Source organism: Gorilla gorilla, chromosome 17, assembly GCF_029281585.2.
Source record: "Gorilla gorilla gorilla isolate KB3781 chromosome 17, NHGRI_mGorGor1-v2.1_pri, whole genome shotgun sequence".
Classification (NCBI taxonomy): domain Eukaryota; kingdom Metazoa; phylum Chordata; class Mammalia; order Primates; family Hominidae; genus Gorilla; species Gorilla gorilla.
In genome coordinates this window covers 77126281-77270459 of record NC_073241.2, presented here as the reverse complement: position 1 = coordinate 77270459, position 144179 = coordinate 77126281, and the positions used below count along the sequence as shown (strand labels likewise).

The window sequence follows — 144179 nt, the reverse complement described above, 5'->3', positions numbered from 1 at the left end:
AAATATCTCAGATTTATTTCTACTTGAAAACAGCAACAAATCAATGAAGGGGTGTCAGGGAGGCAGCTCACCTTCCTCTATGAGGCTCAAAGGCCTAGTCCTCACTTTCCGATTGGTATGTCTGGGCCTCAGGGTGTCAGTCCACTGTAATTTGAAAATCTGAGGTCTAGGGCAACCTGCAAACTATTAAAAGTGGTTTCTTTTGTGTCTAATTTTCAGTTGAAGAAACATGGTTCTTTTTACTTCATGTATGCCTGTATGATTTTAGGGTGTGTTTGTGTGTGCGTGCGTGTGTGTGTGTTTTAAACAAAGAGTAGGTGTATCCTTTTTTTAAAAAAAAAAAAAACAAAAAAGGTGCATCCTTTTTTAAAAAAACAACAAAGAAAAAATAAGAGATGTCATAAAATGCAGCTATTTGTACCAAACCGTTGACTCTTTGCTTATTTTAGTTTCATTTCTGGTGGTGGTACTAAACTCTAAATGAATCAGGTGCAAATAAATGATTTTGTTGCTGGAGCTACTTTGAACACTTTGAACACCCTTCTCAGAATTAACCCTTTCCTGGGAGGCTTATCCTGGGAAGGCTGAAGTCACTCTTGCTGGGCTTTGGCTGGTGAACAGAGAGCAATGATTGACTTCTCCATTTCAGTGATCAAATGAGGTGGGAGTGGAGATTAAGGTGGATTAAAGAATTACATTTAGGAATACTTCCTCGAATGCCAGGCATTTACAGAGTTGAATTTGAGATTGGGGTCAATAGCATGTTCCTGTGAAACCAGGTAATTATTTTAGTGAGCACCTGTTTAATTCAGTGGGAAAACGGCTTTGGTTTACTAAGCACTTGCATGTGTCAATATCTTGAAAGCAGAATTGACAGGGACTGCTTCAGGAATGACCCTAGGTGGGTTTTTTTTCCCAAGCCCTATTGATTAACTGGGTTTTCAGCAATGTTTGCTTGTCTTTACTAAAATTAGAAAAAGGAAATGATATTCTGACATAAATGTCCCTGAAGCACAGCCATTTATTAAAACAAAACAATTTGTCCAAAGTATGGGAGATGTAAAACCCTATGATGATATGCAAAATATAGACAGGTTGTAGGCAGGCATGTGGCAAGGAATTGGAGTGCCCAAAATACTCTTTGTTAAAAGCAAAGTAAATAGATCTTGCCTAATATAGAAGGAAAGAGAAAGAAGATAACCCTGATGGTATCTCCCCTCCTTTTGACCCCCTTTCCTCATCCCCATCTCTACCCCACCACTTTGTAGGTCATTAATCCTTGACAGTCCCTTTCCTAAGCAGGGCTTAAAGGGCCCTGCATCCCTGAGGGAGGTGTGGGGGATGCCATGGACTTAGGAAGATGGATGCCAGAGAAGGTGGCCTCAACTTGAGGTAAAGGAGATTTACATAGCTGGAGAGAGGAGGGAGACAACGAGGAGGTTTCAAAGGGTTGGAACTGCAGGAGCCTGGCCCCGGGACTGGATACGCAGCATGGAGGGCCAAAGGCAGGCTGGGTCTGTTTCCTCTTTGGTAGTGTAGGGCTGCCAGGTTGAAAGTTCCTGAAGGGGGAACCAGTCTGACCACATGTTGGAGGCTGGCTGTGGCCTTGTGGGAGTGAGCTGGGTCAGGCATCTGGCTTAGAGGCAAGGGACTCTGCTTCTTCCCAGGGGGATGACATTGACTCACCTGGCCTCAGGCAGCATCAGATGTCAGGTGAGCCCAGAAACAAGGACCCTCTGTGGCTGTGACAGACACCCCCAACCCACTGTCTCAAGGGCTGGCAGAGGGGCAGTGCCAGGACAAATCCAGCCCTGCTAGGAGATGGGAGGTGCTGCCGATACTCTCGGGGAGGCTGGATGTGAGGTGGAACTTCGGAGAGAAGCAGTAGCATTGGAAACCCCAGCGCTTTCATGGGGATTCAGATAAACTTGCTTTTAGGCACAGAATCCACCGTGGTAAAGAAGATGGTCAAGACTGAAGAGACTGGGAAATGGAGGGGGCGAGTGGAGCCCACTGTTGGGATTATCTCTGAGGGTAAGGTTGCCAGATAACAGGCAGGGCACCCAATGAAGTTTGAACTAGAGATAAACAATAACTTTTGGTATGCATATATCTCCCAAACATTGCACGGCTATTTTTCTTTGCTAAATCTGGCAAACCCTAGCTGAAGGAAAATTACAGATGACTTTTATTTCTTCCTTTGAGTCTTTTCTGTATTTGCTAAATCATCTCATGAACAGGTATTATTTTGATATTGAGGAGGATAATCCTAATACTACACTCTGTAATTCCTGAATAAATGGCTATTTCCTTGTTGGGTCAGGTGCAGTATATGGAAAGTCTGGGAACAAGGAGGGGCCCTGGAGCAGCATGAAGTCCCCAGCACCCACATGTAGGTCCAAGGGCCCCAGACTGCACAGCAGATTCCAGCCTTACCATTGTGTACCAATTCCTGTCACATCCAGGATCCTGAAAACTCTATATTCCTTCCCCCTCCTTCCTCAGTAAATCCATTAACAGCCTTTGCACCTTGAGTCACTAGGCCTTATAGATCTTTCCTGTCCATCAAGCCTTTCCTAGGAGAAAAGGGGCCTCAGCGCCATTGTCTGCTAATCTTACAGATTAAACACTCACACATCTTTCCTGTTCAGATGCTAATCTCTTGGAACATCCTTACCAAGAGGTTATATGTGAAATCGTATGGATACCAAAATTTGTCATATTATTCCAATGTTCAACCTTTGCTTGTTTTTTAGCCTATTTGAATGTTTAATGAAATTGTTTAAAAATAGATATACATATATACATATCCAAAGCATCTTAAAATATTTAAAATCTAGACTATTATCAGAGCACTCATCTGAATCTCACTCTTTAGCACTAATTATAAACAGTGCAGTCTAGCTGTTGTCTTTAAAGGTTTTATAAGTGCTAGGCTTGTCTTTTTAATTAGACTATAAATTCATCTTTGGCTTCTCTAATATCTTTCAGAGCACCTGCTATAGAGTGGAGCACGCGCAGTAAAAGTTTAATGAGGTGTCTGACTCCACTTGGCTTGGAGCTTCTGTTTGCTCCTCCTCTTCTCCCTGCCTAAGTCCCTCCTCTCCCAGTCCAGTCCCCTCACCATTAAAGACAGGCTCAGTTTTGATACCCGTCACTTGAATGTCTATATCCCTTGATGGACAAGTTATATTCTTTCAAGTTATTTGGCACATCATTCAGAATCACACATCTTTAGTTATTAAGTATGCCCAGAATAAACCTCCACTTATCTCAAAATGGGTACAGAGGGCTGGAGTAGTGCGCTCTTGCTGTCTGTGAGGGTATCTGTATTAGGTGTATTCACCGATGTTGTTGTTGATATAAACTTCCATATAAAACGTTGCCATATGATGTCATTCAAAGGAATAAAATATATTTTCCCCTGAATAGAGAAGCAATGCAAACTTTTAAAATATGGAAAAGCAGGCCGGGCATGGTGGCTCACACCTGTAAGCCCAACCCTTCGGGAGGCCAAGGCACATGGATGCTTGAGCCCTGGAGTTAAAGACCAGCCTGGGCAACATGGCAAAACCTCGTCTCTACGAAAAATACAAAAATTAGCCAAATGTGGTGGTGCATGCCTATACTCCCAGCTACTAGGGAGACTGAGATGGGAGGATAGCTTAGCCTGGGAGTTCAAGGCTGCAGTGAGACAACACCATATCACTGCATTCCAGCCCAGATGACAGAGCGAGATCCTGTCTCGAAAAAAAAACGAAAAAAGTACAGAGACAAAAAACAAAAACCAGACTTTAATTCTCTTATACTGTAATCATTTCATATGTATCTTTCCAGTGTTTTTCCATACATATAGGTATACATATTTGTATGTATCTACATAAATATATATATGCACACACATATATCACAAAAGAAAGGCATGTATCATTTTGTCTCACTTTCCTCATTAAGCAACATATAGTAAATCTTTTCCTGTGACCAATACCTTATTAATAAACACTTTGGCTGTTCACAATTTTTCTGTTATAAATCATGCTGCTGTAAAGTCCTTATTTATTCACCTTGTGCTTACTTGCTATATTTCTTTAGGGAAAAAGTTCTTAGACAGGAAACAGTTGGTAATGCATATTGGAAGGCTATAAATACTTAGCTAACCCATCCTCCTGCAAGGTTTCACTATTTACTCTCTGCCCTTGGGAATCTCAATGAGAAGAAGGTGGAGAGTTTGGGATACCTCCCTTCTCCTACTTCCAGTCACTTACTCAGGGGGGCAACAACAGCTTGTTCTATGAGTTCCAAAATATTTCTGTATTTCTAGCCACCAAGTCCCAGTTTAGTCTTCCTTTTAGGTGCATTCATTCCTTCATCCAACAAATATTTTTTGAGTACTTACTATGTGCCAGGCACTGTTCTCGGTGCTGGGGACATAGCAGTGAACAAAACTGAGGATTAGGAGCAACTTTTTCCTACCTATCCCACAGAAATTGTCTACATCATTATTCCTTTACAGAATTGTCCCATATCACAGACTGGATGTCCAGTATGCTGTGGGGCACAGTGATACAAGGTGGGTCTCTGTCCTCAAGGCTATTTTTATCTCTTTAGAAGAGACAAGCCCAAATTCTGTCTTTGTCTCTGTCTCTGCCCACCCCCGCCCCTCCACACACACACACACCCCCCAAAACAAAACAACAGAACTCATCTTTAGGTGAGGATGTATTAATAGCAAGTGTTAAGTCATTGGGTAAGGTAATATAAACACAGCAGGAGTTCAGGAGAGGAGCTGTATTTGTTGGTAACTTTCCAGCTGCATCCAGAGACCCTTCAACAAGAGCTTGCCCAGCACCTTCATTTGCTGGATGTGGGTGCTGAGGCCCCTCTATGGGAAGGGAAAGCACAAGATGTGCAGCTTTGCATGTACCAGAGTGTATTAGTCTGTCCTCACCCTGCTGACAAAGACATACCCAAGACTGGGTAATTTATAAAGAAAAAGGTTTAATGAACTCACAGTTCCATGTGGCTGGGGAGGCCTCACAATCATGGTGGAAGGCGAAAGGCACGTCTTACATGGTGGCAGGCAAGAGAGAGAATTTGTGCAGGGAAACTCCCTTTTACATAACCATCAGATCTTGTGAGACTTATTCACTATCACAAGAATAGCACAGGAAAGTCCTGACCCATGATTTGATTACCTCTCACCAGGCCCTTCCCACGACACGTGGGAATTGTGGGAGCTACAATTCAAGATGAGATTTGGGTAGAGACACAGACAAACCGTATCATAGGGGCACACCTTTGTCTGAGGCAGGGATTTCCTAGAGACCAAACTCAACAGGGGGAATCAAGACAAGATAGGAAGCAGGGCAGGGAAAACATCTCTGAAATCTAAGAGAAGAGTAACAATGCCGGTGCTACTTACCCCTCGGGGCTGAGTCCTTGACTGCAACTTCCTCCAGGCTGTACTGCAACTCTGGTGTGCCAGAGCAGCTTTTCCCTTGGGGTCTGCCTGGTAACGTCTCTGCAATTGCCTGAGGTCAGGCCTGAAAGGTCACACATAGGATTTTGCCTTTAGTAAATGCAAGTGGAAAAAAAAAATGACAGCAACAACAGCTGCAGCAACTCAACTAGCTGGTCTGGGTGTTTCCAGATCACCTAGACCTGTGGGGTTCGGCCCCACTTGTGTGTGAAAGGAAAAGATACAGTTACTCTGTATTTGATAAATTAAAACAAATTTTTGTTAAGTTTCTATTTTTATTCCATATACACACAATATATTTTTATAAAACCAAATACTTCTAGTTTTGTTATTTAAAAAAACCAGCAGTCCGTTGTTCACCACCTCTAATTTCTCTCTTTCCAGAAGCAACTATTTTATCCTCTCTGCTGATTATTTTGGTATTTGCATTTATGCCTCTAGATAATATCCCTGAGTTTTACTTTTTGCTTTTACCTGTTTTAACCATCATTTAGGTACGTTCTATTGTGGATGACAGCACTTAGCTCTCTTTCCTCCCTGCTGTGCCTACAACATACAGGCTGTCTTCCCAACTCCCTCCTTCTCACTTCAATAACAATGTAATTTGGGTCAGAACAATAGAGTTATCCCTCGATATCCGCAGGGGATCGGTTTCAGCATCCCTGAGGTTTCCAAACTCCGCAGATGCTTAACCCCTGATAGAAAATGGTGTAGTATTTGCATATAACCCATGCACATCCTTCCGTGCAGTTTATATAATCTCTAGATTACTTATAATATCTCATACAAGGTAAATGCTATGTAAATAGTCAGTAAACTGTATTGGTTTTTATCTGTATTTTTTATTGTTGTATTATTATTTTTTATTCTTTCTATTGCCAGATATTTTGGATCTGCAGTTGGCTGAATCCACGGATGCAGGGGATAGACTCTGTCCTTTACATTATTATGATGAGGCAAAAGCTCTCTATACCTGAGCCATGAACTAGACTGTGGTTACCTTTACTTTCCTGTGCTTTTTGTTCTTACAAGAATAGTTACCTCGTTTTCTCATTTATGTAATTGTCCAGGTTCCACGAATGCAACCCCTTTTGCCATGTTGTTCAGGCTGGTCTCGAACTCCTAGGCTCAAGCAATCCACCTGCTTCAGCCTCTCAAATTGCTGGGATTATAGGTGTGCGCCACCATGCCAACTTCCATTGCCTTCTTTCTTCTGCTGTTGCTGTTGAGTGACCTTCTGCCATCCTGATTCTCAATTATTTTACACCTCATTTTCTTCTCCCTGGAAATGGCAGGATCCAGTTGAATCCAGTGTTTTGAAATTTCCAGTCATCTACCTCTGTGTGGGTCCATTTTGACACTCATGGCCTTTCCAGTCCAGAAAATGTATCAGGTCTGGGAAATGTTATGGAACTATTTCTTTGATTTCCTCTCCTCTATTTTTTCCTTCCTCTCACTTTCTGGAGTTTCTATACTTGACTATCAGAACTCCTGGACTTGTTTCATTATTTTCTCTTTTCTGTCCAATTTTTTACCCTTTTAACTTTTTGCTTTGCTTTCTGGGAGATATCCTCAATTTTAACTTCCAAGTTCCTGTTAAGTTTCTCAGATTTACTCTTGTCTTTTAACTTTCCAGTAACTCTTTGTGTATATGTGTATGTGAATATGTATTAAATACACACACTTTAACATATTATGAATATCTATTTCCATATAAATATATAGCTGTATTTATATGAATGAGGATGGGGTGGTGTTGGTTCTTGTTCTAAGTAGCAGAGCCTCTAAGCAACTTTATTTTCTATTTGTTTTAGTCTCTATTGTTCACATTAGAGGATTTCTTTAGCTGTCTGGTAATTCTCAGCTTGTCCATTTATCTGTCTCTATGTGAGAGATGGATCCATCTCTCGCATCCATCCATCCCTATGCGATAGGGACATTGTTATCTCCATTTTAAGAAGTAGGGATGTTGTTTGTGTTTAGGTCCAGTGGACAAATAATCTTACTGGAAGCTCTGGGCTGTACATAAACTTGTCAGCTGCAAACTTCATCTTAGTGTGTTTGAATCTTTTCCTTGTGGAACTTCCGTATCAGTCTCTTTAGGTCTATTCTCTGGGGCAGGTCAGATGATCAAAGAGGACTCTACTGAGCTCCTGCTTAAAGGGTGAAGGTCTGGCCAACAGATTTGGGGGAGTGGGGACATGGCTTCTGGGGACTTCATCCTTGTTCTCTACAGTGCCTGCCTCTCCTAGACCAGAGACCCTTGGTGTTACTGTCTCCCATCTTTGTCCAGAATGGGGGAGAGCCTGGCTGCCCGGACTTGGGGAAGAAATGTGGAGATGTGACTGCTTCATAAACAGACCATAAACCAATTCTCCTAATTTTAGCACCTGTCACTCTCACCTCCACTTCCAGAAGTGCCTGGTGCCGCCTACTCTCAAGCCTTATGGGGGTTCTGGCTCACAAATTTAGTTGGTTTCTCACATTCTGCACTGTTGGCTTAGGATTCCATTTTCTCTCCGTTTTCTTGGGTCTGCTAAGTAAATTACCCCTTATCTAGCTGCTTTTCCGGTTTCAAGTGTTGTTGCTGTTTTCTACTCTCCCATTTCCCCATTGATGTGGGTCTGTGCCTTTAAAAATCCCTTTACTGGCACTCTCATCGGGTTTCAGGGGGGAATGAAAACAAATGTTTGCATCTTTACACAAGAATCCCTGCTGTTCAGATTCTCCCTCCCTTCTCCCATCTACTTATTCTTCTACCTAGAAATCACGATAGAACAGAGAACAGAAATGCATAGCCTTAGTCATAAGCTACAAAGCCTTACATTTGGTGAGAGATACCAGAAAAGGGGCAAAGAGGTAGAATGACATAATTATATGGTATGTATTAGAAAAGTATGGCAAACACCAACATATAATCTTAATCTTGGTACTTTTATAATGAACATTTTAGAAAACAAGGCTGAACGGTCTTAGTTTATAAGGTTACACTGAAAATACAGCACTTCTCTCTTGGGGATTATACTCCACCAAGGACTTTATTTCAGAATATCCAGAAAAAGGTGAGGTTTTAATTTGGATCCAAAGGGGCGGGACATGAATTTTTAAAAAGGTAGGGGGAGGAGTACTGCATTAAAGGATGGGCTTAAGCAAATACAGATGGCCTCAGAGGCACACTGGACCTTGTCTCCCAAGGCTGGAAAGCCTTTTAGCACAGGCCACTGGACTCTAAATTCTGAAGAGCTCAGTGCAGGCCTTTGGCTAGGTGTCTTGTAGGTATGCTTGTCTTTCTTTGTAAGCCTTCTGTAAATTACATTTGTCTATTCTTTTCTTTTTTATAATGTGGGTTAAAATCAGACCCTTTAGAGCAATGTGCAGTAGAATCGCCAGTGGAACTTAAAAACATAAAGGCTCTAAGACCTCTTTTCAGTACTACTAAATCACACTTTAACTGGGCTTGAGAGCCACTGCTAGAGAGTAGCTCTGTGGACAGGATTCAGAGGATATATGACCCTCTGGAAATTCTAGGCAACATTGAATCCAACTTCTTTTTTTTTTTTTTTAAGACAAGAACCATAACTTTTATCATACTCTCATAAGAGAACTTCATAGCACTTATCACTACTTTACCTCATATATTACAATACATTATATAATTGTTTGCTTTCTGTTTTACCTACCATAATAAAGGTAGAAAATTTGTCTATGCATGGAATCAACCCAAATGCCCATCAATGATAGACTGGATAAAGAATATGTGGCACATATACACCATGGAATACTATGCAGCCTTAAAAAGGAACAAAATCATGTCCTTTGCAGGGACATGGATGGATCTAGAAGCCATTATCCTCAGCAAACTAACACAGGAACAGAAAACCAAACACCACATGTTCTCACTTATAAGTGGGAGCTGAACAGTGAGAACACATGGACACAGGGAGAGGAACAACACACACTGGGGCCTGTCGGGGGTGGGGTAGGGGGAGGGAGAGCATTAGGAAAAAGAGCTAATGCATGCTGGGCTTAACACCTAGGTGATGGGTTGATAGGTGCAGCAAACCACCATGGCACATGTTTACCTATGTAACCTGCACATCCTGCACATGTACCCCAGAACTTAACAGTAAAAATTAAAAAAATAAAGCTTGTCTATTGTTAGTGTCCCAAGAACAGAAATAATCTCTTTTTCAGCATTAAATAATATTGGTCGAATGGATGAATGAATGAAAAGAATTCATAAGCTCCCTTCTCCCCCAAAAAGGCTAAAGCACTATCTACAATAAACTGCAATGGAAACTCCAGATGGAAATTCAGTCTTTATTCAGATTCCATAAGCACAGTGCTGGACTGGACACAGGGGGATGAAAGGGTGGTGGTGGATATGGAGGTCTGTGACGTCGTTCCTGGCCCTAGATCATTTGCATACTCTCCTTCCACTCTCATTCAGGATGCTTCATCAGTGGGGATATTTTTTTAACAAAGAAGAGTTCTCACTGCTGTTATATTACATCTCCTAGGCTTTATTTTTAGCTCTTCTGGTCTTATCAAACAACAGAAGGGACCTCTATAGCTTAACAAACAAATAAACATCTCTTCCCTAACCCTTTACTCCATGGCTGCTAAGTGCAGACTCATCACTGTAAGGCTTTGTCTCCTAGAAAAGCTTAACTGACTTTGTCCCATGACATAGACAAAGCTGTTTATTGCTTCAGCCCCAGCACATTTTTTTCCTATCTCCAGATTTGCAGGAATGATGTCTGGCAAATGCTGTGAAGGGTATGTAAGAAATAGTGGGGAGGGGTCAAGGTAATTCATAGGAGAAGTACACTTTGATTAACAGCTTATTTGATGGTTATTCGATCATCCGATAATATCATTCTAAGAGTCTGAAGCTCCTGTTGGAGACACTTGAGAATGTCTCAGAACAGCCAAGATGACATAAACCGGCACACTTCCTCTTTTTTCTTAGCTTCCTCTTGATGATATCACAGCTAACACCTTTACTTACTGCCCTTAATCAGCTCTCAATGACACCATACCTTCATGGGTACCCAGCCCTGGCAGCCTGGATGGGAAGGCCATACAACATGGGGTGGAGTTGCTCATGGCAGAATTGAGGCAGAGCATAAGGAATTGCAGTTGGCGGGTGGGGTCGGGGGAGGCAGGTAGCAAAGAGAGTGCAAAGGTTTTCTAAGACAGGTCAAGCCAGCATGTGTCACACCAAAGCATGTTGATAGTTAGTAGTCACAAGGAGGTGGTGGAGGTGAGGAAGGAATAGCTTCTAGCAGCTGCTGCTAATGAGAGACCTGAGGCTCCTATACGTACATGTAAGGATTGCTCCTCTGTTACTCCCACCCCTCCTCTACTCTACCCTTTTGTGACATTTTCTGCTTCAGTGTTACGACTGGCAGAATTTTCGAAGGCCCTCAAGATTCCTGACCCATCCCTGGCCCCCTTGTATGTGCACGGCAAAGATGAAGAGATTTTGTAAATGTAATGAAGATCTCTGATCAGTTGACTGTCAATTATTTAAAGGTGAGATCATCTTGGGTGGGCCTGACCTAATCAGGTGAGCTCTTCAAAAGACAGTCTGGAAGTCAGAGGCTGAGAAGTCAGAGATTTAGAGCAGCAAAGATGCTCTTCTCCTGGCCTTGAAGAAGCAACTGCAAGACCTATAACCATAGGGAACTGAATTCTGCCAACAACCAGTGAGCTTGGAAGAGGACCCCGGCCTTGGATGAGATGGAAACTCTGGCTGCAGCTTGCTTTCAACCTGGCAAGACCTTGCAAGAGAGGACCCAAGCTAAACCATATCTAGACTCCTGACCCAGGGAAGCTGTGAGATGACTCATCCATGTTGTGTTAAGCTGCCACTTTTGTGGTCATTTGTTACATAGCAATGGAAATCCAACATATCCTAAATGTTTATTTTAATGTAATGTAACTGGTATTACAATCATGAACATGGGCATGGTGGGAAGAAGAGAAGCAATATATTGGACTTAAACTGAACTGCTGGTGCTTGAATCTAGATCTATTTACCAGCCGAGAAAACATGGATGAGTTACGTAACTTGTCTGTGCTTCAGTTTCCCCAGCAGGGATGATGACAATAACAGCAGCTTGCAGGTCACTGTGAGGAATAAATGGTTCAATATCTACAAGGCACTTACGATATTGCCTGGCACATAGTAAGTGCTGTGTGAATGTCAATCTTGCAGTTAGTTTTGGGTCAGAGATGTGACAGGAACCTCAGGAGACACTGATGGTTGCAGGGGAACAACCCCATATACAGCAGTCCCCAGTCTTTTTGGCACTAGGGACCAGTTTCGTGGAAGACAATTTTTCCATGGACCCAGGGTATGGAGGGATGGTTTTCGGGATGAAACTGTTTTACTTTGGATCATCACCATAAGAAGTGTGCAACCCAGATCCCTCACATGCACAGTTCACAATAGGGTTCGCACTCCTATGAGAATCTAATGCTGCCGCTGATATGCCAGGAAGTGGAGCTCAGGCAGTAATGCTCCCTCGCCCACCGCTCACCTCCTGCTGTGCCACCTAACAGCAGGTGGTTCCTAACAGGCCATGGATGGGTACTGGTCCATGGCCCGGGGGTTGGGGACCCCTGCCATGTAAGACACACTATGTTAATACCTTTTATTCTGGACTCCTGAGCTTGCTGCTACTGTCTTTTCACTGTAATCTTAACTGTCAGGTCAAGCATTACCCTTAAAAAGTCCTTTTGAAGAATGTACCTGATGTCAAGAGCTTGGCTACTGACCCAAGCGGGAACTTCTCTTTTAAAACCAAAATACAATGGAACACTTGAGAGATCCAATTAGACAATCAAGTCTCAAAATAAATGCAAACACGATGAATTTCCAATGTTCAAAGGTGGAATCAGTGTCTAGGCCCTTAGCGGTTTTATTCTACTCCAGCCCTGGAACTGATGGATTTCTGACTCATTAATACCAACACCACGGGCTGGCTGGGCAACTGCAGGCTGTCCCAAATGAGGGAGTTTTGCTGTCTGGTAACAAACTCATTAGAGAGAAAGAATTTTGTCATTTTTGTAAGAAAAAGATAAACTAAAGCATTTGACTTAGAGAAATTTTAAAAGTTGGGGGAAACTTCTGTTCTAATCCCATCTCTGTCCCTCATTAGTGGCCCGGTGACATCCTTTCTGAAGTTAGCTTCCTGATCTGTAAAACAAAAGGATCCCCTTCTAGAGACAGGGCATCACCACTCCCTCTGAAATCCACCAAAGAACAAAGGCCAAAATAAAGAAAAAATTATTCCACCGTGATATTACTAGAGAATGGCCACAATCTCACACCACGTATTTAAAAGATATTCATTCATACATACACATTTCATCCATTCAACAAATATTTACTGAGTGCTGCTGAGGTGCCAGCACCGTTCTAGATGCCAGGAGCTCTGGCTGCCAGATATGAAGAAATCTGATCCAAAAGAAAGGAGAGGACCAGGGTCTGACATCTTTTTCCTCTGATTCAAAGCAGGTACAGATTTAGAAATGTAAATGAAAGTGTACACAGAGAAAGTGTTGTAAAGAATGTAACCCTGCCCAAGAGAGGTCTCCTCTGTGCCCTGGGCTTCTGGGAGGTAATCTCTAAACTCCTTGGAATGTCATGCCTGATAGGAATGTTTTTGTTTCTCTGAGTGCCTTGGGTCACTCCAGATAGTCTAACAATATGATTTAGGGTGGGGCTTTGGGGTCACGTGGTATCAGCTCCACCTCTGGAGGGGCTGGAGACTCAGATCCGTGACAGGCGTGTTCCACGGGCCTAGTGATACAGCCCTAATAAAAGCTCTGAACACTGAGGCTTGAGTGAGCTTCCCTGGTGGGAAATCCTTTGTGTATATTGTCAAACATCATTACTGGGAAAGTCGCACTCTACCTAATTCCACTGGAAGGAGACAACCAGAAGCTCCATGCTTAGAACTTTCCTGGACTCTGCTGCATGGGCCTCTTCCCTTGGCTGATTTTAATCTGTAGCCTTTTGCCATAGTAGATCATAATTGTGAGTATACGAGTTCATTGAGTTCTGTGAGTCTTTCTAGTGAATTATCAAATGCAAGGGTGGTCTTGGGAACCCTCAAACTTGCAATTGTTGTCAGACGTGAGGGTAGTCTTTGGACAACTGCTTCCTAATGTTACAGGGTCCCTTTCCATGCATATGGAATAAGAAATGATATATTAGTCTGTTCTTATACTGCTATAAAGAACTACCTGAGGCCGGACGCAGTGGCTCACGCCTGTAATCCCAGCACTTTGGGAGGCCGAGGTGGGCGGATCACGAGGTCAGGAGATCAAGACCATCCTGGCTAACATGGTGAAACCCCGTCTCTACTAAAAATACAAAAAAAATCAGCCGGGCATGGTGGTGGGCGCCTATAGTCCCAGCTACTTGGGAGGCTGAGGCAGGAGAATGGCATGAACCCGGGAGGCAGAGCTTGCAGTGAGCTGAGATCATGCTACTGCCCGAAAGGCTCCTTCTCAAAAAAAAAAAAAAAAAGAAAGAAAAGAAAAAGAAAAAGAAAGAACTACCTGAGACAGGGTAATTTATAAAGAAAACAGGCTTGGCCAGGCGCAGTGGCTCATGCCTGTAATCCCAGCACTTTGGAAGGCCAAGGCGGGCAGATCACCTGAGGTCAGGAGTTAGAGACCAGCCTGGCTAACATGGTGAAACTCCATTTCTACTAAAAATACAAAAAATTAGCCAGGCATGGTGGCACGCACCTGTAATCCCAGCTACTCGAGAGGCTGAGGCAGTAGAATCACTCGAACCTGGGAAGCGGAGGTTGCAGTGAGCTGAGATTGCGTCATTGCACTCCAGCTTGGGCAACAAGAGCAAAACTCTGTCTAAAACAAAAAGGAAACAGGCTCAATTGACTTATGGTTCTGCAGGCTGTACAAGTAGCACAACAGGGGAGGCCTCAGGAAACTTTCAATCATGGTGGAAGGTGAAGGGAAGCAGGCACATCTTCACGTAGTGGAGCACGAGAGAGAGCGTGAAGGGGAAGGTGCCACACACTTTTAAACAACCAGGTCTCGTGAGAACTCACTCACTGTCACGAGAACAACAAAGGGAAAATCTGCCCCCGTGATCCAATGGCCTCCCACCAGGCCCTTCCTCTGAAACTGGAGATTACAATTTGACATGAGGTTTGGGTGGGGACACAGAGCCAAGCCATATTAAACAGTGAGCAAGACACGAACGACAAAGGAGATGTGTTGCTTGGGGCCAGGAAGGCAGGGTTGAAGGAGATCTCCCAAAGCTGTCTTCATTTGGCCTCACTCAATTTCATAACTGGAAAACCTTTCCAGATGACCTACTGGTCCCAAAGTGGAGGGACAGCCAAAACCAGAAGAGAACTCCCCTTCCGTGGGATGAGAGGCGTGCAAAGAGGGATGATCAGAGACAATGCATTTAGGATCCTTTCTACTGCTACCTCCTTCCCATCTTTCCATGCAGGCAGATATCACTGTCAGAGGCTGCCATCAATGACCTGCCTTCCAACTTAAATTCCCAGTACATTTTAAATACCACTCAGGAAAAAAAGGCAAACAATTCAGGATAATTTTCAAACAAAATTATTGGGCAAATAATAAGCTGGAATAGAATGTTTCATTGAAGACAAATAATATGCCTCACTATCCACCTCCCACCCCAAAAAGATTTCTATTCATTGAGAAAAGAGAAAGAGAAAAAGAGAAAAGAGATAAAGAGAGAAAACAGATAAAGATAGGAAAAAATAAAGATCAAGTATAAATTAGATAAAGAACATTCTAAAAGAAGAATCTCTCTAGGAAACAGGATACTTTTTTTGGTCAAGCTTCTCTATAGATTAAGACTAAAATTTTACAAAGCATACTTGAAAAGAGATAACACCACAGGCTGATATTAATAAAATCTAATGGCCAGGCATGGTGGCTTACGCCTATAATCCCAACACTTTGGGAGGCCGAGGCAGGTGGATCACTTGAGGCCAGGAGGTCAAGACCAGCCTGGCCAACATGGTGAAACTCCGTCTCTACTAAAAATACAAAAATTAGCCATGCATGGTCGTGGGCGCCTGTAATCCCAGCTCCTCCAGAGGCTGAGGCATGAGAATCACTTGAAGCCGGGAGACAGAGGTTGCAGTGAGCTGAGATGGTGCCATTGCACTCCAGTCTGGGTGACAGAGCCAGTCTTGTCTCGAAAAAATAAATAAAATTTAAAAATACAGAAAACTAACATCTACTGAGTATTTACTATGTTTCAGATACTGTTCTTAGTGGTTTACATGTATTATTAGCCATTTGAAACTGGCAACATGATTGCTATCCCTCTATTACATATGGCGACATTAAGACATTAAATAACTTTCCTGGCCAGGGATGCAGTGGCTCACACCTGTAATCCCAGCACTTTGGGAGGCCAAGGTGGGTGGATCACCTGAGGTCAGAAGTTCAAGACCAGCCTAGTCAACATGGCGAAACCCCATCTCTACTAAAAATATAAAAATTAGTTGGGCGTGGTGGCGTGCGCCTGTAATCCCAGCTACTCAGGAGGCTGAGGCAGAAGAATCACTTGAACGCGGAAGACAGAGGTTGCAGTGAGCCAAGTTTGCGCCACTGCACTCCAGCCTGGGCGACAGAGGGAGACTCCCTCTCCAAAAAAAAACTTTCCTAAAAGTCACTTGTTAGTGGTGGAACTGAGCTGCAACCCCATATGGTTTGATGGTTTGGCTCTTAACCTCTATCCTATCCTACCTGAAATGTTAAATTTTTATCAAATAGATCACAATAAAAACCTACATGAATTCCAAGAAGAATCTGTACTGGTTACATTGTCTGACTGTAATGAAATAGAATAAGTAGTAATTATTGAAGAATAACTTCACTACTCTATCCCAATAACTTAAAAATCTGAACAAAATAGACAATTTTCTAAGAAAATATGTTATTCAAAATAAGTTTTAAAGAAGAAGCCAAATTCAAGTTAGTAACAACAAGGAAAACAATGGGATAAATTGAGAAGGAAAATTGTCAGCCTGGCATGGTGGCTCACACCTGTTATCTCAGCACTTTGGTAGGCTAGTGCGGGAGAATCACTTGAGCCCAGGAGTTCGAGGCTGCAATTAAGCTATGATTGTGCCACTACACTGCAGCCTGGGGAACAGAGTCAGACTCTGTCTCTTAAAAAAAAAAAAAGAAAAGAAAAGAAAAGAAAAGAAAAGAAAAAAAAAAAAAGAAGAAGGAAACTGTTAAAGTGCCAGGCCTAGAGAGTTTTATGGATGAATACTTCAAGGAACAGATTAATTTTGATGCTATTCAACTATTACAGAGCATTACAAAATAAGGAAGACTTTTTGCTCTCCTAATAGCCTGTTAAGCCAGAATTACAGTGATGACGGTGATGCTAAAAGCTGATGAATGTGGCAGATGTACATACTCACTTGTGCGTGCACACAGCCTATGTGTCAGGTCAGATGCTCTGAGCTGTGTGTAACAGGATCCTTGAGTAAGAGTCACTTAAATACCAGGCCGTTTATGATCAAGCCAAACACCACTCAAAGCCTAGGAGTCGGTGTTTTCATTGTTAGGTCAAGCATTTAATGAGGCCCTCTGGGACCACAGCTCCAGGAGTTCTGCTCTTAGAGGAGATAGGATAGCAGGACTAGATAGGTGGATGAGGAGCCAGAGCCAAGTCCAGAAATCAAGCTGTGTGGCCCATGCCACACTGACTGCCCAAGCCTACCACTGTCCCTTTCCATGGTTCTTTTGCCGTGATGTGTTGATGCTCTGTTCCGATTGATTGGGGAGTACATCTTCTATCTGTGTTTAAAAAGTTTGACTATCACCCTGAATATACCAAGTAGTTTTGGAAATGTAGTATCCTAAAATTGGCATCTCAAATCAGCAGAAAAAAAGATGATTTATACAGATAACTGTTTCATTGTTTAGAACAAAGTAAAGCTAATTCCCGGCCTTACCTGTCCTAGTGATCATTACTAATAATCCAAAGATTAAAATGTTAAAAAAGAGAAAGAAAACCTCAGATTACTAGAAGAAAACAAGGATGAATCATCTTTAAAATCTTGGAATGAAAAAGACCTTTCTAAGCACAATGTGAAAACTAGAAGCAATAAAGAAAACATTTGACACATTTCACAACTTAAAAAAAGGAAACTTTCTGTATGGAAAAAATGGCATCCTAAAAAAAGTCGAAAGCCAAGAAATAAAAAGTCAAAATATAAAAACACTGCAAAAATGTATTTGCAATACATTTGACAGCTAAGGAGTTAATTTCCCTTATGCACAAATCCATGAGAGCTCTTACAAATTGGGGTCCAATCGTTAAGAAAACGTCCACACCATCACTAATACTTGATACATTTAAATCTCATCTTTGTTTTATTTGTTTGTCCACTAGATAATACTCAGTGTTGGATAGGGTATGGGAAAGTGGGCACATTCATATGTTTGCTAATATAACTTTTTAGGAGGATAATTTGTCAAATTCATTACAACTTAAAATATTTATACCTATTGGCAGATTCATTCCTGGAAGCATCGTGTGTAGCTTCACAAAACTGGAAACAACTCAAATATCTATTGATAGGAGATCAAAGAGACAAATTAGAGTACATATATTAATCCAACCAAATGTTGATTGTCTACTATCTGATGATACTTGCATTCTCATGGAAGGAAATGCAGAGCAAACAGCTAAACAAATAGCCACACAAGGTTTGTAATAACTGCTTTGAAGGAAATCAACGTATTATGTTATAGAGCAAGCATTGGCAACATATGGCCCATGGACCTAACCTGGCCTGCCACTTGTTTTTGTGTAGTTGGTGATGTAGTTTGAATGTTTATCCCCTCCAAATCTCATGTTGAAATGTAATCCCCAATGTTGGGATGGGCCTGGTGGGAGGCCCCACCTCCAACATTGGGATTATAGGGGTGGATCCCTCATGAATATCTTGGTGCTGTCCTCATGACAACGAGTGAGTTCTTGCTCTGAGTTCACATAAGATCTGGTGATTTAAAAGAGTGTGGCATCTCCTCTCTCTGTCTTGCTCCTGCCCTCATCTTCCACCATGATCAAAAGCTTCTTCAGGCCCTCACCAGGAGCAGATCCTGGAGCCATGCTTCCTGTAAAGCCTGTAGAACTGTGAGCCAATTAAACCTCCTTTCTTTAAAAATTATCCAACCTCAGGTACTTCTTTATAGGAACGCACAGATGGACTAATACAGGTTGCGAGTTAACAATGATTCTTATATTTTTAAATGGTTGTTAAAAAAATCAAAAGATGAATATTATTTCATGATGTGAATATTACATGGCATTTGTGCTCCTACTATGTACCCACAAAAATTTAAAAATTTTAAAAACCGTAAAAAAAGAAAATTATATGGCCTTTCAAATTTCAGTGTTCTTAAATAAAATGCAATCGGAATGCAGCCATACCTATCTGTTTGCATGTTGTCTGTGTCTGCTTTTCACTGCAGTGGTAGAGTTCAGTCGTTTCTCTAGAGACTGTCTTATAAAGCCTAGAATATTTACTTGTCTGGCCCTTTGCTGGAAAAGATTTCTAACCCCTGTTTTAGAAGGAATAGATAACGAAGGGCCCCAGAGAAATGAAAATATATGTCTACACGAAACTTGTACATGAATGTTCACTGCAGCATTATTCATAAGAACCCCAAAGTGGAAATGACCCAAATTCCTGTCAACTGATGAACAGATAAGTAAAATTTATCAATCCATTTGTTTGATAAATAAATGGATGGATAAATAAACAAAATGTGGTATAACCATACAATGGAATATTATCGAACCATGAAAAAGAATGAAGTACTGTTTCATGCTACAACATGAATGAACCTTGAAAACACTCTAAGTGAAAGAACCCAGTCTCAAAGGAATGTATATTGTATGATTCCATTTATATGAAATAAGCAGAATAGGAAAGTCTATACAGACAGAAAGTAGATTGGTGGTTACCTAGGCCTGGGGGGATTGGGTGGAAATGGGGAGCAATTGCTAATGGGGCCTATGAAAATGTTCTAAAATTGATTGTGGTGATAGCTGCACAACTCTGTACATATGCTAAAAGTTATTAAATTGTACACACAAATGGGTTAATTGTATGGTATGTGAATAGTATCTCAATAAAGCTGTTTTAAAAAGAGTGGAGCATATTGGGGGAATCACCCCCGATAATTCAACATAATTTCACGTAGGTTCTTTTCTATTTCCCTAAGTGCCAGCCAGTCTGAGAAATAAAGGGAAAGAGTACAAAAGAGAGAAATTTTAAAGCTGGGTGTCTGGGGGAGACATCACATGTCAGCAGGTTCCGTGATGCCCCCCAAGCCGCAAAACCAGCAAGTTTTTATTAGTGATTTTCAAAGGGGAGGGAGTGTAGGAATAGGGTGTGGGTCACAGAGATCACATGCTTCACAAGGTAATAAAATATCACAAGGCAAACGGAGGCAGAGTGAGATCACAGGACCAGGGTAAAATTCAAATTGCTAATGAAGTTTCAGGCACGCATTGTCATTGATAACATCTTATCAGGAGACAGGGTTTGAAAGCAGACAACCAGTCTGACTAAAATTTACTAGGCAGGAATTTCCTCGTCCTAATAGGCCTGGGAGCGCCACAGGAGAACAAGACTTATTTCTTCCCTTATCTACAGCTGTATAAGACCGACATTCCTAGAGCGGCCATTTTAGAGACCTACCTCTAGGAACTCATTCTCTTTCTCAGGGCTGTTCCTTGCTGAGAAAAAGAATTCAGTGATATTTCTCCTATTCGCTTTTGTAAGAAGAGAAATATGGCTCTGTTCTGCCCAGCTCTCAAGCAGTCAGACCAATGGTTATCTCCCTTGTTCCCTGAACATCACTGTTATCCTATTCTTTTTTCAAGGTTCCCAGATTTCACACTGTTTAAACACGCATGCTTTACAAACAATTTGTGCAGTTAACGCAATCATCACAGGGTCATGAGGTGACATACATCCTCAGCTTACAAAGATGATGGGATTAAGAGATTAAAGTAAAGGCAGGCATAGGAAATCACAAGAGTATTGATTGGGGAAGTGATAAATGTCCATGAAATCTTCACAATTTATGTTCAGAAATTGCAGTAAAGACAGGCATAAGAAATTTTTTTTTTTTTTTTTTTTTTGAGATGGAGTTCACTCTTGTTGCCCAGGCTGGAGTGCAATGGCACAATCTCGGCTCACTGCAACCTCCGCCTCCTGGGTTCAAGCACTTCTCCTGCCTCAGCCTCCCTAGTAGCTGGGATTACAGGCCCGGCTAATTTTGTATTTTTAGTAGAGACAGGCTTTCTCCATATTGGTCAGGCTGGTCTCCAGCTCCTGACCTCAGGTGATCCACCTGCCTCGGCCTCCCAAAGTGCTGGGATTACAGGCGTGAGCCACTGCGCCCAGCCAGGAGTAAGAAATTATAAAAGTATTAACTTGGGGAACTAATAAATGTCCGTGAAATCTTCACAATTTATGTTCTTCTGCCATGGCTTCAGCCGGTCCCTCCATTTGGGGTCCCTGACTTCCTGCAACAGGAGCATGCAACGGGTTTGGGAGCTACTTTAGATAGGGTTTTGGGAAAAGCCTCTCCAAGGATGTAATGTTTGAATTATGACTTCAAGGAAGAGAAAAGGCAGGAGAAGAATATTCCACTCAGAGGAAATAATAAAAGCAAAAGTCCTGACGCAGGAAGAAGCTTGTCTTGTTTGAGAAACAACAAAGCCAAGCGTGGCTGCTGCATCGTATTCTGGTGGGAGAACATGAGGTCAGAAAAGCAGGCAGGGTCTAGACCATCTAGCTCCTGTGGGAGCTACTCAGGAAGGCAAAGAGTAGGATGGTGGTTATCAGAGACTTGGAAGGCAAGAGGGGAAGGGGAAATGAAAAGAAGTTTCTTAGTGGGTACAAAAATAGAGTTAGATAGAAGGAATAAGTTCTAGTATTCAACAGTATGATAGGGTAATTATAGTTAATTTATCGTATATTTAAAAATAGCTAGAAGAATTTTAATGTTTCCAACACAGAGAAAAGATAAATGTTTGAGGTGTTGGATATCCCAATTACCTTGATTTGATCATTGTATGCATGTGTCAAGTATCACTTATATCCCACAAATATGTGCAACTATGATATATCAATAAAGAAAGAATCGAGCTATAGTGGGAGATTGAATCAGCTCTCTCTGAAGAAGGTGGCTGTGTGTAGGAGAAGGAGTTGCTTGAAAATCTGCTGGTCTATTAAGAAGGATCTGGGTGGGTAAACAACAATGTCTGCTGTGATAATAACCACACAGGAAGATACTGAGCCCTTGCCATGTGTCAGGCATTTATTCCCAGCATCTTTTGAGATCGGCACTAATAATCTCTGACTCAAGCTACATATGAGAAACTGGAAGTTTAGTGAGGTTAACTACCCAATCCTAGGTCTCAGAGATAAGTAAATGGGAGAGTTGAGATTTGAACCCAGGTCTCCCAGAAGCCAAGGTTTGTGTTCTTTTTTTTTTTTAGACGCAGTCTCGCTCTGTTGCCCAGGCTGGAATGCAGTGGTGCAATCTCGGCTTACTGCAAGTTCCACCTCCCAGGTTCATGCCATTCTCCTGCTTCAGTCTCCACAGTAGCTGGGACTACAGGCACCCGCCACCATGCCCAGCTAATTTTTTTTTTTTTTTTTTTTTTTTTAGTAGAGACAGAGTTTCACCATGTTAGCCAGGATGGTCTTGATCTGCAGACCTCGTGATCTGCCCACCTCGGGCTCCCAAAGTGCTGGGATTACAGGCATGAGCCACTGCACCCAGCCAAGGTTTGTATTCTTTACAGCATCATCAAACTGTACCCCTCTCCCCCAAGCAAAAATGGAAAGCCATGTAGGCTAAAGTGGTTGGAAAAAGCTTTATGGAGGAGGCTGGATTTGAGGTAGACCCAGAAATAGAGATAAAAGGAGGCAGAGGGCAGCCCAGAAGAGATGATCAATGTGAGCTAAGATGCAAAGGCTGGAGAACACAAGAGATATGCAGAACACATTGGTGAATTCACCTGTTAGTTTCGAGGGCTCAGTAACAGAGTAGTGGGATGAAGTCTAGAATGGTACATGGGAGCCAAATTCTGGCAATCTCAAATGCTGTCCTGTCTGGTGGGTGGCATAGAGACATGAAATGTTCTGAGCAGAGGAGTGACAAGGTCACAGTGTAGGTGATAAACAGGAGTATGGTAGTGAGAGGTAGGAGTAGAATGGGGAAGACACTGAAGGCATGGACTAGATTTAGGGGGCTGTTGCCATCCTTTACCTCCGAGGAATATGGCTTTTACCTTTAAGTGGGGGTAGTGACTGTGGTTGCCCCCCAAAAATAGCTGAACATATGAATTATTTCCATGCAATAAATAGTTGGACTTGGTATTTGAACACAGCATGGAGCTTAGGAGAGGAAGAAATCAAGGAGGATTCCAAGGCTTGGATGACAGAAATAGGGAAGCTTCTAGAATTAGATACAGGTAAAGTGTATACAGAAAAGAACAAAAGGCTAAGGATTCCCTCAACCTTGGAGAGTATCACATGTGTAGAAGGTGTGCAGACCCTGCTAGTTGCCAACCTGGTATCCACCTGATTTTCTTTACTAACTTAACCCTCAGCAGCAATGGTCCTGCTTCCAAAAATACATTTCCCAGCTCCTTTGCAGTGAGGATGAGCGTGTGACACCGTCTCTGGTTATGAGACCTAAGTGGAAGCGTGCTGGGGATTTCTGGGAAGGTTTTTCTTTTCTCATGTAAATGACAGCCTTTCCTCCTTGTGGTTTCCCCTCATTCTGCCTGGATGGAGGACAGGAGGCAAGAGGTTGAACAGCCATTTTGCAGTCATGGCTAACCATGAAGACAAAAGCCACCTGCTAAAGATGAGAGAGCAGAAAGATAGAAGCTGCCTGGGAAACTGGGAACATTGCAAAGCCATTGTGCCAGTCCTGGATTGTCTACCTATGCACTTCATGTGAAATAAGAAAAACGAGGCCAGGTATGTTGGCTCACACCTGTAATCCCAGCACTTTGGGAAGCCAAAGTGGGAGGATAGTTTGAGCCCAGGAATTTGAGACCAGCCCAGACAACATAATGACACCCCATCTCCACAAAAAAAAAAAAAAAAAAAAAATTAACTGCTGTTAATTTTCATGCTGGTGTGTGCCTATAGTCCCAGCTGCTGGGGAGGCTGAGATGGGAGGATCACCTGAGCACAGGAATTTGAGGCTGCAGCGAGCCATGATTCTGCCACTGTTCTACAGCCTGGGTGACAGAGAGAGACCCTGTCTCAATAAAAAAAAAAAAAAAAAAAAAAAATCTAGCTAAGCACAGCAGCTCACGCCTGTAATCCCAGCACTTTGGGAGGCCGAGGCAGGTAGATCATCTGAGTAGGGAGTTCAAGACCAACCTGGCCAACATGGTGAAACCCCATCTCTACCAAAAATACAAAAAATTAGCCAGGCATGGTGGCAGGTGCCTGTAATCCCAGCTACTTGGGAGACTGAGGCAGGAGAATCGCTTGAACCCAAGAGGCAGAGGTTGCAGTGAGCTGAGATTGCGCCATTGCACTCCAGCCTGGGCAACAAGAGCGAAACTCCATCTTAAAAAAAAAAGATCTTCATTTTGTTAAGCCTCTGTAGTAGGGGTACTATTATATGAAGCTAAATGTAATTCCTGACTGATACAGTGAGTAAGGAGACAAAGGAGAGAAAAGGAGTGATCAGATATAAGTAAGAGGAGAGCCAGAAAAGTTCAGTTCACAGGAGCTGACGGAATAGAGTCTGGACCCAAAGAGGACTTTCGCTAAAGGTTGTAGAGTGGGTGAGATGGCAGAGAGGGTGTTCTAAGGACAAGCTCACCAGACCAGAGCCATAAGTGAGATGGTGAGACTGCCAGTGTCACTGGTATGGAGTAGAGAAGTGGTCCAGGGAGTCAAGGGGGCAGAAATACACGCATTGTCAGGTAGTTGAAATGAATGTTGAAAGGAACTGGGATGAGGGCGGGAAAGGTAGAAAGAATGAGAGTCAGGTGCCAAAAAGCTATCGAGGAGCCTAGGAATGGGTCCCAGAAAACAGGACTCAGTGTTGCCTTTAAAGACAGTACTAGCCAGCACCTAGGCAGGGTTTCCCAGCTTGTCATATTCTTGGAGATGTCACAGCAACTCAGTTGGTTTCCATTTATCCTTAATTGACCAGATGTTCAGTAACAGGCTCTCATTCTCCTGATTAATAAAGTTGGACCTAGAAAGCTGTGTGACTACTGACTAATTTCCTGGGAAGTACGTCTTTCCTAGGATCGGCAGGCTCAGAATTATGCCCGTTTTTCACAGATACCTGTACTTGATTTCCAGGTAACTGGGAAACCAGATCCATTGTCAGAAGCTTGCTGAATGAGCCCAGAACCGGAATGAAAACACTCCTGCTTGGATGCATGCGCTTTCTCAGAAGTGGTAGTGCAGATGAATCTCCTGCCGCCTCACTCCATCTGGACTGTGTACACATCTCTCAGTGCTGGGCCCTAAGTCTTTCTTTAATCACACAGTGCCCCTTAGAGCTGCTGAGGTTATGGCTTTCTTCACGCTCTGATCCAAGCCTAAGGATAGCCACTGGTCCCCTGGACAGGTCTGATGTATGTGTGTCCATTGTCTTCTCAGCAACTAATTTAAAAGCCACCTATAGCTAGGTGGAGAGACTCTGTATCTGGTTATTCTCATCAGCTGTGCACTGATTAGCATCATTTTCACTGTCACAGGGTGATAATTATACAGCTTCATCCTCAAAATCAGGGTGGGGGGCACATCACTGAAAGCCCTGTGAGCCGAAGACAAACGTGGATATCCAATCATTTTAGTTCTTACCAAATTGATACCATAACTTCAAATCACAGAATCAGCACAACTCCTAATGGTGGCCAAGCAGTCTTTTCAGAGGCTACCCATGAACTTCCAGGAGCCACAGGGGGGTGTTGGGCTGAGGTATCAGCCCACCAATGCTTAGACCTGCTCCTTTCTGCATCGGTGGGCGTGGGATGGTCTTTGCTGCACAGAAGGCAACAATTTGGCTGGTGGTTGGGAGGTGCAGTTTTTGGCTCAGAAAATATGGCCGCTAAGCCCATAGGGTAACACTTGTTCTGAGTTTTCTCAAGGAAAGTCAGGAAATATTTGGAAAAGGTAAGCAAGGCACAAGCCACACCCTTCAGTCTCTAGGCCTGACTGTGTGCTTATTGCTCTGTGTTGGTCAGGCCCCAGCTGCGTCGCTGCAGCCAGGTCTTAGTGCCTCTCTTTCAGACAATGTGGCAGCAAGGTACCTGCCCAGGACAGTGGAGATGTGGACACCTGGGTGCTGGTAGAGCAGTGGAACGCCCTGGAGAAGGACAGCCTGGAGACAAAACTTGAGGTACCACAGCAGCAGCCATCAGTATCCTCAAAGGGCCACTAGGAAGTCAAGTTTTAATATAAAACTAACTTGGGTGCAGTGACACATGCCTGTCATCCCAGCTACTTGGGAGGCTGAGGCAGGAGGATAGCTTGAGCCCAGGAATTCGAGGCTGCAGTGAGCTATGATTTTGCCTGTGAATGACTACTGCACGCCAGCCTGGGCAACACGACGAGGTCCTATCTCTAAAAAAAAAAAAAAAAAAGAATTAAAAAAATATATATAACACTGGGATTTAAATGCCCTAGAAGTAAAATGTCTTATTTTTAGAGGAGGAGGGATGCCTGTGGAGCTTAAGCACAGGTTAGGTGACACTGTCAGGAAGAATGTGAAAGGGATTCTTTTCCTGAGCAAAAAGTCAGACCACATGATTCTAAGGTCTCTTCCAACTCTGAGATGCCAGGTTCTGACACCTAATATATGGCAATTGATGGGACTTATACAGGGAGTATCCAGTATTTATATATTTGGTGTGCTTACTTATCTCCTGATCATTAGTTGTTAAAATCCTCCCAGGCATAACTTTGATAGGAATAGAAACGACAGTTTTTGTTGACGGTAAATGGACACAGAATACCGTGGCTTTGGAGATAAATTTTAAAGCACTAGGTATATTTGGCATCAGAAATACATAGCTATCTTGTTCATGCATGCTAATACGGAACAATAGTCAAGAGATGTTAAATGAAGATGAAGCAAGGATAACAGTGTAAAGCGCACACCTCCGGCTGGGTGCAGTGGCTCACACTGGTAATCCCGGGACTTTGGGAGGCAGAGGTGGGTGAATCACTTGAGGCCAGGAGTCCGAGACCATCCTGGCCAACATAGTGAAACCCCATCTCTACTAAAAATACAAAAAAATTAGCTGGGCATGGTGGTGCGTGCCTGTAGTCCCAGCTACTAGGGAGGCTGAGGCACAAGAATCACTTGAACCCGGGAGGCGGAGGTTGCAGTGAACCAAGATCATGCTACTGCATTCCAGCCTTGGTGACAGAGCCGGACTCTTGTCCCAACCTCAATTTCAAAAAATGACATATATGTATATAAATATGTATACTTGTACATTCATGGAATAACTCCAGAAAGATATCCGAAAATCCGATACCAGTGTTTTGGTCACTGAGTGGCCGAAGGTAAGAAAAAGAATTACTTTCTACTGGTTACTTTTTTTGTCCTTTTTGACTTCTGTACACTGTGCTTGTATAACCTATCAATAATAATAATAATAATGATAATGAACCTTAGCTGACTTACCAAGAAACCACAGTTACTGGCAGGCACAGGGGAAGGGTAGGGAGGCTGTGGAAAGGGCAGCCTTTGGGGGGCCCAGGGAGAAGAAAGTCTGTATTTAAATACAATTCAATCCTGCCCACATTTAGAAATCATTTGCAGTGAATTCCATTTGGGACTAGATTAGTTTGAACTTGAGCCACCCTCAGGTGGATCATAAAAGTGAAAGGGGGGTTCATGACTGTTCATGGTAACAAGTGATTACTTTGGGCTGTGGATATTTTCCTCAAATGCTCTAGTCTTCCTGGATGAACAGCTGGGTGCCTGGGTCCTGTCCTCATTCTGCCACTGCTAACAGTGTGACCTTGGGTAACAGACTCTGTTCTCTGGGCCTCTTGGAGAAGTAATGAGCTCACAAATGTATTGTCTAATTTATTCTGTCTGAACCAGGGTGTGGATGTGGAAACACCACTGCAGAGCAGTGAAAACCAAAGGCTGGTCTTGAGGAACTGGAGAGTGTATCAAGGAAACCACAGCAGAGTCGGGCTAAGCCTCGAGAGAATTACCATATCCTGTTTTCTGTCGGAGCCTGGCCAGACCCTTTGCCAGGTTCCAGTGAATCACCAAATCACTCTGGGCACGGCTCAATGCACAGATGGTGCTGGGAGCTGGGAAAGCCACGTTAGGTGGTAAATCTCTCCTGCACTAATCCTAGGAAGCATATGCTTAATTAGGCAAGGGTGTGTTGGACTTCCAGAGTACAGATAATTGAAAATCAGTGGAGATGGCTTGTTTTCACCTAAAAAAAAAAGATGAAATATATGGGTAAGTGACAAAATTAAGGAGGCCCAAATTTGTTAATCTTTGAATTTTTATTGTACACTTAACTTTACAGAAAATAATTTTAACTGAAACATTACCCTAGAGTCTCTTCTGATCTTGTTTGATATATAAACATATTTTATTATTTATTTATGTATTTATTTACAGACAGGGTCTTGCTCTGTTGCCCAGGCTGGAGTGCAGTGGCAATCACAGCTCACGGCAGCCTTAACTTCCTGGGCTCAAGTGATCCTCCCATCTCAGCCTCCTGAGTAGCTGGAACTACAGGTGAGCGCCATCATGCCTGGCTTATTTATTTTTATTTATTTTTTATTTTTTAGTAGAGGCGAGGTCTTTCTGTGTTGCCCAGGCTGGTCTCAAACTCGTAAGTGCAAGCAATACTCCCACCTTGGCCTTCCAAAATCCTGGGATTACAGGTATAAGCCACCTCGCCCGGCTACAAACACATTTTTTATAATAGGTATTGTATTTTTTATTTCAGAGGTGATACATGTTTTTATAAAAGGGTAATTGTATTTTATATTATTTTTATAGACATTTGGAAAACAGAAATATATACAGAAAAAATAGAACTCATGAAAGAGTGAAACAAAGAAAAAAGTACTGTGTTAGCAATGTTGCAGATTACTCAAGTCACACTTGGCTGTATTTAAAAATGTGGTTTCATTTTGGTTTAATATTGTACTGATATTCAATATTCAATATTAATACATCATCAATATATTTCTGATATTCCCCGTGAGCACCTCCTCATTGGACAGTAAGGAGCCCTAAGGCTTCCCAGTGAATAGTATCCCATCTCCTCTGGTTTAAACAGGCTACTTTCAATTTATAAATTCTTACTTCTCAGAGACCAATCCCCCGTAAGGTGTCAGCTGCCCAGGGATTGTATCTGAACCTGTAACTGCTGAATAGTACCTACCCCGACCTGGCCTCTTGGGATTCTGCGCTAGCACATGTTGCTGGGGCCTTTGAGCCCAGCAATTTAGCCCCACTTGCTTCTGCTGGTCCCCTGACCTTCTCAGCACTGTTGCATTCCCTACCAGGGCATTTGGCTTCACATGGATCCTTTGCTGTCTGTGAGCAAACCATGGAGAGCCAGGAGCGCATGGTCCATCTAACTGCCTATCATCTGCCAAACCTGTCTCAGCTTCTTCCGTGCTCAAAGTAGCCACAGGTAGGGTTTCTACCCTACCTATATTGTGTCCAGGGAAATGAGCTGCTAGCCCTGATGTCCTTGCACTTCCCCAAATCTATTTAGAATGTGTAAGTGCCTGCCTGGCATATGTGGAGAGGAAAATAATAGGGATCCAGCACCTGACCTTCTTGCACTACATCAGTCTTTCTCCTTTGTTCTTTCACCTGAGTAGGAAAGGTCTGTCTTTGGATGTTCTGCTGTCTCTGTATATGTATAAATATACACAGAGGATATTATACAGAGACAAACGTAGATATTATATAATAGATTATATATTATATAATAGATTATATATTATCTATATTTGTCTCTGTATATCCTCTGTGTATATATAGGCATATATGTAAGTATATACAGAGGATATTATATGTATTATATAGTTATATGTATAACTATATATGTATATAAATATATAAATTTATGTTACATTAAATATATTAATATATTTATGTAAATATACTTATATATTAAATAGATATATATTAAATATATTTATGTAAATATAATTATGTATTATATGAATATATTATATTTATGTAAATGTATGTTTATGTAAATATATTAATAATTATATATTAATATTATGTGTCTATTTGTGTTTGTATAATATCCTAATATCCTCCTTGTCCCTTCTCCATCCTAGACTATAAGGTTAGCAGACATCACAGTTTAACTGTTATAGGCAGAGTGAAACTTTCTTCCACAGTGAAAGAGACTACAGAAATTTAGAAATCCTGTTTCTTCTGACAAAGTCTGTCTCTCCATGCTATAAAACCCAATTTTGGATATCAGAAGCAAATTATTAACTCTTGTTTTTTGTTACAGTAAGACTTCTATCTGCCCCACCTGACAGTCTCCCACCCCTAATTCCTCTCCTTCCCCTTTACCCAACACAGATGGATTTTGTAGGCTGATCATGGTAAGGTCAAATGCATAGAACCATTAAGGGTGGGGGGGAAGCACATTAATGTGCTTAGAAATATTACTCCAGCTACAACATCTTTAAATTGCAATGTTTTGGTAGTGACTAGGAAGATTAAACATTTTTTAAAACATCTCATGTTTTATAAATATGAAATATTTTATTACTTTATAACAGTTCTGTATATAGTAAGGCTATTAACTCTGCCTTGGTGTACATTTTTTTCTATACAATGTTTTTGGTCTTATAAAATTTCCATTTCTTTCATAAGTTTATGCTTAGAAAACTTGTCCCCAAACTCTATTTTCTTTCACATTTTTCAGTCACTAAAATTTTTATGATTTTATTTTTTCTCTTTAATATATTGGGAATCTATTCTAGGATATACTGGAAGGAGAAGATCTAACTTGATTACTTCTAAACTGCCAGTTTTCCCGGACTCATCTGATGAATATTCTAGAAACATAAGTATTTATATCACTGTATCTCATGCAGATGCACTTGTTTGTGCTTTTCATCACTCAACCGTTTTTGAATGGCAAGCATATGTACAACCTCTTCTTTCCTTTCCAAATGAGTGGTTTCCCTCCTGTGTAATCTTTTTAGAAGGTTACTCAATTATTCTAAGGATGCTTCCACTGATGGAAGTTCTTTTCTGGTTTCCTTTGAAAATTATTTTTGGCAACAGCTTTTGAGCCGTATAGAAAACCAGTCTTATAGCTTACTAATACTTTTTTATTGAACCCCCAATTACTGCAGCTTGATTACCTGATTTGCCAGGTAATGTGGCTCCAGATGACTCCTTCCTATTTCCAAAGAGCAAACACACTTTTAAAGCATGTTGAAGGAGAAAAGGATAACCTCAGTTCTGCTATGTTTGTTTTAAAATTAGTCATGACTTTTTAGTTGCATGTGACCAGGTGTATGTATGCACATACATGAATAAGGTTTAATCTTCCCATTCTGCATATTTGGCTGTAACTACAAATTAGAGTCATGTGCACTTGGGAGGAAGATGACTTTCTAAAGTTACTGGCCTCTAAGCAAGCTCAGAGGGCAAGAAGAACTCTTCCCTTCTCCCTGCAAGAAGAGACTCATTGGATTCACCTCCTATAGTGGGATCCGCCAATGGGGATAGTGAGTGATTCTTGGAAACAGATGAGCTCTCTCTGTCAGTGGTAGAGGCCATGGTTCCATTTAATTTTTTTTTCCAGTGCCCTGTGTATTTCTAACAACAACACTGACTAAAGGAAAGAAATGCCAAAACTGATATCCCTCTGGATTTTATAGATTTCCTAATTTTCTAATTGCTACACTCCTGCCAACAAAACACAGTGAAAGAATGCCCCATGAGGAGAGGTCTCAGAACACACCACAGGATGGGACTACAAATTTCAGTGATTACAAACAATTAAAGCAGGCAGCCAACATGTAATTTTCTTTTTAGGCATGGACATAGAATGAGAAACGACTTACTGGGTTGGAATAGATAGACACAGAGCTGTTTCCCTTTGTGTAAAAATCATACTTGATCAAGTAGAGATTACAGCTAATGTGCCCTCCCCCATTTGCCTTTAAAATTGAGGGATGTGGAAATTAGTGAAATTAAATTCACAGCTGCATTATTTGCAAATAACAAAAATTCTATTTGATCCTGCAGATGCCAAAAAAGGAATGTTTTGGCTTGTGGAAAAAAAGAAAGAATTGAACATCCAAACAATGGGAGAGGAAGGGATACACTTGAGTCTCTAGGAACAATTGGAATCATGACCCCAAATATAACTGGAACTATCTCCCTCTGTTCTGCATTTTGGCTTCTTTCCACGCATTGACTTCATCCTGTCTCACTGCAGACCAGCCTTTTCCATGTATCAGAGTGGACGTCTGCCCTAAGCTCCTGAATTTTATTGTCTCTGTACTGGAGAGATACTGCCTGTCATATTGTTGGTAGTCTGAAGTTCAAAAATACTGCATTGGAGTTACTGCAAAAACCTAGGGGTGCCACATGCCCCATAAACATTGTAGATGTCAACAGTTTCCTAACACAGGGTATGAAGTGTCTTGAGGAAGGGCCACTTTTTTTCTAATTTACACAAAAGTGCCATATGGACTCATGGTGGCCCTGGGTAGAGTTCTGATGGACACAGGTTAGGTCAGATGCCCATTCCTGGTCCAATCACTTATGGCCATATGGTTGAGGTCCTCTAAGAATATGGTAGTCCCTATAAGATTCTTATAAGCAGAAGAGGAACAGTTTATAGAGAAGGGAGATGCGGTTCCCTAAAGAAAGGGATGTGCTGGCAGGCAAAACATTAATTGTCCACTATGCCACAGTAGGAGTTTGGTGAGCCTATTTTACATTTTCTTTCTCCTTTGAAAAAATTTCTTGCTTCTGTTGTTCTTTGCGAAATTTAAACCCTGATAGGGCAATGACTGAGGTTCCATATTTTTCCAGAGCCAGGGCAAATACTATTTGTTAAAGAATACACTAATTTATTTATTAGGTGATGCTATGGTTTGAATGCTGGTGTCCCTCTAAAATTCTTGTTGAAATTTAATCTCCAATGCAATGGTATTAAGAGGTGGGGCCTTAAAGAGGTGATTAGACCACTTCCTTCTTAAAAAATGGCAGGAACTTGAATACACTTTACCTATTGAACACTGTGCTCCTGATCTTATTATTATTATTCAGAATATAAATTTACTCTCCCTTTTATAAGCACGGATCATCAGTTATTTTGATTTTTATTTCATTCAATATTAATTAAATTTATGGAAACATATTTTCTTATTCTGTCCTCATAATATTTTCTTCTGTTCCATGTCTCTAGTTATCTTTCTTTCATTTTCTTCTTCCTTTCTTATTTCTTTGGATTAAAAGGCTTAAGTGTTCTCTTTTAGTGAGGTTTGAGGGTGGTAAACTCTCTCAGGTTATGTGTATGTACCTATATTTTGCCATCTGTTGAATGGCAGTTTAGCTGTGTATAAAATTCTAGCTTGCCAAATATGTTTCCTTGCATTTTGAAGATATTATTCCATTGTACTTTGGCCTGATCTTTTTTCCAGTTAGAAGTCTATTATTAGTCTATCATTCATTGTTAGATGATCTGTTATTTTCATTACTAATTATTAAAGACTTCTGTTTATGTTCTGCAGTTTCACTATAAAGAATCTAAGTGGGGATTTAGTTGTGTTCTTCCTACTTGGTACTTGGAACACACTTTCAAACCAAGGACCTGTATCATTGCTTAATTCTGGCAAATTTTCAGCTACCACCTCTTCAGTTATTACTTCTCCCTTATTCCCTCTATTCTTCTGGAACTCTTATTAGATGTATTACGTGGTCTCTCAATTTATTCTCCATGTCTTTTAATTATTATTTAAAACTTTTCATATATTTTGTGCTGCATTCTGAGTGAATTTTATAATACTGTAATTCAGTTCATTAATTTGTTCATCAACAGTGCCCATTTCTGGTCTATTAAATTTTTAAATCTGTATTCCTATTTCAAAATTTATAATAAATGTTTTGTCCTATCTATATAGTTCTTATTTCTGCCTGTTTGCTTCCTTTTTTTTTTTTTTTGATGTGGAGTCTTACTCTGTCACCCAGGCTAGAGTGCAATGGCTTTATCTCGGCTCACTGCAACCTCCACCTCCCGGGTTCAAGCAATTCTCCTGCCTCAGCCTCCTGAGTAGCTGGGATTACAGGTGTGCACCACCATGCCCAGCTAATTTTTGTATTTTTAGTACAGACGGGGTTTCACAATGTTGGTCAGGCTGGACTTGAACTCCTCACCTCATGATCTGCCCTCCTCAGCCTCCCAAAGTACTGGGATTACAGGCGTGAGCCACCTCACCTGGTCGCTTGCTTTTTTAAATGGATTTTAGCATCCCAAGCATATTTATGTTTTAGTCTTTCTCAGAATAACCCCTAAAATATATTTCTAATAAAGCAAATTATATTTGAATAACTGATTTTTACTCTGGTCTTTCTTAGCATTTTAGCTTTCTTCAAATGCCTTATAATGGTTTTAGTTTGTAAGATCATTTTGAAAGGGAGATTTGTTTCTCTCTTCCCTATTTAGTAGGTTTCTGATAGCTTCTACTTAGTTTCCCCCACCCTCATGCCAGTATTTCAGTCTAGAACCAAGTCTTAGGTTTGCGGTGGGGGATTACTGCCCTATAATGACACTGAGGATGCTTCAGATACAGTCACTAGGCCAGGAGGCAGCTTGTGCCATTTCCTAGTTGTGATGTTATGTTTCTGTCTTCTGCCTCCCTAGGCTTCTCTCCTGCTTTTTTTTTTTTTTTTTTTGAGACGAAGTCTAGCTCTGTCGCCCAGGCTGGAGTGCAGTGGCGCCATCTTGGCTCACTGCAAGCTCCGCCTCCAGGGTTCACGTCATTCTCCTGCCTCAGCCTCCCGCCCTCCTGCTTTTATAAAAGCTATAAGCTCACATACAAGTCAAGAAGAGTTTTCTTTTTCAGCTTCCTTTCATGACCAGGTAAATATTCCTGGCTTTAATACCCCATTTCATGTGGGATCCACTTGGTCCCTATTATTCTACAGGACTGAGCTCCTAGACATGACTACTGCCTCTGCACCAGAAGCCCAGAGCACCATGGTTTTAGCCCTATTTACTTTGTTTCTGGGTCATGGAGATTTTTATCTTGTTATTGAGTCCAGTTGTATTACTTTAGTTTCTTTTTTTAAATCATCATCTATTACTGCTATATTTTTTAGTAAAAGGAATGCTTCTGAATTTACCATTTCCAGTAAAAATTTAAACTGTATCATTTTACAGTAAAGTATCACATAAAAGGTGAAGGGATATTCCTCAAGTTGAATACTAGTGTGTGTACTTATTCTTTTCTTTATCTTTTATTTTATTTCTTAAAGACAGGGTCTGTGTATGTTGCCCAGGCTGATCTCGAACTGCCAGGCTCAAGCAGTGCTCTCATCTCAGTCTCCCAAGTAGCTGAGACTATGGGCATGTGTGCCACCATGCCCAGCGTGTGTGTACCTATTTATTTATACTTTTCTTTATTCCATAAATAAGGATTTTTTATACAGCATTTATAATAAATAGTAAAATTTAAATAAGATATTAAAATTGAGTTTAAGGAAAATATAAATTAGAATAGATTTATATTCTATTCTATAGAATATACATAAAATTTCCATATTCACATTGCAGATGATAAGGTCCCACATATTGGGCTGTATATTTGCCTCTGAGTTTCCATATAGCCAAAGTGAATAAACACAATTGATTCCTTAGTTCTCTTTCCACAAAGAAAACCCTTCTCAGTTCTTTGAGAGAAGTCAAGTTCTTCCGGCAACACATTCTAAAATAAATTTCTGCTGTGCGTATCATAGAGAGGACACTGACAGGTGAAGTAGATGATGCCTTCAAAAACATAGCTACAATATGAGTTAGCAAGGCTGACTTTTAGAGATTCTTCAATGAAACCCTAAGGCACAATGCCCACTTCGTTAGCACATGGCAGAGTTGAGATAAACTCAGGTATGAGTCATTGTCAAATGTTCTTTAAACCTCACAACACTCCCCCCTCTCTAGGGCTTTAAAGGATCTCCACAAACGAACCCTGTATTAGATCTCTTTGGTCAGCCTGAGGCAAGAGGTGAATTCCCTTATTAGTCATTTGATTGTTTTTATTGTTGTTGCAAATGACAGGAACTGAACTCAAATTAACGAAAGCATAAGAAAATTAAAATTTTTAGTTTTGTTAACTCTAAAACCCAACTGAATAATTGTAGGCAAAGAGTCTACTGGCTGTAGAGACAACTGACTGCAGGGAAGTGAACACTGTCACGATCTTTTCCCCATCTTGTCTCTGCTTCTATCTTTGTGTTGGATGACCAAAGAGAAAAGAGAGCGCTTCTCCAATGGATCAAGTTACACAATCCTTGGGAGGGTTTGGTTTGGATCACATGCCCATCACATTTATTAGGCACATACTGTGTACCAAGCTCTGTACTCAAGCTCTTATGTGAATTGTGTCATTCAATCTTCATGATAACTCTAAGGGAGAGGTAGAAAGCAACTGACTGAAACTAATCTCTGCCATAGGTGGTTTTGACCTTGGCCTTTCAGTTCTTTGATTCCTCACCTGTAACGATCATACCCTCCACCTCACCAAGTCACACAATCCTATGGTCATACCCTAAGGATTGTTTTCAACAACTGCAGATTCCCAATTTCAAGTGTCCTACTCTCCAATCACCACTGCCAGTACCCTAACTCCAACACTCATTGATCTCATTGGGTTTGCCAATTCACTGATCCTATCATTTTTCACTGTCTATCAACCCTCTCTTTTTTCCACCCCCACTTGCACCATCATGTACTTAACTCTCTTCTCACCTGGCTTGAAACTATGGTTCATCTGTGTCCTAGTTTGGTTCCCTCAGAAGCTGACCTTGAGACAAAGATTTGAGTGCAAGTCATTTATTTAAGAAGTGATCCCAGGAAGCATTGGGAGGGGAGTGGGAAAGTCACATAGGGAAGAGAAGGAAGTGAATACAGGGAATTTATTAAGCAGGTATGTGGAACATCCGTAGAATTATTCCCCTCTCAAGAGCAAGGAAATTGTAGTATCCCATCCATTGTTAGCTAAAGGTTATTCTCAGGGGCTTCCTAGCACTTCAGGCCTATTCTAACACAGACCAACAAGAAGCCCTTCCACAGAGAGCTGCAGGGGCTTGGTGTGAGAAGCCAAGAACACGTGCTGTTATGGGGAGTGCAGAGTGAGGGTAGGGAATTGAGGACCATTATAGCCACTCTGTGGGAGATGCCCTTGCTCATATTTCCAGCCATTGTACTCCCCTAGTAAAATCCCAACCCTGGTGAAACCCAACCACTACCTAATCCAAGCATCTGAATGTAGTTAGAGAAAAGCACACAAACATGCTGACTGATCTCACCTTAAGGAGTCCATCAACATCAAGTGAGTCTTTAGTCAATTCCCTCTCTGACCCTCTAAGACATCAATTTCAACTTTCTCATCTCTTGTCAAACCTGTAAAACTCCCTTTCTCCTTCTCATATTTGGTTCTTGCTCCTTATTTCACTGGGAAATAGATGATATCAAAAGAGAGCTTCCACATGTTTCCAACATCTAAACACCCGAACATCAGAACACTGATATCTACTCATATACTCTCTGCCTTCTCTTGAGTTACCGTAGATCAGTGTTTCTCAACCTTTTCTTTTCATTATTGCCCCTTAAAGTGTCTTTTTAGATAACTTTTTCCTAATTGCCTCATGCCATAAGATTATGCACTGCATGTGTATCTGTGCTTTGTACATAAAAAAAGTAGGAGCCAACTTTTGTCCTCATTGAGGATACGTGCAATAGGTGGACCATCCAAGTTGCTGTGTTAGGCTAAACCCTCCCAGTGCACTGGGTCCCACCTCCTTTCACCAACTCTAGAGCGCCATTCTCACTGTTATCTGTTCTCTTTCCTGTACTAACATTTTCCCCTTTCTACTGGTTTATTCCCTTCAATCTATAAAAATATTCTATGTTCCATTTGATTAAAATCTTCCCTTAACTGCATATCTCCCTTCACTGGTCTTTCCTATTTCTCTATATCCATTACCCCTTACCAAAGACTCAAAAGACCATGTGTAGGTGTGCTGGCCAGCAGCCAGCATCACCCACCAGACATGTGAGTGAAGATGCCTCCAGACAGCGCTAGCCCCAGCCCCAGGTCTCAGAAGGGCTTTTCGTCACTTTCTTTGGAACCAAAGAGTGGAGATGCAAGAAAGACCCCTGAAGGCTAGCTGTAAGAGAATTCAAACCCATTTTCACTCAGCAGAACTGTGCGGTTGCCCATGTGACCACACTTGGTAAATATTTCCTGGTTTTCACCTCAATTGGAAATGTCCACTGTGGCTTGTTGATCTTGGGTTATTTTATCTCTATGGGGACTTCTATTACTTATGAGAAAAATATCTTCCTAATGGGGTTACTGGAAGATCAAATGAGATAAAGTGAGCTTTAAGAACCTGGCACGAGAGGAGACAATAAACGCTCCCCCAACCTCCTTGATGCCACCTCTCGTATTTCCAGGAGAATTGGAATTTCATTGAGAGAAGGAACCATACCTACCATTCCTTTATATTCTTCATAGCCCATAGGACACTACTTTGTTGGTAATGTTTAATAAATCTTTTTTTAAAAAAATACCCCTGAATTGGACCAGAGGATAAAAAATTTCCAAAGCAAAAATAATTAAGAGCCTTGTTAGCTGAAGGCCCCTTGGTGTAGGGCTGTTTAAAAAATTGAGTTAATTATAATTGTGCCAATGAGGGACACTAATGTTGATACACTTTGAATTCTTTGGTGGTGCCTCTTCTTCTGAATAAGAAATTTATTAAATATGTATAACATATGAAATATTATTGGTTTCTTTATGCACCGATTATGTGATTTAACACTTAATGCCTTGAAGTGAGGAACCAAGCATTGTGAAACATTTTGTAGCCTCAGAGATTGGAGTAATCTCTTGTACATAGGAGGGTCACACATATATTTGTTAAATAATAAAAAGAAAATAATTTTAAACATTACTGTTATTACAAATTGATACCAAATTTGAAGATTTTGATTAAAAGAGAAACACATTTACTTCTAATATGAAGACTAAAAAGTAGTATTTCACAAATTCCTTTTCATTTTGTATATTTTTCAATAAGTTTTTGTGTTTGTTTTGTGTTGAGAGGGTCAAACATTCAGTGAATGTTTGATCCACTGATTTTTTTTAATCCTTCCCCTTCAAGCAGAGGAATTTTTCCTTAGCATGGCTTTCAAAGCCCTTAACAATGTGGCTCTTCTTTATTGGTTCAGCTTCATTTCCTTCCACAATTCCTCATGCCCCTCCCCTCTCTTTCCTTTCCTTTCTCCCTCCCTTTCATACAAACATGCTCCTCTCACATCTGGGCCCTTGCTCATGTGTTTGCCTTTGCTCTCTTGGCTCTTTTCCTGGCTAACTCCCAGCAGTACCACCCTGCCTACAGTGGCCTTCCCTGACCGCCAAGACTGGGTGAGTTGCATCCCCTACAACTGTCTCCTCGAACAGAACAGAAGATCCTAGAGGGCAAGGACTGTGTCCTAATTCTTGTCCTCACAGTACAGTGCACAGTCCCTAGCAGATAAGACTCTCCAAGAACATGGCTCCTTGGCATCTTTTTTTTTTTTTTTTTTTTGAAACAGTCTCACTCTATTGCCCAGGCTGGAGTGCAGTGGTGTGATCTTGGCTTACTGCAACCTCTGCCTCCTGGGTTCAAGTGATTCTCATGTCTTAGCCTCCCGAGTAGCTGGGATTAGAGTGGGCCACCATACCTGCCTAATTTTTGTATTTTTAGTAGAGACAAGTTTTCACTATGTTAGCCGGGCTGGTCTCAAACTCCTAACCTCAAGTGATTCTCCCACCTTAGCCTCCCAAAGTGCTGGGATTACAGGTGTGAGCCACCACACCCAGCCTTCCTTGGCATCTTTTAACAGGTCACAAAATGTCATTGGAGATACAGTTGTTTCATTAGTTCAGTGAAATATTTTCTATGTTGGTAATAATTACAATAACAGGAAGGCTGAATCTTTGCCAGGTAAACTTTAGGCCTTCAATAACCATTAATAATCAATAATAAAAAGCCTAGAAGAACCTTGTAAATTACTGGAGAGCCTACTGAGAGACAAGAGCATCAGAGGGGTGGAGGAATTTTTGAAACAAAGTTATGATTTAAAAAGTAGTAGAGAAATATATGTGAATGTTTACAGCAGCATTATTCATAAGAGACAAAAATGGAAACAAGCAAATGCCCAATATGGTATATCCATATCATAGAATATTATTCAGCTATAAGAAGAAATGAAATACTGATACATGCTATAACATAGCTGGACCTTGAAAACATGCTTAGTGAATGAAGCCAGGTCACAAAAAAACCACATACTATATGATTCCATTTCTATGAAACATTCAGAATAGGCAAATCTATAAAGACAAAAAAGTAGATTAGTAGTTGGCTAGGGTCAAGAGTAGGGGAGAGAAGAATGAGGAGTGAATGCTACCAGTATGGGGTTTATTTTTGAAGTGATAAAAATGTTCTAAAATTAGATTGTGGTGATGGTTGCACAGCTCTGTGTATACTAAAAGCCATTGAACTGTACAGTTTAACTGGTTGAATTTTATGATATATGAGTTATATCTCAATAAAGTTAATTTTTTTTTTTTTTGAGACAGAGTCTCACTCTTGTCGCCCAGGCTGGAGTGCCATGGTACGATCTTGGCTCATTGCAACCTCTGCCTCCCAAGTTCAAGTGATTCTCCTGCCTTAGCCTGCAGAGTAGCTGGGACTACAGGTGCTTTCCACCATGACTGGCCAATTTTTCTATTTTTAGTAGAGACAGGGTTTCATCATGTTGACCAGGCTGGCCTTGAACTCCAGACCTCAGGTGATCCACTCGCCTTGGCGTCCCAAAGTGCTGGAATTACAAGTGTGAGCCACCGCACCCAGCCAATAAAGCTGGTTTTTAAAAGTAGTACGGAATATTTGTTGCAAAGTTAAATATCAAGAGGCTGTGAAAAAAGTAATTTTCTACATAATCTTTGCTGATATAGTTCTACTTTGTGCTTTTTGGTAAGTGAAAAGCCAAATCTCTAAAATCTGGGCCTTGAAACCCTGTGCACACAGGCCAGAAAGCCCCCCACTCAGTATTGACCAGCCAAGTGGGTGAGAAGTCGCAATTACAGGATGCTAAAGATGACAGCAAAGCTGTGTGGTGCTGTGTGATGAACTCAAGGAAGAGAGCTGTAAATGAGGTGAGTGAAACAATTATTCGAAGGACATAGCATAATTAAGGGAAACAGCAAAATTACGTTTACAGTGTAAAACATAAACATATACCTGGAAACTGACAGCTTGTAGAAAACGCAACTGTTTTTGTTGTAGACGTCTCTCTGGCTAGCCGTCAGATTTGGAAAGCATTCATTTCTGGCATCAATATAGTCGGGTGTAGTAGGAAGGAATCTGGTCTAGGTCTTGGGACACCCAGGTTCCAGTTCTGGCTCTCTCATTTATTCACCGTTCAACAAACAAGTATTAAGGCTACTGTGTGCTAGGCACCGCAGCTAGCCCTGGTGACTCAAAGTTCAAAGACGCACTTGTTCCTACCTCAAGGATCGTACTGTTCAGAGAAAGACAATTCAAAATATAGTAAGTGCTGTGGCAAGGAGCAAGGTACATCTTCCATCTTGAGGCATGAAGAAAGAAGGAGTAGGTGTGAGGGAAAGCCTTGCCACAACTTGAAGTTGTATTTTTTCCTTGTTAACTTTTTTTAAATATAGTTTTTGTAGAGACAGGGTCCCACTATATTACCTAGGCTGTTCTTGAACTCCTGGCCTCCAGTGATCCTTCCAGGCCTCCCAAAGCTATGGGATTACAGGCTTGACCAGCGGCCACTGGCAGCCACCTTGTTAACTCTGCTGTCCCACAAGCATATCAGCTCCTTGAGGAAAAGGAGGCTTTTTTATTACATTCATTTTTTATAAACAGCTTTATTAAGACATCACTCACATAGCACACAATTCACTCATTTAAAGTATATGATTCAATGGTTTTTAGTATGTTCACAGAACTATACAATCATCACTGCAATCTAATTTTACAGCATTTTCATTACCACAGAAAGAAACCCTATACCCATGAGCTGTCACTCCCCTTCCCACCCCATCTCCACTCCCAGACGTTGCCAAACACAAATCCACTTTCTATCTTTATAGATTTGCTTATTCTAGATGTTACATATAATGGAATCACACAGTATGTGACCTTTGTGACTGACTTCTTTCACTTAGCATAATGGTTCAAGATTCAATATTCATCCATATGGCAGCATGTTTCAATACTTCATTAATTTCATGGCTGAATAATATTCCATTGTATAGATACGCCACTGTTTATCATTCATCAGTTGGTGGGCATTTGGGATGTTTCTACTTCATGGTCTTATGAATGCTATGAACATTTGTGTAAACGTTATTGGGTGGACATATGTTGCTATTTCCCTTGGGTATATACCTAGAAGTGGAATTGCTGGATCATGTGGTTACTCTGTCTAATCTTTGGAGGTGTTAATACTACCAGATTGCTTTTCAGAATGACTGCATCATTTTACATTCTTGCCAGCAATATGTGAAGATTCCAATTTCTCTGCATCCTTAGGAACACTGGTTATTTTCTGTCTTTTTGATCATAGCCCTCTTAGTGGGTATGAAGTGGTCACTTTATTCATTTTTGTATCCCTGGTGCCTCAAAGACAACATGGCACAGGTAGATGCACAATTTATTTGTTGAGCAATTTTGAGAACATGGTGGACATTTGTCATTTAGGGGCTCCCCAGAACCTGGCCCCCTTTATTTTGTTTAGATAATTATCTGAGGATTACTGGAGAGAAGCAGATCCCCACTATAATATAGAAGGCTACCAAAATGTTAGCTCCTTACTTTCTCAACCCTGCCTGCAAGCAGAGCATGCAACATAGGCTAAGCTTGGTTGACCTAATAGATCTGCCCCGGGCTTCAAAGACAGGGCTCTAGTAATGCAAAATACGGGTGGTGGAGAAACAATTCTGGTGGCAGTAACAGGCACTGCAGTGACATCTGATTGCCAGGAACAACAGTGCTGATAGTGAGAGTGGTGGGTAGCGAATGGTGGGTAATGCCCAGTGACACCGACTTGGAAGTGAAGGCCATGGCATCCTGTGTGGAATGGTGGTGGCAGTGATGGTTGCCTTCCTCCCTCAGTATGTGGTCCTGTGTCTTGGCTGTCTTCCTGGCTGCTGCCTAGCCTTCCTTGTTTCTTCTGCTTATTGTCTGAGCCTGTTTCTGCAGCCTTCCCAGCAATTGTGTCAGCCACCCAATATCCTTTCACCAAATTCTCTTTCTCCTTAAGTCAGCCAACATCAATTTCTTCTGTTGCTTGCAACTAAGAACCCTGGCTGTTACAATAAACACTGAATGGCTGTGTGTGTGTGTGTGTGTGTGTGTGTGTGTGTGTGTGTGTGCGTGTTTGTGTGTGTCTTTGTATGTATGAATAGAGAGGTCAATGAATGAATGAGGGTACTGAAACTCTATACAGAGCTTCGAAGGGTGAGCAGAGGTTGGTCAGGCACCATAGGGCAAGTGCTTTCTAGCAGAACAAAGAGCACAGCATAGGCACTGGGGAATGAGAGAACATGGTGATTATGGAAACTGTCAGGAGTTCAGTCTGGCTGGGGAAAAGGGAGCAAGATGGGGAGTGTTGAGATGTGACACTATGGAGACTGGCCTGGGATGGATCATTAAGGATCTTTTAGGTTATGCTAAAGAGTCTTGATTTTATCCTGGAAAAAAAAAACAGGAAGAAGGACACTATAAATCAAGGTAGTGATATCAGATTTACATTTAGAAAATATGCTATTAAAAAAATTCTGGCAGCAGGGAGGAGGATGAATTGGAAGGGAGCAAGAGTAGAGACAAGAAGACCAGCTGAGGAGCTAAAGCAATACTTCCAATGAAAGACAGTGAAGTCTGAACCAAGGCAGTGAGCTTGGAGAGGAGGCATTGGATCTGAGATATATTAAAAAGGTAGAACCAACGGAAATTTTGTCTTTGATATACAGGAATTAAGAAAGAAGGAAGACCATGGATGACTCCAAGGTTTCTGTTTAAGCAGATCCGACAGGTGGTGGTGTCATTTATGCAGGCATTTATTCAACAGAAGTTTAATTAGCACATAGTGTGGTAGGTGCTGTGTATAATGGAGTGGATAAAATAAACCTGGTTCTACCTTTGCTGTAGTAATGATTACCCTATGTCAGCCTTAATTTACATGTCTTCTCAGATTTTCTGAGCCTTACCATCTCTGGGACCCTTAACCTCTTCTTCTGTTTCAGCTGCTACCAGTAGAGACTTAGTTAAGTCCCTTGTGGTTTAACTGCCTGAAGCCAACCAGCCACATACCCACAGTTTCCTCCCACCGCTTCTGAACTCCAGGGCATGGGACCTGGCTTTCTGAGTGACTGTTAAAGAAAATGGATAACCCAACTGGGAAGTGAGAAAATTTTAACTCCCTGAGGGAAAAGCTATGACCAACAGGAGACAGGAGACACAAAGATAAAATTCCTTCCTTCTTCACATTGTTTCATGGTGTGATTTCTTCATACTGCCTGTCTGGAGATGTCCTGTATGGTCAAGTGGCTGTACCTGCCCAAGAGACAGGCTGTATTTCTTTAAGGCTTTTCATGGAGTAGTGTTTAGCACAGCAATGCATTGCTGTACCTTGTTCCCCATTTTTTCTTGTCTTTTTCCTCATACTGTTGCCCTGGGATTATACCTTCTAAAAAACGCATCAATACTTAATCCTTGCATCAGGGTTTGTTTTCTAGGGAACTGGGCTAAGACATACTCAGATAGGAAAACAGAAGGAGGTCATCAGTTCCATTTGGATATGCTGAGTTTGAGTGAACTTGAGTGAAAATTATTCATTCATTCAAAAATACTTATTGAGTGACTCCATATATGCTTGAATTAGGGATACTATGGTGAACAAAACAGACATATTTCCTGCTCTTTTAGAGCTTATATTAAGTGTTAAGGGTTGACAAGTAATAATTCAGTACAGAATAAGTAGACATGATGATTCTACAAAATGATAAAAGTTTTTAAAGAAAAAATTTCAAAGGTAATGTGGTAGAGTGTGACATGTGTATGTTGGGAGGGAGGTGTGTATGTATGACCACCCTAGACAGGGTGGTTAAGGGAACAGAGAGTAATTGGAGGAAAAAGCTCCTCCAGAGGGATAGGCAAGGCTTTTGAAGAAAGTGGCTGGAAGGGTCAGTCTGGAGACAGATACCTCTGTCCATCACTGGGGGTTCAGGCGTGGGTAGGAAATTTGCCTCTATTTTCACCACGAAATAGTTGGTGAGGACATACACATACAAAGTAATGGGAACTTGGAGTTTTGCAGAGCAGCAAAGGTTCAGAAGTGTTGTTTTGCAGCATGGGTGTGCATGCAGACCAGGAACAGGAAGAAGAGTCAGTGGGCAGTGCCAGAGCAGAAAAGGTGGATACTACCTGCACAATCCATGGCACTAAGTGGTCACAGGGCTTTGGAGAAGTAAGCCTGGGCCTCAGTTTCCTCAACTGCAAAATAAGAGCACTGAATCAGGCTCCACGATTTTACAAAGGAAAAGAGGAGTTGATATGAAACTACTATATAGCTATGCAATTTTTCCTTGAAACTCACCAGTGAAGTCTTTAGGACCCAGTAGTACCCCACCATTAATTACATTCTGGCCACTTGTCAGCTAACACAATTGTCAGACTCCTTCAGCAAAATGTCTTTTTCATAGCAAGGACCATTTACAGTAAGGACAAACAATTGGGACTCATTAATTCAATAATTAGGACACTGCTTATGCATCTATTGTCTACTCTAGTCAGCTATGTTAAGTAAGCTCTTCAGTCTTCATCACAGCAATTATGCTAATAAGCTTGAAATTTTCCAAGAGTATTAAACCTTCATACACTTATCCTGCCTAGCAGCAGCCTGGCTCAGTCAATATTGTCACCCACAGACAATTATAATGAAAGCATAAGGCCCAATTGTTGGCATGTGACTACCAAATAATCTCCCCTCACAACAGAACTTCAAACAATTTGTATATTGTTCTTTCAGGGTTTAGACACTGGCCTTTGTTATTCTTTTCTCAAAATATGTACATCTCAGATATTTAAATGCCTTTATGGGAGAGCTCATTGCATTGGAATTGTATTGTAATTTTCCAAACAATATTTGAACAGTCACTGGGTTATCCAATGATCTATTCATCTAATCATTATTTATCCATTTAAGTGTAGAGATAAGAAATATAATAGTAAGATGCCTGGAGAATGATGAGAAATATAATTTGTTTTGCCATATATTTTTGTCTTTATCCGAGCCAACTTCTCTTTTAATCTCTTTCTCTCTTTAATTATAAAAAATCCTGTCTTATTTTTTTTGAGTGACTTTGGCCAAAGAGTGAGAATTTTCCACTATGATCAACCAGTGCTTCTGTGGTAGGTGCATGACAGACACCTGATGAACACTTGTTAAATTTGAAGTTTTTTTCTCATATATGCCTTATTCCTGTCTCCCGCATTTCCTATCAGATGTGAAATACTATTTCTTTTTAGCAAAAACTAACATGAATAAGGATTGTGTGTTGGGGGGGGCGCATATGTTCAAATCTGCAACATAAATTCATTTGGAACCTGAAATTTCATTGTATCAATATAAATATCTAGCTGGTGTTGGATTTCTTCCTTATTATTTACAATAAAAGTAAGCCCATGCATTTATTCTTTAAAATTTTTACTTAAGTTATCTCATTTAATCAGGGTCCTCTCAGTTGCAAATAACTGGATCTTTCCTTAAGATGTAGTAATGCTCACTGCAATTTAATCCCACTAGGATGAGCAAATGATGTTGAAAAGAGACCCAACAGTTGTATGGAGGGCCACTATAAACCGGAAGAATAGGCGCAAAGCTGTGTAGAATGTTTGCAGATCTGTGACATGTTTTTCTTTTATACAAATGCTGTATTTCATCTTTCTTCAATTACTTAGTATTTTGGTAAGGGTAGGGGAAGACAAGTGAAAATAAGTTGTCCTTGTCCTTCAGGAACTTACAATCTAGATGGGGAGACAATATATATACACAGGAGAAGCTGAAAAAAAAAACTGCTCAAGACTAAATGAATGGTATGTATATCATTGTAAGTATAAGAGAGAAAATTCATATGTGAATGGTATAGCTTTGGCTGGGGAAGCCAGAAAGGGCTTTAAAGATTTACCAGAAGGGGAGAATACGAGTTGTTTTTTGAAAGATCATGACTGTGTGTGGTGTGTGTGTGTGTGTGTGTCTTTGTATGTATGGATAGAGAGTTCAATGAATAAATGAGGGTACTGAAGCTCTATACAGAGCTTCCAAGGATGAGCAGAGGTTGGTCAGGCACCATAGGGCAAGTGCTTTCTAGCAGAACAAAGAGCACAGCATAGGCACTGGGGAATGAGAGAACATGGTGATTAGGGAAACTGTCAGGAGTTCATTCTGGCTGGGGAAAAGGGAGCAAGGTGGGGAGTGTTGAGATGTGACACTACAGAGACTGGCCTGGGATGGATCATTAAGGATCTTTTAGGTTATGCTAAACAGTCTTGATTTTACCCTGGGGAAAAAAAAACTGGAAGAAGGAAACTATCAATCAAGGTAGTGATATCAGATTTACATTTAGAAAATATGCTATTAAAAAAAATTCTGGCAGCAGGAAGGAGGATGAATTGGAAGGGAGCAAGAGTGGAGGCAAGAAGACCAGCTGAGGAGCTAAAGCAATACTTCCAATGAAAGACAATGAAGTCTGAACCAAGGCAGTGAGCTTTTTCAAAAAAATCAAACTACAGAAGAAATAATAATGAAATTTAAATTTTCCACTTATGACCCTCAGGCTCTTTCCAGAAGCAACCACCATTATCATTTTTCTTACGTGTCTTTCCAGTGCACTTAACTACTTTTGAATTGGATTCTGAATTGATTTAGATGTAATTGATTTTGCAGTGTCATGTTTAATGAAGGGTTAAACTTGGTCTCTATCCATATAAAAATAAGACTCATTCAATCTAATTTATACAATAGGGACCTACTGATAGATCTTGAGGTACCCTAGTGGATTTCCAAGCTGTTTGTTGCCATGGCAATCCCTGCTCTATGTGCCTTCAGTTTCTGTCTTGACCCACTTTGGTTTAGATGCATTTCTAGCAGAGGGGACAGTAGGCATGCTCCCATTTCTAAGCCCCTTGGGGACTGCATTGGTAGCCAGATTGTCCCTTCTCCCTCTTCCTCAATTGTAGATCCTGGAAGGCTTCCTAAATGGAAGAGTTATGGACCCAAAGTCTGAGACTTTGGAGAAATGGTCTAACTTAGACCCCAGGCGTACTACCCACTTAATTAATGTAACCTCAAAGTACCTAACTCCCATACTAGGAGCACATTCTGGAATCCCAGCCAGGCCTGCTTTGGTTCCTATTTCTACTACTCAGGTGGACACCCAAATCCACACCCTGTTCACACAGGAGAAAATACTTGTGTGACCAGGGTAGCTTTTAATATGCTACTTCATATTACAACTGTTGACTTGTATTAGCAGGAAGACAGACCAAAAAACAAGAAACAGCCTTCCTACTTGTAAGTTGAACAGCCTTTGCCCTGGACCGTCCTCCCTAGTGGCTCTGGAAAGAGGAAACAAGGCAGAGGAGGTGGGACAGCTCCACCAAATGGCTTCCTGGGTGTCCTTCACAAACTTATTTATTTTTATTAAGGGGTTAGTAGAGCTGCCTCTAAACTAACAATGGAAGAAACCACCCTGGAAGGGAATTTTTGGAGGAAGAATTTCTGCTGAGTAGGTTCGTCTCAGCATAAATGTTCGCACGCAACAGAAGAGAAGTTAATGATCACTGACTTTCCTTGAACTTCAAAGCCCTATGCTATTTACTTTCATATTTATTATTTAATCATCACGCAACTATATTTAAGTAGGTATCGTTGCAGGTGAGTTCCATTTGCCAAAGATTACAGATCTGGAACAGAGTCGTACTCAAAGCTACAACGTGCCTGACTCCTGGGTTTATGCTCATCACAACCTTCCCGTGAGAAAAGTTCCTCTATGTGTGAGAACAGAGACGGTGGAAAGGACAGAGATTTTGAAAGGACATCTGGAAAACTTGTATGACTCAGGGGATGGCCACATCTCTCTTAAGGCCCATCTGAAGGCACCCTCCTCTGGGACACGTTCATTTCTCAGAAGAAAGCGTATACTTCAAAAACTCTTACTGTTTGGAGTGCTCATTTGGTACTTCCTGATTACCGATTTGTATTGCTAGTGCTTCTTTCCCGCTTATTTGAAGTCCCCAATTAAATCTATAAACTAAGCCACACATGAGAATGAATTACTGGACAGGCAGCCAAAAAAAACTGTGTTCTAGTCTTGTCTCTGGCACCTGTGTGAAACCTAAGTTTCTTTTCAACTTCAGTTCTACGGTACTCCCTGCCTGTGTCACAGTGGGTGCATAGTAAACACCTGATGTGATTAGTTGGGCTCAATATTTTGTCAGCAGAGGCTTGGGTGTTCCTAAGGGTAAACGCAACAAGGTTTTCCCTGGGTGCAGTTATGTCCTGGGCAGCCGTAAGTTTAGGGCCTTGCTGCCTCCTGTAGGGCAGATGTGCAAGTTGGGGCCTAATCGTCGCAACAGTGGAGAAAAGGGGAAGGGAAGATATCCCAGCCATTAAGGGACATCGTGACAGATGTTTTTTAGACTTCACAAAGACCCTTCCGGACATGGATTATTGATATCATTTTTACTGAAGACGGAACCAAAATTTAGGTTAAACACTTATACCTGGCATCCCCTACCCGGGCCGTAAGTGCTCTCCAAAGACCCCACCTCTGGGCTTATTTACATCGCGAACCCGCCCTCGTTCAGCAACACGAGGGCCCCGCCCACTCATTTGCATAGGGCGCGCCCAGTCACGGGCCGGGTCCCCGGGCTTCTCCCGAACCCCTTTTCTCTCTCAGGCGCGTCCTCCGGGGTGCCCGGGGCCTCCCCGTGGGATGAGCACGTGTCCGCTGCCGGCCTCACGACGGACGGTGGACGAGGCGGCAGGCCCCCACAGGCCCCACCCCACGACGCTGGCGAGGGATCGGGCGGTCACCGGGAATCGTCTTAATGCGCGGCAAGGCGCGGGCCTCTCCCTCTCCGCCCCTGAGCCCCGGTGGGAGCGCGCCGGAGCCCAACTCAAGCGAAACCGCGGGCGTCCCGCCCCGCCCAGCCGCGCCCCGCCTCGCCTCACGCTAGACTGGGGAGGCGGGACCAATCAGCGAGCGACGTCTCCCTTCCGATTCGAGGCCCCCGATGCGCGGCTCACACCCCGAGCTTCCCTCGTGCTGATTGGCTGCGGGAGCCGCCGGTCCGGCCGGGAGGCGGGGCGGGCCGTAGGCAAAGGGAGGTGGGGAGGCGGTGGCCGGCGACTCCCCGCGCCCCGCTCGCCCCCCGGCCCTTCCCGCGGTGCTCGGCCTCGTTCCTTTCCTCCTCCGCTCCCTCCGTCTTCTATACCCGCCCCGCGCGGCTTTCGGCCGGCGTGCCTCGCGCCCTAACGGGCGGCTGGAGGCGCCAATCAGCGGGCGGCAGGGTGCCAGCCCCGGGGCTGCGCCGGCGAATCGGCGGGGCCCGCGGCCCAGGGTGGCAGGCGGGTCTACCCGCGCGGCCGCGGCGGCGGAGGAGCAGCTCGCCAGCCAGCAGCCCGCCAGCCGCCGGGAGGTGGGTGCGTGGCGCCGCGGCGGCCGGCGGCCGAGGGCGGAGGGCGGAAGCGGAGGTGGGCCGGCGGGGGAGGGCGCGGCCGTGCGGGCGGCCGGTAGGGCTGCGGGCGCGCGCCTGAGGGGAGGAGGGGCAGCGCGGGCGCGCGCGTCCTCACCCCCTCCTTCCCCGCGGGCGGCGGCCAGGCTCCCTCCCCTCCCCTACCCTCCCCTCTCTTCCCCTACCCTCCCGCGCGCCCGGGCCGCCGGCCGGGCCCGGGCCTGGGGGCGGGGCGGGGCGGGAAGACGGCGGCCAGGAGTGTTTTCAGTTCCGCCTCCAATCGCCCATTCCCCTCTTCCCCTCCCAGCCCCCTCCATCCCATCGGAAGAGGAAGGAACAAAAGGTCCCGGACCCCCCGGATCTGACGGGGCGGGACCTGGCGCCACCTTGCAGGTAAAGCCTGGGCGCCCGCGGGCCTCCAGCTATGGAAGTGTTTGCGTGCGTCCGCGGCCGGGGCGATGGGCCGTGTCACATGGCCGCTGCGGGTGGGGGCTGGGGTGTGGTGAGTTCGGGGGCTGTGGGTGCGCCGGCCCGGGTGTGCGGGTTCGGGGCCGGAGAGCCGGGAAGGGACGGGGCTCGGCTGCACTGCGCTGCCACCCAGGCTGACGGGGGCGGGGGCTGCCTGCGTCCCTTCCCCTCGCTGCTCTCACACTCCATAGTTTGTGGTTCTGATTTTTAAAGCCGAAGGGCCAGAGCTCTTGTTTCAGGAGTTGGGGAAGCCTTGTTAGGGGCGCGTAATACTTTGCCTCCACTTTTTTTTTTTGGTCTCGTAACCTTTGTTAACTGTGGTAGTCTCGGGTTTTCCATGGCTTGTGTGTACTCACAAACACGCACACAGCTGATAACTCTGTGATCATCCTTCACTCACTTGTGAAAGTTGTTCTGCGGGTGGAGCCTATTAGTTTTTATCATACGCCTTTGGAAAGCCCTCGAAGTGATTTCTCGTATTTCCAACTTGGTTTTTAAAATTGCAACTTACTTTGTTCTCTTGGAGGGGGATATTGTCCTTGGGTCAGGTACTTTTGTCTTTTACTTATCCTTAAAATTTCCTTTTGATCCTAAACAGAAAAAGAATGCCTGGGTTGGTTTTGTTATTCCTTCCTCTTGACCCTTTAAAAGCAAAATACCACCAGTGTGTTGTCAACCATACCTTTAAAAAAGAAATTTCCAGGTAAAACGAATTTGCAAGCAGTATTTTCCATCAAAGTCATGTCTTGTTGTTGCAATTTGGACTATCTTAAATTTGGGTGTGTGAAACTTTTAAAACGACATGTGTAAAATAATTGTTAATAAATAAATAACTTGGAATAATTACATCTTTTTAGAAATGGTCTTTGAAATGTGATTTAATTTCCAAAATTCTTTTTCTCTCTTCTGACTTCATATGAATTGAACCTGATAGTTTCGTATGAATGAATCGCTGATAGGGTGTTTTCCTTGAGCCTAGTAATAAATTTGCTCTTATTATGCTGAAAATTTGCTATTCTACTTTAACGCCCTTTAAAAAAGTTTCCATCTTACAGAGAAGTTAGTCAAATAGTTAAATGGAGTTTCAACAGTTTTAATACATGAATTAGTGAAGCAGATGAAGCAGAGATGGGAGAAATAATTTAAAATGGGCTTCATAAATGTACCATAGTTTGAGGGTTTTTAAAAAATTTGCCTTCGGAAAACCCATACAAGATATTTAAAGAATTTCCTCTGCCAGAAGGTCATTTAGCAAACGTTTATATTAAATTCAAAAGTAATACTTTTATTTTTAAAGTTCCTTAGCCTTTGCCGTAAACTTAGCTGTCGTAGTAAATATAAATAGTTCACATCTTTCGGCATTTCTAAAGAGTGTGCCCACTTTTACTATAAATATCAAACTCTACTGGATTTAATTGAGTTCACTGGCCAGGTTTAATTAATGTAATGTGATTGGAAACGTTCATTTTGGCGTTTTAGCAAGAAATTGCTCTTAGAGCTTGGTTTTTATACTTAGCCACACCTTCTAAAGTGCGGCCACAAGCATTGTAGGTGTTCAACAAAAGTTTGGGTTTTCAAGGTTGTAACCTACGTTTACTTAGTCATAAGTGGTCATGTCTCTACACAGTCTGTAAGTTTCATGAAATAATAGTCTTTTAAGAAACTGTGCAGGGTAATTTCCTGTTGTTTGTGTCTTATCAGGCTTGGTATGTGTTTTAACTCTTGTGTAGGAATATTGGGGATGGTTTTGGTATTTCAACAGAACTTTAGTAGGAACAAAGGTTGTTTCTATTCTACTTCAAGATGGCCAGAGGTTGTTGTCACCTTTTCATTTTCACATTGTAAATATTAGAATCATGTTGCTATAATCTTTACTTCACATTTGGGGGAATATATGTGAATGGAAAAACTCGGTTTAGCTGTGTAAACCGCTGGCCAAAGACCTATTGAATTTTTACATTTTGCAAATACTGTCAGTTTTAAAAGTCTTTCCTTGTTCTTGTCTGGTTTTGATTCTGTTGGTTTTGTGCTTTAGGGCTCCAAAAACCTCGTTTTGTAGCAGCTTTTTTATACAGGTGTTATTGTAATGCATATAAAAGCTGTATTTAGTGCAGTCTGGCAGATGGAGATTTATTCATATTCTTAGGACAAAGTCATTTTTAGAGGGTAGAGGGGGGCATGTCTTTTAGATTCTTAGTCTTTTGATGGGTGTAGAAGAGCCATTTTTAGGCCCTTAGTTTCTGTGAGAGGTAAGATGTTTTCCCCTAAGTATTCCAAAGGTATGTCAGAAAATGTGAAACGTAAGGAATTCACAACCAGTTAAGAGAGGTTATGAGAGATTATGCATTTATATATTTTATTTTATTTTGAGATGGAGTTCACTCTTGTTGCCCAGGCTGGAGTGCAATGGCACGATCTCGGCTCACCGCAACCTCCGCCTCCTGGGTTCAAGCGCTTCTCCTGCCTCAGCCTCCTGAGTAGCTGGGATTGCAGGCATGTGCCACCATGCCTGGCTGATTTTGTATTTTTAGTAGAGACAGGGTTTCACCATGTTGGTCAGGCTGGTCTCGAACTCCCGACCTCAGGTGATCCGCCCACCTCGGCCTCCCAAAAGTGCTGGGATTACAGGCGTGAGCCACCGCGCCCGGCTGATGCATTTATTTTCAACAAATACATTTATTCATTTATTCAACAAACAGCTTTTTCTGTGTGTCAGGCTCTGGACTAGGCAATAAAGTCTCTTAACAGCAAACAAGTACACCCCTGTTCCTTAATGGGGTTAGAAAAGTGGAAACTCATGTCCCTTGCCCTATTCTCCAGTGTTTAGAGTAAGACAGTTGTTAGTGTACAAATCAAGGGCACATGCATTACTGAGCCATTCCTAAGGTGAGCTTGCCTTGCTTCCTGTAACATGTAGCAGATAGCACTAGGGAAGATGTGAAGTGTTAACTCAGTGTCACTGGGAACAATCTGTGTATTTTGGGGGGACCTTGGCACCAGTTTTGCACAGTCTATACAAACTGAAGATATGGCCAGTCTTTCAGAAACGTGTTTATTGCTGAACAGATGTACACTTGTAGAGCTAAGCTTCGTCTGACCTTAATTTGATCACTTATTGCCCTTTAATTACAGAAGCTGGTTAAGGAAAGAAAGCAGAGTTGAATAACTCAGTGAAAGGATCAGGAATAAAGTGTAAAAACAATTAGTTAAACCGAGACCCAGGATTGGACAGCAGTCTCATGTAGTGGAAAGGCCTTGGGTTTTGGAATCAGAGAGCCCTAGCCTAACATTTTGTTTCTCAGTTACAATACTGGGCAATTTACTACCAACCCCTGACCCTTGGTTTTCTGACACAAAATGGAAGTACTAACCCCTTCCTCTTATTCAGTGATCACAATTCAAGTACCTAGAACATTGCCTGAGACATAAGGGTCCTCCCAAATGATTTCTTCCTCTCTTGTAGTTGTGGGTTTGTTACTTGGGCTCTTTCTAATCCAAATGATTTGCCTACACTGTTATTATTGACCTGTTGTAAAATGTATTTGAGAAGCAGACAATGAACAACAAAGGCCTGGGATAGCCAAATTGTCCCAGTCCATAGCTTAAAGCTTAGGAGAGCCTTGGAGACCCTTAATAAGAATGTGTTGGCATTTATTTAAAGTGTTTCTAACAAGCAAAGTTATCTGGCTTCTAAACCTGCACTAGATTAGAAACAAGTAGATTATGGGTACTGTGGGAGGTTTAGAGGGGGTGTGGTGGGGGCTGGGGAGTAGGATGTTAGCCTAGTGTCTCTCGTAAGAAAAAACAGATAACAGCCCGGTGAGGATAATAGAGATAATCTACAAGACACAAAAATAGTCAAAGCCTGACTAGCATGTCTGGGGCCATTGAGTGCAGGACCAGACCTGAAAGCATAGTAATGAATGTTCATCAATTAGCCTAAATCATGTTTGGGAGAATCTTTTTAAGAGTGCAATAATCTACGTAATATACTTTAGATTGTCACTCAGGATGATTAAGAAATGTTCTTAAAGGGGTTGAAGATTGTGCTATAGCTTATGGCTTATTTCATGAAAGATCCACAGTACCTGTTATGACCAAGATGTTTTTCATTTGTTTTGCCATTCAGACAGCCATTCAGATTCCAAGCTGAAAGGGTAGCCAGCAGTAAAGAAAGGCTGTTTCAGTGTGGTAGCACCCTATGTCACCCCTTTCTTCGGTGTAAGTAATTTTTTTGTCAGTCTGCAGGAGTATCATATAAATTTTCCCTTGTGCTTTGACAGTAGCGTATGCTTTTCACTGTGCTTTGAGATAGAGTATGCTCGAGATTTCTAGGATAAAGCAAGAGTGGATAGTTGGCCAGTCTCTCTGTTGAGGGTTTCTTGACTCTTGTCATGTGACTTCTGCCCAGTATTAGCACTGATAACTTTTTTGATCCCCTTTCTTGTAACCTTACTTCAGGGTTACTTTTTAAACCATCTACACCATCAGATAATTATTGGTGACCTTGTAATATGTAGCCTTGGCTGTTTTTAAGAATCAGGTTTTTTTTAGCAGTAGTACAAAAGTACTAGCCTTTTTGGTTTAAAAATGCATAGTTAGAGGCTTACTGCTTGTCATTGATCAATTTTGATCATTTTTTCAGGTTGGTGTAATTGTGATGTATTCAGTTAGGACATAATTCAATGTTGGTTCTAGATTTACGTCTCAAAGATAGCTCGCAGCTTCAGTTCAGCAATTTCATGTAGGGAGAATATAATTTTTCCAAACCAGGTGGATTTAGACACTGCCTTTAGTTTGGTCAGATAGCCAGAAATATTAGGGCAATTCTGTGTCTTCTGTGCTTGCCTCACATTGTACAGTGTGAGTGGTTCTCCTTGGCTCAGTGGGTTCCTCTTATTTGTAACTGAGGCACGTTGATAGGACAAGTGCTTGATGTATCTTTAGGTTTGTAGTCTTAAGAAAATAGAAATTCCGACGTGATTAATTCTTACCAAAGTTTGTGAATTTACTGTGAAATTGTCACTAATTATCCTAGGTAGCCCTGTCATTTTTCAAAATCTGGTTTTACATTGGCCTCAAGGCTGTAGAGTAGTGGAAAGCGAGGATAGACTTTAGTTGCTTCTGTTTAGTACACGTGTCTACCTTAATGTAAAAATTTGCATTTCCTTGAATAATCTACAGTGTCATACCTTCCCTCATTTTGTGGGGAAGGGGGATGTAGTTTCACATTTAATGTATTCAGTAGGAATAATCTTGGGTGAACCACTGGTATTCCATCTGTTCATTAGTTTGAGTCTCTTAAGTCAAAAAAGACTCTTGATCTGAGGAAGTAGCATAGTGAATCTGTGATCTTATAGTTTGCCTATGTTTAAAAGTAAACTACATTTTCATATGCTGCTTCAGCTACTTCCAGAAATTCTGTAAACACATAATGGTTAAGGTCTTGTAAATGTCAAGGAAACGTTCCATCCTCATCACGTCTTTCATTTCAGAATGTGAGGTGGTGAGGCCGGACTCACGCCTGTAATCCCAGCACTTTGGGAGGCCGAGGCGGGTGGATCACTTTGAGGTCAGGAGTTTGAGACCAGCCTGGCCAACATGGTGAAACCTTGTCTCTACTAAAAATGCAAAAATTAGCTGGGTGTGGTGGCGGGTACCTGTAGTCCCAGCTGCTCAAGAGGCTGAGGTAGGAGACTTGCTTGAACCGGGGAGGCCGAGGTTGCAGTTAGCCGAGATCCTGCGACTGCTCTCCAGCCTGGGAGACAGAGCAAGACTCCGTCTCAAAAAAAAAAAAAAAAAGAAAAAAAAGAAAATGTGGGGTGGCGAATCTTTTTTGCAGAGCCTCCTATATAAAATCCTCATAAATGATGCAGTGGAAGCTGGGCCCATGAGCCTTCTGCCTTGACTTGAGTGAACTATTGAAACTCTTTTGTTGACTAGAGATACTTTATCTGTGGTAGTGAATGCAAATTTTCCTTATTGAGATCAACTTTTAAAATTCTTTTTTTTTTTTTTTTTTTTGAGACGGAGTTTTGCTCCTGTTGCCCAGGCTGGAGTGCAGTGGTGCGATCTTGGCTCACTGCAACCTCCGCCTCCTAGGTTCAAGCAGTTCTCCTGCCTCAGCCTCCCGAGTAGCTAGGATTACAGGCATGCGCCACCATGCCCGGCTAATTTTGTATTTTTAGTAGAAACGGGGTTTCACCATGTTGGTCAGGCTGGTCTCGAACTCCTGACCTCAGGCGATTCGCCCACCTTGGCCTCCCAAAGTGTTGGGATTACATGCGTGAGCCACTGTGCCCGGCCTAAAATTCTTAATAGACAGGTAGTTAGGTTGTAGTTCATGTTAGCTGATCAATTAAACTTTTTTTTAAAAAATGTTTTAGTTATCAGGAGGGTCCAGCTTTGGCCTGAGGTTGTGCATTGGCCATTTCTGCTCGAAACCAGTAGTAGTCAGACTTAAAACATGTGCACATCTGCACACACAGCAGCAACTAGAAAGCCTTTAGAGAGAAATATGCAGAATTTCGAAATGTAAAACATAAAAGGAGTAAAGCTGTTTTGTGGAAGGAAGAATAGGCAGTTGTTGAAGTCCTGCCTGATCAGTTTTCCTCTCATATTCATCACCAGGAAGCCTTTGAAGCACAGCTGAAGAACAGTAGGTCTTGGAGAAATTTTTGCTGTAGACCTGCTCTATCTTAACAGGTAGCTGCCAGCCACATGTGGCTATTTAGCACTTGAAATGTGGCTGCTGTGACTGAGAAACTGAATGTTAAATTTTACTTAATCTAAATTTAGATAGCCATATGCAGCTGATGGCTACTGTATTAGACAGCACAGATACCCAAGGACATTTACATCATTGTATAAAGTTGTGTTGGGTGGCACTACTCTAGACTTTGCTTTAATTGAACTTTTATGGCCTGAGGACCCCACTCACGTGAATTGACGTGGTATTAGTTGCTGCTTCAGAAGAGGGTCAGGATAGACTTTGGGAATTTGAAGAGCAATTAGAGTACTTGTACTTTATATTTGTGCTGATTTGAGTCTGGGCCTGTGTAGTGTTGTCATAGGTGCTTTTTTTTTTTTTTAATAATCTGGGAATGATAAACCAATACGTAAGTTACGTGTTTACAAGTTGATTATAGAGTTGTGGATTCCACAAAACTCATTATCGGTGATAGGAATATAACTCCTAGGTAAAAAAAAAAAAAAAAAAGTCTCTTTACACAGCAGTCCCTATTTAATGTGGACTTTTGCTAAAATAATAATTTTCTTGAATTAAATTCAAGCTTGCATTAGGTTTGACAGTCCATAAAGTTGAACACATGAATGTTTTCTGTTTGCTTTTGTTTAAAAGACATGACCCATCATTCTCCATGGGGGCCGACCTAGGTTTCCAGTTGGCAGTGTCTTTCCTTACTAGCTTATGCTTTGGAAAGAACATAGTTGTAGTGAGAATTGAAAAATCTGTTTTTAAAAAATTGGGTTTTATGTATTTTAATTTTTTTGAGGTTTTCTATTATCCTGGTTACTAATGAATTATTTATTTGACTAAAACAGTTATACAATTCCAGGTCATTGATGCTGCTGCTTTTTTCTCTGCCTTGTAGTATGTTTCAACATAGATTGCTAAAAATCTCGGTCTCCATAGAGGATTGGTTCCAGGACTCTCCTGCAAGCACCAGAATCTGAGAACGCTGAAGTCCCTTGTATAAAATGGTGTAGAATTTGTTTTATGCACATTTTATTGTTATTCTTTAAATAATCTCTAGATTACTTAATATCTAATACAATGTAAATAGTTGTTATTCTATATTGTTTTAGAAATGATGAGAAAAAAGTCTGTACATGTTCAGTACAGTCACAGTTTTTTCCTGAATATTTTTTATCCATGGTTGGTTTAATCAATGTATTTGGAACCCACAGATAAGGAGGATTGACTGCACAGTGATTTTATATTATTTCTAGTGGGACCTTAGATGTTCTAGATGAGGCAGCACCATCATATTTAAAGTATTTTTGTTGAAATAATTAACTTTGGTTTTCTTTCTAAATAAAAATTCGGAATACTTTGTATTTCCCTGCAGTTTGAAGATTTGAAATTTCTCTTCCCGCCATACCTTTTAAAAGTGCAATCTACTTTTGCTTTCTACATTTAATCACTATCTGTTCTTGACTTCAACTTTGCAAAAATATTTTTTAACCATTCTTTTTCACATTTCCCTTTCTACTGGCCTTCCAGATGAACTGTCAAGTTTAGCAGTCTTTTCTCAATGATCATACTTTCTTCAGTGTTTGCTGTTATTGTTTATACTGTCTTTATCTAAATTTCTTAAAATGACACAGACACAAGTTAGGCCCATTCTTCCTACTGTAAACAGATGAAAATGTTGGATAAAATATAAAAGTTTTCTCTTATGTATACAGTTGATCTTAAAGGGAGAGAGAAAGTGCCTAGGGACTAGAAACTTAGAAAAATCAGTCAACTTTAAGGAAAGTGTGGCCTTGGGGGATTTACTAGAGATAAGATTCAGTAGTTGGGGCTGAGGTTATAATGCCATTCAATGAAAGGAGACAGAACTGTGGGAACTGTATGCTTAAAAAAATTAAAAAATGAAAAGTGTTCTGGTATTGAAACATCTGGGGCTTCTTGGAGAAAGAAGCCTCAGACCTCTCTGGAGGAACTGGAAAAACAGTAGGCTTTAGATGGACTTTAATATCACAGCAAGGGAAGGCAGGGTACACGAAAACATCTACAGCTGCATGTGGAATAGTGAATTTTTGTATACATAATCCATGACTGCAATCCAAAATTCAGGGATACCCAGTGAAGAGTCTCTTTACTGGTCTGTTCTTTGCCATACAGTTGCCTTTTCAAAGGCAAGTAGCTTTACTAGGTTTTTGTGTGGTGTTCCAGAGATTTTATGCATCTGTGAACAATTTTGTGTGTATATTACCTTTTAGTACAAGTGGTCACATATGTCACTTAATAGTACATCTTATTTTGTGTCAGTATGTAATGAATGCCTTTCTTCTTTTTTGGAGGAGTGGGTTGTATAATATTCTTTTGTATGGGTGTCTGTAAATTTTTTTTTTGAGACAGTGTCTCACTCTGTCACCCAGGCTGGAGTGCAGTGGTGTGACCACAGCTCACTGCAACCTTGACTGCCAGGGGGTCAAGTTAATCTCCCACCTCAGCTACCTGAGTAGTTGGGACTGCAGGCGCATGCCTACCATATCCAGCTAATTTTTAAAATTTTTTGTAGAGGTGGGGTTTCGCCATGTTGCCTAGATTTGTCTTGAACTCCTGGGCTCAAGCGATTTGCCTGCCACGGCCCCTCAAAGTTTTGGGATTACAGGTGTAAGCCACTGTGCCTGGCCGGGTGTCTGAATATATCATCAGTCCTCTGTTGAATGTTTCCAGTCTTGTGGTATTAAAAACAATGCTACAACAAATAACTTCGTTTATATAGCATTTTGCTCCTTTGCAGGTATGTCTGTAAGATAGATTTCTAGGAGGAGTAGTTCAAAGAGTATCTACATTTGTAATTTATTTTAGAGAATGTACTTTATTCGTTTTTTCGAATAACACATGCACATGGTATAAAAGTCAAGGAGAACAAAATAGTAAATACTGAAAAAAGTAAGCCTCCTTTACATCTCCTACCTCCTGCTGCCCAGTTGTGCTTTCCAGAAATGTAATCACTGTTACTAGCTTTTCGTTTATCCTTATAGAGTTGCTCTGTCCAGTATGATAGCCACTAGCCACCACGTGGCTATTGAGCTCTTGAAATTGAGATGGACCACAAGCATAAAATACACACCAATTTTCTAACAGTACAAAAACAGAATGTTAAATATTTCAATGGTTTTTAATACGGATTGCGAATTGAAATAGTATTTTGGATATATTGGGTTAGATTAATAAAATTATTAAATTATGATTTCATCTTGTAATTCCCGCTGTGATGGCATCAGGAAATGGGATCTTTGGGAGATATTGAGGTCAGGAGGGTAGAGCCCTCATGAATGGGATTAGTGCCTTTATAAAAGAGACCCTTGTTAGCATTCTGTCCTCCATGTGTAGATACCTGAAAAAAGCGGCAGTCTGCAACCCAGAAGAGGGCCTTACTTGGAACCTAACCATGCTGGTACCCTGATCTCGGACTTGCAGCCTCCGGAACTGTGAGAAATAAATTTCTGTTGTTTATAAGCCACCTAGTCTGTAGTACTTTGTTATACCGTCCTGAACTGACTAAAGCACACCAATTTTTACTTTTTTAATGTGGCTGATAGAAAATTTAACAATATGTGGTTTGCATCCTGTTTCTGTTGGATAGCACTGGTCTAAAGAAATCCATACATATATAAACATGTACTAACATAAGAATTCCACTTAGGCAAAATTTTTTTCTTTTGCGTTGTAATCTTTGGAATCAGAAATCTGCTGAGATATTGGTAAAGAGTGGTACAAAGCTGTTCTTTATGGCCCCATTAGTCACCCTCATCCATTTATCATTATGGCTCTAATCAGTGAAGGTTATGCTTCCATTGACTTTTACAGTGTTCACTTTGGAGAGAAGGCTGCCGTTGTTTTGGCTTCGTCTTTTTTAGCTTGCTCCGATTTGCACTGGTTGCCTCTACACCTAGTACGCAGCAGTCATTCTGAGATTTCCCCCTCACTAGCATATTAGGGATTGCCTTCATTTTTTCTTCTTTGTTAGATCTCCTATTCTTTCTTTGTGTGTGTGTGTGTGTGTGTTATTTTTTTTTTTTTGAGACAAGGTCATACTCTGTTGTCTAGTCGGAGTGTAGTAGGGTGATCATGGCTCACTGCAGCCTTGCACTCCTGGGTTCGAGTGTAGATCGTATTCCTTTTTGTTTTACTAGTATCTCCTTTTGATGAGACATATTCTTCAGGACCTTCCTGGAGAGTGTGTTGGGGGTGGGGCGGTAAATACTTGGAGATGTTGCATGTCTGAAAATGCCTTTGTTCTGGGTAACATAAGTCTAGGTTGGAAATTTTTTTTTGAAAAATTATGAAGCCCAGAATTACGAAGCCATTGCTCTCTTGACTTTGTTTACAGTATACTGTTGACAAAACCAAAGCCATTTTGATTGTTTTCTGTATAACCTATTTTTTTTCCTCCTTGGAAACTTTAGGCCCTTTCTTTGTCTTTGGCATTCTGGTTTTGCTACCGTGGGCCTTCATGTAGGTTTGTTTTCATCTGTTTTACTGGGGTCTTGATGGGCCCTTTCCATCTGGAAACTCCCATCTTTCAGTTCAGGGGCTTTTTCTTAATTTATCTATTTGACTCCCCTACTCTGCATCTCTTTGTTTGGAACTGTTGTTGGGACATTGGACCTCTGGAACCATTCTTCCAATTTTTTTCATTTTCTCTACTGTTTCCCATCTTTCTTTTCTACTTTCTGGAATATTTCTTCTACTTTATCTTCTAGCACTTCTATTGATTTTTTTTCCCCTGTTTCTGCTGTCATGAGCTGTCAAGCTATGCAAGAGCTGTTAAGTTCTCTGAATGCTGCCTTTGAGAGCATGCTGCTCTTTCTTCCAGGTTGCTCAGTCTTATTTCTCTGGCCATGTTGATGTTTTAAAAATGTTTTCTTTCTCTGTATAGTCTTTTCCTGAAGCTGAATTTTTCTGGTTTTGTTTGACGTTTTTCCTCAGATAAAGTAATTCTTAAGAAGTGGGGATCTAAAAAGCTGATCAAAAACTCAACATGTGGGTGAAACTTGTCTCCTTTCAGTTTCACTGGAGAGGGATCTGAGCAGGCAGGCTGTTTGTTGGTAAACTCCCAATATTAGCATCTATATGCCTTTCCTCCTGGGTCGGTCAGGTACCCTAGTGAAGTCTTTTGATCTGAATAACTGGGCGGAGGTCTGGCTGCTAGTATTTGGGAGCCAGAACCCAGTGGAGGAAGGGGTTTGGGAGTTGACATTTAACATAGCGTGCTCATGTTCATTCACACCCTCTTTTCTTCCTGCTTATACCCAGGCCATCTCCTAGTCCAGGGATTTTGTTTTCCCCTTTGCAGAAAGTAAACATTGAGGCAGAGGATTAGTTATCCAGAGACAGTAGGGGCGGAAATCTAAGAACCGAATTCCTTTCTACAAAGCTCTTAACAAGTGCTACCTATTATTCCTTCCCCCGCCTGGCCCTCAGTTCCTGCCATGACTTGCTGTTGGTTCCTTAACTTTCTGAGGTTTCTGTGTTCATCAGTGGTTTTCAGCTTTCCCTACAGCTAGCCTAGAGTTAGTAGTTTCTGATCTGTTCAATTACTGCTCACCCATTTTCCAGCCATTAAAATTTTGCTTCTGTTTTCTCCTTACCTCTTCTCCCTATCCTCATGAGGTTTCTGGTTTTTAAAAATTCCCTTGGTTAGGCGTGGTGGCTCGTGCCTGTAATCCTAGCACTTTGGGAGGCTGAGGCAGGAGGATTGGTTGAGTCCAGGAGTTCAAGCCTAGACAACATAGGGAGAACCCATATCTTTAAAAAAAAATTCTTTATTACAGTTTTCAATAGGCTGTTTTCGTCTACAATGCAATGATGAGTTAAAGTTTTCCATTAAAAATTTTTTTACCAATAACTCTCCAAAAGAATTGAAATAGAATAACGTATAAGTCCAAGTCAGTGGGGATGAGGGGTAGAAATAAAGAGAAATTGATCACTCCAGTATAAGGCAGGGAAGAAGAAAAAAAGCAAAGAAAAATGCATAGGTATTAGAAAACACAAAATAAGATGGTAGAAAATAAGCTGAAATATCTCCATAAACCCAATATGTAATCTCAGATTAAACTTGCTGGCTAAAGGAGAACAAAAATTTAAAAAATCCAACCAACTGTATTTTACAAGTGGAGATACTCCTAAAAGTATGATGACATAGTTTAAAAGCAAAGGAATGGAAAAGATATACTAGGTGTAATTTATAAGGTAAAATTGGAAGAATTACAGGGATAAATCAAATCTATAATCGTAGTAGAAAATTTTAATATACCTCTCAGTAATTTATGAAAAGGTAGATTTAAAAAACTACAAGGTTATGAAGGATTGGAAGAGTACAATTAGCAAGCACCCAACAATTACAGAAGATACATTCTGTAAGGAGAATCGCTTGAACCCAGGAGGCAGTGGTTGCAGTGAGCCGAGATCATACCACTGCACTCCAGGCTGGGCGACAGAGCGAGACTCCGTCTCAACAATGACAACAACAAAAATAGTGTCAGCGAGACTCCGTCTCAACAACGACAACAACAAAAATAGTGTCTTTGATTTAGTGCATGTAAATAAGTTGAAAAGAGTGCCAAGATTGATAGAGGAGAAAAAGAATGTACAAATGTATTGGAAATGAAGGGATGGTATAACTGCAGACAAACTGAGATTTTAAAACTGCAAGAATACTGTGAACAGTTTTATTTCTTTAAATTTGGAAACAGGTAAAGTGGACAATTTCTAGCAAAATAAATTACCAAGTTGGCTTAATAAGAATTAGAAACTTCACTAGATTATGATTTAAAAACTTAGTCATGTTTAGAAATATACCTATACCAGGCCGGGCATGGTGGCTACCAGTTTGGGAGGCCAAGGCGGGCGGATCGCTTGAAGTCAGCAGTTTGAGACCAGCCTGGCCAACATGGTGAAACCCTATCTCTATCAAAAATACAAAAATTAGCCAAGCATGGTTGCAGTCGCCTGTAATCCCAGCTAATCAGGTGGCTGAGGCAGAGCCCAGGAGACAGAGGTTGCAGTGAGACAAGATCGTGCCACTGCACTCCAGCCTGGGTGACAGAGTGAGACTCTGTCTCAAAACAAAACAAAACAAAATAAATAAATAAATACACCTGTACCAATGTAAAATTTTAAGTCCTCAAGCAAAACACCAGACTACAAATGAAGACCCCATATGGGCAAGTGCAACCAAACGTGAGGGATTAACTCTAATCTTATACAAAATGTTACAGAAAAATTATTTTGCAAGGCTGCTATAATCGTGATACCCCAACCAGATAGTGTGAGAAGGGGATATAGGCTGCATTCTCACCAAAGAACATGGCAGTAAAAATTGTAGTTTGTAAAATGTTAGTATTTACTCAAAACAAAAATACCGTGACTAATTAGGGTTTGTCTCAGGAATGTAGGGATGATTAAGCATTAGAAAACTCGTAAATGAAATTCATCATGTTAACACATTAAAGGAGAAAGGCCATATGATAATTTTGATGGACAACGGGAAAGCATATGATAACATTTAGTACTTGTTCATGACAAAAATTCTTAGGAAACGAATATAAGAGAACTTTCGAAAGGGTGTTAAAAAACACAGAAGAGTACATACGGTATAATTCCATCTATATGAATTTCTGGAACAGGTAAAATTAATACTCAGTAATAGAAGTAAGTAGTTGCCTGACGGGGGAAGGCGGATTGACTGACAAGGAACGTAAGGGAGACATCTGAGGTGCTGGAAATGTTGTCTTTTTTGGGATTGTGGTTACATTAGTGTAAACATTTGTTAGAATTATTGATTTCATGCCCACTCATGGTTCGCGACCCTCAGTTTAGAGAAATTGTAGAGTGCAGCATATGGTGAAATGTCTCTTTTAGCAAAGTGTGTGTGTATATACTAGGTTGCATGTAAAATGTAGTTTTCACTGTGGGACTTTTTTTGGTTAAAAAGTTTGAAAGTTTGAAATTTTCTGCCCTAGAAGAGCTTTTACATGGTATAAAATGATACATACCAGCCTATTCATAGCAGGTTGTGAGAGAGGAAAATTGGAAACCTAACTAGTCATCCAGAGTGAATGGACAGTGAACTGTGCTAGTCATAAAATGGAATGCCACGTGACAGCTAAAATGAATGAACTAGGATTTAGGATTATGTATGTATCAGCATGGACTGAACAGTATCAAACTTTCATATAAATTTATAAGATGTACAGAACTGTATTGTATGGATACAATATGTAGCAAAACTGTTAAATGACCATGGGGGAACATCAGGGTAATGATAATCTCTGAGAAGCAAGAGGGAGGGAAATGGTATCAAAGAGAAATACATAGGGGGCTTTAGCTGTATCCGTATCTTATTTCTTATGTCTGATCAAGTACTGCAAAATGCTAAGATATGACAGCTAGATGGAAAGTACATGAGTGTTGAGTGTAATATTTTTGTATAATTAAAGTCCCCATTTATAATAAAAACCAAGATACCTGGAGAAATAAGTAAATTTGACAAGATGTAAGATTTTTTATGGAGAAAATATGCAACTTATCAATAGATAATAAATAAATGGAAATACTCATTTGCATAGTCGGAGTACTTGATATCATAAATATATTCTCCATAAACTAATATAAATTCATTGCACTTCCAATCAAAATCCTATAGGATTTTTGTAGAACATGCTAAACTTAGAGTAACCAGCAATACTACACATCTGAAAAATAAGGAAGGGGGCTCACCCTGGCAAATATCAAGACTAATTAGAAAGCAGTAGTAATTAATATTTTCTTACATTGATGTTAAGTGTGAACAAATAACAGAATGCGTGTGATCAGACCTTTATTTAGTAGGAATTTGTTACGCGACAGAAGTGGCATTATGACTTAGCAAAAGGTAAGCTTTAATACACAGGCTGTCCTTATGAGAGATGGTTAGATCACTGTCTCGCCTCTTAAAACCAAATTTCTGATCTTTCTTTTAGAAACTTAATATGAAAAGTAAACTAAAGTGTCCATAAGAATATCTAGAGGGGATTCTCTGTATTACGTCAGGGTATTTATTTGTGCCTCACATTCCTCATTTGTAAATAATAATACCTAACCCCAGTTGGTTCTTAGGATTCGGAATTCTTGCTTACTGGACTCTTAGGCTGAAGCACTCAATAAATGTTTCCTACTATATTTAGAGGCACAGCAAGATTTCTTTGAAAAGCAAGGTTGTGGCATAAAAGATTTTTAATTAAAATATAGCTTTATGTGTTCCAAAAGACAACATAAAATGAAAAGTCATTCTAAGGATTTGGAGATTTTTTTGTAATACATACTCAGTGATAGGGTTTATGTCAGAATAAAAACAGTAAGAAAAGGACCACATAGTTGAGGACTCTGGAAAGAGTATGCACTGTTTAATTAAATGTGCAGAGAATGCTATTTGTCAAACTACAGTATAGAGTGAATAACTTGAAGGCTTTACTACAAGTTCAGGATAATTAGACCTCTTACCTTATTGAAACTTTCTGGTGAGTAATCTTAGAATCCTAATTTTACTAAGGCATCATTTGGTAAACTGACTTATTCAGCTGTAAAGATAGTCTTTGTGTTCTTTTGAAATCTGCATTATGTAAGTATCACTTATTGCTGGAATTAGAAATAGTGTCTGAACTTAGATTTCAATTCTTGCAGATGTTGAAAATTTATTTCAGTAGAGAACTTGCTGCCACACCATTGAAGGAAATCTGTATATTCTGTAAATGACTCATTCACGTTTTGATAGCAACTTGATTATAAATCTAGTTTTGTTTTTTGTATTTCATTTGTTTTTAACCTGGAACACATTGTTATCTGTTCCTTGTCAGCCTACATTCAGTCTATTTACACTTCAAAAATATTGGCTAAAAATGCTTCAGTTTTTAAAATAAAAGCTTAACTAATTGAGATGTATTATCAGTATTACTTACAACAAATGTTATTTTATTACATAATTTAAAAATTCTCCAGAGATGTTAGACAGATGTCAGCCAACCATGGTTACTGAGACATGCAAAGGTAAGGCTGGTAACTTTAAGTGTTCACTTAGTTCCAAAATGGTTTTAACTCCTCTTGTAAGACATGGGACACTGAAATCATGTGGCAATACCAGGTCATGTGGCCATTCAGATGACCCAGAATAGGCCTAAACTTAAGTTAGTTTCATTTCAGTGAAGAAAAAATATTGTAAAGGTTTTATAGAAAACTTTTAGATCCCCAGGAATACAGCTTAAGTCATAAGAAACATTTCTCCTAACGAAAGTGTAACAGGCTGGGCGCTGTGGCTCATGCCTGTAATCCCTGTGCTTTGGGAGGCCGAGGCAGATGGATCATCTGAGGTCGGGAGTTTGAGACCAGCCTGGCCAATATGGTGAAACCCCATCTCTACTAAAAACACAAAAAATTAGCCGAGTGTGTTGACGCGTGCCTGTAATCCCAGCTACTCCGGAGGCTGAGGCAGGAGAACTGCTTGAACCTGGGAGGTGGAGGTTGCAGTGAGCTGAGGTCACGCCATTGCATTCCAACATGGGCAACAAGAGTGAAACTCCTTCTCAAAAAAAAAAAAAGTGTTACAGAAACTGTTGACTCTCATTCCTCCTAATGCTGGAAATCCCTTTTTTTTTTTTTTTTTTGCTGTTTATACAGAAGTTTCATTTTTTATTCTTTTTTTTAGGCTAAATTCTTATGAATGGAATAATTGAACCAAAGATATAGACACTTGTAGGGAGATTCTTCTTTTATTTTGCTTTTTCTATCAGTTTTTCACAAGGAACAGAGAGATTACTCATGCTAACTTAAAAAGAGGTTTTGTTCTGAGGATATAATTGTGGAGCTGGAACAGGCCTGGACAGTCCTCAGAAACCAAGCCTAGAGACTGGCTGCTCTGCTTTTCTTCAAGACACCAGTTGTCTCTGCCTAGCTCGGGCACACACTCTTACTTGTACACTGATTGCTAGCTCCCCTGAGTCTGCTATATTTTATGCTGCCTCCTGGCCATGTGATGAACATAGTTACTTACATAAAGGCATGTATAAAACTGACCCTTTAGCCTTCAGGGTTGCTTCTCTTTCCTCATTCCAAATAGTGATGAATGTACCATTACATGCCACTCAGTTACATTAGGTAGTCGGTCACATTAGTTGTGTTTCAATCCTTTTCCCTAAACTGCACGTCCGGTAGGTCATTCAAAATGCGAATTGTCACTGAAATAAATGAAGTAATACTCCTGTCATTAGCAGTAATTTCTGTCTTCAGCTCTTTAATCTGCACTGGCCTTATTTTCCCGTCATCTTCTGCCACAGTGCTTCCTGTGCACCATATTTTAGTGATAACCTAAATTTTTCGTCTCTCTTAAAACGTTTCCTGTCTTTAGAAAACATGCTGAACTTTCTGCCTGCTGTACTATCTCTCTCAATACTTGTGCTCTGGTGTCAACTTTAGTGACACCTTTCCCTTCCAAAGGTTGAATCCTGTTCTCTGTGCTAGGATAAGACTGTGTCACATGATACTACGGTGTCTGTAGTTGGCTCCTCTAGAGCATACTTTGTGGCACAGAGTAGGAATCCAACAGGGGCCAAAGGTAGCCAAGTACACTTTTTGCTGCCTGATAGTCCCAGGTTATTAGTTGGTAGATGATTACATGCGTTTGATGGAGTTTTGTGTATTTGCTTTATTTTATCAAGTTACATACTACAGTGCTTATTTATGTGTCGTATTATAGGTCTACCACTATAGACAGTTTAACCGGGCTGTTAAGTTCACTGTTGCTCTTTTATTTGCATTACAGTTCCCTAATTCTACACAAACCTCACTTTCCCACCATTTCTACTATATTGCTAAAGAAAGTTGCATAATCCTATTATTGACTCCTTTCAAATTTTTAGTGTTTGAACGCTAGTTGGACTTCCAAGGTTGCCAATGCAGTATTGTTATGTGGCATTCCATACATCCCTAAAAAGGGTTGACATGGCCAAATTTATGAAATTTATGAAATTTGGCATGCTGTGTTGCCTCTTCCTGGAGGGAGGCCTTGGGGCCAGTCTCCTGAATTGAGCTTGAGGACGCATTGATTTTTTTTCTGTTTCGAGGGGCGTATGATTATATTAGGTTATGGCCATTATTTTCTTTTCTTTTCTTTTCTTTTTTTTTTTTTTTCCCAGATGGAGTGTCGCTCTGTTGCCCAGGCTAGAGTGCAGTGGCGTGGTTTTGGCTCACTGCAACCTCTGCCTCCCAGGTTCAAGCAATTCTCCTGCCTCAGCCTCATGAGTAGTTGGGACTACAGGCACTCGCCACCACGCCCAGCTAATTTTTGTATTTTTAGTAGAGATGGGGTTTCACCATGTTGGTCAGGCTAGTTCTCGAATGCCTGACCTCGTGATCCAACCGCCTCTGCCTCTCAAAGTGCTGGGATTACAGGCATGAGCCACCATGCCTGGCAGTTATGGCCATTATTTTCTAGCAAATTATACCAAGGGCTGAATATCTTCAGTTTGAGGACCTTTTTTGAGAACATTCTTTTGATAAAGTTCTTTTTTGAGCTTTTACTTAATGTTTCTTTTTTAGTAAATATACAGTTGACCCTTGAACAGTAGGGTGGTTGGGGTGCTGTCCTGCACAGTGAAGAATCTGTGTATAACTTTTGACTCTCCTAAAACTTACGACCTACTGTTGACTGGAAGCCTTACCAATACATAAACAGTTGATTAACCCATATTTTGCATGTCACATGCATGATAAACTGTATTCTTTAAGCTAGAGAAAAGAAACCTACTAAGAAAATCATAAGGAAGAGAAAATACATATACTATTCACTAAGTGGAAGTGGATCATCATGAAGGTCTTCATCCTCATTGTCTTCACTCTGAGTAGGCTGAGGAGTGGTTGGTCATGCTGTCTCACAGGTAGAAGAGGCAGACTGGGAGTCAGGCACATTCAGTGTAACTTTATGAAAATAAGCAATTTTTGCCTGACTTTTTGCATTTTCATTTCTCCGAAAATGTTTCTGTGTGGTACCAGTCCTCCTTACACCTTTTGCTTTAGTTTCAGTGCCCATGTAATAGAAGGATCTGTGTTATAAAAGAAGTCAAAAGCAGCCTTCAATAACTAGAACCCTATATATATATAGCTAGATTGTCCTATGTCAATTTGTTTTCTGGCACTGCTTCTTCTGCATCTTCTTCTTCATCATCTGGAGCTAGTTTAGAAGCACTGATCTCTGTTACGTCGTCTTCTGTTAATTCCTCTGATGTGTGGAGTCTGTTAGCCCTTGAATTTCTCTAAAAAGATCCATCTCTTGAAGCCCTTCACTCCCCACTTTTTTTTTTTTTTTTCCCATATCCACAATCTCTTATGATTTCCTCGATAGGCTCTGGTGTAAATCCTGTGAAGTCGGGCACATCTGGATACTGTTTTCTCTAGTAGGAATGTATCATTTTGGACTTGATGGCTTTCATGGTTTTTTCTATAACAGCAATGGCATCTTCCATGGCGTAGTCCTTCCATACTTTGATGACACTCTATCAGAGTTCTTTTTTGTAACATTGACAATCTTTTCCATGGAGTACTGTGTGTAATGAGCCTTAAAGGTCCTTATGACTCCCTGATTTAGAGATGTTATTAATGTGTTCAGGGACAAGTAGATCACTTTGACATATTTGGTGTTGGAATCATGGGATTGTGGGCTACCAGCGACATTGTCCAATGTCAAAAGAACTTTAAAAGGCAGTCTTTTACTGGCAGGGTACTTGACTTCAGGGACAAAGCATTGATGGAACGAATCCAGAGAAAAGGGTTCTGGTTGCCCTGGCCTTTTTGTTGTGGCAGCCGGTGTTTATCTTTTCCCTTCAAGGATTGGAGGTCAGCAGCTTTATAGAGAAGGGCAGTCCTGATCATAAACCTGGCTATATTTGCACAAAACAGTAGAGTTAGCCTGTCCTTTCCTACCTCAGATCTGGTGCTTGTTTCTCTTTTTGCTAATAAATGTCCTTTGTGGCAGTTTTTCCCCCTAGAATACAGCACTTGCGTCTGCATTAAAAACCTGTTCAGGCAGATACCCTTTCTTCTCAATGATTTTCTTAATGGTGCCTAGGAACTAACTCATCTACTTTGGTTGACAGAAGCTCCTTTCCTGTTATCTTGACATTTTTTAAGCCAGCCTGTTTCTAAATTCTCAACCATCTTTTGCTTTCATTAAATTTTCCAGCTTTAGATCCTTCACCTTAATTTTGCTTTAAGTTGTCATATAATGACTCCACTTTTTCTCAAACCATGTAATAGTCTATAGGTACGCCTTTCTTTATAGCAATCCTGTACCTACATAAAACCTGCATTTTCAATATGAGATCAAAAGTTGTTTCACAAAAGGTGCAAGATCTTCACACCTGTTTGGCCTAGCTGCAGTGGCAGCTTCACGAATTTTCTTTTTTTTTTTTTTTTTTAACAGTAGTTCTTACACTGGATTCATTTATCTTGAAATGGCGGGCGACTGCAGCTGTAGACCTCAGTCTGCGGTACACACCAAGCAATTGGAGTTTTTCTTGTAATGTCATGATTTTTCTCTGCTTCTTGGGAGCACTGTCAGCATCACTAGTGGCATATCATATGGATCTCATGGTATTAGTCAAGGCTTATGGTATTGCACTACACATGGTTAAAATTACATGAGAAATGTGAGAGATCACTTTTTACTCTGATAATTTGCTGGAGAGAAGAACTGCTCATGCAGAGATGATTAGCCTCACACAGTGGATACTCGCAACACTTCCGCTCACCATGATAGCAACAGGAGGTGGCGATGAAATTATTACAGTAGTACAGTATGTACTACCGTTAATTTTATGTAGTTAATGATTTAATACTTCATCTGAATGTTTTCATTTCTCAACTGTAAATGGCTCCATGTATGGTCTGTGTTTGTGTAAGTTTTGATAAATTTTAACTTTTTATAGTAGATTTTTGTATTTCATGATGGTAAATGATAGAGTAATATCTACATATCTTTTATGCTTTATAACATACCTTTTTCTTAGTTTTTTTCAGTGTTTCTAGGCTACCTGGTTTATGAGTTTTTTTCAGATTGTCTCAAATCTCCAAGACATTTTGCAGTGTTTCTTGAATAAAATCTGTGCATAAATGGACCTATACAGTTTAAACCCATGTTGTCCAAGGGTCAATTGTATAGCTCTGTTACAACAACCATTTTGTCAGTGCCTCATGAAAGTTTGTGATGGCTGTCATTTGGGCTCTCAATTTTTGTCCTCAAAACAATACCCCTTCCACCCTCCATCCACGAACATTTGCCTACATGTACTTGCAGAGGCTATCTGCATGTTGTGGACGGAAACTTCTAAGCTTACATCTTTGGTCACTTGCAACCTCCTCCCTTCTGAAATTTGTAATGTGCATTGGCATGTTGAAGCTTTTGAGAAGTTCTTCAGTAAAGAAGTCTATTTAACTTAATTTAGGAACTTCTTAATGTGTTTGTCCAGGCACCTTTTTAATTTTTTTGAATTGTAATTTACATTGCTAAAATGCACAGACTTTAAATGTTCAGTTCTGTGAGTGTTTTTGAGATAGAGTCTCACTCCGTCGCCCAGGGTGCTGGAGTGCAGTGGCACGATCTGGGCTCACTGCAGCCTCTGCCTCCTGGGCTCTAGTGATCCTTTCAAATAGCTAGGAGTATAGACATGCACATGGCTAACTATTTTCTGTATTTTTTGTAGAGACAGGGTTTCGCCATGTTGCCCAGACTGGTCTTGAACTCCAGAAATCAAGCAATCTGTCCGCCTCAGCCTCCCAAAGTGCTGGGATTATAGGTGTGAGCCACTGGGCTCGGCCAGTTCTGTGAGTTTTGGTAATTTGTACTCATGTGTGATTACCTCTCAAGATAGAAAACATTCAGGAATTCAACAGTGGATTTACAGGAGCGAGGGAATAAAACAAAGATAGAGAACACTTTTGTCACCCTAGAAAGGTACTTTGTGCTTCTGTCCAAACATTTCCACTTCTCTTCCTCAGTGCCTCTAAGATGGTCATCTTGACTTGTCATTAGATTAGTTTTGCCTGTTGTGGGAAGCCATGAATGAAATCAGTCTATATTTCTTTGTCTTTTGCCCAGCATGTTTTTGAGACTGATCTGTGTTGTGGAGTGTATAAGCTCATTCATATTTGTTCCTGAGCAGTATTCCTTTTTATGAGCACACTATAATTTTTTGTTTTCTTTTGATATTTTGGCTGTTTTTAGTTTTTGGCGATTATTGACATGGCTACTGTGAACATTCTTATACAGGTTTCTTTTTGTGGACATATGTATTTATTTTTCCTGAATGTGTGATACAGGGTAGATCTATGTTTAACTTTTTGGAACTTGCCGGTTTTCCAATTGTGCTATATACCATTTTATACTTTCATTTCAGCAGTTTATGAATGTTCTAGTTGCTTGATGTGGTAGACTGAATCATGGTCTCCAAAGATATTCAGGTTCTAACCCCAAGAACCTGTCAGTGTTGTTTTATATGGCAAGAGAGACGTTACAGATGTGATTAAATTAAGGATCTTGAGATGGAGAGATTATCCTGGATTATCTGGGTGGGCTTTAAATGTAATGCCAAGAGCTCTTACTAGAAGGCCGTAGAGGGAGATTTGAATACAGAAGAGAAGGCAGTGTGACGATGGAAGCAGAGATTGGAATGATGTGCTCTGAAGGTGGGGGAGGGAGCACAAGCTAAGGGAAGGGAGCACAAGCTAAGGACTACAGGTAACCAGTAGAAGCTGAAAAAGGCAAGGACGAACTTCCCCTCAGACACTCCAGGAGGAATCAGTCCTGCCAACACTGTGACTGTAGTTCTTTGAAACTGATTTTGCTAAATTTGTGCTGTGATTGTGATTATTTGTTACAGCAGCAGTAGTATACTAATACACTCCACATCTTCATCAACATTTAGTAGTGTCAGAAAAATTTTAAACCATTCTAGATGGTGTGAAATGGTATTGCATTATGGTTTTAGTTTGCGTTTTCCTGATGATTGGTGATACTAAATACCTCTTAATGTACTCCTGTGTCTTTTATGACATGTCTGTTATTCTTTTCCTGTTTAACAAAAAAGCTGAGCTTACCTTTTTCTGTGATTTTTAAATTTTGATGGTTTATGTTACATACACAGATTTGAGTATCCCTTATCCAAAATGCTTGGGACCCGAAGTGGTTCAGATTTTTTCCAATTTTTAGAATATTTGCATTATAGCTGTATAGTACAATGACCGTTTTTTTGTGGGTGTCATGTTGGTACTCAAGAAGTTTCAGATTTTGGAGCATTTTAGATTTCAGTTTTCGGATTTGTGATGCTCAGCCTGTATTTTTTTTTTCTTTTTCTATTTCTTTTTTTTTCTTTTTGAGACAGGGTCTTGTTCTGCCACTCAGCCTGGAGTGCAATGGAGTGATCTTGGCTCACTGCAGCCTCCGCACCCCTGTGCTCAAATGATCCTCCCACCTCAGCCTCCTGAGTAACTGGGAGCACAGGAGGCACCACACCCAGCTATTTTTTTTTTTGTATTTTTTGTTTTTTAGTAGAGATGGGATCTCGCCATGCTGTCCAGGCTGGTCTTGAACTCTTGAGCTCAAGCAGTCCTCCTATTTTGGCCTCCCAAAGTGCTGGGATTACAGGTGTGAGCCACCATGCGTGGCTCAACTGTATTTCTCTTGTGGTTAATGCTTTTTATGTTTTAAGGTCATGAATGTATTCTGTGTTTTCCTCTAAGAGCTTAAGATTCTGCTTTCCCATTGAAGATGGTATGCACTTGTGGTTGAGGCTTGTTATTTTCCATGTTGTTGAAAAGTTGTTGAAAACTAGATTGACCTTGGGCCTTACTGGAAAATGAATTGACTGTATATGTGTGGGTCTATTTCTAGACTTGTTCTGTTCCACTGATCTTTTTTTCTTATGCCTACTCTATACTCTTGATTACTAAGTCTTTTTAGTAAGCCTTGAAATAAGGTGGTGTAAGGCCTCCAATTTTCTTTTTCAAGAATGGTTTGGTTATTCTAGTTTTTTTTTTGTTTCCATATGAATTTTATATCATATGAATTGCTTAACTCTGCTGGAATTTTGGTAGGGATTACATTGAATCCATATATCAAATTGGAAAGAATGGACATTTAAGCAATATGAGTCTTCCAGTCTATGAACATGATCTCTCTTTGTTCAGTGTTTTTCATTTTTCTTAGCAATATTTTGTAATTCTTAGTGTTGAGATCTTGAGTATCTTTTTTAGATATGTAGAAAATATCTGTTGTTTCAAGCGTATTTCTTGAAATTTCATTTTCCAAATCTTGACCCTTTATCTTGAAACCTTGCTAAATTTACTTACTAGTTCCAGTAAGTAGATTACTTGTAGATTCCATGCACTTCTCCATGGAGACAGTCATATCACTGTAGAATATAAAGTCAGTTTTATTTATTTCTTTCCAGTCTATCTTTTCTTTGTTGCATAGTTGTCCTGTCTAGAATATCCAATGCATTACTGAATAGAAAGGGTAACCGTGGATGTCTTTGTCTTATTCCCAGTTGTAAGGGAGATATTTAATGTTTCTTTATGACATATGCTAGCTCTAGGTTTTTCATAGATGTCCTTTTCAGATTGAAGAACATTCTTTTCTAGTGTTGCTGGGAGTTTTAAATTATAGATGAGTGTTGAATTAACATTTTCAGATACCTTTTTTCTTGCTCATTTGAGAGAATCATAGGTGCGTTTTCTCCTTTATACTATAAATGAGGTGCTTGATTTTTGAATGTTAAACCAATTTTGCTCCTTGGGATAAATCCTACTTAGTGATGATGACCTTTTCTATTATGTTGCTGGATGTGATTTGCTAATATTTTGTTAAGGATTTTCGCATCTAGTAGTAACAGACCTTTGCTGTGTATTAGTACGGGATCTTGGGCCCAAGCCGGCTTGTTGTCCCTTTTTCAATATCAGACAGCTGTTGCTTCTCATTCCTCAGCATCTGTGTGCCTTTGTCTGGGACTGGTGGTAGCAATGTTTCCTCCCTTCCCATGGCAGTAGAATATGGTGGTTATTGTTACAGAGTGAAAGGCATGTTTGTGTGTGGGAGATGGGCAAGTAAGTTGTGCTCCACAAATCCCCCAACTCAAGAGCACATGTCTTTTGCTCTACCCTTCCCTTTGAGGCAGGGTATCTTTGCTTGCCCTTGGGTTTGGTAGACTTTCCTGCATCTCCCGTCATAGTTGAAGGCATTTGCTTCATACGAGATGCCACCAAATGGGAGGAAGGAGCTCTCTTCCGTTTTCTGCCTTTTTTCAAGAGCACTCGGTTGAGGCCCTTGGAAAAGAGCTTGTGAATGAGTGCAGATTCTCTTTCTATCAAGGACTCCCAGGGATTTTAACTGTTACCCTAGCTCGGCCTTTCATCCTTACTTTTATCTTTAATATTCAGCAGGTTGACCATGAATGTGTTTTCTTTCCGTATGTGGATTAGTATCTGTCATTCTCTTGAAAAGTTTGTGGCCATTATCTCTTCATACATTTTTTTGTTCCCCCAGTGTCTTTCATCTTTCTCTGGCACCCCAATTAAACCCAACTGACATTTGGTTTTGGATATTCTGAGTTTTTCCCCCCACACTGTTTTTTCCCTCTTTGTGTTTCAATTTGCATACTTTAATTTGGCCTGTCTTCAAGTTCACTGCTCATTTCTGTTAAGCCCATCTAATGATATCCTTAATTTCTAATACTATATTTTTCATTTCTAACGTTTTCCTGTGATCCTCTTTTGTAACTTTGATATCTGTGATGAAATTTTTTCATTATTCATGTTGCTATCTCTTCCATCAGTTTCTTTAGCATTTTTCTTATAGTTATCTGATTTTATTCATGTTTTGACTGTTTGCTACTCCCTGTATCTTGTAATTTTTGATTGAATTCTGAACATTTGTATAAAAACAATGGAGATTGAAGTAAATAATATTTACTTTTAGAAAATGGTCCATCATTTCTTGTTTTGTCCAAGTGTGATTTTGGATCTCTTTTTGGTTTATAGCTGAGCCATCAGCTTTCTGAACCATGAGAAATTTCTCTATAGCTCAGCTGTCAATTCCTTGGTCATTCTTACTTTCTTTCCCCCAACCCCCTCTTTCTCTAGTCCTGCCTCCAAGCTTTTGTGCCCAGTGAGAGATCTTTCTGCTATTAATACCTTCCAGAGGTTTCTTTTAGCAATCCTACCCTGTCTTCAAGTTTGCTACTCATTTCAGCCTCGGTAGGTCAATGTCCTGAGTATCTGGGTGAAAGTTTTCTCATCTTTCCTGTCCTACCGCAGCCCTTGGCAGCTCAATGTCTAGAGTCTCTTGGGATCATCTTTTTCTCAGCTTTCTTGCCTGTCCCTCCCCCCATCCCCCATTGATGAGGGTAGATTTTTTGCATTTATGGGAGATCTTAAGTTCCTTAGGGGATCTCTCTCAGCTTTCCAGTCCTGTTCCCCAAGCTTTGACATACTTTTTGCAAGTACTTAGTGGAAACCTATGGGGATGAGTGGTTGGGATGGATGCACACTTGCTCTGTGGGATCCTTGCAATTTAATATGTCATGTCAGTGTGCATGTAGGCTGGTTTCTTCTTACTTTCATTTATGGCAGGATTATTCCTCACTAGCCACTCCACCAGGAAAGAGACCATCCATGCAGCCTCTCTTCTCTCAAGGCTCAACACTTGGAATTTAGTTCTTCTTAGGCTGCTTTGTATTCTCAACTCTGTTTCAGAGAGACCATGATTTTGTAGCTTATCTGGCTAGTTTTGATTATTAGAATGAAAGTGATGCTCTGTTGTAACTTTCTACGTCCTAATCAGAAGTGGAATTCCTTCTATGGAATACTTTTTAAATATATAGTCTGATAATATATAACTGACACGTTTTCTGTTGTTTCATAATGGTTGATTTTCTCAGGGCTAGGTTTCTCTATTTTTTCCTGCTCTCAAATCTTAACTCTCCATCTCTGTCCTCAAGTGGTAAGTGATCGTGTGTCTTATTTTGAAATTAAAGTCATCAACAAATTATTTCAACTCATAGATTTATAGTTGTGGAAGACTTACTACTCAAATGGAATTAGAACGCTTTGGGGGATAGGATGCAGTAGTTCTTGGTAGTCCAAGACTCTTAATAAAACAACTAGAAAAGCCAGGTAATTTACAAAATTTATATATTTAGCGATAGAGAACAATGGGTGTAAAAATGATTAAAGAAAGCAAAATTTTGCACCCTGGGGGAATACCTTTCACAAGTGAGCTGAGAGGTCTGCAGCTGATCATTGTTTTTCCTGGGTACAGAGTAGAGGAGGCCTTTGGGCTGCAGCCTGAGTGGCAGATTGGAAATATGAGGGGCCTTTAAACACAGAGAACCCCCTCAGTATATTCCTAAATTCTGTAGTTCAACTGGGCAGAAGAGATAAACCAAAATCTCAGAAAAGGAGATTGGGATATTTTCTAGTCCTATGGTGTTGAGATAAAGATTCTCTAGGGGAAGCGACTTGAGAACAATAGGTGAGAGTTGAAAGCGTTTGAGGAAGTGGTGAATACACACTGATGATTTCCAACACACCCAGTTTCTTCCCCCGTAGACATTTGCCAAATTCTGAAGCTGCTTAGGCTAGAGAGCTAAACCAGAAGTCTCTTAAAAACAAAGCAATTCTTATAGTTTCTAGGTACCTAGAAGATAACGATCTGCTAGCTTTTGAAATGAAGGCTCTGCAGAGTCTCATCCTAGGAACAGGGACAAACCAGAGGTAGTCTCCTTCATAGCAAAACTGCTACTCAGCAGTGTTCTATGATTCTGGCATTATAGAGGAAGTAGTAAAAGTATATGTATGAAAATTGTGTTAAGTGAAGGATGAATAAGAAAATATCTAGGGTAACCACTAAAAGAATGTGTAACAAATGAATACAGAAAAAAATTGGATATAGAATATGTGATAAATTCAGAAGAAGACAAGAAAGAAAATATAAAACAAGCAGACAACTAAATTAGTAATTATGTTACATGGAAATGGCTAAATATTTCAAGTAAATGGCAAAAATCATCAGACTGGACAAATAATAATTACCTAAATATAAGTACCTAGAAAGATTGAGAGAAAATGATGCAAAAGATATACCATCCAAATGCTAACTGAAGGAAATAAGTGTGGCTATACCAATCAGGCAAAGGAGACTTTAATACAATAAACAGTAGTAGAAAAAGAGAACTACATTTTATAGTGTAAGGGGATTGATCCACCAGAGTTATCACAATCCTTTATGTGTACCCAGTAAAATAGCCCAAACATCTATAAACTAAAAATTTTATTTTGGACTAAAAGAAACAGACAAATATGCCATCACAATGGATGCACATATATAGGACATACATACATCACAATTAGCAGGCTTGATCTAATTGTCATACGTAGAACATTGAAACTATTAATGGTGGTATTAACCATCTTTTCCCTTGCACATGGAAATTGTACTAGAATTGACCATAAGCTAGGGCCATGAACAAAGCCTCAGCAAATATCATTGATTTTAATAATTGAATATGTTGTTTGTATTATAGTAAATAAAAATAACTAGAAAATTCCTAGCTGCCTAGAAATAAAACACTATGCTTTTGAATAACATATGACTTAAAAGAAGAGTTTATGATGGCTATTAGAAAATACTTTAAACTGATTGAAAATGAAGGTGAGCTACAATGATCTAGAATGCTGCTGCTGAAATGCTAAGATGAAATTTATAGCCTTAAGTCTATGCATTGGAAAATAAAGCTTTTTTAAGGAGGTAGAAAAGGAATAGGAAATCAAACCTAAAGACAGTAGAAGTAAAGAAATAATGAAGACAAGGGCAGAAATTAGTGAATAGAAAGTAATCTTACATAGAGAAAATTGACAAAGCTAAGAAAAAGTTGGTTCTTTGAAAAGATTAATGTAATTGACCACTTAGCAAAACTGATAAAAGGAGGATGGGGAGGGGGAGAGAGAACATAAATTTAAATAATAGGAATTGAAAAATGTCACATCACTACGGATCCTACAGCCGTTAAATAGAGGCATTTATGAACAGTTTATGGAGAATATGGGATAGGGAGAGTAGGCAGAAATTTTGAGTAGTTAGGGCTGGACCATTCAATATGGGTAGGCAGTACCTTTGTGTAGCTATTGAGCACTTGAAATGTGGCTAGTCCTAGTTGAGTTGTCCTGTAAGTGTAAAGTACTCAACAGATTTTGTAGACTTAGTATGAAAATTTTTTTTATATTGATTGCAGGTTGAAATGATGGCATTTTGGATATATTGGGTTAAATACATCATTAAAATGTTGCCTATTTTCTTTCCCTTTTTAAAATGTCATTAGAGAACTTAAAGTACATATGTAGCTCATATTACATTTTTATAGAGGTTGTTATATTGGCTTTAAGATAGGTACTGTTATCCTTATTTTATAGCTGAGAAAACTGGGGTGTATAGAGGTTGCCATGCAGCTAGTAAGTGGCATCCTTGGGATTTGAACCTGGCCAATTGGCTTCAGAATCTGTTCTCTGAAGCATTACACGTTTATGGGTTCTTAAAGGATATTAAGTCATTTTACTGTTACTTTTTGCAAATATTGAAGGATTTTTAGTAGTAGGGTGACATGCAGTATGCATTTTAGAAAGCTGTTTGCATCAAAGAAGGTAGAAGGTGGTGACTGAAGGACTAGTTAAATGATTTGTAGATTGAGAAAGGAGTTGGAGCTAAATGTGTCATTCTAATCCTATCTAATGGACTAATTTGTCAGGCACAGATAGCTCTGTTGATTGTATAAAGAGCTCAGCCTTTAATGGCTCTTTTTAGGTCTCCAGATTAGCTTCAGATTGTTATGTGCAACACAATACGTTGACACAATTAAGTACTTGTTCTCTGGCATCATGCTGCTTGATATAAATCCTAGTGTTGGCACTTAAAAGTTGTGTTACCATGTTGTGTTGCTATAAATTGTCCTTTGTATTCATGACACCTTTCTCCCTAATCATCCACTTTTTTTCCACATTTGATAACTCCTTTATATGTATTTCTTAGAATTTTTTTTTTCACTGAACTTGGCGCTTTCTGAGTTCTACCATATACCAGCGCTGCGTTCCATTACCACGTGACAGTTTGATCTCTCTGCTAAGCTCCAAACCTTTGTTTCTAGCTGCTTATCGGGCACCTCCTTCTGGAATTTCATAGTCACAGCAAATTTAGTTTGACTAACACAACACTTATGTTCCCCAAATACTTCGTATTTTGGCGAATTGTATTTTCATTCAACTGGTTTTTCAAGCAAGAACCTGTAATTTGTAACTTTTTCTTAATCGACTCTGTTCCTTCTATCTCCTTAATATCTATTCTTTCCTTTTGTGTATTGCAATTCTCTGCTGGTTGATCTCTCTGCCCTTAGAAATTTACCCCTTCTCCATTCCCCACTGCCAATACCTTGCTACAAAGGATTTCTTTTGTCCTACCCGTCCCAGCTCAACAGTGTAGTTTGCAGATGAATAACACAGACTGGATTTGAGAATAAACAGGTAAATACAGGCACAATAGATGGGCAAAAAAAAAAAAAAAAATTGTTGAATGCAAAAAGGAATAAATAAATGGCAAGCTGCCAAGGAAGTGCAAATATTTCCTCAGGAAAATCTTTCCTGACACCTAAGGCAAAATCAGGTGGTGTTTCTTTGTGTACCTGTAATCCCCCTTGCAATTTCTCTTAATTGTCATGTGTATTTTAATCATGGCAGTCTTCTTCGCTAGTCATTGACCATCCTGAGAAGAGGAAATATTTAAAAAAAAAAAATTATTCTTCCATGTGGTGCAAACCAAAATAATGGAATTATGGAGAGGTTAGAGCAGGAATGCAGTTTGTGTACATTGCAAATGAATCTTAGCATATAATCTATGAAAATTAGCCATGTTCTTTGATGGGAAATAAATTTGCATCTTGTGTTAGGATCTTCTTTAACGTTAAAAATATGTGCAAAGTGTGCTTAAAAACTGTTTTTTTCCTTTAAAAATGTTTTATCCAGTTTTTTTTACACACATACACAAAAACATACACAATGGCCATATCATTCAGCCTTTTTCATCTTTTCACCCCCTTTTCTGCATATTGGTGTATTTGCAACCCATATTAATATCCTGGATTTTTGTTTATACACGTATAATCCAGTTACTAGTTGTAACAACGTGGCACATTGCCAGATTACTTAGAATAAAGCTGTCACATTTGACCTTTTCACCAGCAATGTGGAATGATAACAATTTCTTCACATCTTCTCCAGCAGTAGGTATTTTAATTAATTCAATTTTTGCCAGCTAGATTGGGCATGAAATGATGCCTTATTATTATTTTAATTTGTACTTCCTCCTCTACGTTTAAAAACTATTGTCTGATCATTATGATTATTAAGGAATGAACTAATGAAAATGTAAGCATCATTGTCTTCTTAAAGATACACTTTGAAAACTACAATTTCAGTATTTGGGGTGTGTGATGTAAAGACTACAGACCTCTTTACTTTCTAAAAAGGATGCCTTTTGGGAACTTTATTAAATATGGCAAATTGAACACATTCATTTTCCTTTTTCTTATATCTCACTAAAATTGAAGGCAAAGGAAAGAAAAGCGTAAGAGCTAAGATATTAAGAGCTTCTGGAGCGAAACAATTTTTAAACCCCAATTAAAGGATCAGGAATAAAAGTTATGTGGGACTTATCAGTATCAGTAGTGGAGTCTAGAAAATTGAGGGGACAGTGCTTTCTAAATTCTGTGTGAACTGATAAGGAATGACCTACAGGGAATTAAGCAAAAAAAAAAAAATAAAAAAAAATTTCAAGATATACAAAATAAGGAATATTATGCTACTTTTGTACAGCAATAAGGTGGGAATGTGGTTAGTTGTATGTATACATGTTTATATTTGTAAAATGACGCTGAATAGACAAAACAGCTTAATAAAAATGATTCCTGTGGAAGAGAAAAGACAAGGTACAATTCCTTAAATTGGGAGGAGAAACTATCTGACTTTACTCACTATGCAAATTGTTATTTAGATGAAAATGAAAAAAATATGTGTTAAAAAATTTCTCTCAAGGGCAGGCAAAACTGGACTACAGCTTTTCTCCACGGACTCTGTCATGTTTATTTCTTTATTCTTGATTACTTCACACTTGACGCATTTTCCCTTCTTGTAACTGTAGATTTTGCCTCCTATTAGTTATGAAAGTTTAAAACCTGGGGGAGAGTGGGCTTACAAATTTTCAATGTATTTTTGTATAGTCTCTTGAGATTAGAGTGAAGTTCTAAAAAGTAAGAAAACCTTTTGTGAAAATATTTTAATTGACACTACTAAGAGTTTAAAATAGTATTGGTAGTGAAAAATCGTTAAAAGTATCTGATTTTACTTGCAAAATTACTGTATTTTCCCACAGGAGGAGTCCTTATAACATTCTTGTTTTTAGAAGGGTTTGTTTCCATCATTCATTTAAATTCATAAAGATAACATTTTCATGGGTGAAGAAGTCTATTGGGAAAGTCATAATTTGAATTTCTATCTTGCTTTGCAGTTTGCATTCTATGATAAGTTGAAATTATTACTTGATGTTCGAGGTAGTCTCTACATCATCCTTTCAATATTTCTGCTAGGTTCGATACAAGAGGCTGTTTTCCTAGCGTGGCTTGCTGCCTTTGGTAAGAACATGTCGTCCATCTTGCCATTCACGCCGCCAGTTGTGAAGAGACTGCTGGGATGGAAGAAGTCAGCTGGTGGGTCTGGAGGAGCAGGCGGAGGAGAGCAGAATGGGCAGGAAGAAAAGTGGTGTGAGAAAGCAGTGAAAAGTCTGGTGAAGAAGCTAAAGAAAACAGGACGATTAGATGAGCTTGAGAAAGCCATCACCACTCAAAACTGTAATACTAAATGTGTTACCATACCAAGGTAAGTTTTGTTAGATCCCAGGTTTGATCAAATTATGTCAAGGAATCTGAAGGAAAGTTACTGAATTTGTGTTCCTTTCAAGTCGCCTGTAAAAAGTGATGATTGAAATATGACTGTTTTTAACCTTGTATAAATTGTTTTTGCTAGCTGACTTGTTTTATAAATTATTTTCTTGAATAGTGAGAAGGTTTAATCAAGCTAAATAAGATACTTAGATTTATTATCTTCATTGCCTACATTTGTATGTTATCCTCATTTCCGTGATTGAATGATACTTGAATAAAGAATTGAAGCTTTTTCTATCACTAACATAGTAGCAACCTACAGTTTTCTCCTCCTTTAGTCAAAACTTTCATCAGGGATGAAAAGAGGCTGCTCACTTTTTGATGAATTTTATATGGTTTTTCTTTGCGTTGCAGCATTGCTTCCAAGAAAGAATAGTGTGTTAGGTGGCTTCTTAATTGTTGTAGGCATTAGTCAGAACCTGTCTTAAAGACCTGCCTCTTAGGTTAGGAGGACCTGTTACTTTAAAAGTCTGAAGTTTTCTGAGGATAAATTTAATCATTTACAGATAAGTACCACTGTCATAAGTATTGTTTTTTAATAAAGTGACAGGTGTTTTAAAATGTGTTTTACTACTTATGTACATTACAGGTTTTGGGGAGATTGTTAAGAAATGTAAGAATTCTCTAAAATGATAGTTTGCAGTGTCATACCGTGGGCTAGCATATAGCATGTGAAACCATTCTACTTGACTTTGAACTTTGAGAAGTACACTTTTGATGCTTATAGATAACAGATCCCAATAACACCAGTGAAGCCTGTCTAGTTGCAAATACTAACAGTAGAAAGTTTCTTGACTTGTTTGGTAGACCATCCATTTCTTTCCCTTATTTGTTTTATGTATATCTTAAAGGTTGCTTTTTTGGTTTGTTGATTTGTTTTACAAATGCTTATTGAGTGTTTGCTATGTAGAAGGCACTGTTTCTAGACATATGGGGATAACAGTGATTAACAAAACACAAAACTCCTGCCTTCCTAAGGGATAGAAATACACAATAAACAAGTAAACAAATTAATTATAATTTGATATGGTAATGAGTGCAAAGAAGACAACCAAATGCAGTGATATGATAGAATGAAGAATTAAAAAGCTGCTTTGGGTCGGATTGTGATGCTTGCGTGGAGCTTCGAGAAGCAGCAACCAACTGAGGGAAGAGTCTTCTAGGCAGAGGGAAGAGCCAGAGTGAAGACACTGAGGTGAGCTTCTTGTATTAGAATATTTAAAAGGAGCCCAGTGTAGATGGAGGACAAGACTTGCCCAAAGCTTATAGAGGGCATCCTAGGGTGTGGTGAGAGTTTGAATGTTAGTCTGAATATAACAGGATGCAAGTAAGTTTATTGTGATGGATTTTAAAGAGGATCTTACGTATTTTTACAAAGATTTTTCTGGCTGCGGGAGAGTGGTATGTGTGTAGTAGGGTAGATGGAAGCAGGAAAATTAGGAGGCTGTGAGGAATCTAAATGCAAGATGATAGAGGCTGGACTGGCGTGGTGGCTGTGCTAGCACACGAAGTAAACAGATTTGGCATGGGTTTTAGAAGTGGAACTGAGGACTTCTGGTGAATGGGCTGAGAAGTCAAGCTATATTTCATTCTTCATTGTGTAGTGCTTGGGATTTCAGTTAGGTAACCATTTATCATATGCCCACTATGTGCCTGGTGTGCTCTTCCTCACTGGAGTTAAGATACAGTGTTTGCTCTTAAACTACTTACTTCCTAGTAAGGGAGATAAACTTAGAAAAAGATGGTTTCATAAGGCTTGGTAGATGTTATAAAAGAAGTATGCTTGGGGCTATATCCAGAAGAGCCTTGTGGAAAGTTTCCTTCTGGAGGAATACTGGTGATTTTGAGTTGAGCGGGGTAAAGGAGGAATTAGGAGAAGCCTGTTTCATCACATGTAGTGCGGTGGTGTGGAGATTGGGAGGTGGGGGAGGATTGGTGAAGCGTTCCAAACAAGTTGGGTATCCTTAGAGTATAAAGTAAGGGGTGGCAAATGGCCGTAGTGTGTATAGGTAGTAAGGAGTCACTGCATGCTGTGCCAGTGTTCACACTTAACCTGAGGGTGACGGGTGAGGTTGGGGCCATTTAAGTGCCGTAGGGTCTGAAGGCTCAGAAGTCAGATTAATTTCAAGTGCAACGTGGGTTGCAGCGAGAAAACTTGAGGCTGTCAAGAATGGAGGCCGGGAGACTGGTATCACTTGATTGAAGGGAGCTGTGTGATACAGCAGAGATAGAGCCATGTTTTTGCACAACTTCAACAAGGCTCAAGTTGCCATTGCAGTGAGGTTATCCACAGAGCAGAGCCTGAGAGAGTCTAATCTTTTAGGGAGGTACAGCAGTACTAAAATTGGCCATTGCTGGTATTTAACCTGTGGAGGAGGTCACCTTAGTCATAGCTCTTTTCCTTATTTCCCATTCTTTTTACAGCCTCTTTTGGAGATAGAGATCTCTGAGAGCTCATATTCTGGAGCTGCTTCATCATTAAAAACATTTTTTTCTGCCCTCTCACCTGATTAATGAAGCTGAAGTGATAATTGTCCATTATCTTGTTTTTCACTATTGAAGTTTCCTTGAAGCGTAGAAATTTGCCTAATTTGGTGGTTTTTTTAGATGTTGCAAAAATGGAGATTTGTTATTATTGATCATGGTCTATCAAAAAAATTTTAACTTTTTACACACTGTAGCTTAGTGCCATATATTTTATAAAGCTTGTTTTTAGTAGTAGAACAATTAAATTGTGTCAGGTTATTAGTCATTTCTTAACAACTAAATATTCTTAAATGTAAGAAATTTAGTTGGAATTCAGGGAACTCATTTATATGTAGAGTGTAAAAGATGGGAAGTGGGATGGAAAAGATTTGTTATGGCTAAATCCAAACCTTAGCTTAAACAGAATTATTCAAAATGTGATACACAATGGATTTGTAAGCACGTTTACTCAGAATTTCAAGTAAAATGTTAGTAAAGTGCCTTTATGGTTTTATAAGCCAAAAAATACAACTAAGTTCAGCTGATGAAGAATGGGAAACAAATTGCTTAATTTTAAGAAATGGCAAATGTTTTCTGTTGAAATGTTTACTGAACAGTTCCTCCTCTCTACTCTCAGCCCCTTAATATTAGAGTGGGGTTAAAGTTAGGGCAGAAACATAGTCCTGGCTTTGTGTCCTTCCCACTCCCCTCATCTCATTACTCTTGTTGCCTCTGGCAGTTTAAAAGCTGTAGTTGTAGATACGTCACTGTTGCTCCCTTCCCACCATTTTCTGTGGTGACACAGAGTAATTTATAGGTAGAGCTTAACCTCAATAAAAGCTGCAGTGAGCTAAATAATAAAAAATTTCAGGAAGCTTTTTCATCTCAAACATTTTTGAGTCCGAGGGATGGGAGACAACTTGGTCGTGAAATCAGAATGGCAATTGATATTTAGGTAAAGAATCAGACATAAGGAAAAAGCTTTCAATATATTATTATCCACAGTAAAGCAAAATTGAAATTGCAGTGGGGATGGAGGTCTGTAAAGTTAAAAGTAAGGACTATGGGGTCTAAAATGGCTATTTTATAATATTGATTATACATAAATGTATAGGAATGCAAAGTTTATTTTCATAAGCATAAATTAAAAGGACTTTCCTAAGGTGGTACTCTCACCATGTAATCACATTTTTGATCTTTCATCCCAAGAAAATAATCAGAATATTGTCAAAGATTCCTGATGTTTGTTTCAGTATCATTTTTTCTTTTTTTCCACCAGTCCATTGGAATCTGTATTGTTTTTAATATGAATTAGAAAAAACCCACTCCTAACCTTTAGTTTCTTTAATAACGAACACTTAAGCTTATTTTATACAATTAAACAAGAATAGCGAAAGAAAAGTTTATGCCAGTCTTTATAAACATAGATGCAAAAGTCATAAATAAAATATCAGAAACTAGAATTCAGTGGTTTATTAAAAACAAAACCACAAAAACATAACTAGGCATGGTGGCTCACGCCTGTAATCCTAGCACTTTGGGAGGCCAAGGCAGGCAGATCACCTGAGGTCAGGAGTTTGAGACTAGCCTGGCCAGCATGGTGAAACCCGGTCTCTACTGAAAATACAAAAACTAGCTGGGTGTGGTGGCATGTGCCTGTAATCCCAGCTACTCGGGAGACTGAGGCAGGAGAATTGCTTGAACCCAGGAGGCACAGGTTGCGGTGAGCCCAGATTGAGCCACTGCGCTGCAGCTTGGGCGATGAGCAAAATTCTGTCTCAAAAAAAAAAAAAAAAATGTCTAGGTAATGTTTATTGTCATTCAAGGATGACTCAACTACAGGAAATCTATTAGTATAAGATACCACATAATCATATTTAAGAAGCACTTTATGATCATCATGGATCCAGAAAGGGCTTTCTATAAAATTTGCTATTCATATTAACAAATTAGAAATAAGAGTTTTCTTAGCTTGATAAAGCATACTTCTAAAAATGTTAACACTTAATTATGAAACTTTTAGAGATTAATTGACCAAATTTTTAGTAATGAGTATGGGTGACCCAGAAAAGTCCTGTATTTTTTTTCTAGTATTTATATATAAAAGTATATCACTTTTATAGTCAGCACAATTAAATGTTTAAATAGGACTTTTGGGCAATTTAATTCGTGTCTATTTATGACAAGACTATTCTTGTCTTTTTTCTTTGAAGTCAGTTTTTTCTGTTAAAAGGCAATTCTATTTTTTTTAGCATTCTGATATTTGTATGTTTATGACTGTTTTTGCCTTCAAAAAGTATATTTCTAGCCAGACATGGTAGCATTCACCTGTAGTCCCAGCTGCTTGGGAGGTTGAGGCAGGAGGGTCACTTGAGCCCAGAAATTCCAGGCTAGTGTGCAGTGATCACATCTGTGAACAGCCACTGCACTCCATACTAGGCAACATAGTGAGAGTCTGTCCCTTTAAAAAAAAAAAAAAAAAAGTTACTTAAAAACATAAAGTAGCATGTACATAACTGAAAAATCAACCATGATTATACGGTGGAAAAATCAGTCTCCCTCCCACCCCTGTTTTTTTGTCACCCAGTTTTCCTCTGTAGTGAACGTTGTATTACTAGTGCCTCATGTGTCCTTCCAGGATGTTTCTTTTTAATGATGCCATTAACATTTGGATTTTGTTTTGCCTCTTAGAAACGAGACAGAGTTTCGCTCTTACTGCCCAGGCTGCAGTGCAGTGGCGGGATCTCGGCTCACTGCAACTTCCGCCTCCCAGGTTCAAGCGATTCTTCTGCCTCAGCCTCCCAAGTAGCTGGGATTATAGGCATGCACCACCATGCCTGTCTAATTTTGTATTTTTTAGTAGAGACAGGGTTTCTCCACGTTGGTCAGGCTGGTTTCGAACTCCTGACCTCAGGTGACCCGCCCGCCTCGGCCTCCCAAAGTGCTGGGATTACAGGCATGAGCCACCATGCCCGGCCACCTCTTACAGACTTTTAAACATCAGAGTAATTAGTAACTTTATGCAGACTGTCTTGGAATAGAGCAGTTGTCATTAAAAAAACTGTCATCTCTTATTTCTAACCTCATGTTCATACCCTTTTGCTTCTCTAGGTAACCAGGAATAGCTAAAGAGAAGTCTTTTTGAACCCAAACTGTAGTATTCTTCCATTCTTAAGCGAGTGCTTTTTCATAATAGGATAATTCTTTCTTCTCATTCATACATAGGCATGTGCGTGTGTCTGTCTGTATCGTAATATGTATGAAACACTATGGTGGAGGGAACTCTGAATTTCAAGTTTGATAACCTGTTTTTGTGTCAGCTTCTTTAGTATTGATGAATGTAGATCCTAGGGAATATGACTGTACTTTTTTTTACTGTTCACAGCTGTGAAAGGCAGTAATGCTATCTGAGTACTTTCACAGTATGACTTTTGGGTCCATTGAAATAATGTAAATGAGCTTCATAAGCTATAAAACATTATAGCTAGGAATATGATTTATTGGAAATATTCAGATATTCTAGGTCTTCGTTCTCTATTTTTGTTTTTCAAGAGAACTCGCATTAAATTGTAGACATTAAAATGTATTGTCTCTGCTTAGAAAAAGTTTTTGCCAGGCAACATTGCATGATGTATAATTTAGTTTATTAAATGTATAAAATTTGTGGATAAAGTCAGAACAATAAAACTTTATAAATATGAATTAGAACTTTGAGGTTATGGGGAATAGGGACCTTTTATCAGCCTTAGTATCCAGTTTGTCATATACAGTTTATAAATGTGAAAGCACTTGTGATGAGATCAAGTATCACGTGAAACACACTTTGGAAGGCACTTTGCTAAACCCTGGACCTTATCTGGTGCCTACATTTACAGTTAGGTATTTTGAGGGGGCTCCTGCTCCAGGACCTGGTATTCAAAGTCCCTTGTGTATATGGTATATTCTTGCATGGGGTATTTTTATCACTTACCTTATCAGGGAAAATACCTACCTGCCCTAGGACCTTTGTCCCTTTATAAAAATTACTGAAATTATACCCAAATTAATCAATTTCTGTAATTTTGTCATGTAACACCTGATGCAATGAACAGTATACCCTGTTTTCTTGTCCTGTTAGTTTAACATATTAGCTTCAGGAAAGAGTCAACCTAGCTAAAATAGGCATTTAAAAAATTACAGTAATCTTTTGTTTTCCCAACATCCTTGGTCTGTTTCCAGTCTTTTTTTTTTTTTTGAGACGGAGTCTCACTCTGTCACCCAGGCTGGAGTGCAGTGGCGTGATGTCGGCTCACTGCAAGCTCTGCCTCCCGGATTCACGCCATTCTCCTGCCTCAGCCTCCTGAGTAGCTGGGACTACAGGCACCTGCCACCATGCCTGGCCAATTTTTTGTATTTTTAGTAGAGACGGAGTTTCACCGTGTTAGCCAGGATGGTTTCGATCTCCTGACCTCGTGATCTGCCCACCTCGGCCTCCCAAAGTGCTGGGATTACAGGTGTGAGCCACGGCGCCCGGCTGTTTCCAGCCTTACCTGGAACCATTCTAGGCTACCCAGGCCTTTTTTTTTTTTTTTTTTAAAGTATTTACCATCCAGCCCAAAATGTCATACCCAGGACATTCTTATGTGACTACATTCTGGGGAAAAACCGTACTGTTTACTCCTTCCCCTTCCTGTCTTGTAGTAGAATCCTTCCAGGCCTGTGTGGTCCTCACTGGCAATATAAGTAAATGTATCACTATCCAAAGTGCCTGAGATAGACAATACCCACACATGGACTATGGAGAGAGGTGAGATAATAGTAAAACAGCAGTTTAGGATATCTTGCTTTAAATCTTCTGTTGTACTTGGGCTAAAATCAGAACGTCTCTTACAGTTCTGTTGTTTTCATTTCCTTTTTTTTCTTTTTCTCTTTTTCAATTTAGATATTTTCTATTGATCTACTTTTGAGTTTACTGGTCCTGTTTTTGTGCTGTATTCAGTCTGTTAAGCCTACGTAAGTTCTTAATTTCAAATATATCCTTCAGTTATAGTATGTTCCTTTGATATTATAGATCCCAAATCTGTTGAAATTCTCCATTTTGTCTATTTCCTTAATATATTTATAATAGTTACTTTAAAGTCTTCTGTGTGGCAGTTCTAATGTCTGGATCATCTGTTGGTCTGCTTCTGTTATTGTCCATTCTTTTCTTTCTCAAATTTTCCTGCATTTTCATGTCATACAACTTTTATTGTATGCCATATGTTTTGTACATTATGTAAAATTCACTCATAAAGATCTTGCAAATAATGCTCTCCCCAGAGTATTTGACCTTTCCTACCTTTACCAGGTAGATAGAGAGAAGCTAACCTTAATCTAATTAGCGATTGAGCTGGGTGGGGCTAGACTGCCATTTTAATTTGGTTTAGTCTGCCACTGGATTATACCTTTCCTGCAAACAAAGCGCTCCAGGGATTTTGATTGAAAGCTTGTTAGACTGTCACCTAACCCCTGAAACACTGGGAGATTCACTTCTACTTTTTCGAAGTATTAGGTGACTTTGAAAGTATGAGCTCTTTAGCCTCAGCTTTAAGATCTGATAAGCGTCTTGAGGAGGAATACTCATGTGACTGTCAAAAGTTCTACTGTTTTATTCCTCAGAGCTTCTTTTCTCAGACCAAACCTTTAGCCTGCACCTAGAACCTACACGTGACTCCAGGGGAGGAAGTGATAGGCATTTGTCAGTTCACCTAGAAAGCTGCTTTGCTACAGTTTTAGTTCATCTGGATCTCATTAGTTTGATAGCTCTCCATTGTCTTTTGAGCAAGTTTTTTTTTTTTTTCCCTTTTTTCCCCTCTAGTAAGAACATTGGACTGCTGTGACCTGCTTATATTTTACCTGGAGTTGGAACTGTAGCAGAATGTTATAGTAGGAAATGTTCTGGTATTTACCAAATCTGGTATTTACCCCAAATCTGAGAACAGTAGATTGCCAATAACCTGCATTCAAAATTGAGGTGCTATAGTGTTCATGCAGAACTTGCAGAAAAGACACCCTGAGTCAAGCATTGCTACAGTTAAAACCTGTTACTCACCTGTAGGCTGTATAAAGATCGTGAGTTCAGGAGAAGGACCCCATAGTGAAAAGATTTTTGGCGAGAGTAGTATATGTTAAGGTATTTCTCCCTTTTGTTAATCCAATTTGAAGGACTTGACGAGAACTTCTCAGTTTGACGTGTCTGCTGAGGTTTGAGAGATAAATAGACTGGTACTTGACTTCTATCTGAAAAAGCCTAAAAAGTGAGATAAAGTCTGGAGCTGCCCCTGTATCGGTAGAATGAAGAAAGGGCACAATGGGAGTGGGCCAGCACTTTGTCAGAGTTTGATGGGTCAAAGGTGGAAGAATTACCCCCATGGACAAAGTAGACGTTAGTAAGACATAATAGTTGAAGTTGGCTTACCTTGAAAGGATCAAGAGGCCATACTTGGTTGAAGGGTCACAGTGATCCAAGCAGACAAGCCTAAGAAGTTCCTGCATCAGGAACTAACTATAGGTGAGAGTCTGCATTTGGACTTCCAACCTCCACAGGACTCCATCACACATTACTGTCACATCAGATTACAGTCCAGCCAGCCACTTAAGATCGTGCCCCTTTTCTCTCAGACTCCCTCTTCCTGCTATTTCAGAAGCGGGAGGGGCCTTAAAAATAATAGCTGGAGAGTACTGGAAGAGGTAGCATGAAAAGAATTAATGAGATAGTAAGATTTTGGCTTTGCTGTGGCTGGATTTTTAATTTCTGAAGGCATTTATTGTTAATACAAATATCTGGATATGACTAGGAAGTGTTGAAATCTTTTTGGGATTTTGTGCAGACAGGATAAAAGCAGCTTGGGAAGAGCTTGTTGGAGAGCAATGACTAGAGTGGTGGTGGAAGGGAGCTCACTAAGTCTAGTTTGTTTCATGAGCTGTCTGTATCCTCTTTTTGAAAACTGAGAATTCCAAATTTAGTGGTTGCTGGGGACAGGAAGAATATGTGGGGAGAAAAGAGGGATGTTACGTGTGTCTGCGTGAAATACATGCCATTCTAACAAAAGCCTTTTTCTTTTTTTTTTTTTTTTGCATATAATCATGATACTGGTTAAATTAGCCAGTGATGCTTTATTTTAAAAGAAATGTTACAACTACAGTTTTCTTCTATTATCATCATCGTTTTCCTTGAAGCGCGGTAGGTTAGTCTTTACTCTCAAAATCCAACTTTTAACTCTGACTTTGGGTTATGATGGGAAGTGCTATGAAATGGTCTTGGTGCTCTTATGAAACTGTGATCACTAATAATACTTAAATTAGAACTGAAATATATAAGGAGACTTCTCACTAACTCCTGCACCCCAGCCTTTTGTCTTTTAGAACTTTGCTTATCTTTATGGTCAGATAGATAGATAGATAGATAGATAGATAGATAGATAGATAGATAGATAGATGTAGATATAGTTTCTCTGAAATTTGCTAGGACAACGGGGTTTGGGGGCAATGAAAGAAGGTTTTATATTTATGTTTAGGATGATAGGGACATTGAGAGATACTGAACTGAACACAAATTTATAATGAAGTTAAGTAATTTAAAAGGGTTTTCCTGTAATTTTTATATGATGCCTTATATAATTTGCATCCACAGGTATAAAACATTAATCTATGTGCTTAAACATTTGCCTAAACATTTTAACATGTTATCTAAACATAACCTCTATGCGTAAAAGCAGTTTATCACATTCAGAGTGCTATACAGATTTGAGTTGATTTTTATTTTGTGGGATGCTAATTGTCAAAAATTGTCAGATTATAAAAACTTTTACAATCAAAGTCAAGCATTATAAAACTGTGTAACTTAAAAAGTTGAATTTCATGGAATCACATTCTGTATTGCAATCATTGTTTTATGGTTGATGTAAAGTCATCCGTTGGTATCCTTGGGATACCCCATATCTCCAAAATCTGGAGACGCTCAACTCCCTTATATAAAATGGCATAGTATTCGCATATAACCTATGTACATCCCCCACCATGTACTTTGTTTTGGAGGCAGTGGGGAGACAGCGTCTGGCTCTGTCGTCCAGGCTGGAGTGCAGTAGTGCAGTCTTGGCTTACTGCAACCTCTGCTTCCTGGGCTCCGGTGATCCTCCCACCTCAGCCTCTTGAATACCTGGGATTACAATTGTGTGCCACCATGCTAGGCTAATTTTTGTATTTTTGGTAGAGACAGGGTTTCATCATGTTGCCTAGTCTGATCTCAAACTCCTGGGCTCAAGCGATCTGCCTGCCTCAGCCTCCCAAAGTGCTGGGATTACAAGCGTGAGTCACCATGCCCAGCCTGTATTCTTCATTGTTGTATTGTTATTTTATCTAGTTTTTCCTAGCCATGGATGTGGAGCCCACAGATACAGAGACCAACCATGTATTCCAGATTTTATGCACTTATTTTAAGATTAGAATAACATGTACTTATATTTTATATTTATTTTGTCATTTATGTTACTATTTTTCTTTTTAATTGTTAAAAACAGTATATATTGGCCAGACACGGTGGCTCATGCCTGTAATCCCAGCACTTTGGGAGGCTGAGGCAGGTGGATCACTTGAGGTCATGAGTTCGAGACCAGCCTGGCCAACATAGTGAAATCCTGTGTCTATTAAACATATAAAAATTAGCTGGGCCAAGTGGCATAATTCCAGCTATCTGAGAGGCTGAGGCATGAGAATTGCTTGAACCCAGGAGGCGGAGGTTGCAGTGAGCCAAGATTGTGCCACTGCACTCCAGCCTGGGTGACAGAGAGAGACTGTCTTGGGGGGGGGGAGGGTACATATATGTATATATATGTGTATATATATATCTGTATATATATGTATATATATGTGTATATATATATCTGTATATATATGTATATATATGTGTGTGTATATATATATATGATTAAATCTAGAAAATCGATAAGCTATGTTATTAAAGTAAATGTACCTGAACCTTTTCAGTGTTAGCTTTTGTTTTTTTTAAGTAAAAAGTTTGTATTTGGAAGGGCTTGAAATACTTCAACCATTTTTAGAATTGATATTTAAATCTTTTCAGTAGTAGAGACTATTTTGTGTGTGGGAGATACTTTGTTTTTTCAGGGGCAGCAGAAATATCAAACGGTATCTCAGAGTAGAGTTTTTAATACAGCATTTGGAGGTGGAGGTGGAAAATATTGAGAAAGTTTTTTTCAATCATCACCTGGTCCTTCTTCTAAGAAAGGCTATACTATATCAAAGATGAGTAGAAGTGTCAATTTTATTCTTATAGGACTGTGTGACTTACAGGAGTGTGATTATGGAAGTTCTGTTGTCTCCGCCTGTTTTTTATTTAGTTATTAATATTTGGAAACCTAAGCTGCTTATTTTAATTTGGAAGGGGCTTTCTCAATTTACTTGTCGAAAGAAGTTTTCTTTCCTGAGAAAATGTCTCTTACAGTGAAATCTTCAGTTTTTATAATTAAACATGTTGTGTAAATGTTTTACATACCTGGGATATTATACCAGTTTTATTGTTTTAGCTTTGATATGCTATGTTTATATTACTTGTTTCTTTTTAGTAACTATATATGGGGCAGAATAATGTTAATAATTAAAAATGTGGCCTCTGTCTCTTCCACTTGCTGGCTGTAGGACCTTAGACGTGTTACTTTGTGTTTCCATTACCTCATTTGTCAAATGGGGACAACAGTGCCTGATTCATGGCACTGTTGAAGGATTAAGCGGTTTAATATGTGTAAGAGCTTGGTACATAGTTGGTGCTTAATAAGTGTGAACTATATGTGGGATGGGATTTTATATATAAAATTTGATTTTGATGTGAAACTGATGATGTCACCTATATTACATGCACCAAGAGGGCATGAAAAGGTTTATTACTCACATAATGATGCTGTCTGAGTAGAGCATGGCAGGCTTCCAAGTTGGTCCAAAAATGACTTGAGAGAGCAGTGATAGGAGACTGGCTTGGGGTTTTATGGTGATGAGGGAATGGGGCTGTGGGCTGGTTTTTACACTGTACATGTACTGAGACTTGCCTGGTTTGAAATTTCTCTAATATCAACAGGTGGAGCACCTGGGCTTTCTTACCAGCTTGCCTAGATTCGAGGCAGAAGGGGAAGAGGAAATGGTGGGGCTTGAAACCTATCAGCAGTCAAATATCAGAAATGGAGTTGGATTTCTTATTCAACACAAACAGAATAAATAAAAAGAAAACCACACTTAGATATATCATGGTCAAACTCATGAAAGAGGGAATCTTAAAGCAGCTGGTGAAAAATGGCATGCAGCATACAAATGACAGGTGATCAGCAACAGAGAAGATTGTAAAGTGATATCTCTAAATCACCAACATCAGGGAGTCATAACAATACATTGTATCTGCTTAATAAAGGAACTTAAAAATACATGCAGCAAAACTGGGTAGAATTAATGGGACAGAATCACAAATCCACAATTGGAGAGTTCAATTAGAACAAAAAAATCAGTAAAGACATAGAAGTTTTAAGTTACATTATTAACTACCTACATGATATTTATAGAATACTAAACCCAACATGAGTAGAAATACAAGCGTTTCAAGTGTTCATGGTAACTTCACCAGGAAAGACTGTTTACAGGGCACAAGTCTCAATCAATTTTAAAAGATTGAAATCCAAAGTATGTTCTCTGTCACCAATAGAATAAGAAATTAATACCAATAAGACATCTGTTAAGAATTGGAAATTAAACCTTAAAATTCTGACTTATGGGTTATTCAGGGGAAAAATGAGGTAAAATATATTTCAAACCAAATTATAATGAAAATACAGCATATCACATATGTGGGATGTAGCTGAAAGAGTGCCTAATGGAAAATTTTATAGTTTTAAATAATCTGCTAGGAAAGAAAGTTACCTAAAAAGATAAAATAGAAAGTAAGTAGAAAGAAGAAATAATAAAATTAAGAGTAGAAATCAGAAAGCCAAAAGCGAGTTCTTTGGAGAGATAAACGCTTGTTAGACTGATCAAGAAAAGACAGAGAGCCGACAATCACAAATGACCTATATTGGTACTGAAAGAGGGATTGTCATGGTAGGTCCTACAGACAGTAAAAAGATTATAAGCAAATATTATAAACAATTTTATGCCATTAAATTTGATGACTAACTGTCATGATGAAATTTAGGTTACCCCCAGCTGATGCATGAAGAAATACAAGATCTGGGTAGCCCTATAACAATGAAAGAAGTTGACTTCATAATCAAAAGCTTTCCCGCAAAGGAAACTTCAGGCCCACATGGTTTTACTGGTAAATTTAAGCATTTGTGCAACAAATATCACCAATCTTATAGACAAAATAAACTCAGAAAAATGTTGTTTTATGAGGCTCACATAACCCTGAAACCAAAACCTGACAAAGATGCAACTAAAAGAAAAGTTAAAGATTAATATATCACTAACATACGTGAGAAAAGAATACATCGTAATTGAGTTCTATTCCAACAAGGTTAGTTTATAACTTTCAAAAAGTAATCAGTGTAAGCCAGCCGCAGCGGCTCATACCTGTAATCCCAGCACTTTGGGAGGCCAAGGCAGGAGGATTGCTTAAGCCTAGGAGTTCAAGACCAGCCTGGTCAACAAAGCAAGACCCCATTTCTATAGACAGATAAAATTACCCACCCAGGCACGGTGGCATGCCCCTGTGGTTTCAGCTACTCAGAGGCTGAGGCAGGAGGATCACTCGAGCCCAGGGGTTCAAGGCCGAAGTGAGCTATGATTGCACCAGTGCACTCCAGCCTGCATGAGACATTGGGACCTTGTCCCCCACCCCCGAAAAAAGAAAAATTAATCAGGTCAGATGCGATGGCTTGTGCCTCTAATCCCAACACTTTGGGAGGCCAACGCAGGAGGATTGCTTGAGAGTTAAGGAGTTTGAAACCAGCCTAGGCAACATAAGACTCTGTCTCCACAGAAAAAAAAAAAAAAAAAAAAGCCAAGCGTGGTAGTACATTCCTGTGGTTTCAGTTATTTGGAAGGCTGAGGTGGGAGGGTTACTTGGGCCCGGGAAGTTGAACCTGCAGTGAGCAGTGATCACGCCACCACACTCCAGTTTGGGTGACAGAGCAAGACCCTGTCGGGCAAAAAAAGCAAACAAACAAACAAAAAAACTATGTAATTTACTGCATTAACCAAGGAGGAAAACTATAAGATCACCTCACTTGGTCAAAAGCGTTTGACAAAATTCATCCTCCGTTCATGATAAGCATTCCCAGCAAATGAGAAACAAAGAGACTTTCTCAGTCTGATAAAAGGTATTTAAGAAACACCAACAGCTAAGGATATAGTTAATCATGAAATACTGTGTTTTCCCTCAAGAACAAGACAGGGATGTCTACTCTTGTGTCCTTATTATTTTAATAGAAGACCTAGCAAGTGTAGTGAGTCAGGAAAACAAAATATAAAAGGGTTAAAGATCTGAAGGAATGTTTCAAAATTCTGTTTGTAGATGACATGCTTATTTATGTAGGAAATCCTAAAGAATCTATAAATATAGCCACTAAAACAAATGAGTAAATTTAGCAAGGCTGCACTTTATAGATTCAGTGTCTAAAAATCAATTGTATTTTTGTAAATACTAGCAGCAGACAAATAGGGGTGTTAAGAAAATTCATGAATAGTAGCATCAGTACTAAAATACTTAGGAATACATTAAACACACACACAATGACCTCTGCTTAAAATGCTGAAACCTTGCTGAGAGAAGTTAAACAAATGAAGAGGGAGTTGTGATTCTCATATGGCCAGGTATGCTCTTACCAGACTGACACTCCCTCAATAACAAACTGCACAAAATTCTAAAAATAACATGAAGTACTGGAGAATAAACAAAAATAGGCATGTTTTAGAGGGGATTGACACTCGGAAGAAGGAAATGGCATAGGCGAATTTTCTGTTTTACAGCTTTTGTCCATGCAAAGTGTGCAGGGTAGGTAAAATTCCAACACAAAACCAAGTCTTTCTGGCCTTGAAGCACCATAGGTAAGACTTGAATCACAACTATTGGAGAGTGAGGAGTGAGTATCAGCAAGGAGAGTTTCAGAAAGAGAGCCCTGGATTCTGCCTATAAACTTTGCCAGAATCACCTGCTGACCCCACATGTGTACGGTAGACAGTACAGCCAGATAATCAGGCTGATTTGAATTGCTCCAGGACAGAGTTTGTGGTTTGAATGCAACCAGGTTAATTGTCTGGTGAAACAAAAATGAAGACTTTTGGAAGATTGTAACAGAACCTCTAACTACCATCAGATAAAATTCACAATGTCTAGCATACAATCCTAAATTACTTAACATACAAAGAACAAAGAAAATGTGACCCTTTATAATGAGGAGACCAACCCTAGAAGACCTACATGTTGGAATTACCATGCAGTAAACTGATGGATACACTTGTGAATTGGAAAACTCAGTAATAAGTTAGAGTACTTAAATTACCCTGACTTCAAGACTCACCTTGAAGCCATAGTAATCTGTATAGTGTGATACTGACATAAAAACAGATAAGATAGCCCCACATAGATAAACACTGTGTGCCTATATGATTTTCAACAAAGTTGCCAAAGCAACCCAGTAGGGAAAGGAAAGTCTTTCAACAAATGGTGCTGGAACAGCTGAATATCCATGTGGAAGAATGAACATGACTCCACCTTACACCAGTGAAAACAAAATAATTCTGGATAAATTGTAGTCTAATTAAAGCTAAAACTATAAAGCTTTTATAAGAAAATATAGGAGAATATTTATGACTTGGGGGTAAACAGAGAATTGTTCAAAGTATATAGAAAGCAGTGACCATGAAAGCTGCTAAGTTAGACTCCATCGGTATACAAAACATCTTATTAAAATACATTGTTAAAAAATAAGTGGGAGAAAATATTTGCAAAACATTTCTGAAAGGATTGAATCTAGAATTTACAAAGATCCGTATAACTCAGTAATGGAAAGATAGCCTAACTTTAAAATGGACAGTAGTTGGCTACTTCACTGAAGATAAAGGTCCAGTAAAGAAATGGAAAATGTGTAATATCGGTAGGCTTCAGGAAAATGACAATTGAAACCACAATGAAATACCACTGCACAATCATCAGACTACCTATAATTTAAAGACTGACCACACCAAATGTTGATGAGGCTTTGGAATAACCAGGAGCTCTCTCTCATACATTGAAAGAGGGAGGACTGTAAAATCATACTTCCGCTCTGGAAAATGATCTGGCAATTTATTGAAAAGCTAAACATGCATCTATCCACTGACTCAAGATTTTCACTTCTAGGTGTTTACCCAAGAAAAAAAGAAATCATATTTCTATATAATGATATGTACTTCCTTGAATGTTCATGACAACTTTATTCACAATAGTTAAAACCTGGCAACAGGTCAGGTGTCTATCAGTATAAGAATGACTAAATAAATCATGCTTGTTCAAGTAATGGAAAACGACTCCACACACACACACACAGACACACACACACACACACACGTCATATACATTAACATGGATGAATCTCAAAATCATGCTGAGTCAAAAAAGACCCAAAAGAATATGTACCATTTTCCATTCATACATAGACTTTCCAGAAGACACGACACCTATGGTGAAAAGATCAGATTAGTGGTTGCCTCTGGGGATGAGGGCATGGATGCCAGACATTGAGAAATGGACATGGGTGATGATCTTGACAGGGTTGAGAAGTGTACAATGTATGCATCTGAGAAAACTCAAATGGTACCATTAAGATATGTGTTTCATGCTGTGTAAATTTAACCTAAAGAAAAAAAGAACAGCGAACTCTAGTTATGTGCATTCTTAAGTGTCTAGATTTGTGGTATCTGCAACTTTTATTTTTCTCTCTGAGACAGGGTCTAGCTCTGTCATTCAAGATGGAGTGTGTGCAGTGGTGCAGTCTCACTGCAGCCTCCGCCTACTGGGCTCAAGCCTCGGCCTCCTGAATACTAGGAGCATAGGTGTGCACCAGCACACCCAGCTAATATTTTGTATTTTTGGTAGAGATGGGGTTTCACCATGTTGCCCAGGCTGCCCACGTACACCCTTATTTTTAATGTTCCAAAAAGTAAGGGATGGATGGAGAGGTTAAGTAGATACATGAGAGAGCAAAGGAAAACAAATCCAAATTGCAGAATCTAGCTGATGCCCCTTATAAATAAAATTGAAAGAGGATTTTCAAGTGTTACACAAATAATGTTGCATTTTAAAGTAGATAATCTTAGATTAGTGAAATTTATTGAATGTGTAAAAGGCTTTTTATATAGTTGTTATAATCAGTGCTACTTCTCTAAAATTTTTCCTGCATTTGTTTCTTTTAATATTTTTTAGAAACTGGCCATACCTACAAGTTATAACTTACACTTTTTATTAACAAAATGAAAACCTGGGAGATACAATTTTTCCCCAGTGTTATTTAGGATGTTATGATTTAATGTGATAAGGAATATTATAATCCACTTTTTGTACTATGAAAATACCAGTTGGGTCGCCAAATATGTTGTTTGCTGGGTGGTACACAAAGGGCTTTGGGAGCTCAGGGTGTTGTGGGGAAATACATTGTGGTTAGACAGAATCTTTAAGGAAGAGTGGGTGATTAAAACTGCCTCATTAAAACCTACCAAAGGCATCTTAAAAATTGACCTCGTTTGTTAGACTTATTAAAGAATTAGTAGTAAAGTTAAAAGGTGGCTAGGAAGGGGCAGTTAACATAAATGCACATGGAAGAAAATTGGTACCAAAGGTTCATGTGAGACAGAAAGGACATTGTGTGAGAAAAGAATGATCAGGGCTCAGGCTGGCGTGTTATTATTTGTCTCTTATAGTAATGCCCAAACTGTGCTTTAAATGATGCAGTATAGGAAGTAATGTGCCTCTAATGTTTTAGAACCATATCTTTTTATAGAAGTGTCGAGATGACATTGACTTGCATTTTATTCTCTGGCAATATTTTCTTCTGTTTTTACAATTTTGGTGAAAGGCAATACATTCACATGGCTCAAAAATACGTATGTTTATGTATGTATACACATACAAGCATGCATATACACATACATTGGAACCTCTCCCTTCCCACTCTGCACCTCAAGTAACTACTGTCCATGATGTATGTGTGTCTTTATGCATATATTAGTGAGTAATTACAGATCTTTTTACCTGTCCTTTTTTAATACAGGGAGTAGCATATTTTAAACCTTTCCATATCAGTTCATAGGGTGCCTTCATCATACGCTAAATTGTTCTATGAATTTTTTGTTGGGACTTTTTCTGTTTTGGTTTTTACTTTTCTTTGCATTCTTTTGTGTTTTTCCTTTTTTCAGGTAAATTTTTTATATGGTGAAGTGCACAAATCATATATTCAGTTTAGTTAGATTCAACAAATGCATATACCAGTGTTTTAAGATAAAGAAATTTCAGTCATCCAGAAAGTTCTTTCATACTCTTTCCTAGCGGTTCTTCTGGAAACAATTACTGTTGTTTTTCACTTTGAATTTGTTCTGCCGCTTCTAGAGCTTCGTATAAGTGGAGTCATTCAGTGTAGATACTTTAGTGTTCAGCTTCTCTTGATCAGAATATTCCCAAGATTCATCCATGGGTCAGTAATTCTTTTTCAAGATTGTTTTGCTATTCAAGATCCTTAGTATTTCCATATACATTTTATATCAGCTTGTCAGTTGCTACAAAAATATTTTTGCTGAAATGGTCACTGTAATAGATATAAAACAAATAGGCAACAATCATTAGGGAATTAGGTCAGATGGACATCTTAATATTGACTCATCTGTGAATATGCTGTATCTCTATATACTTAGCTTTTAAAAAATATCTTTGAGCAAAGTTGAGTTTGGGCAGAGTTCACAGTCACATTTTGATGTTTTTCCCTTGTGCCTCTTTCTTTACAGGGTATCTTCCTTCTTTTTTCAAACTCTCTGGCAGCCCCAAATGTGTCCTCTGATTCTAGGTCAGTAAAACTGCAGTTTTCTAAAAACAACCCCCCTGCAGTGTTCTGTTTGAATTCTAGTTGCCCTGCCTAGCTGTGGCTGGGGAGTGCCCTTGGGTACACAGCCACAGAAATGCAGCTCTCATCCAGTACAGTTTGCAGCTTTGACAGTTGGACCTCCCTTCAGCTTTTGTCTGTTTTTGATCTGTGTCTACTATTTTCAAATAGTTGATTATTTTGTTCAGAGTTTATCATTGTTATTTGAAGGAAAGTTAGCCTAATTGAGGCTGCTCTGCCATTACAGGAAGTATAACCTCCATTCTGTTTTGTGTATTTTACTAATTGCATACTGTTTTAATTATTGAGAATTTATTGTGTGCTTCAGAATCTGGTAGGACAGGTCTTTACTATTTGTTAGAATTTTCTGGTCATACTTGTTTTGGCTTATTACAGTATTTGGACTAATACTTGGATTTTTAAAACATTTATTTTTATTGAGATTGCATCAAATATATAAATTTGGTAGAGTTAATACCTCTATGATGGTATCTTCCTGTGTAGGGACGTATGTTTTTCTTTTTTGCTCAGTGCACTTTTGTGTTCTTTAGTTATGTTTAAAATGTTTCTTTGTATAGTTTGACACAGTTTTAATTACATTTATCTAGATGCTGCTTATACAACTCTCACTATCTAAGGGGGATTGGTTCTAGGATTTCCCACTCATACCAGAATTAGTGGATGCTCAAGTCTCTGATAAAAAATGGCATTGTAAGCCTGGGCATGTTGACTCACTTCTTTAATCCCAGCACTTTGGGAGGCTGAGGTGAGAGGATCACTTGAGTCCAGGACTCAAGAGACTTTGTCTCTACAAAAAGTGTTAAAATTAGCCAATCGTGGTGACACACACCTATAGTCCCAGCTACTCAGGAGGCTGAGGCTGGAGAACTACTTGAGGCTGGGAGGTCAAGGCCGCAGTAAGCCTTATTTTAAAAATAAAATGGCATTGTATTTGCATATAACCTATGCACATATTCTCATACTTTAAATCGGCTGTTCCCAACCGTTTTGGCACCAGGAGAAAGAGTCATGAAAGACAAGTTTTCCACTGACCATGGTGGTGCGGCAATGGTTTTGGGATAAAGACGTTCCACCTCAGTCATCAGGCATTAGTTAGATTCTCTTAAGGAGTGCCCAGCCTAAAGCCCTCGCATGTGCAGTTCACAATAGGGTTCTTGCTCCTATGAGAATCTAATGCCACTGCTGATCTTCCAGGAGGCAGAGCTCAGGTGGTAATGGTCTCTCCCCTGCTGCTCACCTTCTGCTGTGTGTCCTGGTTCCTAACAGGCCGTGGACCGGTATCAGTCTGTGGCCTCTGAGACTCCTGCTTTAAGTCATCTCTATATTATGCATAATATGTAATACAATGTAAATGCTGTGTAAATAGTTGTTATACCATATTGTTTTTAAATTTTGTATTTTTCAATTGTATTTTTTAGTTTTAAAAATTTACTTATTTTTTCTACTTTTTGATCCACAGTTGGTTGAATCCAAGGATGTGGAACCCTTGGATACAGAGGGCTCTGTGTTTTATTATAAATCGGCTTATTTTTAAAAATATTTTTTATTATGTAAACAGGCAATGATTTTACTAGCTAGAAGCAAATTTAATATTTTAAAATAAACCTTCCAATTTTGTTAGGCATGATAATGATGGAACTGAGGCTTAAATATACCCTATGGCAGCAGTTGGAAAGTGGCCGAATTAGGGTTGGGGTCTAGATCTGTCTGCCTCTAGATTGATTGCAAGTTCTTAACAATTACTGTTTATTCTTCTCCGATTCCTTTCAAGGATTAAATAAAGTACAATGTAAACTTCATGCTCTATTTTAGATTCTGGTTCTCATGTGAGTCCCAGAATAACTTGAGTGAAATGTTCTGATACAGAGCAGAATAGCCTCTTGTGCTATACTTTTGTTAATTATTTTCAAAGAATAGTCTCCTGTATACCATTTCTTTAATAAACTCAGACTCAGAAGTCTGTAGAATTGAGGTGATTCTGTTGTGATTTAAACTACATCATGCTATATGTTTCCAATAGATATTTGAAAATATCTTTTAAATAAACCATTAATGTCATGGTTTTTAAATCAGTATATGTTTGGAAAAAAGGGAAAGGTCTAAGCCTTAATTTACCTGGCTTTTTCTGACTTTTATAGTCTGGTAAATTTTGCAGCCTGAAAAAGCAAGAGAATCTATAAAATACTTGAATGAGATGCTGGAAAATTTCAGAACAGGTTTTGTTTTGAACTGTCGGGTCACTGTAGCCCCCAAAGCAGGGCATGATGTGTTCCTGCAGCCTGATAGCTATGTGACAGCGCCTGTAGCACTAAAGCCAAGGATGCCAGGTGGTTCTGTTGCCTGGCCACAGGAAGCCAGCGCTTCTCACTATTGCCCTTTGAACTGTTGATCCAGTTAAGCTCACTAACAATGTGTAAATTTGAAATTTAATCAATTGCTTGATTCATTTTCAAAAGATGTTTTGAAATACTCCTTTATCTGCATTGAAGTTTTGATGATTTTGTAATATGTAAGAAATGGACTTTTCAGAGAAGTACAACTTAGTACTTGAGACATTGGCTGTCAGAGTTCCATTCCAAAACTTCCTTTTAAGCTCTCTTTCCCTTTTCTCACTGACCAGAAGTTACTTTGAAATGAAATAGAGGTAGGGAAAAAGGGAGAATTATCTCTGAGCTGCGCATATTCTGGAGAGAAATGTGGGAGAAAATTTTTAAGGCGGTATACTAAATTAGAATGACTTCAAAGTCTATTTCTTTATTTATTCTAGAGATGAGAACAAAATAATTTTCAGTAAAACTTAAAAATATCATGACCAGATAACCTGAAAATCTTAACTGTGGATGCATGTCTATTTTTATTGGGATTTTTTTCTATATTAAAAATCAGTTGACATCTGTTTTTAGATAATTTTTTTAAAAACTGGATTATAAAATGAAGCACTTAGTAAAGCTGATGGCAGAGGTTTTAGATCTTTTGAATACAGGAAAGTGGTAAGGGCATTATAGGTATGATTCATTGAGCTAGAGGGCATTGGTGTTCACATTTTAAAAACATAATCATGACTTATCTGGAGTCACATGTTCCATTTTATTGGCTTCCTTCATATAGAAAATATAGTAACCAGCACTACATGCCTGTGAAAAAGTGAAGCAATTGTATATTTTCTGGGTGAAGGAAGTATTCTGTACATTCTCCATGTTTTACATCATGGTATTTTGAATAACCATGCTTCCATGTTCACATCAATTTTTTGTTTTTCAATTTATGCACAGCACTTGCTCTGAAATTTGGGGACTGAGTACACCAAATACGATAGATCAGTGGGATACAACAGGCCTTTACAGCTTCTCTGAACAAACCAGGTGAATATTCTGCCCTCTGTCGAATCTTAGAGATCTTGTGGGAGGGGGGTATATTTTGAAAGACCTATATGGGGTTGCTTAGTATAATTTTGCCTAGGATGTTTCCTTAATGTAAAATAAGGCATAGCATTTAAAATATCTGCTTGCCAGTATAAAAAATATATTAAATGTTTCAGCTGATGTTTTAATCAATGCAATTCTAGTTTGAATCTTCTTTAAATTACTGTATCCCCTAAAGAATAATAATTTTGATAACTATTTATTTTAGCTTGAGATCAGATTATAATCTGTTGTTGGCCTAATTTTTAAGTAGATACATGATGAGTTTTGCTAAATTTCTTGTTATCAGAATCTCATCTTTATACTAATAAATACATACTTAATGAACCCCTTATATCACAATTAACAGTAGGTTAACTCATTTTTATGTTACTTTTTTTAATCACTTCATTCTCTTTTTTGCGTATATGGTATTTGTTCATTTCATCTCATCATATTCATCACCATCCACATTTATTTGTGAACTACATAAATATACCTCAGTTCTCAAAACAGTCACAACTGGGTAAAGAGTTGCAGTAGTCTGAGGAAGTTACTATCACATCATTGTTGGTATTTATCATTCTTCACACTAGTTCCTTTTCTGACTCTTCAGTCACCTCCAGAATTAATATCCTTAGAAGCATCTCTAAAATGAGTTTGATTTACTAAACATAGAAGTTGACAAAGTTTTTCAAGTATAACTGCATAAACTCTCTTTTTTAAAAAATCAGTTTTTCCCAAGTTGTTAGCCTTTCATTGGCATTTGAGTCATTTATGTGACATATTTATAAGAAACATCTGCTAGTGCTGCTGCATACTTTTATCAGATCCATTAAATAGTACATTTTTGTTCTTGATTCTCACTAAAACTAACTAAATGGCTGTCATTCTTTTCTTTATGCTTTTATTGTACTAATTTAGCCCATTTGACTGCACTTTTTTTTTTTTTTTTTAAAGTTCCCTCCTTTCTTTTCCCCTTGCTTCCCAACAGGTCTCTTGATGGTCGTCTCCAGGTATCCCATCGAAAAGGATTGCCACATGTTATATATTGCCGATTATGGCGCTGGCCTGATCTTCACAGTCATCATGAACTCAAGGCAATTGAAAACTGCGAATATGCTTTTAATCTTAAAAAGGATGAAGTATGTGTAAACCCTTACCACTATCAGAGAGTTGAGACACCAGGTAGGAATATTGCAAGTTTTTTTCTTGGTTTTGAATTAAATGCCTGAACTTCAGTATATTTAAGTACTCTTGTGACCCAGGAAAATTTTAGTGTAAATTCTAATAAATTACCTTAAATTGTGCATGTTATTTGGTGGTAATTAAAATTTTTTTATTTTTAAAAATTTTTAATGAGAAAACATATCTGTTTCTTGGAATAGCATATGATTTGGCATGAAAGTGCATATCCAGGAAATCCTGTAGATTGGCAGTCTGCTCAGAGCTATGCTGATGTGCTTCTACATGTCCCTGCTGCAATAACATTTTCAAGCATTTTGCACTTGGAGTGCTTTTAGAAGTACTTTAATGACATCATTTGTATGTACACCGTTTAGTAAAGCTTGTAACAAGACTTTTCGTTTAGTTAGCTGTCTACCTGAAACTATTAAAAAATATAGCAGTAGCTGCGTTTTTGGAAAATTTCCTATATCTGATTTTACAGATAAAGACAATGTTAAGTTTTCCAATGGGGATTTATGAACTTTTATGGTAATATAATATTACCAGGATCACATTGTTCCCAAAAGTTTGAGATAAATTAGAACTTGGAAATTTGGATAATAGACTACCTAAGTTAGAGCCATAATCAGATTTGTCATTTTCTCAATAACTAGTATATATCGAATAGGTGGACCCTAGCTTTAAAAATTAAGCTACAACTTCTCTTCTTCTTGTTGAAAACTTTAAAAAAGGTTCCCCCGCTCCCCTTTGCTCTTTGCCATTAACTTGGATTTCTTGAACTTTTTCAGTTTTGCCTCCAGTATTAGTGCCCCGACACACCGAGATCCTAACAGAACTTCCGCCTCTGGATGACTATACTCACTCCATTCCAGAAAACACTAACTTCCCAGCAGGAATTGAGCCACAGAGTAATTATATTCCAGGTATTTTTGCCTTCTGAATCTCCTAAAACTTGGATAGATACAAATTTTGTTCATAAGCATTCAAGTTTTAGTAAATTGTGGTTTCACTTTTTTAAAAATGCTTTTGAGTTTTTAATAGAAAAATCGGATTCGTTGGGTGATTATTTTGTGAAATGTATAAGCCTAGTACATTAAACAGTTTTGTTTGGAGAAGAGTTTTACTTTATATTTCATTTTCTTTTGCAGTGACTTTAATCAAAGTACTGTGAGAAGCAGAAAAGAAAAGATCTTAGTAAGTTTGTCTTAGTTGTTGAAGCTAAGCGAGATGCAGAATGTAAGCAAAACAAATGGTGTAGGAGAAAAGTACCCCTGAAGCACATGTAACTGAATATCCACCCAATGATCATTTTTTCTTAGATAACTTGGTAATATTTAACAGAAATATAACATTTCTATAAGAAATATAATACTTAGTTCTATAGACATAGCAACACTTACATATTATAACCCGAACGTCAGAAAACCTCTTTTAATTATGTTTCGTCTGCACCTCAGTAATTTCTGATGAAAAATGAATTCAGCTACATGGTTCTCAAATTTTGTTCTGATGTATATTATGTGATCCAGTAATACTCCACGATATAATATCTGGCCTTTTCGTTTTTTATGGTTTCTTTTTTTTTTTTGGAGAACAACTAATACTTTGTTACTTTTCTTGTATGTTTTCCTTTTTGTTTGGTTGATTTTTCTCCCTAGCAGAAACAGCATGATGTTAGGATGAGAATTAAGCTGTAGTGTCTCGATTTCTTTCTTCCTTTTGTAATATTCTTTTATTCCACTCTTATTTTATACACTAAAAATATGTAAGGAACTTAAGAGCATTTACAAAATTCTTAAAATACAGTTTTAATACATTTAAACAATTATTTCTTTCATGTATCCATCATGGAAATACTGCTTATTCATTGAAGATAATTTTTAAAATGTAAGGAAGAAAAAAAAGAAAAGATAAGATAACTAAGAAAGATAAGTTTTTTTTTTAAATAGCTGGTTTTACAGATGGGAAGTGGTTTTTGATTGTTTTAATGTATATTTCTTTGATTACTGTTTTATTCCAGAAGAGGATTTAAAGCTGCTTTTTGGGTTGCTAGGAAATACAAACTTACTGAAGTTAAGAGAGGGAGAGGGTGGGATGTAGTATGATAACACTAGGAGGAGGGAAAACCCGGGACTATGAAACAGGGCAATTGCTAGGTAGAAAAGGGAGTGAACATTGGTGTGGGGAAGGGGAGGCATTTTAAGTCGTTAGTGTGGAAATTACTGTTATTCAGCCAGCAATACTAACCTTAGGTATAAACATGCAGTCTTAGGGACAACACGCATATCCAGTAATTATTTGGAAGGATATTCACCAGAATGTTTAGTGGCTTTCACTTGTGAAGATGTTCGGGCTCATTTTTCCTTTCTTTTTTATTCCTTTAATTATTGAGATTTGAGTATTTTATAAAGTAGAAAATCAGAAGTGGATTATACCCATTTGCTTTTCTGGACAGTGGGGCTTTATCCGGTTTCAAGTAACAGCAAAACCAAAGGGTTCACATTTTATTCCACTTAAAAGAAATTTTAACATTTTCTCAAAAATGCTAATAGCTTTATTATTTATTACAATAATGGAAAAAATAAACACAGTAAGATAACGTATTTTAAGGTTCAGCATTTCTTTCTGATTAGATCTTTGAAATACAGGTTAAACTCAAAAAGCTTAGCACCGTTTCACTTTATTAGATTTAACTTTTAAAATATGCATAATATGTACCCTTATTTTTATGTTCTTTGAGTATATGAAGATAATTTATTCTTAGAATTTTTGTTTTAAAAATTTGGGGGTACTGACACTTAAATGAAAAGTTTGATACTTAAAATTTGTGGTTAGTTTATTGAATAGATATTGTAAAAGGTTATTGAAGGAGACCCTTAACCTGTATCTTCTCTCCCTCTTTTTTTTTTTTTTTTTTTTTTTTTGAGACGGTGTTTTTGCTCTTGTTGCCCAGGCTGGAGTACAATGGTGTGATCTCGGCTCACCGCAGCCTCCACCTCCTGGGTTCAAATGATTCTCCTGCCTCAGCCTCCCTAGTAACTGGAATTACAGGGATGCACCACCATGCCCGGCTAATTTTGTATTTTTAGTAGAGACAGGGTTTCTCCATGTTTGTCAGGCTGGTCTCAAACTCCCAACCTCAGGTGATCTGCCTGCCTCGGCCTCCCAAAGTGCTGGGATTACAGGCGTGAGCCACCGCGCCTGGCCTCGTTCTTTTGATAATTTTAAAATTCTGTTTGGATATGTGTCTTTCTTATCTTGAATTGCTCAAAACTGTTCAGTGTAAATGTAAAACTGATGAAAGTCTTCTGAACTTATTTTTCCTCCCTGGAATTACAGTTGATTAAATGGTATACATGTTTTTATTTTACATGCAGTTTATTCAGCTATTCAGATACCTTTCTGAACATAAGTGTTTTATTCAGACAACATGTTGGAAATAATATATTAGAATCCTAATGGTTATTTTCAGGGAGCATTTTAACTCTTTATACAGTAGTGTATATTTGAATTGAATTTTCTGCTTCAAACACTTAGACTTTACCAGTTAGGAATCCTTGGAGAAACACACTTTTTAGGTAGAATTCAGCCTGGACCAATCCGGAACCATACTCTACCATATTTTACCCTATAGAACTTAGTGTAAGTTGTAAGCCTGTATTATTTAATACTTTTATAATCCAAAATCTTGTGTGTTTTTTAATTTTCTGAGTACTCATAAAATAACGATGTTCATTAGATTAAACAACAACAACAAAAAATTGTAGTTACTGATGGTTTTGCAGCCTACTGATTCAGATCTGAGGCATTTTTGAAGTTACGTTTTTGGCTCTTGCCCCAGAATATGTACATATAGGAATGAGCAAGTTACGTACATAATGTGTATGTCCAGAGAGTCGGATTTTATTAAAAGTAGATGTTAAGGATTCACTGCAAAATTTGGACAAGGTCCTGAATTATACACCCTCAGTATGCAATATTACTTTTTATGATATTATATAACATTATTATTTGTTATTTGGAGTGATTCATTGGTTATCTCTGGTAGCTGAGAGAAAAGGTAGTGAGATTATGTTGCAGCTATGCTTGATTTGTTTTAAACTTTTGTAGAAACGCCACCTCCTGGATATATCAGTGAAGATGGAGAAACAAGTGACCAACAGTTGAATCAAAGTATGGACACAGGTAAAAAAATGTCTTTGAAAATTCCTCAGTTATTAGATATACATTTCTTGTATTGTTTGAAATTCACAAAAGACGTTACTCTTAAATTTAGAGAAGTTGAGACGCATACCAAAAAAGATGATCTTCTATCTTGATTTAACATATCTGAACTACCAAAGAGGTCCATGTTGTCACTGAAAAATTATAACGTATGCTACTCTGCAGAATAATTGTTATTTTTTTATTAGAGTAAATGAAAATTTGAAAACATGCACATACTTTTATTTATTTTTAAGTATTTGCTTCTGTTGAAAATTTTAGTAACCCTATGACTAAGTATCTCTCTGTGATAAAAGACCATAATTACTCAAATAACAGATTTTCAGAGGAATTTGGGGGTGAAGGATGGGGATCAGCTTTTCACTGCTTTTTTTAACCTAATAGTGAGTTTTGAATTATAGTAGATTAATTTCTTATACTTAGCTATCAACTCCAAACAGTGATGAAGAAAAAAATCAAAGCTTTAAGTCACGTCTTATGTAATAAAATGTATAACTCAGCAGAACTAATAAACTACCAGTGAACTCGCTTTGATGTCATTGTAATTGTCCAGTTTGATTCATTTTACCTGTCTGTATCTTAACTGTTGGACACCTTAATATCACAACCTGACAAATTATACCATCAGTCTTTCTCCACATTTTAACACTAATGCATTCTTGGTTATGATAATCTAAATTATTTTTAAGTGGATTAACACTGGTGGGGGAGGGAGGGGTTACAATAATTCTGTTGTTTAAATCCGTTTTTTTGGACTCCCAGGTAAAGAAGTTTCTGCTGTAGCTAATCATACATTTGTGTGTTTAGGAGTACCAGATAACTAAGAAAGGTAGATAATCTAATGAACATTGGAAATAACGTGTTATACATCTTAATGCAAATAATATTTGACTTTCCACATATGTTTTACTAGAATTAGATGACACTCTTCTTGAAGCAATAATATTCTTTTTTGCCTGTGATGGACAGCTGTTACTGTGACATTTAAAAGTGAATGATGGGAAAAGATACTGAACATCATAAACCACAGTGAGATACTACCTCACACCTACTAGATGCTATAATCAAAAAAGGACAATAACAAATGTTGGTGAGGATGTGGAGAAATTGGAGTCCTCATATATTGCTAGTAGGAATGTTAAATGGTTCAACACTTTGGAAAAGTTTGCTGTTCGTCAAAAAGTTAAATACAGAGTTAACATATTGTGGCCAGCTATGTACCCAAGTGAACTGAAAACATGTCTACTCAAAAACTTGTACATGACCATTTATGCAGGCATTATTCTTAATATTCAAAGTTAGAAACAACTCAGATGTCCATCAAATGATGAATGGATGAATAAAATGAGGTATGTTTCTGCAATGGAATTATTCAACCATGTAAAGGAATGACAGTATAGCATGACGTGTGGCAACATGGATGGACCTTGAAAGCAGTATGTTAAGTGAAATAAGCCAGAAAAAAAAGGCTGCAGGGATTCTAATTTAGTGCACAGACACCTATTCAACAATATAACTGAAACACAGGAGGAGCAATAATACGAGTATTCGTTATGTATGATAAATGAATCAAAGTACAAAAGTGGAGAATAAGCTGAATCAGCCAGCTAAAATAATTGCAGTGTTGGGGCTAACTTTGAACCCAACCTAATATTTCTGTTTCAGTGGAGCAGTGTTCCTGGCTTTCTGAATGACACGTTTAAAATTACTGTATGGCAATGGGAATATGTGATTCATGAGATGCCAACAGTTTGTTTGGCTGCCAGCCTCTTACCCAATATCAGTTTCTCTCTTGGGGCCATGGCAAGAAACAATTCTGACTGATGCAGGGCTCCAATTTAGAACAAAGTTGGCCACCTCTCTAACTCTGGTTCATATCTTCCAGAAGGAAGGACATAATTAAATTCATCTTTCATAACCTGCTGTTAAAAATAATGAATTGAAATTTTTTAAAAGGGCAACCAGAGGATAAATTAGGCATAATAAGTAACTGTACGAACAAGCACTTGTTACTTTTTTCTTTTTTTTTATTTTAGAGTTCGCTGGTCAAGACTTTATTCTTCCTTTATAGTGGATATTAGAGATCAGGCTGGACATCGTAAGAAATTTATAAATTCGATTAACCTTTGTAGTATTGTATAATCAGTCCCTTTTCAAGTCATGATTTTTATGAACATATTTGTTCAAACAGGTATATAGAGAAATAGAATATAATAGATCATAAGATGTGGATTTCATAACTCACAATTCAGTTTTGTATCTTCTACATACACTGTGCTTGGTCCAAGATACACAAAGAGACTTAAAGGGTTTTTTAATCTGCCTGTGTCCCAGAAGATAAAATGAGGTGCTAACCTCCAATACCTCAGAATGTGGCCTTGTTTGGGAGTAGCATCTTTGTAAATGTAATTGTTTAAGATGAAGTCATACTGAAGTACGATGGGCCCTAATTCTATATGACTGGTGTCTTTATAAGATAGGGAGGAATGTGCCATATGAAGATGGAGGCAGGTAACTGGAGTTAGCACCTGCAAGCTGAGCAATTCCTAGGATTGTTGGGAAACCCAAAAGCTTAAGAGAAAGGCATGGAACAGATTCTCCCCTTGAGCCTTTGAGAGAGCATGGCTTTGCTGACACCTTGTCTTGGGACTTATGTCCTTCAAAGCTCTGAAAAAATAAATTTCTGTTGTTTTAAGCCACCCAGTTTGTGGTATTTTGTTAGAGCAAGCCCTAGGAAGCTAATACAGTGAGTATTAAGATTTTGAGAGTATCCTACTAATATGTACACTTAATTATTTATAAGTTATATACAGGTACTTCATGTACATTTAAAAATATATACAAAAATTAGAAATTGAAGGATGAGATTAAATAAATAGAAAATACGTTTTAATTTTTTCTTTTTGTAAACTACTAGTTTTGTGTACTCCTAGACAGTTTTCCCATACACTCCACTTACAAGACTTACTCCTCTTAACTAAATGCATATAATCAAAATAGCATAGTGAGACTCTGAGCTAGACTATCTGAGTTTGAAATGTTCCTCTTACATATGCTAGCTAGGTAACCTAGTTTTTAAATCTGTAAAATAGGGACAATAATAGCATTTAACTCATAGAGTATTAATAGGGCTAATATTTATAAGGCATCTATGTGTTCTAACCTGTAATAAGCACTGTATGAAGGTAGTTAAAATGTTAAGAGGAGTTAACCATTAAGAAAAAGGAAGATAGTGGATTGCATAAAGATTTGAAGGAAAGTGAAGAATTGAGATCCAGACACAGAAGCACTTGATTTTTGTGGTTTAGGATCAGCTCTATAAAATAGGAAAGTAAGATTTTTGTCAAAAATGAGGGGTCAGGTTTGACAACTTCAGGATAATAGTCTTAATAACAATGCCTTTTCTCTGCCATGTGTTAAACAGTTTTTGATATAGATGTATAGCATGTCTTTCATTAGATAAATTTTTTAGTATTTTATACTTTTAGTGCTGTTATACGTTTTTGTTTTTACATTTTATTTTCCAGTTGTTCCTAGGATATGGGAAATACTTGATTTTTGTATATACTTTTCTCCTGCATTCTTGTTAAATTGACTTTTTGGTTCTAGAATTCTGTAGATTCTTGAGGTTTTCTGCATACACAGCCATGTCATCTGTTGATAAGGACAGTTTTTTTTTGTTTGTTTGTTTTTTGAGACGGAGTTTCACTCTTGTTGCCCAGGCTAGAGTGCAATGGCATGATCTCAGCTCACTGTAACCTGAACCTCCTGAGTAGCTGGGTTTACAGGCATGCACCACCACGCCCAGCTAATTTTTCGTATTTTAGTAGAGACGGAGTTTCTCCATGTTGGTCAGGCTGGTCTCGAACTCCCAACCTCAGGTGATCCACCCGCCTCGGCCTCCCAAAGTGCTGGGATTACAGCCGTGAGCCACCGTGCCCGGCTGACAGTTTTTCTTTTTTTCCCCAGTCTTCATGCTTTTTTCTTTTTCTGTCCTAACTAAGACCTACAATAAACTGTTGAAGCTATAAGAATGGACATTTTTGCATTGTTCTGATTATAGGAAGAACACATTTCACAATTCCCCCTTTAAGTATGATGTTAATTGTGGATATTTTGGAGATTGTATCTGATTGAGGAAGTTCTTTTTCCTTTTTGTTCTTAATGTTCTAATTGTGTTTTATAAATGGCTGTTGAATTTTGTCAAATTTTTTTTCTGCGTTTATAAAGAGGATCATATAGTTTCATGGATTTGAATTGTTTTATTTTTGAGAATTTTTACATCTATGTTTATGAGAGATTGGTCTATAGGGTTTTTTCCCTTGTGTTTATTAGTTTTAATATCATAAAATGTGTTGGAAAGGGCTTTCTCCTGTTTTCTTGAAGAGTTTCTTTAAGGTTGGCATTATTTCTTTCTTAAATTTTTGATAGGGCTGGGCATGGTAGTTCTTGCCTGTAATCCTAGCATTTTAGGAGGCCAATGATGGAGAATTGCTTGAGCACAGGAGGTCAAGACCAACCTAGGCAACAAAGCAAGACCCCGTCTCTACAAAAAAAAAATTTTTTTTTTTTTTAATTAGCCAGGGGTAGTGGCATTCACCTGTGTTCCCAGCTACTTAAGAGGCTAAGGTGGGAGGGTCACTTGAGCCCAGGAGGTGGAGGTTGCACTGAGCCATGTTTGCTCCGCTGCACTCCAGCCTGGGCAACAGTGAGACCTTGTATTCAAAACAAAGTTTGATTTTTCCAGAGAAACCATCTCTTGTAGGAAAAGGTTTTTTAAATTGAGAATTATTTACATTTTTAATTTTGTGTATGTGTTTGATAAACTTGGATTTTGTTAGAAATGTGTTCATTTCATTTAAGTCATAGGATTGATTAATTGAGACAGGATCTCACTTCGTTGCCCAGGCTGGAGTGCAGTGGCCTGGTTGGCTCACTGCAGCCTCAACCTCCCAGGCTCAGGCAATCTTCCCCACTTTAGCCTCTTGAGGAGCTGGGACCACAGGTACATGCTACTGTGCCTGGCTAATTTTTGTGTTTTATTTGGAGATAGGATTTCACCAGGTTGCCCAGGCTGGAGAATGTATTGATATAAAGTTATTTCTGATATTTGTTATTCCTTTCATATATGTGAGATCCATTTTAAAATTTATAATGTTAGTAATTTGACTTTTTAATTTTTTATTAGAACGTCTTGTAATGGATTAATCAGTAGTCTCAAAGGACCAATTTTTTGTCTTGTTCATTTTTTGTTGTCTTTGTCTCTTTTCTGTTTTGTTTGTATTCATCTTTTTGTCTGCTTACTTTTCATTTAATCTGGTCTTTTCTAGCCTCCTGTGGTGTACGTTTAGATCATTGATTTGTTTATAATGTACACATTTAAAGCTATAAATTTCCCTCTAAGCTTTATGTTAGCTCTATATTGCAAATTTGATGTTGTTTTTAAATTATCACTTATTTTCTAATTCTTCTTGATTCATGAGTTATTTAGAAGTTTGGGTTTTTCTTAGGAGTGTGAGGATTTTCTAGATACTTCATCGATTTCTAATTTAATTCTGTTAACAGTCCAGCATATAGTGTGTGTGACTTTAGTCCTTGGAAATCTATGAAAATTATTTTATGCTATAACTTGTAACTTATCTTGATAAGAGTTCCATATATAGTTGGAAAGAATGTATATACTATAGTGTTCCAAATGTCATTTAGGTCAGGGTGGTTGATGGTGTTTAAATCTTCTTAATTCTTTATGATTTTTTAAAATCTCCTTATTTTGTCAGTTATGATAAGTGTTAAAATCTTCAGCTCTGATTTTAGAGTCATCTGTTTGTGCCTTTAGTCCTGTCAGTTTTTGCTTCATGTGTCTTTAACCTCTGTTATTAGATGATACACATTTGGAATTACACATCTTCCTAATTAATTTGCCCTAATTATAAAATGCATTTCATATTAACATCACCATATCTTCTTTCTTACCTCTGGTTACATGATATGTTTTTAATTGTTTCAGTCTATCCGAATCTTTATATTTATGGTGTGTTTCTTGTGGACAGCATATTTTTGGTTTTATTTAATCTAACAATTTTTGTCTTTTAGTTGGAAAATTTAGTCTGCTTATATTTAGAGGAATTATTGATACTAGGTTTAGGCTACCATTTTGCAATTGTTTGTCTATTTGTTCTCTCTGGTTTTTATCTGTTTGTTTTCCTGCCTTTTAGATTAATCAAATAATTTTTGTTTCATTCTATTTACTCTCTTGGCTTTTTACCAGTAACACTTAGTGTTATTTTCTCAGTTGGCATTCTCGTGATTACATTGTACTTATGTTATACCTAGAAGTTTATTTAAGTTGTAATATTTTACAACGTCGTGTAAAATTTAAGAACTTTACACCACTCTAGTTTCATTCATCTACTTCTGTTGTTTGTACTATTATTGACATGTATTTTACTTAATAAAAATGTATAAACCCCAAAGTTCAGTGTTATTTTTTGCTTTTGATATCAAGTTGATTTTTAAAGAAAATTAGAAGGGATAAAAAGAAGTATTTTATATTTACCTACATATTTACCAGTTTTGCTCCTTTTTGCTGCTTTTTATTCCTTTACTACAGACATTTCTTTCAGTTGTTTTAGCACCATTTTGCAGAGACATTCCTTTCTCCATTGATTTACATTGGCTCCTTTGTTGAAAATCAAGTGATAATATGTATGTGACCCTGACTTTGAGTCTGCTCTTAATCCAATTAAATGAATTTTTCATTTCAGATCCTTTATTTTTTAGCTATATAATTTCCATTTTAAAGTCTTTGATAATTTGTGTCCAGTTAATATGTAACATGGCCTGCTTTTGTTGACTGTTTTATCTCTTGATTATGGGGTCATTTTTTTCCCCCTCCATCCTTGAATATCTCTTGTTTTTTAATTGGATAGTGGGTGTTGTATATATAATAATATTAGAGATTAAAATAGATAACACTTTCTTTGGAAAGACCAACTCTTTTCTCTCTCCATTTGCTAAGTTGAGGAGCTGATCCTTTCCCTGCCCTTAAGATTTGAGTTGGAAAGGTGATAATTTGGTGCTTTAATGTCACGTCACTCAGGTTTCAGGGAGAGTCAGTTCCCTACCTTATCAGAACTTTCAGATACAAATATGGCAAGACTGCATATTCTTATTTCTTTCCAGCCTTGCCCAGGACTTCCTATGCTACCATGTACTCAGCTAAAACATCTATTAAAACTGACTGGTGAAGAGGAGCTCTGTGCTTGCAGCTTCTTAGATTCCTGTCGTCTGTGCATGGCCATTGAAATTTTAGTTGGCTTCTCCTTTGGCAAGCTCAGTCCTTTGTCTGTGTCCTGACTTGGCAGATGCTGTCAGTAGTGAAAGTGATTACCACTCTCTGTTAACTGGGGAGGAGCTCATCCCTCTCTGTAAATTAGTTCCTGTGGACTTATTTGGATCTATATCTGTGTGATAACTTTAAAGTAAAATAGAATTTTTCTTTGTTTATCCACTGTTTTCTTACTGCTATTTCAGAAGCAAAGGTTTTCCCCAATCTTCTACGTACTAACTATAAGGGGAACTCTGTAGGAGTTTCTAATAAAAACAAAAGCAACCTTTTTTCTCATTATGAACAGAATTATGCTCTCATAGAAAAATTGGAAATATATAAAACCTAAGATGCTATCGCACTGGGGATTAAGTTTTTTAAAACAAGAAATGAAAAAATGGTCATTCATGCATTATATATTTCATAAGCTGAATTTGACAATTATAATGTTGTTCACTTTGGCAGGGAAGCTTAATCTCTTATTTCTACCATTATTCTGTGTCAGATAAAAGTTAAACAGTGTTCTACACATAAGATTATGATGCAGCATTTCAAATTATACAACAAATGGATGTTCATTATAAAAAATTAGCATAGTTAGACAAAACAGGAAAACTTAAGCATTATATGTAATTGCATCTAGCAAAAAATTAAAATTTTAAAAGGTTCAACTTTTATTACCAGAAATTAAAAAACAATGCTGTAATGAACCTCATTAAAAAATAGCTAGAAAATGACAGAGAAATTCAGTAGGATGTCAGATTCTAGAGTTCCTGTTCTTGTTTATTACACTATATGTCTGGCTGGTTTTAGGTGACATGGGGGAGAAGTGGGTGCTTTTGATACATATTGCTGAGGCTTAGAATATGACTAGTGATCATATTTGGGTTAAGGTTGAAGAAGCAACCCAGGATGATTCCCAGTTTTCTGGAAGGTTTGTGAACACTTTAGTCTGTATTCAGTAAATTAGGCTTTTTAAAGCATACATTTTTATTGTATATGTTTAAGGTATATAACATGATATTTGGTGTATGTAGTGAAATGGTTGCCGTAGTCAACTAAATCCATCATCTCACATAGTCACCTTTCTATGTGTGTGATAAGAGCACCTAAAATCGACTCACTAAATTTCCAGTATACAACACAATATTGTAACTGTAGTCCTCAGGTTGTACATTAGATCTCTGGGCATATCTTACATATCTGCAACTTTATACCCTTTGACCTATAATCTCCCTATTTTCCCCCCAACCTGTAATCACCATTTTATTATGTTTCTATGTATTTGGCTTTAAAAAAAAAAAAAACCCACATATGAGATTATGCCATGTGTCTTTCTATGTCCACCTGATTTCCCTTGGCATAATGTCTTCCAGATTCATCCATGCCAAAAGTGGTAGGATCTCCCTTTTTAAGGCAGGATAACATTCAATTGTGTGTATAACCCTCCATTTCTTTATTCATTCATCTGTTGATGGGACACTTGGGTTGTCTTCTGTATCTTTGCTATTGTGAATAAAAGCAGCAAGAGTAAAAGCAACATGCCACATAACAAGGGAGTCTTCATTAGACAATCAGATTTTTCAGCAGAAAGTTTGCAGGCCAGGAGAGATGGGTGGTGTATTTAAAGTGCTGAAAGAATTAAAAAACAAAACTGAAATTAGCTGGGTGTGTTGGTACACACCTGTGGTCCCAGCTACTCAGGAGGCCAAGGTGAGAAAATAGCTTGAGCCTAGGAGGTGGAGGTTGTAGTGAGCCAGGATTGTGACACTGCCCTCCAACCTGGGTGACAGAGTGAGACCCCATCTAAAAAAAAGAAAAAAGTACCCCTGCCAACCAAGAATACTATAACCAGTAAAGCTGTCCTTCAGAAATGAAGGAGAAATAAAAAATTTTTCAGACAAAAGCTGAGGGAGTTTATCAGTGCTGGTGTGGTGAGGATGGCGAGCAACAGGCACACTCATTTATTACTGGTCAGAATGAAAAATGGTATAGCCACTTTGGAAGACAGTTTGGTGATTTCTTACAAAACTAACTATATTCTTACCATATGGTTTAGCAGTCTTGCTTCTCCTTGGTATTTACCCAAATGAATTGAAAACTTAGGTCTACACAAAAACCTGCAGATTGATGTTCATAGCAGCTTTATTTATAATTTCCAAAACTTGGAAGCAACCAAGATGTTTTAATAGGTGACTAGATAAATAAACTGATATATCCAATTAATGTACAACAGGTCCTCAAGTAATAATGTCATTTCGTTACAGTGTTGATGATTGAAGAATGTTGGTTTTGTTGTACAATTATTTTGCTTAAGTCAGTTTCCAAAAACCTATGGAAGATGTTAAATGAAGACTTACTATATATGACATTCTGGAGAAGGCAGAACTATGGAAGCAGTAGAAAGATAAGTGGTTACTGAGGCTTTGTGGGAGGGAAAGAGGACTAGGTGGAGCACAGGGCATTTTTAGGGCAGTGAAACTACTCTGTTTGAAACTGTAAATGGATACACGTCATTATACATTTGTCAAAACCCAGAGAATGTATAACATAGCCCTAATGTAAATTATGGACTTTCAGTGATAATGATGTATCAGTGTAGGTTCATTATTATAACAAATGGACCATTGTGGTTTGCGGATGTTACAGGGAATTTGGGGAAGCAGGGCAGGGGTCATATGGGAGCTTTTTGTACTTTCTGTTCAGTTTTGCTGTGATCTTGAAACTACTCTAAAAAAAAAGTCTTTTTTAAATTAAAACAATTTAATGTCACCTTAAATGATATAACAGATTTTTTTTTAAAAACCTGGGTGAATATTTGCAAATAGATGACAAGTCTAAGAACTGATTTTTAAGTTTAAAAACTTACAAACCAAGAAGAAAAAGATAGTTAATAGAATTGGCTAAAAGAACAGAAATACACTATTTACAACAAAAACAAGAAATTAAAAAATTGCTCCTTTTAAACCTATCATATTGGCAGATGTCAACATGTAGTGACACGGTGTGAAGAAACACTAGCATATAAATTCTTAGTGAGATGAAACATTTTTGAGAGGGTATTTTGGCACTTATAAAAGTTTAACACATTTTATTTGACATTTGTTAATTTGTCAAAGGTTTGACGAATGTATCCTACAAATATATGTGAATTTGTATGCGAAGATACATGCACAGGGATTTCTGTAGATGGTTTAGCTGTAAGTAGACACTGCTAATTCACGCTGGATCTCAAATAGGATATTTATAATATTTCTTCTAAGTGGAAGGCCTGTGGTAGGTGAGACTCCAATAGCAGCATTTATGTATGAATAATTCATAGGCTAATCATCAGTTCCTTGCCTCTGGTTTTTTTTTTTAAAGGCTTCTATTAATTGTTAGCTTATTTTAAGTTTTTAAAATTTGTCTTTTTTGTCATCTGTAATTCTAACCTGTCACATCTGACTGAACGCCTGTTAATTTAAATGATCCTACTGGTCATTTCTAAGTATTTAATAGAGGAGTAAACAGTTAAAAGATATGAATAATTGGGCAGTTTCCTCCATTTCTAATAGTGGCTTTGTTTATTTTATGTTGGCTTCAGGAAACAGCAGTGAATTTTAGCTCATTGTTCCAAATGTATTTTGACCTTTCTTAGTTGTACCTGTTGTGACTTGCCAGCAGATTTGTGACTTGCCAGCAGATTTTTCAAACTGAGAAAAAAGGAACATAACTTAATTATGTTGTGGAAGACTGTACTGTCTTCTAAAAACTAAGCATCTCTTCTCTGATTCATTTGTTTATCTAGGGGCTACCATTTCACCTTTATTGCCTGGTATTTTATGTCATGGTTATAATAGTGTGTGGTAGGGAGGAGGTGTGTAAGATGGTCTGACCTATCTTACTCTTTTTTTTTTCCCTCTCAAGACAGAGTCTTGCTCTGTCGCCCAGGCTGGAGTGCAGTGGGATGCCCTCAGCTCGCTGCAACTTCCGCCTCCTGGATTCAAGCGATTCTTCTGCCTTAGCCTTCGGAGTAGCTGGGATTACAGGTGTACGCCACCACGCCCGACTAAGTTTTGTGTTTTCAGTAGAGATGGGGTTTCACTATGTTGGCCAGGCTGGTCTCTAACTCCTGACCTCGTGATCCACCCACCTCAGTCTCCCAAAGTGCTGGGATTACAGGCATGAGCCACCATGCCCAGCCTGACCTATCTTATTCTACAGTTATGCTCTTGGTATACATTTGAAGCTTGGGTCATGCTCTTTTAGGTAACTTTCCCTAAACGTGTAGAGAATGATGATCATAAAAGAAAATATATTTTATATTTTTAATAAGATTATTTAACAATGTTTATAGCAAATGTGTTTTAAAATTGAGTTGCATGGAACTGAGCAGACTAGTTGCGCCATGATTTTTCATATGTTGTCTCTGGTGGTTCTTATTTTGTATATTTGTGCCCCCTTATTTTCTTGATTAGATTTAGCCTGTTTACCCGAAAGAAGAAACAGATCATTTTCTAAGAAAGTGTAATTTACCAGAACTGACTCCAGAAAATAGAGCTATCTGAACAAGTCACCCTTCATAGAATAATGTCTCGTAGTAAACCCTAGAAAGTTACTAACTATAATTTCACAGAAGAATTCTACCAAACTTTCAAAGAATATGCTGTTATAATACTATTTAAACCTTTGCAGAGGATAAAGCTGCTAGATTGTCATAACATTGACCACAGAGCCTTACAAACATAGCACTCATGTAAATCTTCAGGCTTGTATTGCTTGAGACTATTGATGCAAAAATCCTAAATAAATATTTTATTGCTGTTAGCCTGAAAGCCAATGCCATGCTTAATGGGAAAATGGTAGAAACATTACCCTAAAAGTCAAGAGTAAGATATCCACCGTCATCACTGTTTTATCCCAAAGTGTGACGCTAACCCAAAGATGATTGATAAATCTTGTAGAAGGGCTTTTATTTTAGTGCTACATGATCAAAATTAGGATTAAGAGTCATAAGACCAATGATTAAATATTTGTAGCTCATACCATAAGAAGACTTACATCCCTAATACACATAAAGAGCTTTCAAACAATCAGTAAGAAAATGATCAACATCGCAAAAGAAAAGAACAGACTATCACAGAAAGGAAATATAATATAAACATGTGTAAAGCTACTCAAAATTAAAACTGTACTTGTGCCCATGTTTTCATCTAGAAGCAATAACACCTCAGGCATCCCTTTACTATGTTGTGACTGGGAATGTAAACTGGTATAACCTTGATGAATGATAATTTTACCCAAATCTATCAAAATTGCAAATACACAAACCTTTCGACCTGGCAGTTTCTTGAAGAATGCATCTTTCAGATGTGATTGGAAGCATGCAAAACGGTCAAGATTAGTTATTGCAGTCTCAAAGCATTGGTTCTTATAGCAAAAGATTGAAAATAACTTGAATATCCATCAATATGGGATCCCGATGTTACGTGATTAATTGATATGTAGACAGACAAATAAGGAAACACATCGTGAACAATCTGATAGAATAATATAGAAGATGAAAAACGGTTACCACTTGTATATGAAAAGAAAGGACACAGAACAAAAATGTATTTGCTTATGTGGTTCATAGAATATTTTGGAAAGATACCCAAGGAACCGTCAACATTAGATATCTTTGGGAAGATGAACTGGTGGGCTAGAAGCCAAAACTGCCACACCTTTTATACTGGAACCCCCGCTTCTCTTCCCCCGACCCCCCCACAAATTAAACTAAATTTAAGCACTTAAATATTCTGAATTATTGGTATTTAAATTATCTTTGTGTTATTGTTGATAATTATAACCAGATAAAGCTAGTTTTATGATTACTTGATCAGAAGTTCTGGAAATACTTCATTTATTTTTAAATTAAATCCTTTTGTTTTAGGCTCTCCAGCAGAACTATCTCCTACTACTCTTTCCCCTGTTAATCATAGCTTGGGTAAGTTGCAAATATGTTCCCCTCATCATTTTTATACTGTATCACCTACTTAATAATAAAAATCATCTCTAGGAGTTATTTTTTATATATCCGAGAAAGGGATCCTAATGAATAGCCAAATAATTATGTATGTGGTTAAAGTAGTGCTTTTTAAAAAGAATATTGACACCATCCCTCAAAATTATTAAGTCTTTTCTGCTGGCACATATAAGAAATAGGTATAATCTATTTATTATTGAAATAATATTTCTCATGGAAAATTATATAACCTATTATGGCTAGATTTTTATGGTTATGTTTATTTTATGATGTAATTAATAAAAGAGGTATGTGTATTACATATATATACACATTGACATAAATATGTATACATGTATACGTAGTATGGGGGTTTATATATATATATTATATATATATAATATATATATATGAGAGTGTGCGCGTATATGTACAAATGTGTATGTGTATGGTCCCTTCATAACCATGAGTTCAGCATCTGCAGATTCAACCAACTGCAGATTGAAAATAATTGGGAAAAAATGAAAATAACAATACAACAGTAAAAACTAATACAAATTGTATTTATTTTTATTTATTTTTTGAGACAGAGTCTTGCTCTGTCGCCCAGGCTAGAGTGCAGTGGCGCAATCTCGGCTCACTGCAACCTCTGCCTCCTGGGTTCAAGCAATTCTCTGCCTCAGCCTCCTGAGTAGCTGGGACTACAGGTGCATGCCACCACACCCAGCTAATTTTTGTATTTTTAGTAGAGATGGGGTTTCACTATGTTGCCCAGGCTGGTTTCAAACTCCTGGCCTCAAACGAATCACCCACCTTGACCTCCTAAAGTGCTGGGATTACAGGCGTGAGCCATCGCGCTGGGCCCAAATTTTAAAATACAGTATAACAAATATTTGTATAGCATTTATATTGTTAGGTATTATAAGTAATCTAGAGATTATTTAAAGTATACAGGATGACGTGAATTTAAGTTACATGGAAATACTACACCCTTTTATGTCAGGGACTTGAACATCTAAGGGTTTTCAGTTAGGGGGAGCAGGTCCTAGAACCAATCCCCTGTAAATGCCAAGGGATGACTATATATATATATATTTCTGTATTACTATTATTATTTTTGTCCTCATTTTACCCTATTTCACAATTTCTCTTCGGTTGTTACATGTTTGGAATTTATTCTACAAAATTGTGAGGTTTTTTCTTTTGCAGTATTCCTTATGATATGTTTTAGTCAAAACTGCAGAAGCTAAATATATAGTTTTCCAGTGAAATAAGTAGTCTTTTGACTCTATGGTCTGTTTCCACTTGCATGATCTTTGTGTGTTACTGCTTTCTGGTTCTTAGGTATGAGTGGGTTTTCTCTTTTTGTAGCTAGGGTATCTCACCAAGAGTTTGATGTTAAAATAGACAAATGTCAAAAATATGTCATATTTTGTATCCTTTTATTATTACTGTTTTTCTTTGTGTGGCTTTTGACTCATTAATCTTTGCTCTGGCTTTATCTTACCCCACTTTAGCTTTTTTATGTGCTTTAGAAATGCACCAAGTATGGCAAGTTGACTGACTTTGCCTATGATTGTTTTATATTTGAACAGGAGCTAGACTAAAACTACTGGTAAAACAAAGAATCCAACATAAAGTGATTTAATGACATGGGAGAAATTTGAAAAAATCTGGTATGATTTATGAAACTGGAGTTTTGTGTGAAAAATACTGAAAATCTGGTATGATCTATGGAAACCGATACCGATACTGTGTCTACTTCCTGAGCCTTTGCCAGTGCAGGCTGGCATAGAGCATGTAAAGATGATTATATTAAATCTATTTTTGGCTTGAATTGTTCACACATTTCTTCCTTTTATTATTTTTAAATTTTTTTTCCTTTTCAGATTTACAGCCAGTTACTTACTCAGAACCTGCATTTTGGTGTTCAATAGCATATTATGAATTAAATCAGAGAGTTGGAGAAACCTTCCATGCATCACAGCCCTCACTCACTGTAGATGGCTTTACAGACCCATCAAATTCAGAGAGGTTCTGCTTAGGTTTACTCTCCAATGTTAACCGAAATGCCACAGTAGAAATGACAAGAAGGCATATAGGTATGTTTTATTTTCCTTGTTGTGAAAAATAAATGCTGTATACTCATAATGTAGGCATTGCATGGTGTGCCACATCAAGAGCTTGTGTGCAGTAAAACCAGCTTTCTCTCTGGTGGTTTAAGTGCCGACACATTTAAGTGCACAGGCTTCACTGCTTCTAATAGATCCTGGTGATGCTTCAGCTGCAAACTCTTCAACTTTTATTTGGCACCCTTGATACTGGAAAGTTCTTCAATAAATATGTGTTAAGATAAGTTTAATTTGCTGAGTCTCTACCACTCATAAAATTGCCATGTTCAGATTTGGGGGTTAATACTTTTTTATAAATCATGGTTTTTTTGTTTGTTTGTTTTTGTTTTTTTCAGTTTCTTTATATAGCTCCCAGGTTTTTTCCCCCTTTGGTGAGTTTATATATTAAATGAAATCTGCTTGCTGTTCATCTGAAATGAGATATCTAAAACAAGAACTGCATTTAGTATAGTTCAAAATATAATTCAGGGACATCTCAAAATGTGGTCTGGGGACTTCTGGTAGTCCCAGAAACCCTTTCAGCTAGTTTGTGAGGTCAAAGCTATTTTCATAGTAATACTGAGATGCTGTTTGCCATTTCTAGTCTCATTCTCTCATGACTGTACAGTGGAGTATTCCAGAGCCTACATGCATATGATTTTGCAAGAGATGAAATGTAGATTTGATAATGAGACTCCAATTCTGTTACACTAGACATGAATGTTGAAATGTTGCCACTCTATTTTTTTTTTTTGCTTTGGAAATACAGTTGTTTTTTATAAACATTGTTAATATGTAATGTATTTGATTTTTAAATGAATTTTTTAAATCTCAGTTTTTATATCTAATATGGTCATTTTCCATAATATTCACATAGACAAAAGCTCTTTGGGGTTCTTAGTATTTCCTTAACGATGAAGTGAAAAAGTGTGAGAACCATTCATAATTGAACATCATTCTCATCACCTTAAAGTAACTTCTTTTAACAGTAGTTTGCTTCTGTTTTTTTTCTAATTAACCATTACCTCCTGTGAGAAGTAATGCTGGTTATCAAAGTGTGATTTTGATACTGCAAAATGATAGTGACTAGAAGATCTATTACTTGGTTCCAAGTGGAAGTTCTCAAATCTTGCTTGATGTATAAATTTGGATAATCTTATTAAGATACCCAGTGTCGCTGTAGGTGCTTTAACTAAAATAGTTTTTTGTTTTTGTGTCTTAATTGGGGTTCTGCAAAAGAATTTAATGGGTTTTCTCTGCCTTATTCTCTTCTCCCTCCAAAGTTTTAGATTGCTGTCGTTATTGGATTTTTAAAAATTTTTTATTTCTAGTTTTATAGGTGATATTGATCAGGGAATATAGCCTGAAAAATCTCTACTTTTTGGACTTAGTGTTTTCCCAATGACCACGTGCATGACTGTTTTACAGATATTCCATAGCCTTAACAGAACCAGCGTACCAGGTTCTGTATTAAATCTGGAATGTTAGTTGTTTGATTAGTTTTCTTTTGCTGTGTAACAAATTACCACAAACTCAGTGGCCTAAAACATCAATTTTTTACCTCACGGTTTCTGTGGGTCAGGAGTCCAGACATGGGTTAGGCGGTCTTTTCAGGGTTTAACAAGGCCAAAATTGAGGTATCAGCTGGCCTGTGTTCTTATCTGGAGCTTGAGGTCCTCTTCTAAGCCCACATGGGTGTGGCACAATTCAGCTCCTAGATGCCTCCTGAATTCCTTGTCACATGGTGCCATCCATCTTCAAAGTCAGCAATGGAGACTGTCTCTTGTGTTGAATACCTTTCATGCTTTGAATCACTTAGCCTATGACAGTCTAGTCCCTTTTAAAGGATTGCCTGATTAAGGTTAACTGATTTGCTGCCTTAATTACATCTGAAAAAATCCTTAACAGCAGCACCTAGTGTTTGATTAACAGAGAATGTATGTGCACCTCAGGGCAGAGACTCTTAGGTGTCATGTTAGAACTCTGCCTCTCACAATTTTTTTTTCTAATTCTTACATCTCATATTATTTTGCATCTGTGATCTCTCAGATTCTGAAAGAAGTATATTAAAAATCTCCTAGTAGAATTTTTTCTCACCTAATCATGCTTATACATCTAGAGGTTGGGTTTCCACCATAATATATAGTTTTTAAAATGGCAAATGACTCTTCTTGATGTTTTTACATCTTTTTTCTTAACATTAAGTGGGATCTCTAAGAAAATACAGTTGTAATGAGATATATTTCTCCAAACATTAGTGAATTCCTTCAAAATTAACTCAGTCTTTTACTTATCTTAATATATATCATTTGTATGAAACTATTTTACTATGTGTACTTTTTCTACATTGTTTAAATACTTTCAGTCAGTACACATGTATTTTAAAATCAATAAAATTATTGTTAGAAAATACTTGGGAGAAATATACAGTAGTATATTTAAAGTTAGACTTCAGAAAGACATTATCTGTGAAAAAGATCCTGGAAATACCTTATATCATTTTAGAATTTTTCCAAGAAAATGCTTCCAAAGTCACACTGAAATAGTAAATGTTACAAAACTAATCTCATTTGTATTTTGTTTCAGGAAGAGGAGTGCGCTTATATTACATAGGTGGGGAAGTTTTTGCTGAGTGCCTAAGTGATAGTGCAATCTTTGTGCAGAGCCCCAATTGTAATCAGAGATATGGCTGGCACCCTGCAACAGTGTGTAAAATTCCACCAGGTATGGATTCAATAATGTACATAAACCTATCATGTCAACTTGCTTAGTTTTTCTTGTTGCTAATTTTAGGAATCGGTAGATGATTGAATGCTCATATTCTAAAACTTGTAACCCTTTTAAAATTACTTTTTAATAATGATACTCTTTTGACAATTTCTTTTACCTTTTTTAATCATAGGCTGTAATCTGAAGATCTTCAACAACCAGGAATTTGCTGCTCTTCTGGCTCAGTCTGTTAATCAGGGTTTTGAAGCCGTCTATCAGCTAACTAGAATGTGCACCATAAGAATGAGTTTTGTGAAAGGGTGGGGAGCAGAATACCGGTATGAAATACATATTTGGTTCTTAAATTTCCACAGTGTAATTATGTTTCATTGCATTCTTGCATATTCTGGAGTTCATTTGTATCTATTTTCAATGAGGTTATAGAGTCAGCTAATCTTTATGTAAAATAAAGTTGGAGGCCTCCAAATTCAAAACTGTTGCAAATTACTCAGCTGCCATTATGGAAGATATTAAAACATGCACAGGCGTGCATTTTAACATAATTCAGAGTGTTAAATATCATAAAAGGGGTGTATATGAAGGGTTATGTCAGTTTATGGAAGGAGAGAGGTTTGCACACGGTGTTCAAGGAAAACTTGATGGCACATGATCTAGTTGTAAAAGGTGCATTGGATTTCAATAGTCATAAATGGGGTGGGCAGAGTTGGGAAGTGATAATCTTGACAATAGCATAGCAATTCAGTTTGGAGAATAGAAAAATAAGGCTGGACAATTAAATTGAGACAAACTAGATGTAGGTTAAGAGGAGGAACTTCATTCAGAAGTAGAAGGAATACTTGCTAATGTGCCAGGCACTGTGCTGTTTTAAGTGTAGTATCTAAAAATTATTATTTCTGTTGTCAATTCATTCTTTGTAAGGTTGAAATATATGAAATTGCCATCGTTGCAGGTAACAAATGGTTCAAACTAATACATATTTGGAAATAGACATAGAAAGCTGATAATTTGCCCAAGGTTACATTATAAGTGGTTGAGATGGGACTGGAAGATAGTTCTCCTGGACTCTTTACCTCTTTTATAAGGATAGTAGTAACAATTATGTTTAAGTTTTACAAAAACTAATTTGTCATCAGTGGATAAGATAGTCTAGATTATTGATGAATTAAACAATAGATTGGATTTCACATCAAAGAGAGAGAAGACTTCTTGACCATATTTAAGAGTAGGAATTAAGTAAAATACTTAGTCTTTCTTCAATTCGTATTGCTTACTCCATATGCCTGCTTAAGAAATATTCATGTAATATAGTGATTGTATTCCTGCTTCTTCCAGCAATTTAGTCCCTTCCAAATTTATTTGTTTTGGACTTGCTTGTCTATCTTAAGTTTTGTCAGAAATCTGATTTGAGATTGTGCAATGTGAGGTCTACTTGTTGAATACATTTAAAAATATATGTTATATATTTGTATCAGAGAATGAAGACTTGTCACTATTTTTTTCTGAGTTATATTGGTAGAATAATTCATTTTGTGATTTTGCTGTAGTTCTGTTTTGATTATTACCCTTTTGAGATGTTGTTACCTGTTAATGCTGAATGCCGTTTTTTAAAATTAGACTTGACCTGAGTTGATAGCAAAATCAGATTTAAATTATATTGTCTAATAAGATTTCAGGTCAGACTTTTTTTTGTTCTTCAGAAGGTTAGAATAATGCAAAATATGGTAGGAATTTAGTGGAAGTAAGAGTGAATTACAGAGAGAATTCCATGTATATCTATAGATCTGCTAAAAACAATTTTACTTGGTAAAGATACTGCCCTTCTTCATTCACTGTGGACTCTGCTGTTCTTTAACTCACAGATAAAGTAAAATCTGTAATTAAAGAAGCAGTAATTATGCAGTATGTTTTTATGAGTATTGGGAGTCAGGTACATCTGACTTTGGAAAATCAAGTAGTTTCCTGTAACATTTACAAATCAAAATGGCAAATATCCATCTATCTGTGGATGTGTGGGTAGCTACCAGGAACTTACTGTCTGTAATCATTCTGGAGCTGAGGAAATAGACCTAATGTTTAGGTTTCTAAAACTATTTTTTTTAAATTTCCTTAATGTCATCTTGGTTGTTAGCACAAAAATTAGGAAATGTAGTAAACAGGAAATTTAGATGTATGAAGAATTTGTATTTAATCGAGTGGCAGCCTTCTTAAACCTACTCCCCTTGGGTGACCTGGATTATGGATTATTCTAGAAAGGGAAGTGTGGGACAGGGGAGAACAGGGCAGCCAGGACCATTGTTAAGCCATCTACCAGAGTGGGTGGGTCACTAGAACTGACACCCTTGGGGAAACTCTGGGAAACAGTAAACAGTCTACAGAATTATCCTACCCAGGGGAACAGAAGTGCTGGGCATGTAAATGTCAGTTGAGGGCTGCTCCTGGGGATGCTTATTTCCTGGCACCTCTAGCCTTTTTGGGTATATCAGAGAAGTTCCTGGGCACAGAAATGCAGATACCTGCAGTTGGAAGTTGTCTAGAGCACACTGAAAAATCCAAAGGGTATAGTGGGGCACTGATACCATCTGCCTCAGAAAATGACATCCTTGGAAGTACAGTTTTAAATTACATTGAACATGTGTTGCTTGGAGATGAAGAGTTGATAATGGGCTTTTCTCGTATTTGAAGGGCCGTTAGTTTGTAGAAGCAAGTGTATTTATTGACTTTATTCTGTATAGCAAATAAGATGGAACTAAAATCAGTGCATGGAAGCGACAGGATGTCATTGAATAATTTGTAATTCTCTTAGAGTTGCCCCTTTTGTTGAAGCACTATTAAAAGCCCGAATGGTGTTGCTAAGAGGGATGTTCATTGGCTTTGGCAGGGAAAGTTGAATTCCAGCTTTTAACACTCTCTGTGGTATGGGTTTAGCTTGGGCCAAAATTTTGTTTTTGCTTTGGTATACTTTTACTTAGATTCTGTTTGATATTTGAGTATCTACTATTCTGTGGTTGATTTGGTAAGTACAGTTACTTTATGTCTTGGTTTGCTTGGACAATCCTGATTCACGTGTCTCCTTTTGGCCTGATTCCCCGCCCCTCCCCGCCCCCCGCTCCGAGACAGAGTCTCACTCTGTCGCCAGGCTAGAGTGTAGTGGCATGATCTCGGCTCACTGCAGCCTCTGCCTCTTGGGTTCAAGTGACTCTCCTGTCTCAGCCTCCTGAGTAGCTGGGACTACAGGCACACGCCACCACGCCCAGCTAATTTTTGTATTTTTAGTAGAGACGGGGTTTCACCATGTTGGCCAGGATGGTCTCAATCTCTTGACCTTGTGATCCGCCTGCCTCGGCCTCCCAAAGTGCTGGGCTTACAGGTGTGAGCCACCACTCCTGGCCCTGGCCTGATATTAATAGTATCTACATTCTCTCTCAGGTGTTCCATTTTGGATGATGGTGAATAATAAGATCACCTTATTAATTTTAGTGTGATGAGAAAAAGATGTTCTTGTAAATCACTTCCAAAACAAGGTCATCAGAAGTACTTTGACTTTGAGGATCAACCATTTTGTGGAATAATTGTGTCCAAAATTATATACACAACCTTTTAATTTCTGTAAATTTTTAATGCAGTGTACCTAAACATAGCCATTTTCCCTGCCTGTGGACTTGAATTTCATAATCATTTTCCTGTATTCTTTTAAACAGAAGGCAGACGGTAACAAGTACTCCTTGCTGGATTGAACTTCATCTGAATGGACCTCTACAGTGGTTGGACAAAGTATTAACTCAGATGGGATCCCCTTCAGTGCGTTGCTCAAGCATGTCATAAAGCTTCACCAATCAAGTCCCATGAAAAGACTTAATGTAACAACTCTTCTGTTATAGCATTGTGTGTGGTCCCTATGGACTGTTTACTATCCAAAAGTTCAAGAGAGAAAACAGCACTTGAGGTCTCATCAATTAAAGCACCTTGTGGAATCTGTTTCCTATATTTGAATATTAGATGGGAAAATTAGTGTCTAGAAATACTCTCCCATTAAAGAGGAAGAGAAGATTTTAAAGACTTAATGATGTCTTATTGGGCATAAAACTGAGTGTCCCAAAGGTTTATTAATAACAGTAGTAGTTACGTGTACAGGTAATGTATCATGATCCAGTATCACAGTATTGTGCTGTTTATATACATTTTTAGTTTGCATAGATGAGGTGTGTGTGTGCGCTGCTTCTTGATCTAGGCAAACCTTTATAAAGTTACAGTACCTAATCTGTTATTCCCACTTCTCTGTTATTTTTGTGTCTTTTTTAATATATAATATATATCAAGATTTTCAAATTATTTAGCAGCAGATTTTCCTTGTAGAAAAACTAATTTTTCTGCCTTTTACCAAAAATAAACTCTTGGGGGAAGAAAAGTGGATTAACTTTTGAAATCCTTGACCTTAATGTGTTCAGTGGGGCTTAAACAGTCATTCTTTCTGTGGTTTTTTGTTTTGTTTTGTTTTTTTGTTTTTAACTGCTAAATCTTATTATAAGGAAACCATACCGAAAACCTTTCCAAGCCTCTTTTTTCCATTCCCATTTTTGTCCTCATAATCAAAACAGCATAACATGACATCATCACCAGTAATAGTTGCACTGATACTGCTGGTACCAGTTAATTCTGGGATACAGTAAGAATTCATATGGAGAAAGTCCCTTTGTCTTATGCCCAAATTTCAACAGGAATAATTGGCTTGTATAATCTAGCAGTCTGTTGATTTATCCTTCCACCTCCTAAAAAATGCATAGGTGGCAGTATAATTATTTTCAGGGATATGCTAGAATTACTTCCACATATTTATCCCTTTTTAAAAAAGCTAATCTATAAATACCGTTTTTCCAAAGGTATTTTACAATATTTCAACAGCAGACCTTCTGCTCTTCGAGTAGTTTGATTTGGTTTAGTTACCAGATTGCATTATGAAATGGGCCTTTTGTAAATGTAATTGTTTCTGCAAAATACCTAGAAAAGTGATGCTGAGGTACGATCAGCAGATATGGGCTATCTGTTTTTAAAGTATGTTGTATTCAGTTTATAAATTGATTGTTATTCTACACATAATTATGAATTCAGAATTTTAAAAATTGGGGGAAAAGCCATTTATTTAGCAAGTTTTTTAGCTTATAAGTTACCTGCAGTCTGAGCTGTTCTTAACTGATCCTGGTTTTGTGATTGACAATATTTCATGCTCTGTAGTGAGAGGAGATTTCCGAAACTCTGTTGCTAGTTCATTCTGCAGCAAATAATTATTATGTCTGATGTTGACTCATTGCAGTTTAAACATTTCTTCTTGTTTGCATCTTAGTAGAAATGGAAAATAACCACTCCTGGTCGTCTTTTCATAAATTTTCATATTTTTGAAGCTGTCTTTGGTACTTGTTCTTTGAAATCATATCCACCTGTCTCTATAGGTATCATTTTCAATACTTTCAACATTTGGTGGTTTTCTATTGGGTACTCCCCATTTTCCTGTATTTGTGTGTATATGTATGTGTTCATGTAAATTTGGTATAGTAATTTTTTATTCGTTCAACAAATATTTATTGTTCACCTGTTTGTACCAGGAACTTTTCTTAGTCTTTGGGTAAAGGTGAACAAGACAACTACAATTCCTACCTTTGCTGAGACAGCAGTTACACTAACCCTTAATTATCTTACTTGTCTATGAAGGAGATAAACAGGGTACTGTACTGGAGAATAACAGATGGGATGCTTCAGGTAGGACATCAAGGAAAGCCTCTAAGGAAAGGATGCATGAGCTAACACCTGACATTAAAGAAGCAAGCCAAGTGAGGAGCCAGGGGAGATAAGCATTCCTGGCAAAGAGAATAGCATCAAATGCAAAAAGGTTCACACTAAAGGAAACTCCTGATTAGGTATTAATGCTTTATACAGAAACCTCTATACAAATCCAAACTTGAAGATCAGAATGGTTCTACAGTTCATAACATTTTGAAGGTGGCCTTATTTTGTGATAGTCTGCTTCATGTGATTCTCACTAACATATCTTCTTCCTCAACCTTTGCTGTAAAAATTTCATTTGCACCACATCAGTACTACTTAATTTAACAAGCTTTTGTTGTGTAAACTCTCACTGTTTTAGTGCCCTGCTGCTTGCTTCCAGACTTTGTGCTGTCCAGTAATTATGTCTTCCACTACCCATCTTGTGAGCAGAGTAAATGTCCTAGGTAATACCACTATCAGGCCTGTAGGAGATACTCAGTGGAGCCTCTGCCCTTCTTTTTCTTACTTGAGAACTTGTAATGGTGTTAGGGAACAGTTGTAGGGGCAGAAAACAACTCTGAAAGTGGTAGAAGGTCCTGATCTTGGTGGTTACTCTTACATTACTGTGTTAAGTGAAGCAGTGCCTACTATGCTGTTTCAGTAGTGGAGCACATCTCTACAGTTCTGATGTGATTTTTCTGTACAGTATGAAATTGGGACTCTTTGAAAACACCTATTGAGCAGTTATACCTGTTGAGCAGTTTACTTCATGGTTGTAATTACATTTGTGTGAATGTGTTTGATGCTTTTTAACGAGATGATTTTTTTTGTATTTTATCTACTGTGGCCTGATTTTTTTTTTGTTTTCTGCCCCTCCCCCCATTTATAGGTGTGGTTTTCATTTTTCTAAGTGATAGAATCCCCTCTTTGTTGAATTTTTGTCTTTATTTAAATTAGCAACATTACTTAGGATTTATTCTTCACAATACTGGTAATTTTCTAGGAATGATGACCTGAGAACTGAATGACCATGCTTTCTATCACATTTCTAAGATGAGTAATAGTTTTTCCAGTAGGTTCCACAGAGACACCTTGGGGGCTGGTTTAGGGGAGGCTCTTGGAGTTCTCACTGACTTAGTGGCATCTTTATTCTGTACTGAAGAACTGCATGGTGTTTCTTTTGGAAAGAGTTTCATTGCTTTAAAAAGAAGCTCAGAAAGTCTTTATAACCACTGGTTGAGATTAGAAAAATATAAATGGATTTAGGCCTACCTTCTGGAATACCACTGATTGTGCTCTTTTTATCCTACTTTAAAGAAGCTTTCATGATTAGATTTGAGCTATATCAATTATACCGATTATACCTTATAATACACATTCAGTTAGTAAACATTTATTGATGCCTGTTGTTTGCCCAGCCACTGTGATAGATATTGAATAATAAAAAGATGACTAGGATGGGGCCCTGACCCTTGAGCTGTGCTTGGTCTTGTAGAGGTTATGTTTTTTTTCTCAGGACCTGTCACTTTGGCAGAAGGAAATCTGCCTAATTTTTCTTGAAAGCTAAATTTTCTTTGTAAGTTTTTACAAATTGTTTAATACCTAGTTGTATTTTTTACCTTAAGCCACATTGAGTTTTGCTTGATTTGTCTGTCTTTTAAACACTGTCAAATGCTTTCCCTTTTGTTAAAATTATTTTAATTTCACTTTTTTTGTGACCTTGCCAATTTAAGACTAAGACTTTGAAGGTAAAACAAACAAACAAACATCAGTCTTAGTCTCTTGCTAGTTGAAATCAAAGAAAATATATACCCAGTTGGTTTCTCTACCTCTTAAAAGCTTCCCATATATACCTTTAAGATCCTTCTCTTTTTTCTTTAACTACTAAATAGGTTCAGCATTTATTCAGTGTTAGATACCCTCTTGGTCTGAGGGTGGCGTAGGTTTATGTTGGGATATAAAGTAACACAAGACAATCTTCACTGTACATAAAATATGTCTTCATGTACAGTCTTTACTTTAAAAGCTGAACATTCCAATTTGCACCTTCCCTCCCAAGCCCCTGCCCACCAAGTATCTCTTTAGATATCTAGTCTGTGGACATGAACAATGAATACTTTTTTTCTTACTCTGATCGAAGGCATTGATATTTAGACATATCAAACATTTCTTCCTTTCCTATGCTTTACTTTGCTAAATCTATTATATTCATTGCCTGAATTTTATTCTTCCTTTCTACCTGACAACACACATCCAGGTGGTACTTGCTGGTTATCCTCTTTCTTGTTAGCCATGTTTTTTGTTTTTTGTTTTTTTTTGAGAGGGAGTCTCGCTCTGTTGCCCAACCTGGAGTGCAGTGGTGTGATCTCGGCTCACTGCAAGCTCCGCCTCCCGGGTTCACGCCATGCTTCTGCCTCAGCCTCCCAAGTAGCTGGGACTACAGGCGCCCACCACCACACCCGGCTAATTTTTTGTATTTTTTTTAGTAGAGACGGGGTTTCACCGTGTTGGCCAGGATGGTCTCGATCTCCTGACCTCGTGATCTGTCCACCTCGGCTTCCCAAAGTGCTGGGATTACAGACGTGAGCCACCGCACCCGGCCTAGCCATATTTTTATCTGCATATATCAGAATGTTTCTCTCCTTTGAACTTATTAACAAAAAAGGAACATGCTTTTCATACCTAGAGTCCTAATTTCTTCATCATGAAGGTTGCTATTCAAATTGATCAATCATTTTAATTTTACAAATGGCTCAAAAATTCTGTTCAGTAAATGTCTTTGTGACTGGCAAATGGCATAAATTATGTTTAAGATTATGAACTTTTCTGACAGTTGCAGCCAATGTTTTCCCTACGATACCAGATTTCCATCTTGGGGCATATTGGATTGTTGTATTTAAGACAGTCAGAATAATGATAGTGTGTGGTCTCCAGAGGTAGTCAGAATCCTGCGATTGAGTTCTTTTTATATCTTCCTTTTCAATTTTTTATTACCATTTTGTTTGTTTAGGCTACACTTTGTATGTAGGGATTGAGGGGCAAATTATCTCTTGGAGTGGAATTCCTGTGTTTTGAGCCTTACAGCCAGGAAATATGAGCTATACTAGATAGCCTCATGATAGCATTTACGATAAGAACTTATCTCGTGTGTTCATGTAATTTTTTGAGTAGGAACTGTTTTATCTTGAATATTGTAGCTAACTATAGCAGAACTGCCTCAGTCTTTTTAAGAAGGAAATAAATAATATATGTGTATGAATTTATATATACATATACACTCATAGACAAACTTAACAGTTGGGGTCATTCTAACAGTTAAAACAATTGTTCCATTGTTTAAATCTCAGATCCTGGTAAAATGTTCTTAATTTGTCTGTATACATTTTCCTTTCATGGACAGACCATCGGAGTACATTAATTTTCTTAATCTGCCGTTTGGCAGTTCAGTTAATATACCATTTTTTGGCAACTTGGTAACTAAGAATCACAGCCAAAATTTGTTAACATCAAAGAAAGCTCTGCCATATACCCCGTTACTAAATTATTATACATCCAGCAGATTCTGGGATGTACTAACTTAGGGTTAACTTTGTTGTTGTTGATAATACTAGATTGCTCCCTCTTTAATTCTTCTTCTGGTGCAAGGTTGCTGCTTAAGTTACCCTGGGAAATACTACTATAAGGTCAAATTTTCTAGTGTCTTACAGCCTGATTGAAGGTGATTCAGATCTTTGCTCAATATAAATGGATTTTCCAAGATTCTCTGGGCCATCCTTGACCCACAGGTGATCTCGCTGGAGTATATTAACTTAACTTCAGTGCCAGTTGGTTTGGTGCCATGAGATCCATAATGAATCCAGAACTTCACCATTGCTTAGATGTAAGAGTCCCTTGGAAGAATAATGCCACTGATGATGGGGGTCAGAAGGTGTATTAACTCAACATAGAGGGCTTTTAGATTTTTCTTCAAAAAAATTTCGAGAAAAATATTCTTTTACCCTCCAAACAGTTAACAGCTCTTAGTTTCTCCAAATATGCTCTTTGATTTACTTATTTTTAATTAAAGAGGGTAATTTATTGAACAATGAAATCCATAATATATTGATTTAAGGACAAAAGTGAAGTTTTAGAATTATAAAAATACTTAAATATTATGTATTTTCCATTTCATAATTGTTGTCCTTTCTCTGTGGCTTTAAAGTTTTTGACTATTTTACAATGTTAATCACTAGGTAACTTGCCATATTTCTGGTTCTATATTAAGTTCTATCCTTTATAATGCTGTTATTATAAAGTTGGTTTTTAGCATTTGTCTGTAGCAATAGAAATTTTACTAAGTCTCTGTTCTCCCAGTAAGTTTTTTCTTTTCTCAGTAAGTCCCTAAGAAAACATTTGTTTGCCACTCTTACTATTCCCAATCTTGGATTGTTCGAGCTGAAAAAAAAATTGATGAGAAACAGGAGGATCCTTTTCTGGTGAATATAGGTTCCTGCTTTAAGAATGTGGAAATCCATTGCTTTATATAACTAATATACACACAGATTAATTAAAATTGTGAGAAATAATTCACACATGACAAGTAGGTAACATGCATGAGTTTTGAATTTTTTTAAAAACCCAACTGTTTGACAAAATATAGAACCCAAATTGGTACTTTCTTAGACCAGTTTAACCTCACACCTCATTTTTGCTTTTCCAACCCTGACTTGAAAGGCATATTTGTATCTTTTTATTAGTGATAGTGAAGCTGTGACACTAACCTTTTACACAAAAGAGTAAAGAAAGAAAAACTACAGCGATTAAGATGAGAACAGTTCTGCAGTTGTTGAACTAGATCACAGCATTGTAGGCAGAATAAAAAATGTTCATATCTGAGAATATTCCTTTCGCCATCTTTTCCCAAGGCCAGAACTCCTGGTGGAGCACAGTTAAAAGTAACATTCTGGGCCTTTGTAATCGGAGGGCTGTGTCTCCAGCTGGCAGCCTTTGTTTTAATATATAATGCAGGACTGTGGAAAACAGTTGGCATAGAATATTTTCACCTAAAAAAGAAAAGACATACAAAACTGGATTAATTGCAAAAAGAGAATACAGTAAAATACCATAGAACTGGACAAAGCTAGAAGAACCTTTAGAAGATTTGTCTAACAGATTTCAAGAGTGAGCTTTTATACACTGCTCACTAATTTGCTTGATTACTACCAACTCTTCTTAAAGTTAACACGTTTAAATAAGGTATTTCTGGGCTTCCTAGCCTTTTAGCAAGCTTAGAGGAACTAGCCATTAGCTAGTGATGTAAAAATATTTTGGGGACTGATGCCCTTAAAGGTTATGCCCTTGAAAGTTCTTACCTTTTCTCTAGTGATATTAAGGAAAGAGTGGGTAGTGTTCTCAGGGTGACCAGCTGCCCTAAAGTGCCTGGGACTGAGGGTTTCCCTGGATGCGGGACTTTCCCTGGATACAAAACTTTTAGCAGAGTTTTGTATATATGTGGATTTTTCTGATAAGTAGCAAATCAGAGGCCTTAACCACTGCCCAACAGCGATTCTCCACTGAGAGTACATATCTTGAACTTAAGAAATTCATTTGCTCTGATTTTTAATCTTGTAAAGTTTTTGCTAAACTCAAGCAAGTCCCAGGCACACCAGAAGGAGCTGACCACCTTAGGTGTTCTTGTGATTTATCCTCACTTCCCTATGTTGTCATAGTTGCTTCTAAACTCAGCTGCACTATGGCTGTCAACATTTCTGATACTTATTGGGTTATGTGCCATCCAGTCACTTAGTACTTTGAATGGAACATGAGATTTATAACACAGGTAATAGCTGAAGGTACCAGTATGGTGGTGAGACTCACAGTTAGTGATCCAGCTAAGGTAACTGATAAAGTTTTAATGGAACAGAGAAGAGGCCAACTAGATAGCTAAGTTCTTCTGAACCTATGTGTATATGTAAGTACAAATCATGCGTCCTTACGGGGTTAAACTTAATCTGAAATTTACATTTTTCATAGTAAAAGGAAACCAATTGTGGTTGCAGATTTCTTTTCTTGTGAGGAAATACATGGCCTTTGATGCTCTGGCGTCTACTGCATTTCCCAGTCTGTTCTGCTTGAGAAGCCAGAATGTGTTGTTAACATTTTTCCGTGAATGTTATGTTAAAATGATTAAATGCATCAGCCAATGGCAAGTGAAGGAATTGGGTGTCCTGATGCAGACTGAGCAGTTTCTCTCAATTGTAGCCTCATACTCATAAGGTGCTTACCAGCTAGAGCATTGAGCACGTGAGGTGAGATTTTTTTTCTCTGATGGCATTAACTTTGTAATGCAATATGATGGATGCAGACCCTGTTCTTGTTTCCCTCTGGTAGTCCTCAGTGGCTGCATCCTTGGTGCACTGTGATGGAGATATTAAATGTGTTCTTTGTAAGCTTTCGTTCTATGATTGTCAAAAGTACGATGTGGTTCCTTTTTTATTTTTATTAAACAATGAGCTGAGGCTTTATTACAGCTGGTTTTCAAGTTAAAATTGTTGAATACTGATGTCTTTCTCCCACCTACACCAAATATTTTAGTCTATTTAAAGTACAAAAAAAGTTCTGCTTAAGAAAACATTGCTTACATGTCCTGTGATTTCTGGTCAATTTTTATATATATTTGTGTGCATCATCTGTATGTGCTTTCACTTTTTACCTTGTTTGCTCTTACCTGTGTTAATAGCCCTGTCACCGTTGAAAGGTGGACAGTTTTCCTAGCATTAAAAGAAAGCCATTTGAGTTGTTTACCATGTTACTATGGGACTAGTTTTTAATTGTTTTAATTTTTATTTAAACTGATCTTTTTTTATATGGGATTACATTTTGGTGTTCACTCCCTAAATTATATGGAAACCAAAAAAAGTGATTGTATTTCACATATGGACATATGATTTTAAGAGTACATGTTTTTGTTTTTTTAATTTGGT

The 144179-nt window shown here is 38.5% G+C and overlaps 1 protein-coding gene across 7 annotated transcripts; it reads left to right on the top strand.

Moving 5' to 3' along the window:
- The first annotated feature begins 50268 nt into the window (after window positions 1-50268).
- Window positions 50269-136860, top strand: SMAD2 (SMAD family member 2). 7 transcript variants are annotated; one of them, XM_055368815.2, is made up of 13 exons: window positions 50274-50605; window positions 50949-51034; window positions 61200-61297; window positions 84575-84863; window positions 107769-107858; window positions 108892-109085; window positions 109874-110008; window positions 113196-113270; window positions 126548-126601; window positions 128509-128721; window positions 131317-131454; window positions 131633-131777; window positions 135159-136860. In XM_055368815.2, the coding sequence occupies exons 4-13, from the start codon at window positions 84628-84630 to the stop codon at window positions 135280-135282; spliced, it is 1404 nt and encodes a 467-aa protein (XP_055224790.1). In that variant the 5' UTR covers window positions 50274-50605; window positions 50949-51034; window positions 61200-61297; window positions 84575-84627; the 3' UTR covers window positions 135283-136860. The 7 variants fall into 7 exon arrangements, with proteins under 7 accessions (XP_030859536.1, XP_030859539.1, XP_055224790.1 ...); XM_031003677.3 differs by lacking the exon at window positions 61200-61297; XM_063699207.1 differs by lacking the exon at window positions 50274-50605 and having other exon boundaries at window positions 50729-51034.
- Window positions 136861-144179: the final 7319 nt, after the last annotated feature.

Excerpts from the sequence above, each read along its gene's own strand:
- SMAD2 (XM_031003676.3), top strand. The coding sequence starts at position 84,628 with ATGTCGTCCATCTTGCCATTCACGCCGCCAGTTGTGAAGAGACTGCTG. Across the intron at positions 126,602-128,508 it reads CCCTGTTAATCATAGCTTGG|ATTTACAGCCAGTTACTTAC; the intron begins GTAAGTTGCAAA and ends TTTCCTTTTCAG. Across the intron at positions 131,455-131,632 it reads AGTGTGTAAAATTCCACCAG|GCTGTAATCTGAAGATCTTC; the intron begins GTATGGATTCAA and ends TTTTAATCATAG.